The 143,389-nt window shown below is 50.7% G+C and overlaps 1 protein-coding gene and 1 long non-coding RNA gene across 4 annotated transcripts; both read right to left on the minus strand.

Annotated features, from left to right (window-relative positions):
* Nucleotides 1-2,578: 2,578 nt before the first annotated feature.
* Nucleotides 2,579-5,438, minus strand: LOC147344492 (uncharacterized). The gene is made up of 2 exons (XR_015155141.1): nt 4,634-5,438; nt 2,579-3,774 (listed from the first exon to the last, which is right to left on the minus strand). It is a non-coding gene; the product is annotated as an uncharacterized LOC147344492 (long non-coding RNA).
* A 5,749-nt stretch (nt 5,439-11,187) lies between these two features.
* On the minus strand, nt 11,188-91,646 carry CHST15 (carbohydrate sulfotransferase 15). 3 transcript variants are annotated; one of them, XM_086377086.1, is made up of 8 exons: nt 91,388-91,646; nt 46,169-47,215; nt 45,223-45,562; nt 43,221-43,367; nt 39,815-39,971; nt 22,002-22,158; nt 15,464-15,611; nt 11,188-13,539 (listed from the first exon to the last, which is right to left on the minus strand). In XM_086377086.1, the coding sequence occupies exons 2-8, from the start codon at nt 46,712-46,714 to the stop codon at nt 13,349-13,351; spliced, it is 1,686 nt and encodes a 561-aa protein (XP_086233212.1). In that variant the 5' UTR covers nt 46,715-47,215; nt 91,388-91,646; the 3' UTR covers nt 11,188-13,348. The 3 variants fall into 3 exon arrangements, with proteins under 3 accessions (XP_086233212.1, XP_086233214.1, XP_086233213.1); XM_086377088.1 differs by lacking the exon at nt 91,388-91,646 and adding an exon at nt 91,122-91,365; XM_086377087.1 differs by lacking the exon at nt 91,388-91,646 and adding an exon at nt 90,269-90,406.
* Nucleotides 91,647-143,389: the final 51,743 nt, after the last annotated feature.

The raw sequence follows: 143,389 nt of genomic DNA on the forward strand, positions 1-143,389 counted from the left end.
AAAATTCCAGTTCCTTTAGTGAGCAGCCAGCCTCCCTGTTCATCCAACATTCACAGCATCTACTGGGTCCCAGCCTGTGCCGGGCACTGAGCTGGGAGCTTGGGACAGGAAATAGCAGGGAGTTACAGTCAAAACTCCTCCTTCCATGGTGCTACTTAGCGAAAGTGTTATTTGCTCAGTCTCATCCGGTTCTTTGAGATACCATGGACTGCTATCTGCCAGGCTCCTCTGTCCATGCAATTATCTTGGCAAGAATACTGGAGTGGGCTGCCATTTCCTTCTCCAGGGGATCTTCCTGACACAGGGATCAAACCCGGGCCTCCTGCATTGCAGGCCGATTCTTTACTGTCTGAGCCACCAGGGAAGCCCTGTGGGAAACGGGAAAACAGTAAGCCAAGTTCATCAGTGAGAGATGATCACACGGAAGATGAAAGGTGCTGTGACACAGAGGCAGAGGGACTGGAATGTAGCCTCCAGGGTGGCCTTGTTGCCAGGTGACCGGAGAGCGCCAGGCAGGGTGATAAACGGTGCAGAGACCCTGGGCACCGAGGACCGGCCAGGGGCTCATGGGCCTGGAGGAAGGAGGGAGGGGATATGGCAGGAACTGAGGTCGCAGAGGACGAGAGCAGGTCACACAGGGCCTGCGGGACCACAGGAAGGACTCAGTGGTTGTCCGGGTGAGGGGGTGTCTTGACAGGGTTCCAGCAGAGTGACAGCCCCCAGCTCACACCTGCAAGCCTCCTTCTGGCTGATTGATTGTAAAGAGACCCAGCGTGGATGCTGAGGGCAGGCAGACCACTGCCCAGCCACTGGGGGGCAGCGTGGAGATGATGAGAAGGGGTCTTAACTAAGTCTGGTCTTAGTTAGGGGATGGGCCGGAGGGGTCCCAGGCCAGAGGAGAATGGGGTGGGAGAGAGCTGAGGACAGCTCCTGGCCTGGGGCCCTGGCTGTGGGGAGGATGGGGGTGTCGGCCCCTGAGGCCGGTTTGTGGTGCTGGGTTGTGGTGACGGTCAGGAGGCAGATGGGCTCTGCAGAGAAGTCTGTGCTGGACACGTGAACTGAGGTTAAAAGTCAGCCCAGGTGCCATCCTGTCCTCTCTCCCCCGCAGTCTGGCCCCCCGCACCTCCTTCATCAACACAAATGTCCAGGTAACACCCCTACTCCAGCTCTCCTCCCCCGAGCCACCCGTCTCCCAGCTTCCGTAGCGCCCAGCAGCCCTAGACATGACCGCTGCCGCTTACACAGTGGTGTCCCATCCCAAGGACAGCATCCCCTCCTCTACGGCAGGTCTCGCCACATCCCCAGCCCTGGTGGGCCTGCGGTGGCTGAACGCAGCCCACAGGCCTCTTTCTGCCCTGTTCCCCTAGGTGCTACTCCTCGGCCAGAGTGTCCCGGAGGTGAACGCAGGTCCCACTGCAGGGCCCAGGGACCCAGGTGGTCACTGCTGCTCTTGGGGACCCTAACAGAGAGGAGCCTCCTTCCTGAAGGCTGCATGCTCTGCCCAGGAGCCTTGAGGGTAGAAGATATCACCACATACTCACACATACACACACACATTCACACAAGCATGCACTCACTCACATACACACTCACACACACACACACACACATGCACTCACGCATACACACTCACTCATGCACTCATTTACACTCACACACACATGCATGCACTCACACACACACGTGCACTCACATACGCACTCATACACACTCATACACACTCGCTTATGCACTCATATACACTCACGCACTCACACACACGCACACACTCTCACACACATAGACACTCACACACACATACTCACAAGATTTTCACCATTTTTTGCTCCTCCTCTTCTCTTTCTCAGTCCTGGCCCGAGGGTTTTAGACCGGGAGACTGGAAAGCCCGAAAACCCAGCTCTGCCTGCCTGTGAGCATTTTTTAAACACGAGGCAATATACGAAGTATTGGTCATGAGTCTGATGGAGAGTGACACTGACACTGCTTTAAGCGGTGGAACCACCGAGCAGGGTCACAGCAGAAGACACAAGCTGGGCTTGTGGGACGTGTGTCCCGTCCTGGTTCCCCAGCCAGTCCAGCAAATCTCTCAAATAGTCAGGAAAACACTGCAAATGCTGAAAAACACAGTCGAATAGATGCAAATGTACGTAGATGTATTTGGGGAGTGACGGGTGGTAAGGATTTTTCCTTTCGTTCTGAATTTCAGCGTCCCGTAGTCACAGCTAACCAGGGAGAACAGCGCCCACGGGTCTGGGCTCGCGGCAGGAGCGCCCCCTGGAGGACGCGCGGCCGCCGGCTCCCTCCTCGCGGTCGCTTCCCAGGCCCCTGCGGTCCATTCTCTGCGGAAGGGCGACCAGCTTGGCTGCCCAAGCGCTGCTTCATGTTTTCTGCTGCAAAGGACATCAAACTGCTTGGGTGCTATTAAAAATATTTAAATAAATGTCCCCTAATTCCTAGCCTAGGAAGCAGGATAAATTGTGTCGGATTTTTCCAGAAAAAAACTTTTTTTTTTTTTTTTTTGAGAATAAAACAGAAAACGAACAGCAAATAAACAAACAGTGACAACAAAAAGAAACCCTTCCCAATCACATAGACAGCTTTAATTTATACCTCCTATAAAGCAAGGGCATCCCAAGGCCAAAAGTGATTGCAAACTTTGTTTCCAGAGAAGTGACCTTTGGTTTCAGACCAAAGCAAAAATGAAAGCCCTTTCTGCAAGTATCTCCAATCCAAGGGCACGTGGGAATCTCCTAGGAGAAAAAAATGGTGACATACCCCAAGAAAAACTCATAACGATTTTTTAAAATAACAAACTACACATGGAAACAATTCACAAGGGAAGCCAGCAAATTAAAAAAAAAAACAGAATGATTAATCCTCCAAGCACTTATAACAACAGAACAGTTCAAATGAAATGATAAATCATGTTTAGAATGATTAAAGACATAAAGAAGGAACAAAACCCATATTTAAAAAACAAAGTTTTGTGAAAAAAAATACAGACTTGAAAATGAACCAAATTGAAATTCTACAATTGAAAATGACCCAAAAATGTCATTTAAAAATGAAAAACTTAATAATTTCGAGACCAGGGTTGGTGATATAGAGAAGTAGAAAGATTTGGTGAACTGAGACATAAACGGGAGGGAATTTCACAGAATGCAGTGCAGGTACAAAGAGGCAGAAAATCCGAAAGTGACTGAGAGGTGGGAAAATGACTAAGAAGGGCCAGACTGGAACCCGTGGGGGTTCTGAGGGAGCTGGGAGCACTAGAGATGACCCTTGACATCAATTCTCCTTCCAGCTCCTGGCAGACTGCCTGTCCCATGGCTGGAGGGGGCACGTGATGAGTTCTGGCCACTGAAATGCGAGCAGCCTGGACCAGATCACCTCTCAGCTGATGGGCTCTGGAAGGGGCAGTCTCCAGGTGGCGGGGGAGAAGCCTCCTGAAGCAACTGGGACAGATGAGCAGGAGCTTAAGGAGCCCGAGGGTGACAGCTGTGAGGAAGTGGAGGGAAGATAACAAACTGGACCCTTCAAACGTGTCTTGCAGCAGCTGCTGGTAAAGCGCGGTCATTTTCTTTGCTCGTTAGGCAGTGTGTCTTTGAATGTCCTGGCAGCGTGGGCACAGCGATTCTTCTGGATTGTGCCAAGCTTGGCTTGTCATTGACACCCTAGACACTCCCAGAGCTGCCTTGTGGCCATGTCTCCAGACCTGCCTATTGGAACCCAAGTCCAGCCCAGCCAGCTTTGCTCCATTCAGCACATGCCTCACTGCAGGAGAGAGAGCAAGCAGCAGGGAAAGAAGGTCAGGTCAAGCAGGAGGAGTACCCGCTGCCACGTGGAAGCCCAACACCTCAGTGTGCCTACACTAAGGCAGGACAAGTGTCAGCAAAGGACCGCCTGGGGAAAGGGGGTCCCCCTGGACCCCTGAGCTCTGTCCCCTCACATCTAGGAAGGACAAGGGTAGCCGAGCCTGCCTGGGTGGGGCTAGAGGCCACAAAGCCTGGCTTATGGAGATGGCCCTGGAGCCGGGAGCCTCAAGGTCCATTTTGCAAGGAGACAGAAGAGCCCAGGAAGGATGCTGTGGGGAGTGGAGACGGCAGAACAACGATGGGTGAGGAAGGAGCTCTAGCCTGGTCCTCATCACCTACACTCCCACCTCTGAGGGCCCCCTGGGGGGGTCAGGGCTCCCCCAGGCTCTCCTGAGCCTGGGAGGGTGCATGAGACCCAAGTTCAGGTCCGCTCAGGACAGGGTACTTGGAAGGGTAGGTGGGCGGTCAAGGTTGAGAAGGGGAGGCATCCACGTGGGAAGGATTGAGATGGGGAGGGGCTGGTGGGGGAGTGTGTGTGTCTGACCACCACCAGTCCCAAAGGACAGAAGGGTCTCAGCTCAGTGTATCAGGCACTGTGTCCTGGTGGCCCCAGATGGAGCAGATGGACCACTGGACTGGGAGTCAGTCTGACCCTTTCCCAGCCTCCCTTTCTCTAAAGGCATGACAGGCATGATCCTACATGGCCTGCAGGCCTCTTAGCTGAGACAGGGGTTGGGAAGGGCCTGGAGACCAAGAAGCACGTGTGAGCACCTCTGGAGGCCCCTGTAATCCCTTCTCTGCCACACAGAACAACTCGCCTGGTTGGCTGATCGGAGATCTTAGTCCTTCCACCCTGGGGCGTCCTCATCCTAAGGTGATCCTTGGTCGCCAGGAGCTCCCTGGCCCAGGTGAGAGGTGAGCAGGAAGACAGCGGGAGGTCGAGTGGGCCAGCCAGGTTGGTGACAGGCATCTGTCAGGGTAGCCCTCAGAGAGGTTGGTGAGAAAGGCTTTCCTGGTGCAGTGCCCACATAGGTCACACGGGGGCAGCACAGGGCTGCATGTCAGTGGGAGCCTCCTACTCCCAGGTCCGGTTTCCTGGAATCCCTGAAGAATGGGGAGGGGGTTGCCACACCCGCCCCAATCCCTTCTCCAGACACTTTCTCTGCAAAACACATTGGGCATGGAAGCAGCTTGGGGAATGTGGCGAGTTCTCAAAAGGCAACAAAGAGAAACGCAGATCTGAAAAGGCCCCTTGCAATCCTCCAGGTCCCTCACACTGTTCAGAAGTTGGGGAAAACGGGGTTCGGAGAAGTCAAACCACTTGCTCAGGTTCGTCCAGATCACCAAGCTCCCAGTTCAGTTCTCTCTCCAGGCACTCTCGGCCTCCCTCTCGGGAACATCGCTCCACGGCTGGGTATCTGAGGGTGGAGGAAGGAACAGCCTGTGTGTCCCCAGGATCCACTGTCTGGACGGGAGACAAAAACACATGAGTGACTACCGAGTCACGTAGAAAGCAATCAGGGCCAAGCTAGACAGAGGTGAGACAAGGAGGGGAAGAGTCCTCAAGCAGGTCAGGAGGTGGGAGACAGGGTGGAACCCAGGAGGCCGTCATGGAGGAGGAGGTAATGTTTGCACTTGGCCTTGGGGATGAAGTTGACTCAGTTGAACAATGGGGAGGGTGGGCACTCCTGATGGCACAATGGCTTGAGCAAAGGCAGGGAGACAGACAATGTGGAGCAGAGGTGAGGTGCGTGCTCTCTTAGGGGAAGTTGGCCGGCACCCTAAGGTCCGTGTAGGCTGCCTTTGGAACTGGAGGCTGGCCTGGCTTTGGAATTTGCCTGAATTCCACATCATGTTGAAAGTATAGAAAAATGGCAGTTTCTCCAGATTATCTCATGGGGAGGTGGGAGTAAACGAATGATCTCCATGGTGACCGTGGGGAGGCCAGCCCCGAGGAGGGAAGCGGCCACTCCCCATTCCTCACCCGTGACTCCAGACCACAGGGCCGCAGGAGCTGTTGCCCACAGGGAACACAGAGGGCCCCTCACTAACCTCAGAACTGGCAGGATGGGGGCAACCCAGGATTCCTGGGCTCTGAGGAAGCTTCAGACCATGAGATGGAAGGGCCCCTGGAGCAGCCGGTCCCTCCTGTTCGAACCCCTAAAAAGTCAGGGGCTCAGCACACACAGAGCTCAGCTTCCTCCCTTCCAGATGGGTGCGGGACACAGAGGGGAGGCAGAAAGAGGGGGCAGAGGCCAGGATCAAGGCTCTGCCCAAAGGCCCCTACAAGGCTGGCACCGACTGATGGGGTGCACGGAAGAGGGGGTGGGGCACCGTTCATGTCCATTCCGCTGCTTCCACAAGGAAATGACTTGAAGAGGCCACCTGGTCCTGACCTCAGTCCCCACTGCCCATGTCGGCCTCCCGGCCCAGACTGTGCGGAAGGTACGGGTACCCACCTGACTTCACTGCCCGCCCCACCTGACTCCTTAGAAACTGGGGAGACTTCAGGGACTCAGGGGTGAGGACAGCTGGTTAAGAGGCAGGTCCTGGAGATCAGCAGACCTGAGATCCAGGCCTAACTCTGCTCCTCAGGAGCTGGGCGGCGGGGGGCTGGTCTTGGGCTTATTAGTGTCGGCCCCTCTCAGCCTCAGCTGCCCCATCTGTATAAGCAGAAGCCCTCTCTCAGGGTGGTGGTGAGGCTCCACGGAGACACTGAGCACAGGCCCTGGCGCGCAGCACGTGTTCCGTAACAGCATCATCGCTGTCACTCCGTCGCCTCGGGTACCGTGGATGCCTCTCGTCTGCCTCCGCGCAGACAGATGCCCATCTCCTCATTCCGCAGCATCCTAGCCAATGCTCAGGGCAGGCTTAGTGCTCTTGGCCTTTCTGCAAAATTCCCTCCAGTCAACTCTGTGTTTATTGCAAGTCAGTTACGCTTATTCCCAAGTCTTTCTTATGCCAATTGTGCTTGATATCAGAAATGTATGATTTAATAAATATAGAAACTAGCAGTTCTCAAACTGTTTGGTAGCCAGACTCCTTTGCACTCTTAAAAATTATTGAAGATTCCCAAAGAGCTTTTGTTTATATGGTTCACATCTATCAGTATTTGTTGTTGTTCAGTCGCTCAGTTGTGTCCAACTCTGCAAGCCCATGGCCTGCAGAACACCAGGCTTCCCTACAGGAGAAATTGAGGTTGAAAGATTTTCAAAGCCCATGAATGCACAAGCGTGTAGTCCATCAGCTATCAGAGAAAGCTTCAGCCTCTAGAATTCATCATTTGTACTTTCGAGAGGAAATGAGAGGGTAAAGGGTGAACGACGTCTTGGTATGGTCATGAAGAGTCTTAGTTTTGCCTGGTGGGTCTCTTGAAAGGGTCTTGAGGGTCGCCAGCATCCTCGGACCACAGCTTGAGAACCGCTGATGTAAACAAATGAAATACGAGTGGAAAATATGAGTCACTTTCTGAAAACCAGGTCGGAAGGGTTGGTAAGTCCCAGCATACACAAGGGGAGTAACTACACGTATGACGAAGGACTCTGCCTTCCGACGCTTCACAAGGGCCTTTCAGTTCTCGTGCGCCTTTAGAGAACGAAAACCAGAAACCAGCGCTGATTCAGAACGATGTGGTTTCGGCCGCAAAGACGACCGAAACTCCAATCTGCAGACTCATGTTGGGGCAAAAGGCCTTGGCCCTTATATCAGAAAACAGATACATGAATGTACTTTAAATACTTTAAGTAAAAATCAAATGTTTAAGAACGTGTATGTGGTTAAGAAGGATTTACGGATGCTCCGAGAATTCTGACCTCACCCAGCCCATCCCGCCTACCGTGGACACAGCTCAGGGCCTCATCCGGGCCTCTGACCTCTGACCTTTGCCCTCCCCCACCCCCACTTCACACAGTCAAGGCCCCATAAATACGTGGTGAAAGAACCAGTGAAGCAATCACTGAATGAACAGACGAGCAGCCTCCCCTCCACCCTAATGCTCGGCCCAGAGCCTTGTGCAAAGTAGATGCTCAGAAAACCCTTGCTAAGAAGTTAAATGCGGACTCTGCAGACTTTCTAGCTGGGTGTCCCCTTGGTGCCTTTGAGGCCACCGGGCAGGGCTGAGTCCAGGGACAGCCTGTCCGTTTATGTTGTGACTCCAAAGCCCCCACAGCCAGCCCCCTAAAGTCTTCTTGGTCCTGTGAGTGGGAGGCTTCGCCGACCCAGGACTTGGAGGATTCCTCTGCCGGCAGGAGTCTCAACAGCAAAACCCTTCTGGCCGAACAAAGCCCTGTCTGCTTCCCTTTGTTTTCCCCTAGAAGCTCTGGTCACCACCTAGACCCCTAGGTGGGCAGGTCTGCAGAAACCTCTGCCCAGAAGACCCAGAAACTGCTGCCCTATGCCTAAGGGTATCAGAGATGGGGCTGACACGTGAAATACAGACAGGCAGCTGGGGAGGGGGAGGCTGATGAGGGGTGGGGAATGTACGCTGTGGCATGGTTAAGAGCTCTGACTTGGAAGATATAAAGGAAAACTTCTGAATTGACAATCTGCTTGTTCTTTCCAGAGATCGGAACTGTGGGACCTCAGGTAGACGGGTAGCTCTTGGATCCTCACTTTATACTTTCATGTACCATTACCGGGGCCTGTGGTGTCCGCAAGGAGATGGGGTGGACACAGCCCCGGCCTTGAACCCAGCTCATCTGGCTCCAGGCCCGGGGCTGGCCCCACACCCCCTCCCCACACTGTCCTCTTCGGGGGCCAAATTTGGTGGGTGCAAGTCAGACTGTGCCTTTCAGGGGAAGAATGGTGAAGAAAGATGGCCCATGACTCCAAGAGAAGAGGCTGGAAGCCTTCCAGCCTTATTCCCAGGACCCGGGCTTTCTCTGCTCTGGGAGAAGGGAATTTCTCAGGGAAGTGAAGGGCGGGGTCCCCCACTACCTCACGGAGGTCTTGGGAAAGTCCTGAGACCTGGGAGGCCCAGGGTCCAGACAACCTGCTTCTAGATCTGACCTGGGCCTGACCTTAAAGGGCCCGCTCAGAGCTGGAGGTGGACAGAAAGCCCTGGGAGCCCTGGCAGCCCCCCATGCTCACTGCCCTGCTACCCCCAGCTGGGGTTCTCCACTGTGGGGGCTGAGGCCCCCTTCTACTCTCCTCTGTGCCCCAGACTCAAAGCCGGGCACCCACAGGGCAGGGTACTCACACAGGATGGACAGCCCTACTTCTTGCTCTGCCCAAGTGCACGGGTGATGAAAGCAGGTGCAACCGATTGGTCCCGACCCCTGGCGGGAGGACCCAGCCACTCCAAGTGGCAGACAAGGGGCAATGACTATTATTCCTCCGGGGGGGCCTCTGCAGATGCTGAGGTGCCACCACTTCCGTCTCTGTGGTGTCCTCGTCACCTGCAGGCTCTCAGGGACAGCCACCTGCAGGTCAAAGAGGCCCAGGACCGCCCAGCCTCTGCCCTGCCCACTGGGACCTGCAAGAGCCGTTCTGCAAAGGATGGGCACCACGAGGGGGTGGGGCCAGGCACCACGAGGGGCAGGGGCAGGCAACACGAGGGGGGCAAGGCCATGCTGACAGGACAGGGCTTCAGCAGCAAGGACGGAGCCAAGGTCACAGAGTGGAGGTCAGCCTGGGGCCACGAGGCCCAGGCGCTGACAGCGAGGTTGGTGGTTGCTTTCCAAAGGCTTCCCTCTTGGAGGCCGGTGGGTCCCCAAGAGCCCCTCGGGGGCCAGAAAACATTCTAACCGTTTGTGTGGTTTTCAAAAGCGACTCCCGTGGAAGCATGACTCACTTCAGAGCAGCTGAACTTCAGAAACTCAGAAGTGCCCGTGTGGCTTCTGCAGGTCCCCCTGGGACCACAGCAAGGCTCACTTGGAAGAAACATATGAAGGAACCACTCGCCATTCGCCCTGTCTCCTCCCTCCTCTCACAGGCGCCGTCTCAGAACAGAACATTGGGAAGCTGGGCCTCCCTCTGCTAGGCAGACGCTGCCCACTCAGACCTGCTTGTCCGAAAGGGGCAGGCCAGTGGGCACCCCCTGCATCCTCTGACTGCCAATCTGCTCAGGGGACCACCCCCTGTTGCTGACTGGATAAAGGTTCCCAAAGATGCCTACATCCTAATTCCTGGAACCGAGAGATATGTCATGTTACCTGGGAAATGGGCTTTGCAGGTGTGACCTGTAGACGGGAAGGAAAGCTGATCCAGCTTTAGCATCCTGTAGCCCAGAGTCCAGGTGGCGCTAGTGGTAAAGAACCAGCATGCCAATGCAGGAGACTTAAGAGATCCGGGTTCGATCCCTAGGTGGGGAAGATCCCCTGGAGGAGGGCATGGTGACCCACTCCAGTATTCTTGCCTGGAGAGTCCACATGGATAGAGAAACCTGGTGGACTACAGTCTACAGGGTCACAAAGAGTTGGACACGACTGAAGAGACTGAGCACTCAGATATAGATGGTCCTCATCAGAATGTTCCCTGAGAGCTGGGTCCCGAGTGGGGGTGGGAGTGGCCTCACAGCAGCAGGGGTTTTGGACAGGCCCCGGGGGAGGGGGTCCTGGGATCCACCTTCCAGACACACCCATCTGCCCCCATCCCCGTCTCCCACCGCCCCTTCTTCTCACGGGCCCAGCACCTTCCTTGCTGAGTGAAGCTGTTCCTGGCTTTGCCATCAAGAGCTGGGGGTTTCCTCGTTGGCAGGCCCGGCCTTGCTACCACCTCTCCCCTCCGACACACCAGTATCGGGGGCTGTGCTGGGGAGAGGAGAACCCAGAGAGGGTCCTTCCAGAATTCGGGAACCGACCCAGCTTCCCACTGCCTCCAGGATGACCCAGGCTCCCGCAGCCCCAGACCTGAGGTGACCTCATCTCCCTCAGGCTTGCCCTGGCTGCACCTAGGGGCCTTGGGGTGTCCAGGGACAATGACATGCACACAGTGACACCAGGAACCTCAAAGTCACAGCCCCCAGGGGCCAGGCAGGCCTGAGACATGAGGAAAGCAGCCTGTTGGGAGCAGCAGGACCTTTGATCACCCAAGCTTGAAACCTGAATGTCTGAAGATGACATTAGGCCCGTCTTGGACAGGGCTGCACCTCGCCGCCCTTACTCACACCATCCGCCGGAGTCCCTGGGGACGTCCACGTCCTCTCTCTCACCATCGCCACGCGTGGCAGGTCCCCTGAGTACAGGGTTCATAGTGCAGCAGGCGAGACGCTGAGCTCCTCCTGTGGCTCCTTCACACGCCTGCGCTCGGCAGACACACTCCCATGGGTGCTGTGACGGCTAAGGAGGAAGGGCGTGCCCTCTGGGGTCCACGTTTAATTACGATCAGTATTAACAAAAGGACAGCACAATGATGGTTCATGAACACACCTTAATGCAACGAAGGGGGCATAGTTTAATACAATCGGATGCACAGCTTTGGGGACACACAGTAACCTGGGTAGTGAGAGAGGCTCTGATTCGCTTTGGTTTGGGATGATGGGCTCAAGGACCACCGCTCGAAATGGCAGCTCTGCTGTCACCAGGAGAGGGGCCTTGCACGCGAGAGAGCAGAGGAAAGCAAAGGCGACAGCCAGCCAGCCCTTTGGAGAAAGGCCCCTGGAGAAACCGGGTCCGCGCGGATGGATGGGCCTGTGTCTGTAGAAAGATTCGTATAATAAACCAAATAATATTGGAAGTCAGACTTTCGGTTAACACTTCTGTAAGAAGTAGAATTACGCTGCATGTTGCTCACATGCAGGGGGTGCGTGAGCAAAGTCCTGGTGACCACGGTTGGGGCCGAGGAGCAAAACGTGGGCTGAAACTGACGAGCTGTTGAAGAACTGGCAGAGAAATGAACCCATGAATGGGGGTTGAGTCCAGAGCAGAGGGGGCTGACAGGCAACAGAACTGAAGGGAACCCGCTGAGAAACACATGCACGCACCCACACACGCACCCCTGTACTGCAAAGAAATACACACGTATGCGCCAGTGATATCTTCCTACAGAACCTCACGCTCAGGCCAGGTCTCCTGTGCGCTGCTGCTCCAAGTGCCACGGGGAGAGAGGAAGAGGGGGCCTGTCCCTGAAAGTGGGTGCTCGGGACCCGGGCTCCTCCACAGAAGAAACAGCCCGGCCGTGCCCGGGTGAGCCCGCCGTGTGGACAGAGAATCCCACCTCCAACGGCAGTAGGGATGGGACAGCTGAGTGAATCCTCAGCCCCATGAGTGGCGGCTGCCCGTGGAGGCGTTTGCACTTTCTGACTGGTGGTGTGCCTGGCACCTCGACCTGGAGACCTCTGACTCACAGAAGCTTCCACTGACAACCATGCGCAGAGTTTAGCTGGGGGTCCCGCCTGGGGGCTTGTGTGCAAGGATGGTGTTCAATCTTTCCCATCACCTCCAAGAAACAGCAAGACCGTCAGCGCATCTGACAGCAAACCGAGTTGCCAAGTGGCCCAGAAAGTTCTGTCAAGGATCTGCTCCCGGCTTTCTCGTATGGAATCCCAGCACAGCTCGTCCGGCCCAGGCAGAGCTCACATGTCTATTTCTGGATCCGAAACGGGCATTCTGCAGTTCTCTGGGTGAGGAAGCCCCTCTGGCCACGTACGGAGGAGAAGGTGGTAACAAGCTCACCACAGAGGAAGGCAGAGCAGTGCAGCCTGTCGCCCCCAGAACTAAAACCTCCCAGCACGGGCAGCTCTCTGAGGCCCTCGGGGGCACAGCTGGAGCCAAGGTGCACAGATTTTTCCATCGATTCCTTTAAGGTGTTCAGTCTGGCATTAACAGTGACCATTTCCCTTCTGATTTTAAACTGAATTTATACCTCCAGTTAGAAATTGAAAAAAAAAAAAAAAACTCTTGAGAAAACATCTACGTGGACAGAAAAAGAGAGCTCCAGCCAGTGAATGCAGAAAGTGGTTTGTTTTAAATACATTCACTTTCTTTTTAAACATAAGTAAAGTCCACGAGGACAGAAGGGGAGGAGGTCCGAGACAGGAACATGCTACCCAAAATTGACTTGTGTCTTTTCTCTCGTAAATAGTGAAATTGATGGGGTTTATATCTGAAGAGACAGAAGGGCTGACTTTGGGGTAAAAGGTGAAAAAAAAAAATGAAAAAGCCTCCATTCTCCGCCATCCTGAGGTTTAGTGACCTGAACAGAGGATTGTGAAACTGAATGTGTAGTGTGTATCCTGGCCCTCCCTGGGGTGGGGCCTCCAGTGGATCTCGGAATCGTCAAAGCCCGGACTCCACACCCAGCACCCTCCTGCACCCCACCCAGCGCCCGCCTGCCTCGTCCCGGAGCCTGGACACTCTCAGAGCAGAAGGGGACCCCTTTCCAAGTGGAATCTCCAACAGCCTCCATCCAAGGCTTGGCGATGGGTCCTTGCTGGGCTGCGTGACATCACAAAGGATTCGGAACCGGGTTCCACAAACATGGGCCCAGGGAGGGGGGGTCTCCTCCAAGCTCTGAGTGCAAGGGTTCCCCAAGAGAGACCTTCAGACCATGGAAGTCACAGAAACCGCGGCCCTGCCGGCGCCGGGAAGCCGGTTTCACGTCTTCCTCCACAGGAAGGCCTCGTCGGCGAGGACCTGCGCCAGCCGGGCGTTGAAAGGCCCGTAGAAGTCCCGCAGGAGCCTCTGGGTGACCGGCCACATGGGCCCCAGATCCCGGTCCTCAGGACGCCGTGTGTTGGATGCTGGGCTCTTGGTCATCAAGGCCTCTTGCTTCTCACTTAAGGGTCCTAGAACGCAAAGGAAAGAGCCTGTGAGGCCAGTGAGGGGCATAAGAAACCCTAATGAGAGAATCCAGGCCATGCTTCCTGGGAAGACAGGAGGTTCCTGTAAGAATGTGTATGGAGATTCAGATTCTTTGGCTGGATTCATTTCGGAGTTGCTGAGGGAAAGTGAAAAGTGAAAGTGAAGTCGCTCAGTCGTGTCCGACTCTTTGTGACCCCGTGGACTGTAGCCTACCAGGCTCGTCTGTCCATTGGATTTTCCAGGCAAGGGTACTGGAGTGGGTTGCCATTGCCTTCTCCAGGGGATCTTCCTGACCCAGGGATCGAACCCAAGTCTCCTGCGTTGTAAGCAGATGCCTTCTACGTGGTCTGGTGTGTTTGCCACCCTGGAAGCACAGCTGGGTCTCTGGGTGCAGCCTCGCCTCCTGGTTTCACTTCCAAAGCCCCGTAAAGAGGAGCCGGCCTGTGCCTGGAGAGCTGTGGCCTGCCACACGCGGCCTCCGCATGGAGATGCTCTGCAACCGGCCACTCGAATTCTGCCTCCACCATTTCCACTCCAGGCCGCTGCAGAGGGCCTCGTGGTGGAGCCGTATTTCTCCCCGTGTGTCCTGCTGTGCAGTCACCACGGGGGGAGGGGTGGGGGCCACCCGTGCCCAGGAACCCCCCACTGGCTGAACCTCCAGCTACAGCAGGGGTGTCCGTGGGGGGAGGCCCAAGAACAAACCAGCAGGTGCTGCCTCCCAAGAGTGCGGCCTCCACCCCCAGCCCGCAGGACCTGAAGCCTCTCACTGGCTCATCCTCCAGGATCTCCACTCGGCCTCTGCGCCCCAGGGCTCTCAGGGTCAGGCTGAAGTCCTGAGTCCATGCACAGAAACTACACCCCAGTGTCCCTGGGTTACGTGACAGGGAAGGAACGGACTGGCCTTTGCCAGCGTCCATCTTAGGGACCAAAGACGAGTCACTGAAATGTGCCAGAGTCTGCAGGTGGCCCAGTCGAAGGAAAAACGGTTCCAGGCCTTAAAAGGAAAAGGTAATCACACTCGACTGCATTACCAGGTCTCCGCGAGAAGGAGACAGGAATCAAATGACAAAAGGGCCCTGAGTCCCAGCGGCGGGCAAATGGATCTCAGGAAATATTCAACTGACAAAACTCCCAGGCAAGCTCATCAGACAGGGCTGCGGGGGCGTCTGGGTGGCTGTGGGGGAGGAACGTGCAGGCCGGCCCAGCCTCTCGAGGGGTCCTGGGTGCTGCCCACCGGGGACCCTCTGCACCCGTGTACACGCCTCTACCAGCCGTCACTGGGGCCAGCGAATTAGCCTGCCACCACAAAGTGCCACCAGGGACTCGAGGGGACGGTCTCCTCTGGGTGGGGACAGGGTCCTTCACCCTGGAGGCCCAGGAGCCCAAACCTGGCCACGTGGCTCTGCCTCCAGGGGTCCCAGCAAAGCAGGGACAACCGATGACCTGCCCATCCCCTCCTCCAGGCCCTGTGGCCTCTGAAAGACAGTTCCAGCAGTCAGGACACCCTGTCCATTCTCATGGCGCAGCTCACACCACTCCTTCCAAGATCCCTTCAGCAGCTGGGACCCCCAAGTCACATGTAAGGATTTCACGTGTATGAGGACACTAAATCACTCCTCGCCCACGTCACCATCAGTCACTTGGTGATTCAAGCCTTGCTTCCTCCTCTCCTTCCACTGGACCATAAACTCCCAGATGAGTGGCTGTCTCTTCCTCCCCGGAGACCGCCTCCCCACACTGCGTACAAGGCCCCATCTGGAGCTGGTGCTTCACCAACAGGCGCTAGTCTGTGGCTCTCCCCGCCCAGGCCCACCCTGCCCAGGCTCACGGAGTCTGCCTGGGACCCGGCAGGTCGGTGTCCATGGAACTCCCGCCCTGCTCTGTGGGTGTCCGGCTCAAGATTCATACCAAGGCTGAGGAACTGGAAGACCCTGTGCATGGTGTCCTTGACGTTGGAGGCGTGGTCTTCCAGGCGGAGGATGAGGAACTGCTCCTTGTTAAAGACGGTGAGCCAGTCTAGAAGGTACACGGCGTACAGCCCAACCTGGAGCCTCACCTAGGACCGAGCAAGAAGGCGGGCGTTAGTTCAGGGGTAATTCCTCCAAAACCGTAGATGCTTTTCTATATGCACTACACATTATAAACCAACAGCGGGAGGAATCCCAGCAAACAAGTACCTTCAGAAGCTGGAAATTTTATGTGGACCGAAATGCTGGACTGGATGAAGCATAGCTGGAATCAAGATTGTTGGGAGAAATATCAATAACCTCAGATATGCAGATGACACCACCCTTATGGCAGAAAGTGAAGAACTAAAGAGCCTCTCGATGAAAGTGAAAGAGGATAGTGAAAAAGTTGGATTAAAGCTCAACATTCAGAAAACTAAGATCATGGCATCTGGTCCCATCACTTCATGGCAAATAGATGGGGAAACAATGCAAACAGTGAGAGACTTTATTTTGGGGGGCTCCAAAATCACTGCCGATGGTGACTGCAGCCATGAAATTAAAAGATGCTTACTCCTTGGAAAAAAGCTATGACCAATCTAGACAGCATATTAAAAAGCAGAGACATTACTTTACCAACAAAGGTCCGTCTAGTCAAGGCTATGGTTTTTCCAGTGGTCATGTATGGATGTGAGAGTTGGATTATAAAGAAAGCTGAGTGTCGAAGAATTGATGCTTTTGAACTGTGGTGTTGGAGAAGACTCTTGAGAGTCCCTTGGACTGCAAAGAGATCCAACCAGTCCATCCTAAAGATCAGTCCTGAGTGTTCACTGGAAGGACTGATGCTGAAGCTAAAACTCCAATACTTTGGACATCTGATGTAAAGAACTGACTCATTTGAAAAGACCCTGCTTCTGGGAAAGATTGAAAGCAAGAGGAGAAGGGGACGACAGAGGACAAGAGGTTGGATGGCATCACCGACTCAGTGGACGTGAGTTTGAGTAAGCTCCAGGAGTTGGCGATGGACAGGGAAGCCTGGCGTGTTGAAGACCATGGGATTGCAAAGAGTCGGACATGACTGAGTGACTGAACTGAACTGTTTTTTTAAGTCTTTTTGAATTTGTTACAATACCGCTTCTGTTTTTACATTTTGGCCAAGAGACATGTGGGATCTTAGCTCTGTGACCAGGGACTGAACCTCCACCCTCTGCATTGGAAGGCGAAGTCTCAACCACCGGACCACCAGGGACGTCCCCAGAAGCCGGATTTTCAACACCACTCGCGCTTGCTGCCCTGTGCAGGCCTTTGTGTTCCATGCACAAAGGATTCCCACACTCAGGGCCTCATTTCATCCTTAGAACCACCCTGTAGGTATCTTCACGACATAGAGAGGACCTGGGTGAAGGGAGAGGCCAAGGTTACGCCCACCAGTGGCATGGAATTCCTTTACACAGGACCCAGCTGCCTTTGCTTCTATACCCAGCACACAACAGCCGTGAGAAACACCTGCAAATGCCCAGCAACCAGCCACAAGAGGAGCCGCCAAATGCCGGGCACCACATGGAGGTCTATGACCTTCAATGTGTGTGCACATCCCAGTCTGAGCAGCGTTGTGTGAAGCCCTTCCTGTCCACCTGCACTTCGGGGTCCTTGTCCTTCTCCTGTGCCTTCTCCCATGCCAAACTGCAAGCGTTTGTGGTGAAGCGTTAACCTGACCCACAGAGATGTCTGGCCTTGGTCCTTGACTCCTGGGAGGCCACCTAAAGCCACCTGGGAAGTCCTGCCTGATGAGAGTATCTCGCTTGCCAGGGGGGCGGGGGGGTGGGTCTGGCCACTGGACAGTCTAACAGCATGACTTAGGATGGGGGCTTTGGGCCTCGCAGGACCAGTCTGACCTCCAAGAGGGACTGGACGGGTAAAGGTCAGCCAGGCGGGCAGTACGTGATGGAGCCTCGAGAAATGCTGCAGACGCCAAAGGCTTGGGTGGGCGTCCCCGGCCGGCAGTATGCTGCGTGTACCGTCACACGTGCTTCTCCTGGCTGACTTTAATCCGTGTCCCTTCCCTGCTGTAAACAGTAACCACGAGTGTAACAGCCAACCGTGTGCTCTGGGATTCCTTCCAGTGAATTACTGAACATGATGGTCCCCCAGTTTGCAAACAGTGTCAGAAGGGAGAGTGGTCTTGGGGACTGCTCCCTCTGACTTCACAGCTGGCTTTACAAAGCTCCGGAAAAACAGTGAACCCTTCCCCTTCTGGAGAAAGAGGTCCCCCCCTTTCTCCAGCACTCCCATCCGTGCCCCCGACTCAGGGACCCCGCTCTGTGTCCGGCCTCTGGTTGTGCCTCGTCTCTTTGTTCAGGCACGGTCCCAGCCCCCTGCCTGGTGCTCCCACCTCGAGTCTCTGAGGGTAAGCTCCCCACACTGATGCCTGGCCTCACCTGGCTCTCCTTGTGTGCAAAGTCCTTGGCCTGGCTGGACCCCCAACCCACCCCCTCCCACGTGGAGCACCTCTCAGTGCGCAATCCTGGTTCCTGACGCAGACTTTCACCTCCTACTTCCGCTCCCTCCCAGCTCGACCTTGACGTCCTTCCTCCAGGGTGGGGACCAGGATCCCAGTCGTCATCCCCTCATCCTGCATGAGGCCAAGCCCCCTGGCACTCCCACGCTGAACACCTTGACGACCATAAGACGGTGAAACCTTGACAAAATACGTACAGACGCTAAGTGGCTTCATCTCTCGCTATTCTTTTTTTCCATTTCATTGTTCTTCTAATTGTGTGGGAGGTGGTGGAGGAAGAAAAACAACTGGAGGGAGGAAAGCTGTCTTCAGAATTCATTAGCTGCCTGCAGCCCTCAGGTTGCAGCTACCTCAGACACCAGCTCGTAAAAAGACCTCAAGCTGGGCCAGAAATAAAGAGAAAACAGGAACGTGCCAGCCTCAGAAATAAACACATGTGTCGCCTCCAACACAGACAACCACTGTGAGCACGGCTTCTTGCTAAATCATTGAGAGCTTTCTGTTCTCAGCCTGTCTGTCCCTCCAAGGAGGACCAGCCTGACCAAGTTTATCTCTTCCAGAGAACCTGCCTTCGCTCCTGAGAACCTTCTAGAAGGTTCTAGAAGCTCCTGCCTTTGTGGCAGGATGGGGGTGTTTTAAAGTAGCTGCAGTGGTCCCTAGACCCGGCCACAGGGGACAGCATTTCCCTGGAAGTGCGTCTGTGCCTTCATGGACGGAACCCCCCCGCACTGGCCAGGCAGGCCTCCTGCAACTGAGTCTGTCTTCCCAGGAGGGCTGGTCAGCAGCAGAGGGACCGTCTGGGGCAAGCAGGAAACAAACCTGAGAGGGCTCTGCAGGGGCAGAGGGGTGGGCAAGCCCTCCCGGTCTCCTGGACACTCCTGTTTCACTCCAACCCCTCAGCCCCCACCCCCACCCCCTTACCAGTCAAAGGAAGTGCTGCTCACCTCGAATGACAGTTTCTGGTTCACGGAGCATCACTGCCAACAACCCAAGACAGGCTCACACCACCCCTCCCCTCATCTTTCCCCAGTACCGATCAGAGAATCAAAGTGGAATGGGGATAAAAAAGAGTCTTTAGGAGAAGTGCCCAGTATGTTTAAAATTTAAAAACATTAGAGCTGAGAGAGGCCTTTGAGTTTATCTGCTTCAGCCAGCTCTGGGTGGAAACACAAGAGGCCCAGGGAAGGCAAGGAGCCTGCCAGGGTCGGTTGGAGAACACCCACCAGAGCCTGGTCCCGAAGCTGGGCCCTCGCCCTGGGGACCTGTTCCCCCATCCCAGGCCGGGAAAGAGCTGAGGAGTGCGGTGCAGGGTCTCCCCTGACAAGAGCACACGAACCCCTCTGCTCCTCATTAGGGAATCAGTTGGAACTCTCCACCTGGCTTCTCCACTAGTTTCACAGACTACCCATTCACTCATTCATTCTGCAAATATTCTAGTGCATCCTGCATGCCAGGTTACATGCTAAGCAACGGGGATGTGCTGCTATGTAACAGACATGGCCCCTGGCCACGTGGAGCTTGCAATCTGGTGGAGGTGGAGCTAAACTGGTGAAGAACAATTATCTGTAATGGCCAACTGTGATCCAGGCTGTGGGGAAATGAAAGGTGTGGAAAGAAAGTGAACTGAAGTCAAGATTAAAGCAAGACCCGAAGGATGAGGAGCACGTATCAGGCAGGGGCATGGGGTAGGCTCTGGAACCAGGTGTCCCCAAGACGAGCGCCCAAAACAACCCCTGGAGGGCTGCTGCACAGGCAGATGGACCGCCCCCCACCCCCCCCAAAGCTCCTGATTCTGGAGTCTGGGACTCAACCTGAGAGTATGCGTTCCCGACAAGTCCCCAGGGATGCCGATACCCTTGGTCTCGGACCACACCTGTGAATCCCTGCTCTGAGGCAAGAGGACCCAGCAGGGGAGGGTGCGGCTGTAGAGCAGTGATGGAGAGGGAGATGGGACGTGGGGAGCAGGAGGGCAGGCAGGCGGGACCGGCTCCCGGGCTCAGGGGCCAGATTCTGTGTTGATCCTTTGTGTGCGTCTTCCCTGCAAAACTATACACGCCAGCAGGGCGGCCTGGGATCCTACCTGCTCCTCTGTGCAGCCTGCTCTTAGGGGAGACACTGACTGAACCGCCTACCCCGGCCATGCAAGGTAGGAGCCACTTGCATGAGCTATCTTAACAACAGGTCAGGAACACGTGGTAAGGAATATGGAACTAACAAGCTACCACAAACCAGAATAATTCAGGAAGGGTCAAGAAAAGAGGAGATGCCAATCCATATGTTCTACCAACCTGCCAGAATCCTCCTCGCTGAAATCCATCTTGGCTGAGCCATGCACCCACCACCAGCTAGGATGGAGTCAGAGTGATTGGCCAGAGACAACTTGGAAACTAACCCCTTTACCACGAAACCTAAAACTTTGAGCCGCCTGGTGGAGCGGTTCTCCTGGGTTCCCTTACCCTGCTGCTCTCCACAGGGGCTGCTGCTGCTGCTGCTAAGTCGCTTCAGTCCTGTCCGACTCTGTGCGACCCTAGAGATGGCAGCCCACCAGGCTTCCCCGTCCCTGGGATTCTCTAGGCAAGAACACTGGAGTGGGTTGCCATTTCCTTCTCCAATGCATGAAAGTGAAAAGTGAAAGTGAAGTCGATCAGTCATGTCCGACTCCTAGCGACCCCATGGACTGCAGCCCACCAGGCTCCTCCATCCATGGGACTTTCCAGGCAAGAGTGCTGGAGTGGGGTGCCATTGCCTTCTCCGTCCACAGGGGCACCCCTTCCCAATAAAGTGTCTTGCTTTATCTGCATGTGTGTCTCCTTGGACAATTCATTTCCAAGTGTTAGACAAGAGCCCCCTTCCTGCAACGCTGTCAGATAAAATAGTCTAGACAACAAAGAAAAGGGAGGGAACCCTCTTGACTTCGAACCCCATCACACCTGGGGGTTCCCCGGCCCCCACCTCAAGCAGATCTACCACGTGGAGCAAGCCTGTGGACCACACTCGGGGGCTGAAGGAGACTTACCACTGTGGCAAGCCTGCTGAGAAGGCACTTGGGACAACCCAGGGTGCTGTGCAGTGCGAAACCATCCCTTAGCTACACCATGCTGAAGTCACCAGTAACAGCTTCTTTTACATGGGAAAAAAAGAGGGGATAAGGAGATCAAACCAGTCAACCTGGAGGGAAATTAACCCTGAATACTCATTAGAAGAACTGATGCTGAAACTGAGGTGCCAATACTTTGGCCACCTGATGCAGCGAGCTGACTCATTGGAAAAGACCCTGATGCTGGGAAAGACTGAAGGCAGGAAGAGAAGAGGGCATCAGAGGATGAGATGGTTGGATGGCATCACTGATGCAATGGATATGAACTTGGACAAACTTCAGGAGATGGTGAAGGATAGGGAGGCCTGATGTGCTGCTGTCCATGGGGTAGCAGAGTTGGACACGACTGGGCGACTGAACAACAGCAGCAACCACAAGAAACATACAGCTATATTCCTGAAGGCAAAGGAGAGCAAAAAAAGAGGGATCGATGGAAAAAAATTTTGCATTAAGACTCAGTCGGAGAAGCACTGAAAGTCACTGGTGGGTAATTTTTTAAACCAACAAAACAATCCAGCATTAGAGAGAACACTCTTAAGACAATCAGAGAGTTGGGTCCTCACGTCTGCCAGTCCTAATTGCAGGGTGTGTTTCCGAGCCTTGCTAAATAATAATCTTCCTAAATGCACCCTCTTTCTTTCGCAGGGGGGGAGGAGTGAGCATTGCAACTGAGCCATCAGCGAGGAAGAAAGCAGGGTGCCAGCTGAAAGGGCCCATCAGCTTTTATAGATTTTACATCCATGAATATTTCTTTGGCATTAGCCACCGCTCAAAGGCATGGGGAGAGGCATTTGCACATTAAAACGCTTCTCTGTTTAAATGCTAAAACCCCCATCCACAATGCCCTGGCACAATAACGGAGGAGCAGCCCTTCCGCATACGCACAGGCATGGCGTTGTTGAGGGTGTTGTTGTAGACGCAGGCACGCAATGAATAATCCAGCATGCAATTTTCAAACAGCTGCAGAGCTTCTGTCACTTTTTCATGGAAGTCATCTGCAGATTTATTCGAACTTGCAAAGTAGAGATAGTCGGAGTACAACCTGTGAATAAAACAGATGGATCTTTTTACCCCCAGGAATGTGAAATCGCGCTATCTGCGTGACAATGGAAATCAGCAAGCAATTATGTTACTTCGTTCAGTTCATTGAGACACCACAGCTCTCTTCTTCCCTAGCCCACGAGCTGCTTCCAACCGCCCCTGCCCCGGACAATCTCCCCACCCTTCACAGGTCCACCCACGCTCTCCTGGACGCAGGCACGGTCTACACTGGCCCCAGGCAAGCCCCCATTCATTTTTTCTGTGCTTTCCTCTCTTTTGGTCCTTTCTAGGCACCTTGGGCCAAGGCGGTTTTCACGATGAGTGAACTTTGAAACAACACCAGATTACAAAGACTGTACAAGAGCAGAGAGGCCATGAAAATTTTATGCCCCTTCAGGTTCCTATCTCCCCTGTTCGTGGCAACAATAACAGAACAGCTGTCGCTCTGCCAGTATTACAATTCTGTGTGAGATTCCTAGCCCATTCCAGACTCGGAAAGTTAAAGCAAAATTATGAAATGCATCCTTCTAGGTTAATAGGAATCTATTTTTAACACAATGTAGAAACATCTCCACCCCAGGTCTAACGGCATGCAGACACCAGTAGACCTCCACACGTGTCCACGCACATGGGAGCTGTTCACCCAGATCCCACGGCATGCACACAGGACCTGACAGTGTCTCTGTGTAACCAAACTGTTCTCAGGTTCCTCTGGGCCTTCTTCCCAGCTCAGCCTTGACTCTTAGACTTTCCTTGTCTGTCTCTGCATCCCCCAGTTTTAACAAGAATCCTGCCAGCTCAATTTAGCCATTTAGCCAGACTCTCCCCTTAACCCTGCTGTTTCCTCTTAGTTAGCTTCCCATCCGCCAACCCACATCCTCCTGGGCTACAAATTCCCACCTTTTCTTGCTGTATCTGGAGTTGACCCCAGTCTCCTTCCCCTACTGCAAGATCCCACCTCAGTGGTCCCTACACCTATAGCCCTCAATAGTCGCCTTATCATTCTTTAACAGGAGTCAGAATAACGATTCTTTCTTTCTTTTCCCACAAATCCTTTGCACCAGGGAGTCCTCTGGTGGCTCAGATGGTAAAGAATCTGCTTGCAATGTGGGAGATCTGGGTTCGATCTCTGGGTTGGGAAGATCCCCTGGAGGAGGACACAGCAACCAACTCCAGTATTCTTGCCTGGAGAATCCCATGAACAAGGAAGTCTGGCAGGCTACAGTCCATGGGGTCGCAGAGAGTCGGACATGACTGAGTGACTATGCTTTCACTTTCTCCAAATATATTGTATTGTACTTTAACACTACAGATAGATATTTCCTTTGATGATGGGATAATTCTTTTCTTCTATCAAATAAACAAAAGAATGGGCTTCCCTGATGGCTCAGTGGTAAAGAATCCGCCTGCCAATGCAGGAGACACAGGTTCAATTCCTGGTTCGGGAAGATCCCATCATGCCCCGGAGCAACTGGACCATGCACCACAGCTACTGAGCCTGTGCTCCAGAGCCTGAGAGCCGCATCTACTGAGCCCACGTGTTGCAGCTAGAGAAGCCTGCACACCTGGAGCCCAAGCTCCACAGGGAGAGAAGCCACTGCAGTGAGAAGCCCGAACACCCCAGCTGGAGAGTAACCCCCACCCGACGTGATCAGAGAAAAGTCTGAGCGGCAATGAAGACCCAGCACAGCCAAAAATAAATAATAAAAGTAAAACAAAACAAATTATAACACTATAATGAGCACACCTTTGTTTTAAAGTCCTCAGCCCCAATTTCCCTTGTGGCCTTAACTTTTGATCCCCAGCTCCTATACTCTAAGTCATGGTGGGAAGGATGGGTATAGCATTAAATTCATCTGTAAAACAGGAAAACTCCTTGTGCTTTCCTCATGACAAGGTAATCCATATAAACCTCAAGGGTGAGCCTCGTTATCAGTTTCTCATACATCTGTCCAGAAATTTTCAGTGCACCCTCAAATATATATCTGCATATCTTATATTTTTTAAAAACACAGACGTATCAGGTTATATTGGATGGGATCAGATAATATATCTGTTCTTATGGCACTTCTCTAATTATTTAATTAGGGAGAATTTTGGACATTCATAAAAGTAGATAAGATAATATATACACTGCAGCCAAACACAAACAGATTCCACTGTTGTCATTTTTTTTTCTTTTTTCTTTTTTTTTTTTTTGCAGTTCCATGCAGCTCAGTTCCTCACCCAGGGTTTGAGCCTGGGCCACGACAGTGAAAGCCCAGAAACCTAACCACTAGGTCACTGGGAAATGCCCCAGCAATTTTTTACTTTAATAGAATTTCCAAGTTGAGAGTTTTCTACACCTCTTTTCACCTCTTCTGCTTTTTCTGCTGGCAGAGAGCTTAAGTCTTCCCCCCCTCCCCCCCCCCCTTTTTTTTTTAGTTTTTCAACACTTCCCCTTTTGTTTCTGTCTCATGCCTTTTTCAACACACACCTCCTGCCCCCCTCCCCGCCCCCGCCCCATGCCCAACACCCTTCACACACACTCAGCCCGGGGCTGCCTGGAAACCAAGCAGATGCAGACTGGCTCCCTGCTAGGCAGTGGCATGCCTCTGTCCCTCTCGGCTCCATACTTTCTATCCTCCCAGCATCTCCAACCCGGCTTCCCTCTTTCCAGTGAAGGAAACAGCAGATCTTACTAGGGTCCCACAGGTCTGGGGACTGTAGCTGTGCACCGCTGATTGCACCCAGGGCTTCCTTCTGGCTGTTGGCCACCCTCACCCCCCTACAGAGACGGCAGTGCCCTGGGGGCACAGGTGGGCTGCACACACCCCTTCTCCGGCACCCCTCCCCACTCACTAGTGAAAAGAAAAGAAGGTGAAGTCGTTCAGTTGTGTCCAACTCTGCGACCCCATGGACTGTAGCCCACCAGGTTCCTCCGTCCGCTGGAGTGGGTAGCCATTTCCTTCTCCAGGGGATCTTCCCAACCCAGGGATTGAACCTGGGTCTCCCGCATTGTAGGCAGATACTTTACCATCTGAGCCACCAGGGAATCCAAAGATTTCCTGACAACTAGAGCAGTTTCTCAGGGACTGATCGTCTTCTCCTCTGGCATTTGGTACAGTGCCTTCTGCATGGCCCTTTAGAAATTACCCACTGCCAATGTCCAGAGAGAACACCTTGGAGAAGTAGTGAGGTGTCTGGAATCTGCCCACAGATTGCCTAGAATCCATGCACACACACTGGAAGGAGAGTGCTTGTACGTCTCAGCCTGGTCAGCCACACCTCCAAAAGGACTTGCTTCAAGACTAGTCCTGAGAGATGCTCAAGCACTGGCAAGTAGATCTTCCCCCAGATCCATGTCCAGCCACGTACACGACCCCATGACACTGTGCTTGTCGATTACAAGAGGCCCCCACATCAGCTGTGCGGCTTTCCCTCTTCAAACACGGGCCCTCCATCAAGACTGAGACGTGGCACCTGTCACCGCAGGCTCAGTCACAGCATAATCGAAGAGCTGATGGATAAATGCCCGAAATCAGATTTGCGTGCAGCTCAAAGTGCAGTTGGGCGGCACACACCTGGGCACCTTGTAGCAGCGAGTCTGTTGGAGGCCCCTCCAGGCTCATGCCGTTTCCTGTGAGTGCTGCCAATTTACAGCTTTGCCCAGGAAAGATGCCGGGGGGGAAGTGACCGATGCCTCTGAGACTGTCATCAGAATCTGGACTCTAATAGGGAGCTCAAGTTTAGAGTCGTTAGTAAGGCCTCCCACACAACCATCTAAATCGGCTGGTAGAGCTGGAATGCTATCACATCGACTGCCACCTAAAATCCCAACCTTGGGCTCAGGCTTTCCACAGTGAGTTTATTTTGTGGTGATGACGTTTCTTGTAGACGGGTGGCTCATAAATAAAACAAGAGTCTCTAAAACCTGGCTTAGTTTTAAACACAAAGTAACTTCATGAAAAATCTGCTGACTCCATACAATTCTTTAGAGATCCAGAAGTAACTCCAGCGGACAAACTGGGACATGTCCTCAGGTCCAGCCGCGCCAGTCCAGCCCCGCCCAAGTAAGAAGACTGATTTCCATCTGCCTGGGGTGCAGTGAAATGAGCTCAGGGCCCCACCTGCTGTGAATCAGGTGGGTTCATGGCCCTGAGCACCAGGCCAGGCCCACTTCCTCGGCAGGGTGAGGGGAGACTTCTCCTTCCCCTCAGTCCCCCAGGGACCCTGGATCTGCTCACAGGGTGGGCAGCGGGCTTCCCTGGAGCCCACACACGTGCCAAGATGCGTGTCTGTACCAAGTCCTTCACACGCTATTTGAGCCGAGAACCTCCCTGCGCCCGTTTGGAGTCTACAGATGTCCTGAAAGATGCCCAACTCCTGACCACCAGTATCTGCGAATGGGATCTTATTTCAGGAATAAGGTCTCTGCAGATGTCATTATGGTGAAGACCTCCAGGTGAGAATGCCTTGGCCTTATGGTGGGCCCGAAATCCAAGGACTGGCATCCCTGTAAGGGGCAAGGACACAGACACATGGGGAGGAGGCCACATGAAGACAGAGGCAGAAACCGAAGTGTTACCTACAAGATAAGGATGCCAGGACTGCGGAAGACACTGGAAGCTGGAAGACCAGTGGAACGAACCCTCCCTCAGAACCTCCAGGAGGAGCTAAACTCGCCACCACCACCTTAACTTCGACCTCTAGCCTCCAGAACAATGAGAATAAATGTCTGTTTTTTCAAGCCAGCGCATTTGTGATGATTTGTTACGAGAGCCCCCCAAGAAACTAACACAGTCCCGAAACCAAATTCCTGAGGAGTCATTTCTGCCAGGACCTCTCTCACCCTGAGACCCTCGAAGAGTAACCTGCGTGTGCAGGAGGATGATGGCCATGTGGCCAGCTCCTCCACAAAGAAATAAGAAGGAGGACGAGCAACACAAGACCCTTACTTCCCCAGAGGGCACTATCTGAGTACCCATGAAGAATCAGGGGTAAGACTGTCTTGGATAAACAATACTATGATTTTCCCAGGTGGGCTTCCTAGGTGGTGCTAGTGGGTCAAGAATCTGCCTGCCAATGCAGGAGACACAGGAGTCAGACCTTGGGTCCATCCTTGGGTCGGAAGATCTCCTGGAGGAGGGTGTGGCAACCCACTCCAGTTGCCCGGAGAATCCCACTGACAGAAGAGCCTGGCGGGCTGCAGTCCACGGGGTCGCACAGAGTCGGGCACGACTGAAGTGACTTACACGAGTGCGTGATTCCCCACAACTACTCTCTGGGGAGAAAGTCAGATAATGATTTTGGAAGAGTGCCAGTCACTTGGATGCATTAAGACCATTCAAAAAACGTTGAGAAGGAGAGCCGATATATCAAGAATAAGGCTCCAAACACACCTCAAAACACCGGAGCAGGACACTATGGATCATGTCTTCCACCTGCCTTTGTCTGTGGGACAACGTTAGCCAAAGAATAAGTTTAATCAGAGAAGTGAGAAAATGCAGAGACAAAGGAAACTAGTTCAACAAGACTAGATAATAGTAATGTAATCGTTAAGTCAAGGACCTTCAGTTCCTCCTCAAGGGCTGTAGATAATATTCTGAGCCGTACCCTGTTAGCTGTCATGTAGATACTGAAACCCCCACCAGGTGGAAGAATTTAACTACATGATGACCAGACCATCACCATGACGTAAGCTGCTGGAATTCTGAACACTGGCCTCAAGAAAATGGAGACAAACTGACCCTGGAACTGAAGATTAACTGTACCTAAAACATTCAAGATGACGCTGGTGAGATCACTGATGGCCAACTTCAAGATGACTGTCAGAGATGACTGTGCTGTTTCTGCTCGTACCTCCCTCCCTCCGTCTATAAAAGCTCTTACCCCTTGATTGGAGGGAGTAGGGGGTGGGGAGTGAGCCTTTGGAGAAGCACCCACTCCCCCCACCCCAGATGCCGGCATCCAAAATAAACTTTCCTTTCCACTAATCTTGCCTCTTTATTGGCTTTTGAGCAGCGAGCAGCCAGAGCCCCCTTTGGGTTACAGGCACACTCAAATAACAAGTGGAAGCATAACAAAATAAACCTAAATATTCATATTTTACTCTTTAAAAACCAACTGTGCAATGATGATGTAGGGGAAAGAGGCCAGCCTGGAAACTGACCGAGGGGTTTAGCTGACATAAGTGCATAATGAATCATCACAGAATGGCAGGGACGCAAGCACCTCAGGCTGCCTTAATAAAGGCATGGCACTGAGAACGTTGGGAGGGTGTTGCTCTGTGCCACCCGGCCAGGTGAGAGCCCCAGAGGCCACTCGCCTTCAGGGCCGGGTGCCAGACAGCGAAGGGGAAGGAGTCACTTCATCTGGAGAAGCGAGACTCAGCAGGAAGGACGCCAGCTTCAACGGCTAAAAGGCTATTCAGAGCTGGGAGGGGACAGGTCCCAGACTCCTGAAGGACTGACCCCTGGGTAGAAGGTTCAGGAAGAAAGCCGGGTTTGATACGGGGGAACCTTTCTCCATCTGGGGCCGTCTGGCACAAAGGGTGTGGTCCAGGCTGCAGGGGTAAGGGCTTCCCAGGCCGAGTGAGGGCCAGCTGACCCTGATCCCTGCCCCCAGCCCTGAGTTTTGGTGCTGCCAAGCCCCCTCCTGCTGAACCACCTCATTTTCTGACTCTAGACCCTCCCAAACAGATGGGTGTTACATTTGGCCAGAACTGTTTCCAACAGCTATTCCAAATATAAGACATTCCGTGCCTTCTGTGCTGCGGTTATTTTAGAAGGCTGCTGGGGCGGCCCTGGGACAACAGGCTTGCTCATGGGTGTGAGGTGTCTTTCCTGGGCAGGACAGGGGTCCCGGGACCCCAGCACTCCTGGAGAGGGGCATAGGAGTGGAGGTGGCAGGGGCTCCCTGAACCTGGTACCTCTGGAAAGAACCACGTCTCTTTCCAGGGGGGACAAAGGAGTGGCCAGCAGTGAGCTCACAGGTCTCAGCATGCAAAATCTGGATGGTTACCCCAAGGTCACAGCTGAATTCATCCAACAACAGCAGGGCACTCCTCTGAGCCCAGGTGAGCAGAGTTGGGTGTATTGATAGTCAGGAAAACAAGGGTGGCCACTACCTCTTGGGCCTCTCCTCCAGCCAGGCTCACTCCAGAGCTGTATAGGTTGGCCTCCCAGAATCCTCTTGGTGTCCACCTGCTACGTGGCTGCACCTGGCTACTGAGGCCTGCCCTGTGCTCAGCACTACACGTGCAATCTCCCTCCCTGTTCACAACCAGCCTTTGGGATGTGTTCTGTCCTCTCCAATCGTGCAAAGCGTCCCAAGGTCACGGGGCCCAGGAGGCCCCAGGGCTGGGTCCAAAACAACCCAGACCTGCTCAACTCCAAAGCCCAGTGACCCGACAGGACCTGGCCCCAGGCTCATACTTTAGGGACGGAGCTGCAAATCGGCAGCTGGCCCGAGTTGGGGACTAGCCATGTGATGGTTTGGGGGTTTTGGTTTTGAAGTCTGCTGTTTTAGGTGCAGAGTGATTTGCAAGCAAAAGTCAGTTCTGTCACAGAACTACTTAATAAGTTACAGGAGACTGAAACGCAATCACACCTGTAACACAGCAGCAGACACCCAGGGTGAAACCTGATGACCGGGAAGAGAAAACGTGCTCGGCAACTGGAAATCCCAGCACAGCAGAGGCCCAGGTACCTCACGGCTCCCGTCCCTACTTCCCGATCTCTCATCCCGTGGATGAGCTGATACTCACTGGCCACGGCAAACAGCTCATTTCAGTTTACCACTTAGCTCCGAGACCATGACATGGCCTTCCTCTAGGTGCAGACTCCTCAGGTTCCAGCTCAAACGTCGCTACTACAGTGAGACCACCCCCTGTGGCTGGCTTCTCCTCCTTTTGTGAATTTTTTTCATACTATGTTTTAAATTGAGAGATGATCCACACCCCATAAAATGCACCCTTTTAAACAAGCAAACAATGTTGTAGTTTTTGGTAAACGCACAAATTTGTGCAAACACCAGCACCATCTAATTCTACATTTTCAACACCCAAAGGGAGAGCTGGTTTTCACCGGTCAGTCCTCAGAGGGACCCAGGTCCCAAATCACTCAGATCCCCAAGCCTGAAAGGCCCACAGAAGCTGGAGCCTCGGTGTCAGGTCCGTCCAGCCAAGTGCAGACCATCAGAGGCCTGGAGCTCCTCTTCTTTCCAGCTTACTACTGCTCACCCCTCAGCCATCACAGAGAGCCATGCTTGGTGGAAAGACCCCAGGCAGATGCCAAAGCTGCGGACAGCTGACCAACAGCTCCTGGACAGGCCTACCTTGGGCCAAGCACTCCCCAGCCCTTCTGTGCCCCTGAAGTGCGTGCCAGCCAGCAACACACATGTGAAGAGTCACAGTTCATCCCTGGCAGCCCCCAAGAGTGGGCACACTCATGTCTTCCAATCCGCCTCCCCATAAGAGCACAGGGTTCTGTGGCTCCTGGAGGGTCTCGTGCACGTGGTGACCACAGTGCCAGCCAGAGCAGCCCGTCATTACTGTCCATTTGCTGGCACCCAGACCCAAATTCCTGATCGATAACTTCCCGACCTTTGACACGGTGTCATCAATAACGATGATATGTACTTTTCCTATGAGAAAAAAAACAGCCATTTAACATCACTGGGACGGAGGCCCTTTGTCCGCTGACTCACGCACCATGAACACCTCATCGTGAGGAACGGTGAAGTGGGACTGGCCAGACCAGCTTATTCGGAGAAAACCTCTGAGTCACCCAGGTTGTGCGATGCTGGTGAAGCTCACTTTCTGCCAGAGAAAAACATACTAGGTTGGGGCCTAAAAAGGGTCCGCAGGGAAGCAGGGCTTCCCGGGCTGGGCCTTCTCTTCCCCTTGAACACGAGCAGCGTTCTGGACCCAGCTCTGATTCTCTCTGTGCATCCAGTCGCGGGGCCTCGGTGAACCTCTGTGGGTGGAGGCCATGCCAGCAGCCCTCCACCCACGAGTCCCATGTGGCTCACAAAGCACTTTCACAGGAAATGTGCCCGAGACCCTGAGACCAGGGGAAAAGAGAAAAGGCAGGCGCCAAGAATGGTTGGGCTACCCCCAGGTTACAGCAGCAGCAAGGCCAGGCCGGGACCCCCAGGTGGGAGACCCCACCGCGGAGCAATGGCCACCATCCCCACCCAGGCTGGCCGGTCCGGGACATGGGCCACCCTCACTCGTCAGCCCCCACACCCTGGGTCGGAGAGGCCCCCAACTCCTCCTGGCAGCCTAGCGTCGGCACCCCACGCCCCCACCAGCTTCCAATCTCTGCAGACAGACACACAGCAGGCTCTTCTTCCCCATGCTCCCCGGCACACAGAGCCTCCTTCTGCAAACAGTCCATGTGGGAATACTGAGGACTGCCAATGACTTTGTAAAAACTTCCCAAAAAAATAAACAGTGTTAAACACATGGGGGTTTTCAGCACGATGGCTTTTCTCCCACCAGTAACAAGGTAAGATCCCTCCCCGGACGGACACTCCCAAACGGCCTTCAGAGGATGGGGCCTGTGGCCCTGACCCAGAGCCGGCCAGCTCCCTCTCCCTTCCCTGGCAGCTCACAGTGCAGCCTGATCAAAGGGACCTGGTGTCACCGTTAGGGCCCATACCAAGGTATGTCGGTGACACCCAGACAGGCAGCTTCTGAGAAGCAGAACGCCCAAATTCACCAGGAAATTAACCCGCGGCTTAGGACACTCCGCTACAGTCTTTCTCAAGACTGCTGCCTGGGATTCCAAAACCTCCAAGGTCTTAAAGAGGGAAAAGGGAGGAGGGCGAGGCCTTAGGTGGCGGGGGTGCGCGATGCTGCGGGTGTCATGACCTGTACATTTCAGCGCCACGCCCACCTCCACCGGATTCCATCTCTTGCCCACAAGGGAGTTCTCCTAATTTCCCTTTGAGCTCGTTTACATTAAAAATTAATCTGTCAGTGCTAGGGAACGGCCTGCTTTTCAGTCTTCATGCAAAATCTGCTATAGAGAAAACATCCCTCAGCCTTGGAATGCTAGAGCTCCTGTTCTGCCTGAGAACACGTCTACCGCACACCAGTCAATGCTTCCAGTGACCTGGAGAAGCTGGGCTGATGCGAGGTTTTCAGCAGCGGCTGAGTTGCCAGAGAGACGCTCATCAGTAGTATGGGCGCACGACAATTTCAGAAGCGTCAATCCGGCTCATCTCCCTGCTCCACAAGCTGGTCCACGCCCTGGGTCAGGATCCTGCTCTCACCCGTGTGGACACAAGTGAAGGAGCTGAGTCCAGGCTTAGGCATCTACGCGGACTGGCATCCTTACTGATCACAGAACTCTGCCCAAGTGGGGAGCCTCCATCCTGCTCATGGCTCACAGGTTCAGTCCCTTCACCGAAAGACCTGCCCCACCCAAGGTTACACCTCCCCAGGGCAGACACAGCCAATGGCCGGTGGATGGGAGATGCTTCAAGGAAGTGGTTGGCTGAGACCCCTGTTGTGACCTCTCCCTCTGTCAGTCCTGCCCTGTCGCCCCTCACAGGGGCTGGCCCAAAAGCAAGCCCTGTAAACTTCATTTTGCCGGGGGGAGGGGGGGTGCTCCAAAATCACTGCAGATGGTGACTGCAGCCATGAAATAAAAAGACACTTGTTCCTTGGAAGAAAAGTTATGACCAATCTAGACAGCATATTAAAAAGCAGAGACATTACTTTGCCAACAAAATTCTGTCTAGTCAAGGCTATAGTTTTTTCAGTGGTCATGTATGGACGTCAGAGTTGGACTCTAAAGAGAGCTGAGCGCCGAAGAATTGATGCTTTTGAACTATGGTGTTGGATAAGACTCTTGAGAGTCCCTTGGACTGCAAGGAGATCCAACCAGTCCATCCTAAAGGAAATCAGTCCCGAATATTCATTGGAAGGACTGATGCTGAAGCTGAAACTCCAATACTTTGGCCATCTGATGCCAAGAGCTGGCTCATTTGAAAAGACCCTGATGCTGGGAAAGATTGAAAGCGGGAGGAGAAGGGGACGACAGAGGATGAGATGGTTGGATGGCATCACTGACTCAATGGACATGAGTTTAAGCAAGCTCTGGGAGATGGTTAAGGACAGGGCAGCCTGGTGTGCTGCAGTCCATGGGGTCACAAAGAGTCAGACACAACTGAGCGTGTCTGATAAACTGATAAACCTCCTGTACCCTCTGCCGTACAGTCGGCCTCCCAATAACTGACCTATGACAGAGATGAAAAGCTTGGCCCCTCAGGCCAAGTGACATGGGATCAAATCCCAGTCCAGCCACTTATTAACCAGGTGACAGCTGATAAGTGACTTAACCCCACTGAGCCCACACACATTAGCTGTGACATGTCAAGACAGCCCTCTCACCTGCTTGCAAAGTTCACAGGAGGCAAAGACTGAAAAGGACTTAGCACTGAACCAGGCTAAAGAAAGTGATCAGTGAGTGCTAGGTTGCCACCTCCCCACTGGAGAAGACTCCAGGAGGGCAGACGGGAAGGACTTGGCTCTCCAGTGTATGCAGTGCATCTAGCATATCAAGAGGGCTGGATAAACATTTCCTTGAGTATTTGAGCGCTTGGTCTGGATATTGTTATTATTACCTGCTACTATTGTGGCTTGATAATAGTAACTAATACATATATAATAGTGACCATTTGCCCAGCACTTTTAAACACACTACACATATTAAGTCACTTCATCCTCACAACCCAAGATCCACGACTGAAAATGAAAGTGTTACTTGCTCAGTCATGTGCGACTCTAGGCAAACCCATGGACTGTAATCCACCCGACTCCTCTAGTCCATGTAATTCTCCAGGCAGGAATACCAGACTTGGTAGCCATTTCCTTCTCCAGGGCATCTTCTCGACCCAGGGACAGAACCTGGGTCTCCTGCATTGCAGGCAGATTCTTTTTTTTTTTTTTTTTGCAGGCAGATTCTTTACCGTCTGAGCCACCATAGAAGCCCCAGATATAGGACTATTTCCCCTCACTCCATCAATGAGGAAGAAAGAAGGCATAGAGAGGTTGAATAACCTGCTGAAGGTCACATAGCCAGAGAACCACAGAGATGGGGTTCAAATACAGACCCTCTGGTCCCTGAGGCTGCGTCCCTATCACAATGATCCTGGATCCCTGTTCACCACCCACACACCCCAACGGCCACTCTGGAGATGGAATGACATTCATGAAAGGTTCAAGGTTCCAGTCGAAAGGTTCCCTCCTGCTCATCACTCTCTGTCCGAATGAAAAACTGCACATAAATGGATTCATTTCATTAGCAGCCTCATTCCTTCCATTCCTAGCTGATCGCCATGAAGAGAGTAATTTATTTAACCAGCCCAGTGGGTTGTTAAGAAAATCAGTTCATAAAAGCAGATGAAGAAAATAACTCCCCAGGTTCCACGGCTCTGGGGACAAGACATTGGGTCTCAAGGCACTGGGGTCAAAATCAAGTTCTACCCTTTATGGAGCTGACTTCTCCTTCTGCCTTGACCTCTCTCCATAAAACGTGAAAACCAAAGACTCCTGAGGTGGTTGTTACCATGCACTGTGGGAAGACCACCCGAAAAATCAAGCCCAAGATACAGGGATGGTAAAGTCCATGAATAATGGTGCAGGACCACTCTCCAAGCATCCCTGGAACAAAGTCTGTTGAAGGGGTGGGCACCTCCCAGCCATTTTCTGCATTTCTTGCGAACTGTAACCACCTCTGCACTGAGTCAAACTCCATCAACTGTCTCACAAATGAACAGGCAGGCGGCCAATGTGGGCAGTGTTGAAAAGAAGTCTTACTTAAGAATTGAACTAAATGAAGGAAAACCCTGCTTGTAATTGTTGGCTTCTTTTTAATTAACTGGGACGATTTAGCCGAGAAACTTGTATTTTAAATTGTCATTATCTCTTACATAGAGAAACTTGCAACAGGAATTCTCGGTTGGCCCTTTGGCCCTAAAGAACCATCCCATCCACATTCCAGTATTCTCTCTTCCTCGCCAGAAAGATAAATGGGCTTGCTTCTCTGGAAGCTTTAAAGTGGTTGATTTGATTTTGCTTACAATTCCAACATTTTCAAACTCTCTGCCTTTGATCAATTACAGACATAAAGACTAAATGTGAATTTAAACTAGAAATGAAGGTTTTCCCCACTCCTCTCCGAGCCTATTTGTACAAGGAAAGAAAATTCGGTCCAATCCCACGGGCAGGGAGAAACTCAGGGAATCTCCCACTTGCAGAAGTACAAGGTCACAGAACGGCTTAAGTGGCTGATAGCCCGGGACCCAGTTAAGACTCATGGCTCCAACTGTTTGTTTCTTCAAGAGTGACCTAAACACCCAGTATTTATCATCCTTTCTGGTGGCGATGGGAAATGAGCCAGCCATTTCGGACAGGCCGTGAGTCACGGGGCTCAAAAGAGAAGAAATTCCTATTGTTCCATCCTTTATCAACGTTTAATAAGCAATGGAACAGCTGCCGCTGTCAGTAACCCCCACAGAAGATGGACACGCGCACACACTGCCCTGCGCACGTGGCTCGCCGGCGCCACCTCTCTTTCCGGCTGTAAGGGCGTGGTTTCCCAGAGGAGCGAGAGAGCCGCACAGAGAAGTAGGTAACTTCTAAGATGGTCCCGAAGATCCTCTCCTCACCCTGGGATTCTTCCCTGCAGTCCCCTCCCCTTGCCTGTGTCCTGGACCACGTGACTTGTTTCTCATTGAGAATGTGGCAAAGGAGATGGGCTGTCACTCTTGTGCTCAGATGACAAAACATGGAGGCTCCCAACTTGGCAGCAGCTTGTTCCTTTGCAGGCTCTGATGGGGCAAGCAGCTTCTGATGACGGGGTGGCCCAGTGGCAAAGTACTGAGGGCAGCCTCTAGCCAATGGCCAGCAAAGAACTGTGGCCCTCTTCCCACACTTCTTGGGGAACTGAATTCTGCCAACAACTTCATGAGCTCGAAAGCAGATCCTTCCCCTACTGAGCCTTCGGATGAGACCCTGCCCTGGTGACACCTTGACGACAGCGTTGGGAGAGCAAAGCTGTGCTGGGTTCTGCCCCATGGAAGACAGTGTGAGATAGTTAAGTGTGCTGTCTTCAGCTGCCAGGTTGCTGGGTGATCTGTGACACAGCAGTTGATGAGAAATACAGTCAGCAGCCCCTCGGCAGGGTCAGCTTCCTGAGGAGGCTGTGTGTTGCCATGGCATCCTGCCCTCCTCCGCACCATCACACATGCGTGAGGATCAGTGCCTCGCATTCCTGACAAAGTGCAGCTCCTGGAGGGCAGGCGTCTATGTGCGCCTGCTCAGCACCAAGAGGAGTGCCCAGCATGTGACTGGGAATCAGTGAACATTGTAACTGATGAACTCCTTCTGTTAAGTGAGTGGCAGGAAGGCAAGAACTTTCAGTTTCCAGTATAAACAGAGCATTGTTCTTTAAAAAAAAAAAAAAAGGAGACAAGACTCCTTGGGATGGCCACCTACTAAAAGAGGAACTATGGGCTGAGGTCTGAGAGGTGAGTCGGGCAGGCCTGGCCCCTGGTTCTGTGTCTGAACCCAGGCAGCATGACGGCCCTTGCTGTCCAAAGATTGTCTTCACGGTTCCCATGTCCCCAGAGGTGGAATGAGAGCTGTGGGGAGAGGGACGCGCCCACGGAAGCTGGCTCCACTCTCTGAGAGAACATGCAGTCCTTTCCTTTGCGCTCTCCATCCTCCCTGCCCCTTCCCCTTGACTATGTCCCTCGCTCCTTCCTTGGCAAACTTTTACTCAGCCCTCAAAACCCCGCCTGGCCTCAGCTCTTCCAGAAAGGCCTTTCTCTGCACTCTGCACTAGCTGCTCCTTCCCTCTTGGGTGCCACACTTACCCCTTAGCCCTGGCTGAACTGCAGACCGCAACACCCACACCTGTCTGCCTGCAGCTGGCATGAGCAGCCTGTCCCCCAGGCTCCTGTTTCTGTGCCCAGGGGGCGACAGAGCCGAGTCTCACCTTCTCGGCCCTCTATAGTCGAGGCAGGTGACCTTCTTCAGAATGAGGAACAGGGAGATGTGACGGGAAGACACTGGCCAAGCAGTGTGCTACCCCCCTCTTTCTGAGAGAATGTTCCAGGCTCGTGAGCCGCAGTGGGGGTGGCCTGGGGGAGCAGCTGTGGAAACACCTCTGCGGGCAGTGCGGGGTCACTTAGTCACTGGGCCTTTCAAGGCTGACGGTTATGTAATCACGTACACACGAGAGCACCGCTGGTTTGGGTCAACTGTTCTCAAGCTGGGGGGGGTGCCAGCCCACTCCCTGAGCAGAAGGGCCGAATTCCTGTCTCCCGATGTGTGGGAAGCGGCAGGCAGGACATGGCGAGCTGCCCCGAGGTCAGGGCAGCCTCGGGACCGGCATGGAGGGACTCCCGAGGCGGAGGAGGTGCAGCGGCAGAGTGGAGCCATCTGCAGCATCCAGACGGCCGCCACAGGGGTCTGCAGGGGTGGGGACGGGGCAGGGCCATCCAGCTCTCTGACCAGATCACTGCAGGGCACGGCGTTCACTCCAAGACCCACATGGGGCCCACAGAGGTAAGCCGAGAGTTCGAAACGAAAGAAGCAAGATGTGAGACTGTATATTCACACAGCTGTACACACACACACACACACACACACACACACACAAAACACTTCTCTGCATAGATAAGTATTAGCTTGGAAGAAAACAAACCAAAATAAAAATATCGATTATCTGGGTGGGAGATTATACGTGTTTTTAAAACGATTATCATTCACAAGGCTACAGGGCCAGCAATGTCTGCCATCCGAGGAAGGAACCAGGGGTGTGTTAGTGTCCTGCTGCTGCTGCTAAGTCGCTTCAGTCGTGTCCGACTCTGCGCGACCCCATAGACGGCAGCCCACCAGACTCCCCCGTCCCTGGGACTCTCCAGACAAGAACACTGGAGTGGGTTGCCATTTCCTTCTCCAATGCGTGAAAGTGAAGTTGCTCAGTCGTGTCCGACTCTTAGCGACCCCAGGGACTGCAGCCCACCAGGCTCCTCCATCCGTGGGATTTTCCAGGCAAGAGTACTGGAGTGGGGTGCCATTGCCTTCTCCGGTTAGTGTCCTAGGACTGCTAATAATGAATTACCGCCGACTTGGTGCTTATTCCAGCAGGAATTTATTCTCTCACGGTTCTGAAAGCCCGAAGTCTGAAGTCCAGGTGTCAGCAGGGCTGGTTCACTCTGGGGCTTCCGAGGAGAGTCTGTTCCGGGCCTCAGTCCCGGCCATCCCTGGCGGTCCTCGGGGGTTTGGGAGCATCACACTTCTGCCTCATTCTCACGCAACTTTCTCCGTGTCTGTGGATCCCGGGCCCCACAGTTCCTCTCCCCAAAAGGACACCAGCTCCTGGGTTAGGGCCCACCCTCCTCCAGTGTGACCTTATCTTAACCTGAGTCCATCAGCAAAGATTCTATTTCCCAACAGGGTCAAGTTCACACACATCTTTGGCATGTGTGGGGGCGTGGGGCATAATAACTCTTGTGCTGTGTGCTAAGTCACTTCAGTCCTGTCCAACTATTTGTGACCCCATGGAATGCAGCCCTCCAGGCTCCTCTGTCCATGAGATTCTCCAGGCAAGAATACTGGAGTGGGTTGCCATGCCCTCCTCCAGGAGATCTTCCTGACCCAGGGATCGAACCCACATCTCATGTCTCCTGCATTGGCAGGCGTGTTCTTTACCACTAGTGCCAGCTGGGAAGCCCCTATAATAACCCATAACAAGAGGCATTTAGTCCAAAGGAAAGAAGACACAGGGCCCTGACAACATCTTCTATATCTTGCACGCTTTCCCATTTGAAGGATTAGACCTGATCTATGTAGCTCTATGGGGAAAAAATGGGTCCAAAGTGTAGACACTCCCAAAAGATAGCCTTGGGGTCAATGTAGGAAGGATGCTCTCACTGGGCTGTCTAAGCGGAACTGGGTTGTCCTGGATGGGAACTCCTGGACCAGAATGGAGCCTCTTGTCTCTGGGGCAGGGGTACTGGTCAGGCCAGAGGGGACGTGATGGACTAAATGATTTTAAGTCCTGGCAGCCCTAAGATTCTGCCACGCACACAGCCATTGTCAATGACATCAGCATGGCCTAGCGCTGGCCCGCCAGCCTCACCCAGTCTGTTCGGGACCACGCTAGCCTGGCCTCATCCACACTGAGCAGCTGCCACACTGCACAACAGAGCAGCTCTGTCGTGTTCTTCCTCTCGGAAAGGTGCAGCTGGCACTTTCAGAGCCGACAGGATAAAGGCATCAATCAAGGCAGAGGACAAAGAACTATAGGAGTTAAACCCTACAGAGAAATCCGACACCCCTGATTCCAAGGGCATTCCTCACGCCTGGACATCACTCAAGGGGCAGTCCCACATCCCCAGGCCAGACCGGCAGAGGCTGAAGGCCCGCAGGCTAGGGTCAGAATGGCTAAGGAAACAATCCACAGTTTGTTTAGAAGCAGTGAAGATTGCCCCAAGAATAACGTTTACATAAGAAATAGCAGTAACATCACATGTTAAGCCTGTTTATTTAAAGAAGAAGCAGGAAAATCTTGCCTGCGATGAGAAGGAAGACTGGCCTTCAAAACTGCCTTTTCTTTTCCCAAAAAAAAAAAACCCACGAATACACTGCTCACCTCTCCACAGGGTCCCTGAGCATGACAATCAGCTTTGCGTCTGGCTGGAAGGCGTGGATGAAGTCCTGGGTCAGAAAGGGGGGCTCGCCGTCTGTGCCGTTGTCATAGAAGAGCGTCCAGGCGTTGTTGTCCCACATGGTGGAGGCGCTGGCCTCGCCTAGAAACAGAAAACGCTGCAAGTGAGTGGGGCTGAATTACGGGCTCCCGCAGAGCGGCCTAAACTAGGGGCCACACCTGGCTGTGATGCCGTCTAAAACAGCTGTGCACGGGTGAGCTGGTCCAGGAAGCGGGCAGACCAGACTCTGGGAAGAGGAGGCTGATGACCGCCCTGTGCCACACCGTCACCCCCTCCCCGCAAGGACCTCCATCTGGAGATGAAAGGTGATCTGAGCCACACTGAGCATCCCTCTTCCTCCCAGCTCCTCTCTCCAGGATGTGACAGAAAAACCTCTATGAGCATCTGGCCTCCCAATTTCACGATGTTTAACTTTGCCTACGGCGCACAGCTCCATGGCATTTTAAGGGCCCGCTGAGAATATATTAGATGGTTTCCTTCAAAAGGCATCAGGGGTGAAGGAGGAGTTCGGGCAAGCTGACTCTCATTAGGAAACTGCAGGCAATCCACATCAATCTTCCCTTGAAATCACAAGGGTCAGTCCCCAAGCACACTCGAAGAGGGAGGCTTTGCGGGAAGGCTCATGGGACCTTGGTCCTCCGTGCCCACCCACCCCATGGCCTGGCACACAGCTGGGATTCACTCGGTGCTGGCTGGGTGAACGGGAAGCTGGTTCTAGCCTGTTTGATCACGGTCTGCATGACTGAAGCATGATGAGGTCAGTTAAGCACATTCTAGGCCAGGGGTGAGGCCAACACACAGACCTTTCAGCATTTCTATCTCATAGACTTGAACTGGTTCCTTTCTTTTTTTTTTTTTTTAAAGAATAGTCTTCAGAGATTCAGAAAGAAAGGCAAATCAATCAATTCATTATACATTTGATTTCCCGACATCGTACACGGGACTGTATGACACGTCTCAAAGTCATTTATTCAGGGAAAATCTGAGCTTGAAGACTGAGTCTCTTTGATCACTGATGAGCACATCACAGTTATGCGGAGAGTTAGCAGGCTCCTATTTATTCTGCTGGATGTGCAATCATGTCCAGGTGAGTATTTCTATTCTGATCTTTCTTTCTTTCTATTTTTTTAAAGAGGTAATACCGTAGAACACAGAAAAAAACAAGCCAATCTGAAGTCCTTTGAAAATTCTACTCACAATGAATAAGAGAATATTAGGTCAAGGAAAGTACCTAGAACTAAGTTGGCACAAATTTTGTCAATTTCATAAATGAACTGGTTCTATGCTTGTCCATTTACCTGTCTATCTACCCATCCATCTTTCATTCATCCTCCATCCATCATTCACCCATCCTTCATCCATCCATGCAGAAAGCTCTGATTTGGTGTCTAAAACGTGCCCAGCACTGTGCTTGGCACTATAGATAGATGACAGAAACAAGACAGACAATCCCCTTTAATCTCAAACCTTACAACCTAGGAGAAGATCAATAATTCAATAAACCATCAGAGCTTCACTTCAGCACTTTGACAGGGCAGAGCAGGGGACCTTGAGAGCCCTGAGAGAGGGCAGCAGCCTTTCCACATCTATTGATCCCCAGCCCAGAGAACCCAGCCACTGGAGTCCTTCCTGACTCCAGCCATTAGCCCAGACAACCGAGAAAAGGCTCTCTATGATCCATTGGCCAAGATGAAGAAAGACCAGTAAGCTTCTTCCAGGGATCTAACCAGAAGAAGCTGAAGCAGAGTTTCAGGGTTTGGAGGAACCCAGAACTGATCTGGTCCAACAAACCCATTTACAGATGAGTAGACTGAGTTCAGGAACACAAAGACCAACTTGTCTCATGGCACAGAGCTCGCTGGTGGCACAGCCCGGGCTAGATGCCAGCTTTCCATCTACCATAAAACTCAACAAACTCTGCTTCAGGTAAACATCAGAGCATGGATATATTCTTTAGTTTTCATTTCTAAATCTAGAAGTAAATAAAATGAGAAAACCAAACTAAAGCCTTCCTTTTTTTATTCATTAGCTTAGGCTCTATTTCCCAACCTTAGGATGTATAGACTTTTAGCTCTTTCACAAGAACATGAGATTTTCCCAGAGGTATATGGTAAGGGTGGTGGTGGCTTAGTCACTAAGTCGTGTCCAACTCTTGTGACCCCATGGACTGTAGCCTGCCAGACTCCTCTGTCCATAGGATTTTCCAGGCAAGCATACTGAAGTGGGTTGCCATTTCCTTCTCCAGGGGATCTTCCTGACCCAGGGATCAAACCAAGGTCTCCCGCACTGCAGGCAGATTCTTTACCAACTGAGCCACCAGCGAAGCCCACAGTGTGTTTGAGCCGCAGTCAAATATTAGTTACAATTTGTAATTTGGGTGTTAACTCATGGCTGCAAGAAAACAGCTAGTACCCAGTTCGGACTGAGTAAGAGGGTATGCTCTCATCTGGCTTCTAGGACTCGAGTTCTTCGAGTTAAAAATAAATAAATCAGAGCTTCAGCATGTAAGTCTGTCCCCTTGGACATGGGACATATAAGTAAACAGCCGTCTTTCAGATGGTTGATTACAATTCTTCTTAGTCACTGATAGTGTAACCGAATTCAGAGAATCAAAATATAATAGATTTAAAACGAAAAAATAGATCGCTGCCTCAGGTAACCAATTTAAGAAAAATATGTGATTTGATTTCTCTCTCTCAGAGGTGTAAGTGGATAAATGTCTTTTAAGCTGAAGCCAATAGAGAGCGTGAACAGATGTGTTTTTTATAAAACATCCTTGTGAATTAAAAAAAAAAAATGATTGCTAATCAAACCACCTCATTTTGAATGTCTAAAGGCATTAGGCTGACAAGACTGAAGCTTTTCCTACAGCAATCAGTCACCTATGATGCACGAGAGATGTGTCTATTTCAGGAGAGGCCACCTCCATCTTCACAGGGTCCCAGAGGCCAGAAGAGGCCACAAGAATTAAACCGATGACTAACTGGTTCATTTTGCATTCATGATCCCCTGTCCAAACTTACTCAGATGGGCGTATCATGAAAAGAAATCCAGCATGCAAGCTTAACTTTAATAAAAGCAAGAAACGGCAACGTTTTAAAAAAGCCGTTTCAGGTGCACTTGAGTCTCCACGAACTAGAGAGTCTACTAAACGCTTTTGCTTTATGGAAAATTGCACAAACAATATGAACATTTTACACAGGGGGAGAGACGTGGGGGGAGTCACTGGGGAAATAGGCACTCAGCAGCTGAGGGCAAATGTCATGCAAATGCTTGCAGGTGCAGTGAAGCCCGGCCTGGCCCATGGCAGGAGCTCCACGGAAGCCATACCGATAATGATTCTATTCATCTTGCTCGGCTCCTTCGCAGCGCTGGCCTGCAGTCCTTGATGAATCTGGTGTGCGGCCAGGTCAAAGAGGTCCAGGTAGTCTTCCACGGGATAGCGGTCCCGCAGCCCATCCCTCAGGCGGACGATTCCTACAAGAACCAGGAAGCAGGGGTTACTGAGGACAAAGCTACCACGCTGGGCTGGTGGCCTCCAGGGAGTGACCACAGATGGATGGAAAGGTCTGAGGGCCCCATTGCAGCAGCCAAGGCTTGACCCCATGAGCTACAAGAGATGGAGGGATGTCTGCGAACCGGCCACCCTCTTTTGAGCCATGTGTAATTTGAGAGATGGAACACACCACCACTCGGGTGCACAGTAGCCCCTGAAAGGATGGCACACCTGTTCAAAGAACTATAATCGGGTCTACTTAGAGGACCAGAGAGGTCGGGGCTGGTTAACACGGGCACCACGTGAGGTCCCCCAGGGGCGGGGCAGCAATGGCATCAGAATACACACGACGAATCACAAGAAAACACCTTCTATCAGAGGAGCCATATCCTCTGAAGCTCAGATGCATCTTTTTTTTGTCAGGGCTCCCCAGCACCTTCCAGAGGTTCTTTTCCATCAGGAAGTCTATCCATTTCTCCAAACAATAAGGAGAACTGATGGTCCCTAGATGGACACCTGAGTGATTCTGGCATCAGCCACAAGCAGCCTAAATTGTCCCTTGCCTGAGAGGTGGGTAAATTTTCCTTGAAAATGTATTGACAACACACTGCCCCAAACCACAGCCACCAAGGTTAATGTAAAGTGGAGAGAGAGTATCCACAGGCAAAACAGCAAGAGGTTCAAGGTGATACCAGACACCAGACTCCAGAGGCTGCATGCCCCCATGACTCTCCCCTTGACCAGCAGGAACCTGGTTTTCACAGGGAAAGACAGTGAGTTCTGCAGGGGAGGGCCCCCTAAAGATGAGCACAGAAACTCTGGCTTCCACAGCTACCGCTGCCAAACCACAAAAGACATATTTACACTTCTGTTCACTTTGGGACGAACATCAAAAGGATTAAGTCAAATGTCTGTCAGAAACACACTAAGAGTTGATCTCAACTTAGGTTGTACTAAGAAAAGCTTTCAAAATTTCTTTCCAAGCAACCTAGGTCCTTTCCATGGAAACCGCCCTCCAGGCTCACCCAGACTTTTGCATTTGTCATCCCTTAGCTCCAGTGACCAAACGTCTCCTGGAAGAAGGGAAAAGGCTGAGGAGAGGAAACAGTGACCCTGGGGGCCGAGGGGGTGGCTCAGGCTGGCTCAGGGCTGGGTGGAGCAGAAACCAGCCTGCAGGAGTCATGGGGTGGTGGCTACTGTCAACCTCCTGGGAAAGGGGTGCTGTGAGCAGGGGGGCCCAGAATTACCTTCATGGGGCTTTCATTCTGACCCTCTGAGGCCCAAGGGGCAGGCACGTCAGAGAAGAGGCGGGAAGCAGCTCAGTGACAGGCTCAGGTCCTGGGATGCTCCAGCAGGAAGCTGAAACCTGGCCAGACACAGCCGCCTTTTTTTCTCCTGCCTCCTCCTAGTGCAGGGGTGTGGGTGCGGAGGCTCCAGCAGGAACAGCACTGAGCTGGGAGCTGGGAGCGGACAGGCCCCAACAAACGTCCACCTGGATGACGCATGTCCCAAGGCCCTTCAGGACAAGAAGAGTGCCCATCCGGCACCCTTTCGCTGGCCTTGCACACTGCCGGCACCGTATAAATGCTCACCAGGTGATCAGAAGCTGGGTACTCAGTCCTGCTGGGTGTCTGCCTGGGGATCTCTAAACCACAGAGCTCTCTGATCTCCGCCTCTCAGCGTGTTTTCTCATTTCCCCACCACGCCTTCCTCCTGGAACCTCCCAGAATGCCCCGCTCAGGTCAGTCTCAGGGCTCCCACTCCCCTGACCCCGGAAGGAGTGACAGAGTGAAGGCGCCTGAAGCACCCTTGCCGTGGGGACATGGCGGCACGCACCGAAGCGCTTCCGGGTCCACCAATGCGGTTCCTTGATGGCAGAGAACTTGACTTCCGGGTGCAGCCGCAGGCGGTCGTAGAGGTCGGTGGTGCCGCACTTGGGCTGCCCAATGATGTAGAAGTGCGGCAGGCAGCGGAGGCGGAAGTGCTTGCCGTGTGCGTGGGACAGGTGGCCCCAGAAAGCCTTGCGCAGCGTGTCAAAGGTGGAGCGGAAACGCTTGGAGTAGAGTACGTAGGAGTTGGTCAGGTAGGGGTCGGTGGTGTTCCTGCCTGTGAATTCCTCGTACCAACAGGGGCTCTTACTGTTGGGAAGAAATTTGTGTGGGATGACGGAAAACATCTGCAACAGAAAGAGACCAAAACGGAGAGACACACTGAGAGGGGAAAACACACTCTGTCCTCAATATGATCCTACACTGAGGCTTATTACAACGTTCACATGGGAAGTATTATTGGATGATGACTAAATACTAAAAGTAAACTTGGTAAACAATGACCATGCTTTTCCTAAAACCCCAATAAAAATAAAATATGAAGAGAATGAAAATACAAGTTCCATCAAAATCCATTCTACCATGATTTATTTTACTCACACACACGACTATATAGTTGTATATTTAAGTGGCCGTTAGAGACAAACACTGTGATTTAGGACAGACTAGAGAGTGATCTACAAAAGTAATTTTAACTGCCAGGACCACCTTTCAAGCAAAACATCCCAGAAAGGAATTATTAGAAAGGGGGGTTCCTTCAACCGTTTTAGCTGTGCCATTTAATACAGAGTTCCCTTGTTGGCATTAACAGCATGGACACAGCCCTCTCAGTGAACCCTCATCCATAAGGCTGTCAAATTACCACTATTACACTTGGGAAATTTTTGGTCACTTTCCTGCCAAAGGTGATGATAGGAAAATCAGTCAACGGAGATGCGCATCGGGCTACTCACGTGCAATTCCTGCTTCTTGAGATCTTCTACGTCTGGGAGCTGTCTGGTGGTGAACTCAATCCTGGATGTGATGCTGTTGATAATTAACTTAATGCTTGGATAGTCCTTCACGTATGAAATATTATTTACAGAGGATTGGTGATGATGCTCTTTCGCGTCACTCGGATTTTCGCCCTCCATCAAGCTGGGATTGCTGGGGAAGGCTCCGTAATGGAAAGGCGATGAGATCAGAAGTTCTTGGTGGACCCCAGAAAGGATGTAAGAAGCCATCACCAATGTCATTATTATCAATCCAAAAATGAGGCTGCATCGCTTCCCCTTCTTGAAGCGCAAAAACCCACCCCAGCTCTCATTCCCTTCAGCCCTCACTTCGAGAACAGCCAGCAAGTTCATTTGCTTACCGTCCACTCGAAACACAATTTTGTTTTCTGCTTTGCACACTGGGCACTCCTGGCGACCGTGATGTGAGCCTCCTCGGCAGCTGACCTGCTGTGTCTGTACGTCGTCAGGTGACAGTTGGATGCAGCAATTAATGCAGTGCCTCATGATAATGCCCCTGGATGCTGGCCCACTGAGCCATGAGCAAGCCTCTGAGGAGTCCAGATGCCTGCAAGTCGTGCTGTGAAACTTGAAGGATGGCTCAGTGATCACATAAGATGATCAGAAGGCACAAGCAACAGAAACAAGAGTAAAAATGAGCAGGTGCCAAAACACCAGAGAATGAGGGATCACGTTCTTTGGTTTGCCTCTGAAAGATAACACGAATGATGTCCAACTGTCATGTTCTGTAATCCTGGAAAAAGCCACAAGGTCAGGAGCAATTCTTCCTGACCTTCAGGTTTTTCCCATGGCACCAAATGAAGTGGAAGTGTTCTTGCTGGAGAACATGGAAACACCCAAGGGATTAGAAGATCTCATGGCCTCAATGAGAGATGGACAGACGCACCATCCACGCAGAGTCCATGGAGATTTCTTCTTTCACATCCTAAAGTTCCTTTGAAATGTTTCCTCTTCATGGGGAACAAAATCCTCAAGATGTCAGATTACCTAAACAACAAAGAAAAGAGGTTTTATTACATTAGATGATGACAGCAATCACCCTGGGAACATCTTCTAAGGAGAGAAGTTCCCGCTTCTTTTCCACTTCTAAGTTTCAGCCACGTTGGCTAGGTCACAAGCAAGTTACCGAAAATCATATAGGATGAAGGGAGAAGTGTCGGGTCCTTGGTATTTGGCTTTGGAGTTCAGTCTCTGCCACCAAATGTGACCCCAACACCAGCTCCACCAGCACCTTATTAAACACCTCTTATTTCACACAACCCACATATTCCATAATGTCTGTGCCTGGACATAGCTAAGTGACTAGAACCCTTGCTCCCAACTTGGAATCATTCTTAGATTCATGCACAGTTAGTCATTCTAAATTTGAGGGATGAATTGAAATAACAACTCTTTTAAATCAACAAAAAAAATCTAAAGAGAATAGTTAAGATGGGAGCAGGCAGAGAAAATATTTTGTCCCCTCCCAACAGCACTAATAGTCTTTTAACCTAGAGCTAACATTATCAGTGTAGGATGCAAAAGTTAATGAAAATTTAGAAACACTGAAATGATTCTCTCCTTCAGTAGAATGTATCATATTAAAAAAAATTTGACTTTAAGTTATTAAGCAATTAAATCCAACATGTAGTACTCCCCCAAGTAACAGAAAACTTCAGACCCTGAAACAATTTTTCACTTTCATCATGCTTGGGAAAACATGATTCTTAAAAATCCATTAATAGAAGTCTGCAGTTATAAAATGTATTGTTGCCCAAGTGACACTTCTTTGTAGACATTGTAAAAACAGCAAAAAAAAAAAAGAGAACTATATGGTTTTTAGCAGTGGTAGAACATTGCTAATGAGCTAACCGTGTGACCTCGAGCCAGCAGCATAACCTTTCTAAGCTCTGGTTTCCTCACCAGAAAAATTAGGATGAAAGTATGTCCCTTTCAAGTGTGTAACAGTACTAAGTCAGCTAATGCATGTGAAAACTTTGCAGAATGCCTACACATGTTTCAGTTCAGTTCAGTTCAGTCGCTCAGTTGTGTCCGACTCTTTGCGACCCCATGAATAGCATGCCAGGCCTCCCTGTCCATCACCAACTCCCGGAGTTCACTCAGACCCACGTCCATCGAGTCAGTGATGCCATCCAGCCATCTCATCCCCTGTCGTCCCCTTCTCCTCCTGCCCCCAATCCCTTCCAGCATCAGAGTCCTTTCCAATGAGTCAACTCTTTGCATGAGGTGGCCAAAGTACTGGAGTTTCAGCTTTAGCATCATTCCTTCCAAAGAAATCCCAGGGCTGATTGCCTTCAGAATGGACTGGTTGGATCTCCTTGCAATCCAAGGGACTCTCAAGAGTCTTCTCCAACACCACAGTTCAAAGGCATCAATTCTTCGGCACTCAGCTTTCTTCACAGTCCAACTCTCACATCCATACATGACCACTGGAAAAACCATAGCCTTGACTAGACGGACATTTGTTGGCAAAGTAATGTCTCTGCTTTTCAATATGCTATCTAGGTTGGTCATAACCTTCCTTCCAAGGAGTAAGCGTATTTCAATTTCATGGCTGCAGTCACCATCTGCAGTGATTTTGGAGCCCAAAAAATAAAGTCTGACACTGTTTCCACTGTTCCCCCATCTATTTCCCATGAAGTTATGGGACCAGATGCCATGATCCTAGTTTTCTGAATGTTGAATTTTAAGCCAACTTTTTCACTCTCCTCTTTCACCTTCATCAAGAGGCTTTTTAGTTCTTCTTCACTTTCTGCCGTAAGGGTGGTGTCATCTGCATATCTGAGGTTACTGATATTTCTCCCGGCAATCTTGATTCCAGCTTGTGCTTCTTCCAGCCCAGCGTTTCTCATGATGTTCTCTGCATAGAAGTTAAATAAGCAGGGTGACAACATACAGCCTTGACATACTCCTTTTCCTATTTGGAACAAGTCTGTTGTTTCATGTCCGGTTCTAACTGTTGCTTCCTGACCTGCGTACAGATTTCTCAAGAGGCAGGTCAGGTGTTTAAGATCCCATAAAGGAGAGATAACATGAATAATGATAGCATCATCGATGACTCTTACTATTATGTTTTTCATTGTCAGTAAATACCAAGAACGTCTGAAGTGGAATCAAAGATGGGCAATCCCATCACAGTGTCTTTCCTTAGCACCTGAGAATCAGCTACAGGTGGTAGACTCACTTCTACACACACACACACCCTCCAACAATCCTTACTGTCCGCAGGGAAGGTGGTGCTAACTAACCCTGCATAAAGCCCCCCTCGTTTTGGCGGAGAGGCCAAGCAATCAACTTGGCAGCAGCAACATCCCCTTCCCTTGGACAGAAAGGCATATGTTTTATCAAAACATGATAACCATGAAATAACCATGCAGTATTCCTAAAACGTCCTCCACAAAATGTTCTGCATGTTCGATAGGTCTTCAGGGCTTGAATTACCTGGAGGAATGGTAGAATGGCCCAGGTGACACAGACTTCTTTAGAGCAGACTTCACCTTTTCACTGTGAAGCCATAAGAGAGGACTATAATACACAACATTTCCAAAACATAATTGACCATGGAATTCTAACTGATGTCTCAAGGAAGCAGTTTGAGGAATGCTAGTGAGTAAAGGCTGAGATGGGGTCAGAGCAGTTCTGAGAAGCACAGAGGAGAGGGAGTCGTGGGAGCAAACAGCCCGGAACCAGGCCAACATCTCAAGCTCCACCACCCCCTCATCCCTGAGAGTTTTTGGAGGGACTCGGCAGAAACCTCAAGGCTCAGGCCTCTGCCTCCAACTTGCTCAACCAGCCCTGAACCATCACTTGCTACAAACAATTCTCCCAAACCAAAGAAACAAAAATGCAAGCTCCCCTACTCAGAAACCCCGTCACTAAGCCAAGAAAACATTTTTCACACAGCGAAGACAAGGCCAAATGGGGTTAAAATGAGATTCCAGCCAGCATCGCAGGGGGGAGTCAGTTTGCACCCTTCTGTCTCTCTGGCTGTAGGAGGCCTAATTAGATCTTTTCCAAAACATGGTCTCTGAAGCTCCAAGACAAAAATGTACAAAATCTGGACCCACCAGAATGGGCAAAACATTCCTCAACAAGAACAAAGGTTTTCTAAGACAAGCACAATAAATAAATAGACCTGAGTAGTCAGAGAAGCTGACAGTCTCAACAGAGAGGCCTGGGACACAGTAGCCCAGAGGATTTGTCCCCTGGGCCGGCTGCATCCTCCAGCCAGACCTCCCACTCCAAGTCTCACTTTGTAAAATGGGAGCAGAAAACTGGTGACACAATTCCAGAGGCCTGCAGAGCCTAAACACTCAGATCCAATGTTATCTCCTATAATTCACTCCTTCATCCCTTCCCCCTTTAATTCTCCAGATCCCTCCTGAAGGAGGACCCTGCACTGGGCGCTGCCCGAGGTGCACGTCCAGGTCTGAAAGTGTCAGTCGCCCGGTTGTGTTCGGCTCCTTGCGACCCCGTGGACTAGCCCGCCAGGCTCCTCTGTCCATGGGATTCTCCAGGCAAGAATACGGAGTGGGCTGCCATTTCTTTCTCCAGGGGATCTCTTTGCGACCCCATGAGCTGCAGGCCCTCCATAAAAACCCTCTAAATGACAGGATTCCAAGAGCTTTCTGGTTGGAGAGCCCGTGGAGGTGCTGGGAGGGTGGTGTATGCAGAGAGGGCCTGGAAGGTCCATGACCCTCCCCGAGGCTCACTCTGTGCATCTCCTCCATTTGGCTGTTCTTGTATTGTCTCCTTTGTAACGAACCCATAATAGTAAGGAAGGTGCTTTTCTGAGTACCGTGCATCATTCAACTTAAGGAACTTGAGAAAGGACTGTAGGAACCTCTGACCCTGCAGCCGTTAAAACAGAAGTGTGGGTAGCCTGGGGACCCGAGACTTGTGACTCAGGTCTGAAGCAGGGGCTGTCTCAGAGGTGGTAGTGGTGGTTTAGTCACTAGGTTGCATCCGATTCTTGCGACTCCACAAACTGTGGCCCACCAGCCTCCTCTGTCCATGGGATTTCCCAGGCAAGAATACTGGAGTGGCTTGCCATTTCCTTCCCCAGGGAATCTTCCCGACCCAGAGATCGAACCCGAGTCTCCAGCAGTGCAAGAGGATTCTTTACCGCTGAGCCACCAGGGAAGCTCCAGTCTCAGAGGACTGAGCCCTTAACCCGTGAAAGTTGTGCTAATTCCAGGGAGTTACTAGAAGAATTCAACTGAATTGCAGGACACCCAGCTGGTGTCTAGAGAGTTGGAGATTTTGCCAGTGTGGCAAAATCCCCCCGGGAGACTCTGTTTGAGAAAAAAAAAATGTTACATTTACATGTTTTATCGAAACATCTGACCAGCATATAGTATGTAAAATACTTGATTAAAAACAACGACCATATGAGTAGTGAGTGCATTGCTGTGAACAGGGCCTGGAGCTTTGAGGTTTCCAGACCACCCTCGTCCAAGTGGATGGGACTGGTACAGCAGTAACCATAATAGGGAGACCTTTGCCTCACCTGGAACTTATATTCCACCTGGAGTTAGGGGAATAGCAGGACAATAGACAATTAAAAAAGTCACAAATGAGTAACATCGTCTCAGATGCTGGAAGAAAACACAAAGGGAGAAAACAATGACACCCTTAGAACAGGGGCTCCCCGTGCCGCACCAGGGCCGGATGATGGTTTGTTGTGGGGGCCTGTTCCATGCATTGTAGATGTTTAGCAGCATCCCTGACTTTCATCCCCAGGGAGAACTGCTGCCTTAGAAGAAGGGGAAGTAAAGTGGAGAGGATGGCCAGGGAAGACCTATTTCAGGTGGATTCATCTGACTGATGAGAAGGAAGCCAGTCATGTAGGGACCAGGGAAGTAAAGATCCCGCAAAGAAGGGAAGCTGAAGAGCAAAACCATGGGGACCATCAGGAGAGCAGATCTCTGGATTATGGGGCAGGAATCGGGTGGGAAACAGATGGGAGAAAAGGCAGGGACCAGACTCTGGAAGGCCTGGAAGGCTGGGATTCGTCCACACACAAAGAGGGAGGCACACTCTGGATTCTTTCAAAAGGATCTTTAAAATACATATAGCTGGGAACTCATGCAGCTAGACTGAAAGGAAAATGGATTGCTGTTTTTTTTTCCCTGTGTTGAGATTTTCTATACACCAAGAACAGTCATTCCGAAACCTAACACTCAGGTTATTCTTTCTTAAGAAATAAGCAATGGATATCCACTTCACCTGTCTGGAATGTCCCCGTTTTGGTGCCAGTGGACTCCGATTAGCCAGGACCCCTGGCTCTCCCATTCGGGTATTAAACCAGAGTCCGCAGGCATGCATTTCAGTGAGATCGCCCTCCAGCCAGGGCTCAATGCTGTGCCCTGTGGGTGCAGGCTGGAATTGTGGGAACCCAGTACCACTGTAAGAGATCAGATAACCGGTCCCAAAATAGAAAGCGTTCAATTACCCAGCCTTGGCTAAGATGGCCCCTATTAACCTATGCACCCCAAGCATCATTAGCAAGCCATTTATAACAAAATTGTAATCGAGAGACCCAGATATAGCACTTCAGATTAAGTAATTGAATGCCCCCTCAGCGTTAAGATCGATAAAGGGCATCCAATTGCACCCTAGGAAAACCTTATTAAATAATTGTAGCTATAAGCTGATATAGCAGAAGAAAGATGAACAAAACTTCCAAAGAAATCGGGATGAATTTAAATAAATGGCTTCATTTAGGTAGAACATTTACATCTGCCCTCTGGGAATAGAGAGGGGAAAAAAATAGCTAATTACATTCTTTTACTTCAAGGTTTTAAAGAAAAAAAATTGATGGATCTTAATTAACCTTTACTAAAACACAAAGCCTTCTGCTGACTACTTTGTCTAACTGCTGACATTTCTCTTCGGGCTATGTATATGAAAATACATTTTTTTTCCCAAGGAATATTAATCAACAAGTGGCAAAAGGAATATTTTTCACATTTAGCTCAAGGAGAGGGGAGAATTCTGTACAAACAACAGATGCTCAGTCTCAGTCTCATACCTGGATCTCATGCCTTTGGCCACATCACAATCAGTAAATAGAATAAAGAAAGCTACATTCCTCAATTCACGTCGTTGGTCAATAGCACAGTGGGAAGAATACGGTCAGCAGTCATGTGGGCCAGCAGGCTTTAGCTGTGTCCACCTGGTGACCTCGGACAGGTCCCTTAAGTGACCTGGGCCTCTGTATTCTCAGCAGTCCTTGACACATAGATCACATAGTCCCCTGAAGACTGGGTGCTGGAGCGGGGTTCCCCTACCTTGACCTTGAGCAAGCCACTGAACCTCTCTCCTGTTTCTTTGGGTGTGAATTGGAGATAATCTCGTAACACTCATAGAACCCATGTGTGTCCAGCGTGTAGAAGAATTTCTGGCGCACAGTAAGTGCCAAATACATCTTAGCTATTATTAAACACACACAGCCCTGGCCCACAGGAAGTAATTGGAAAGTAGCAGTTTACTACTGGTTATGGCAGTTTGACCTTTGGTTCCAGCTTATTATTCCTCTCTCTGTTCACCCCCTTCACCACATAAAGGACTCTGCAGTTCTTCTAATCAAATTAGTGGAATACTTTTCTCCACCCTTTGACTTGGGTTTGGAAACTGCTTTGGCCAACAGAATGTGGCCGCAGTGACAGCAGGCCAGTCCCAAGCCCAAGCCTCAGACGGGCCGAGTGTGTCCACCTGCCCTTTCTGCCTTTACGAGCGCTGTGGGAAGAACACAGCAGCGTGGCCAAGAGGAGGGCAAGAGACACGTGGAGCAGAGCCACCTGGCTGAGTCCCACCTGGAGTAGCCAATACCCTGCTGACCCCCAGCCAATGTCTACAGACACATGAAAAATAATAAGTGGCTGCTGTTTTAAGTCACTGAGTTTAAGGGTATCTTGCTGTGTGATAAAAGCTATCCAATACACCCCTCTACAGGTTACAAACAATAGACTTTACTAAGTTAAGCTGATATGATTCTGCATTGAAGAGTTTCAAAAAGTACGTTTATCTCAGTGAGCAATTCAGGCCAAAGTAATCAATCACCGACTCAATGGACATGAGTTTGGGTAAACTCCGGGAGTTGGTGATGGACAGGGAGGCCTGGCGTGCTACGGTTCATGGGGTCGCAAAGAGTCAGACATGACTGAGCTACTGAACGGAACTGAACTGAATTCATCCAAAGAAGACCCAGTGAATCAACTGAATCAATGCTTTTGCCCTGGAGAATTCTTCGGCTAACACCAAAAGTAGATATGCCAAAATAATGCTAAAAACCCAGATGGCACTTGGTCCCAAATCAAGACAAAACTACCCAAATGTCACACACCAGGTTATTTTCTGGCAAAATGTGTATTTATGACAACCACAGCTACTATGTTCTGGTAATCAAACGACTGACCCCATTCTCCCTACTCCCTGATGAAGAAACTTCCCCCTTGCCTATTTTACAGTCACTATAACTTCTTCCTTGCTTCTCTCCTTGAGCAAGCTCTTCCTGCATCCTGTTCTTCTGGTTTCCTTGCCAGATTTCACCTTTCCCGGTGACCGAGAAATCTCATCTGTGTTTTGTTTGAGACAGGATTCTCAAACTGACCTGCAGAATCTCCCTTGCTCACTCAAAATGTATGTCACATCCACACAGGTAGTTTTTTAAAAGTTATTTTTAAAGCGTACTTGACTCTGTATTAAGCTCATCATCAAATTTTTATTTGTTAATAATGACCACTGCACATGCTTTACAGTATAGAAAACACATTCTAAACTATTCCTTCATTACATAAAATATATCTATATGAAAGAGACATTTTCTCTGAGATCAAATTTCTGCAAATACACAGCCAGCTCCTCCTCTGCCCAGGGAACCAAATGATGTGCAACTTGGTAGAAAGTTGGGAGGGAGCAAAAATGTTTTTTGAGAAGTCAGAACAAAGCTTCGCAGGCTTTGGAGTGAGGCAGACTTGCGTTTCAATCTGACTCAAGTCTGAGCCAGCTTAATGATCTCGGGTAACTAACTTCACTGTCCTGTGACTTTATTTCCTCATCTGTAAAATGGAAATAAAACGATCTCCACCCAGCATGGATGTGAAGAGGAAATGAGATAATCTATATAAAATGCTTAGCCTAGCAACTGGCACACAGCAAGCCTCAATAAATGATACGTATTCTTTGAGTTATTACAGGAGAGACCCTTAGGCCTTCTTCATTCCAGGCTACTTGCTTTCAGTGTATATATAGTTCTAGGTACAGGTGTCCAATTTTCCCATCTGCAACTAATATGAAGTAATGAGTGAGAAGAGGCAGGTGGCAGCTAGAGGCAGGCACACAGACGACAGAATAACAGCCAAGTTTTACAGCCGAAACAGGATATTAAAAAGCAGAGCTGACTGGGATCATTCAGATGCTTCCATAACCTGGGTGAGGAGCCCTGGAGAGCCTGGGATGACTGGACGTCCGCCCTGGGGAAAGATGAGGCCTCTTGGAGTGAGCATCTGTCTCCAACAAGGCAGCGAGCCACAGGGTGTGGCCCCTGAAAGCTGAGATTTCCCAAGGGGTCACCATTCAGACCTGACACTCACCTGGCCAATAACCCCGGACAAGTCCCTGCATCTCTGAGCCTGTATCTTGTACAGAAAATATGGAGTCAGGAATACCTCTTTCAGCCCTGACACTCCTGAATGGATGATTTGCAATGAACTCCTCCCTAGTAAAAGCCCATTATCATTATACTCATATCATAATCATCTATTATGTTTTCAGGCCACTAAGAAGCCAACCATTTTGCAGCAAGGACTGAAAACCTGGTGCAATACTTGCCTTACGCCAGGCAAAAAAGCTGGACAATTAATTCCCAAACACACGAAGTATTCTCTCCTTATTAGTAGTTCCCAGTGGGCAGCACATGTTTATCAAGCATCCATGGTGTGCAGACCGCTGTTTGTTGAGGCTACAAGTATGAAAAATGGCCAATCCACCCCTCTGGAACATCCCAATGAACCCCAGGACAGAGGTTCCAGAAAAACTCCCACACTCAGAATGACAGATCCCCTTTCGAGGGCAGCCGCAAAGCTCACCAGCCCCTGAGTGTCTGCAGAGCCGGGAGAACCAGCATTACTTCAGGGGGCTGAAAAAGCACCCACAACAGGGCTGCCCCGCTGACCCACGGGATCTCCAACAGCTGAAGGCAGGAGATCAAACGAGATCTTTCTAACATCCTCCAGGACTGCTCACTCTCCCAGAGGGTAACCTGCTCCGGCTCCTTCATGCAACAGCCAGATGTACGTACGATACTGGCCAGATGGCCCCGTCTCTCTGCAAAGCACAGGACAGCCAGGGGCAGGGTAGACAAGAGGCTGCGAGATGTTCACACTGCACCATCGCCTGAGACTCTCAACAGGCTTGAGATGCTAAAGGTCTTCGTGACACAACCCACGATTTTCTTGTTCTGAAACCAAACTTGGGGAGAAACTGTTCCTAAATGCTCAATTTATTATTTCCAGTAGTAATCCCAATCAGTGCTAGATTTAGGTGCTTGATTTTCCACTCAACGCTGCACATCTATGGCGACGGTCTTCTATTAGGGCAGAACCTACTGGAGACAAGCTTAGCAGGGTGCTGTGGGACCCACCCACCTCCACGGTTCTTGGCGAGAAAGCAAGGACAATCCTACAACGCACAGCATGTCAAGGAAGCCGAGTGGAGTCTGTTTGTAGACACTTGACGTTAGAAATGAAATACCACTCCTTGTGCAGACTGAGATGCATGCTTCAAAGCATCGGCCCAGTTTAGGGTTTTAAGTGGCTCCAGGGATGATGAAAAGAGAAGGTAACAAACATTGGTCCAACCCCTGCCACGCGAGGTCCTTTCTTTTTTTTTTTTTTAATTTTATTTATTTCTTGTTGACTGTGCTGGGTCTCTGTTGCTGCGTGGGCTTTTCTCTAGTTGTGGTGAGTGGGGAGTACTCTCCAGCTGTGGTGCTCAGGCTCAGGAGCTGCAGCTCCCAGGCTCTAGAGCTCAGGCTCAGTAGCTGCAGTACACCGGCTTAGTTGCCCCAAGGCATGTGGGATCTTCCCAGGTCAGGGATTGAACCCACACTGCCTGCATTGGCAGGCACATTCTTTACCACTGAGCCACCAGCGAAGCCTGCAAGCTCCCTTCCTAATGGCAACTCTCTGAGGTCTGCACTGTGACCCCCAAGTTATATACAAGAAACTGAGGCACAGCGGGGTTAAAAACATTCCCGGAGCCCCACGTGTAGCCACTGGCAGGACCACAATCCAACCATAGGTGTGTTGGCTGCAAAGCCTATGACCTCTCTCTGCACCTCACCATCACATAAGGGAGTAACGCTAGGGGAAACCTGCCCAGAACTCGAGGCTCAAGGAGTGGCAAGGTCAGCTTTCACCCAGCCGCACCAGCCACCCTGGCTCCCAGGCAAAGAGGCGTGGCTACGGTCCAGTGACTGTCTGAGCCATTGTACTGTCAGCTCCACAAAGGTAGGGTCAGCGATGCTCAATCCTGAAATCAAATCAGCTTAGGTAGTGGAGTTCCTTGTACATCAACCATGCCTGGCACAGGGGCGGGCATCTTCTGAAGAGTTTTTAAATGAATGAGTGAAGGAGCAAGCTTTTGGCAGAAATCCAGAGCAAGGCTCTGGCCACTTAGTGACAATAATAAAAGTGACATGAGCTAACATCTAGTGAAGGCTTTCTGGTGTCCAGACAGCAGGCTGAGATTTATATGGATAATCCTGTTTACACGTCATGGTAATCTAAGAGGAAAACATCATGTGGTTGTCCAATTTATAGACAAATTTAATGCTATACACTCCACCCTCCACATGACTTAGAAAACAGGAGAGAGAGGGCTTAGGGATCCAAAGACCTGGGACCCCTCTCAACCAGCCACGGGACTGTAAGCAAACCCCAGCACCACTTAGACCCTCAGTCTCTTCTTCTCAAAGTATGATGCATCGTGATTTCAGGAACACAGGTACCTGATAACTGAGGTATGTTTTTGCATGCTTTCAAGGATTCAAACATCTTTAACAACAAACCTTAACTACCGGAGGGGGGGGGGGGTGAGTGCAGAGCAGGGAGTGCACGTTTTCAGGAAGGGGATCCTTTTGGCTCTTAATCACCTAGACCACAAAGATGAGAGGTAGATTCTAGCTTCCAACAATGTTTCTTTACCACAAAGAGGAAAAGGAATGAAAAAGAGAAGTGGCCCCAAGTATAATGTAGAGACTAGGTATTCGGGCCCCAAGGAGCAGGGTGGCTCTGTCCCCCCTCACTTGGGTGTCTGGAACCCTCTCACCTGCTTTGAAGCAGTTTCAGGAAGAGTAAAAAGACTGCCAAGCGTCAGGAGATACCCAACTCAGATGTCCTTCAGGAAGGGCGGAGGAAAGAGGTCTTGCCCAGACAGAGCTCACATATTCAAAACCAACGGCGAATAATGACCCTGCAGATGCGTGGCAGCGCTCTGCAATGAATACATTAGAGGTGGCAACCATTGAATGTGGAGCAGCTGTGTACTCCCCACCAGATGGCCTTGCTGATCTGAATAGTTTTAAACATTGTTTTATTTCCAAAGATAAGCGAAATAAGAATCTGGTTAACCCTTGAACAAGAAGAACTGCCTGACAACAGTTCTTGGGATTTCTTTTGGATGGAAAGAGTGAGCAATCAGACTGAAATGCAATATCCTCTGGAGGGTTCTGGAACAAGATGAGGGTGAAACGGGATTTCTTCAGAACATCCACTGTCTGCTCGAAGACAGGTCTAGCCCTTACTAGGGGTGGCAAGAGACAAGGAGAGCAACTCCTGCACTGCTCCCAGGTGGGATGTGTAGACCCCAGAGCCGTGGGGATGTGTGGGCCAACCTCCCAGGAGTGTGCTAAGGTATGCCAGGAGCTGCAGGAAGCCACAACTGGAAGCTTCTGGGTTTTACATGTTTAAACACTGAAAACATTGTTTATAAATTAAGTTATACTCAGATACATCGCTAAGTGATACCAAATCTGCAGAGTTGCAGCTTGTCTTGCCTTCTGCAAGCTGCCTGGGGACAGCCCCTGGCACTCCAGTGAGAATTTATTATCTTCTGCCTTCAGGGTCCCCTAGAGGCGAGCTTGAGGAGCACTGATACAGGGCCTGAGAGGAGAACTAGCGGGAGCTGAACACCTATTATGGAAGGCACTGAGGTGCTTCTCACGCACCCTGCCTTTGAAACGATAGCAATAGATGCAATCACTCCATTTTGCAGGTAAGAAAACCGAGGCTCTGGGCAGTGAAGTGGCTTGTCCTAAATCACACAGCAGGTAAGTGGTAGAGCTGGAATTAAACATGAGCTGAAGTCCAAACTGTCCCTCTCACAGGGGGCGTGGGGGCAGGACCCACACATACATTATGGATTCCAATCAACAGCTTGCAATTTTACTCACATAGAGTATTACTTTTACAATCACAAAGATGGGGAAGATGAAACAACAATGACAATTCATGTTGAGGAAACGGGAGTGGTAAATAGAAAGTGGGCTGGGCCAAGGTCCCTGGGACATGAGGTCCCATCTCTGAGCCTCAGTTTCCTCATCTGTTGAAAATGGGTCACTCTTGTCCTTCTCCCCAGATCAGGTGCAACAGCAAAGAGACTTCAGGGCTGTACGAGGCAAGGTATCATGGCACACAAGGGGTTTATGCAAAGTGCCAAGTGGGAAGTTACAGTCAAGCTCCACTTTATCCCCTCACTTTTCAAGTTATCTTTTCTCTCCAACAGACATGGTATAATGCTCAACTGCTTTAAAAAAAAGAAAAAACAAAAACAAAAAACAAATCCGATTGCCATTTAAGCAAGAATGACATGCCTGGGAGTGAGCCTGGGAGGGACATGTCCCTTGCCCTCCCTGCCACAGCCATGGGAATCCCTGAGCCGACCACAGAAGTCCCTAGAGTGGGCATCCACATGCACAATCCAGAAGAGTGCCAAGGGACCACAAGCAGAAAGGGCAGTGAGACCCCAGAGGATGATGTCGCGTGACTGACGGTGTGCAGAGGCCAAATCAGCCTCTGACTCCTTTGACCCCGATCCTGCTTCACACAGCTGCATGGCATGGGAACAGGCACATTGCCCCCGTGGAAGGCAAAGCATGGTGGCTGGGACTAAAGATGAAGTCCACGCCCTAGAAGTATGTGAACACACACACACACGTGCACGCATACCCATCAGGTTACTATGTGCCCTTGGCATGCTAAGTTGCTTCAGTTGTGTCCGACTCTGTGTGACCCCATGGACTATACCCCACCAGGCTCTTCTGTCCATGGGATTCTCCAGGCAAGAATACTGGAGTGGGTTGCCATTTCCTTCTTCAGGGGAGTGTCCCAACCCAGGGATCGAACCCGCATGTCTTACATTTCCTGCACTGGCAGGCAGGTTCTTTACCACCAGCGCCACCTGCGAAGCTCCGTGTGCCGTTGGGCAGACCGCTTTACATTTCTGTGCCTCAGTTTGCTCATCTATCAAAGGGAGACAGTGGCGCTACGCACCCACCAGAAAATGCTGAGGATCAAGACGACTCGTGCACAATGCCTCCACAGGGCCGCCAACTCCAAGTGCTCTGCAAACAGCAACCAGATTCCCACCACCTCCCCCATGTCCTTCTCTCCCTCCCACCTCTGCAGACAGGATCTCAGCTGAGCAGGATGGACTCTCGCCTAGGGTACGAAGACCCAGCCAGGCCTGGATGCAAGACAGGAAGAAAGAAAGTCGCGAAGGCTGCGTGTCAGCAACATCTGAACAAAACTGACTGACACAGGCCCTCTCCTTCGCTGACACGGCAACAGAGATGCTGGTCCCACCAGGGCACGTGGAGCCAAGACCTAGATTTTGGATGGAAGGAGAGACCCAGAGAAGAAACTAATTTTAAACATGGTAGTGTAAGCCAATATTTTATAACTATAAATGGAATATAACCTTTTAAAAAAAAAAGTAAATGGCAACCAAAATACATGTAGTTGTACCAGTTAAAATAATCGCAAAACAAAATTCCTTAGTATTCAATAAATACATAATTTTAAGTGGTAGTCTCAAACTCTCCTTCTAACATCCTGACACTTTTAGAAAAGAGACCCAGTTTCTAATACCCACTCAAATCTGAAATCTAGATTCCCAACCTCTGTAAGATAAATAGGTCAAGTAAGTATTTATTTATAGACATATGACCCCAGACGCTGAACACAGATCAGCCTATCGAAAAGGAAAAGAATTCTTTTCTCTTCTCCATTAAGTAAAGACATTCTGAAAGTGTTTGGTGGGGTATGACTTCTTTTGAAAAAAATCTTTCCAAGTTTTGATTCTTGACGCTGGAGAGGTAGACCTTCAATAACCATCACAACAAAGACGTGTCCTCCGAGCACAGCTTGGGAAGATGCTGTTTCAGTGGGATCCTCCACGCCCACCCTGCTGATGGAGAGGACTAGTCTCCTTTTGCAATGAGTTAAAGCAGAGAGGGGAGCTTCTCTGGTGGCTCAGTGGTAAAGGCCCTGCCTGCCAATGCAGGAGACATGGGTTCGATCCCTGATTCAGGAAGATCCTTGGAGAAGGAAATGACAACCCACTCCAGTATTCTTGCCTGGAGAATCCCATGGACAGAGGAGCCTGGGGAGCTACAGTCCATGGGGTTGCAAAGAGTTGGGCACAACTCAGGGACTGAACATGTACACAAAGCAGAGAGGGGATAGGAGAGGAAGTGATACAGGTATAAAAGCAGACAGCTGTGCAGCAAGAGCCGCCCTGGGAACTCAGTTCTACGTAAACATGTAACATCTTGGAATTAACTGTGGAAGACTGGAATTTTTCCATAACGATCTGGAAAGTGTTCAGGCGTCATGATGAAGGTTGGCACTTGTTTGCAGACAGCAGACTTCTTCCTGAGCTTAAAAAAATCTCAAACGTTTAAAAAGTTGACCAAAAAAAATCCTTGTTGCTGACTTTCTATCAAGAACTGTTCTGGGTCGGTTCAGAAAAATATCTGGTCAAAGCACATAGATATTCAGACCTTGAATCAGCTCAAAGTCAGTAACAACTTCTCCTGACACAATCCAACGGCCTATGCGATGATTTGTCCACCCGTGCAAAGCCCAGCAGAGACCTTGGAGCACCAAACGGGCACTGGACTTGGTGTCCCCGGGGACACATGGTGAGCTAACCAGGAGCATGCCCGATTCGATGGCTCTTATACCACAAGGCCCTGCAACAACCCCCTGACTAGGTGACCTTGGGCAGGCCCCCTAATCTCTGAGCCATGGTCAGCAGCCACACTGTGAATGGGGACAGTCTCCAGTCAAGGAAAGGGCAGGACTCTGCCCCAGGCGGGTGCCACCTCTGTTTCTGTCTCCATCTGACTCCCCCAGCCTCCCTGGATGGCTACGATCTCCTTCTACATTGACCCATGGGCTCCTGCTCCCCCTTCCAGTATCAGCCAAGCTCCCTCAACCCAGCCCCCAGACCAAGTCAGCCCCTATATGCTTGCTGGGCTGGCATTTTCCTTGACCAGTGGACTATAAGCTCCAAGACAAAAGAGTCTCTTCTGCTCACTTTTAAAATATTTCCTAAAGAAGGAAATTGGAAAGGCAGGCAGGAAGCAGTCAACATATACAGAAATAGAGTACAGTCACAAACAGAGAATTCCCAACGATGGGAAGGGGAGAGAGCTGATGTTTAACATAGGATTTTAAATTTTGCAGGTTTTCAGAATCTGCTTCTCTAGGATTAGACCCTATGGCACTGAAAAGCCATTTCTTGGTATCTCTCTGGCCTGCAGCTGACGCTGGTTTCAAGGGCGAGACTGTCCAGTGGGCTGGCCCCAGGCTTGGGCACCCAGGGGGCTGCCCCACCCGTCCTCAGTTCTGCTGGAGCAGAAACAAGGGTCTCCAGGGGCCGAGGCTGTATCTTACTCCCCTAACCTCCAGTGTACCTCCCCGCTGCTCCAAATTAGCTTTCGTCCTCAAGAAAACACCAAATGATATGTCTTAGCAAATTACATGATTCTTAGCTGTGGCCGGAAGTTTTGTTTTTTCCATTTTGTTTTGCTTTTCACTCATTTTCAGTTCTTACAACCCCTTCAGGCAAATTTTTCTGAATGCACTCAGCCTACCCGGTTTCTCAGCACAAGCCACAAAACCCCAGGACTGAGTTCAGGACAAAAGAGGGAAAAAAGAAAATTCTTCCTCCTGTTGGATCCTTTTCATTCCTTTCCTGTAAAGGAAATCTGGAAATGTTTCAAAAACATCAAGTATTCAGAGTCAACTGAAAATCCAAATTAGCTTTCTCCTTTCTGTCTTTCTCTTTTTCTTTCTTTCTTTCTTCTTTTTTTTGAAGGGGGGGAGTGTGTTCTCCTCAGACACTTTCCCTTCTTCTATACTTAAAAGAGACAAAATACCAATTGCTATGTAAATAAATGAGCTCCTTCATTCAATCAGTTTGAAGGATTTACTGGTTTTTATGGGCGGGAGAAACCAGATTTTTAGGTTAAAGTAATTCTTCATGGCATTCCAGAGTGCCAGGGCTGGATGGGTTTAAGTGCCAACCAGTCTGTGCCAGCAGGTTGGGACCGGGGGGAGCCTGGAGCCTCTTTAATGACCCCTCCGCAGGCCTGTCACTACTTCTCCCTTTCTCCAGCCGCACCCACACCTCCTCCTCTAAAATTGGCCACAAGAAAAGCTGACGTTGTCACAAAGCAATATGGGTTGACTTTTTTTTTCCCTGACTGTTCATACCCTGGGATTATTTTTCACTTTCAGATGACAAAACACAGTTTACAACATTGCTGGGCCGTCTTTGGTTAGTTAACTCAGTGTTTCTGAGGTTTTCACACCGTTTTCTGCAGTTGGAAAAACCCTGAGCAGAAACGAATGATCGTGAACAAACCCCAAAGAAGCTTCTCCCTATGAATGGCCAATAGCATTCACTTTACAATGGAAAAAAGAGATGGAGGCGTTTCAGCTTGGGGAGGACGGAGACCCCTACCTGGACTGCCAGTCACCTCGCTCCCAGAGGGGTGGGGTCCAGTGCCGAGGCCCCTCCTGGTCCCCTCACAGCTTGCTGAGAACAGGCAGAGCCTTCGGGTAGGATTGTGTGAGCACCTCCCAGAGCTTTGACCTCCTCCTCTTGCCCCGGTCACCCCCACTCCCACTGAGATCTGACCCAAAAGGGGCTTTGCAGCAGGAGCAGAGGAGTTGTTTGCATGCCCCAGAGTCACTAGCTGGGCTTCTCAAATATCACCGGGCATGCAGACCCCGACCCCTAGTGATATGACGACACTACGATAATGTGCCAGGACTCACAAGCAGCATATTTGAAGTCTCTTTAAAATTCTCTTTGAGATCTCAAAGAAGAAATTAGGGGAAAAAATGTTCAAAGGTAGCAGGAAGCTCTTAGACATTTATCTTCCTTGGATATTTTCTGGCCGGTAATTTGCATTCACATCATTCAGGGAAACACGGGCACTTTCACGCTGGTCCTGACCCATCTGTTCAATCATCAGTGCTGGGCCTTGAGGAGGGATGAAGGAAAAGGCAGACTTCCATCCCGCCCTCCTGAGATACGTCCGTGATCCAGTTAGGGACAGAAGTCACCAGAACAGAGCCTCAGAACCAACCCCAGGCACCCGAGAGACCTTCTTTTCAGAGTCTTCATTTCCCAGGAAAGGAAAAGTCAGGGAATCTGCCCCCAAATCTAGGTTGATTTTTAAGTCTGACAAACAGGGCATTTGGAGGAGGTCATATGTTGGCAATGAAGCTGATAACTAGAAGCCAAAGCCATCAGCTACTTTGGGCAAACAAAGTTAGAAATAGAAAGTAATACTGCTTCAGGTACAGCTGGGTTTTCAAATTTCATTAAAGGTTGGGTCTAAACATGTAAAATGAAAATGATGTACTGAGGCAATTATCCAGATACTTAATGTCCAAACTCCCAGAACCTTTGCCTCAATTACTGAAATAACTGAGGCAAAAAATGAGCATATGGCTCATTCCAGGAATAGCTGCCTCCAGTTTTCACCCCCCTGGTGGCGGGGAGGGGGGGGTCAGAGGCAGAGCCAACAGTGGTGGAGACTAGTCACCACTTAGGAGCAGTTCCTGGGGAGCAGGGTGGTGGCTACCAGCACAGAGGGCAACCAGTCGACGAGGGTCCTTGTCCTGGCCCCACAGCCTGACCCCAAGCCCACTCCAGTTCCCCAGCTGAAAAGAGAGGGTGATGATCATGACGTCTAGTCTAAGAATTGCACAAAGGACTGAGATGGCCCATCGAACGCTCTGAGCAAGAAGCCTGGTATCCCCAGGTGCTTGACTGGTTGGTCACTACCTTTATTATATTTATCATCATCATTACTATTATTCCTATTACCACTTGCTCTTAGGACTTGTGTTTAGTAAACATGTCGGTATGTCTCTGGTCTGGTCTGTGTCATGGCATTCCATGTTTCATTCTGGCCTCTTCTGGAAAGCCAGCTCTCTGAAATGCATCAGAAATGAATTACTTCGCTGTCTGTTGCAACAACTGATCCTTCATATTCTAGTACAGAAAGAGAAGATCAAAGCACCTACATTTATTTTAATGTCTTCTAAGCTGGTTGAAAAAGAATCACTATGCTCTTATTAAAAATTCTGCTTTCATATCTCCTGTCTTGATAGCCCTACTCTTACAAAAAAAAAGTCAGAGAGGCAGAGGAAATAATTATTCTTTTAAAGAGACCTTATCTTGCAAATAACTGCAGAGCATTCCATTGTAATAAGAAACATAAATTCAAACGATAAAAAAAGGATCATTTTTTTATTTTCAGCCTTAGATCTGATGGTATTTGGGGCCCCAAGCCCACAAAGATGGCAGAGCAAGGAGAAATGCAAGCTGGGAAGAAAGTGTATGCACAGGTCTGAGCACGCCCCTCTCTGGGCTAAGCCACCAGCAGACATGAGTGGGAAACGACCAGTCAGGGTGGGGACTCTGCCTCTCAGAGCCGAAACGTCCCATGTCACTACACAGACATTCAGCTGTGTATCGCGCCCCACAGGCCCCCGCCTCGGAGGCAGTGATCTGAAATTTGGGCTCCACCAGGCAAAGGTGCACACTCCCAAACCAACATCTCGCTTGCTTCCCCACATCCCGTAAGACTCCCAAACACAGAGAGAATCGGGTTCATCTGAATTCTGCAAGTTTAGCTCTAGCACCAGTCAAGGCCCCACAGACCATACAGACAGCCAGGAGACACAAGAGTCTTGTGAAGTTCAGGTTCACCCTTGCAGTTTTCAGACACCATCTGTGGGTGTGAAGGGTGTGACCCTACAGGAGTCAGGAGGGCTGGTCCCACGGGGTTGGGCGGGGGAGCCCAGCGGTTCTGGGGGGCTGAAGGGTGACTCCTCCACACCCCGTGACAGAAGGGGAAACCCTGACAAGCATAGCACAGGGCTGAGGCCTGGGTTCAGAGGGCGGGGGAGCCAGGTGTTTCCCCAGAGACCACCAAGACCGCAGGACTCCTGAGTGTATGGTTTCAGATTGTAGAAATCTGGGTGACCGACTTTGAACAGGCAAGGCAGAGAAGACCACCAATTACACCAGTGTCCCCTCAGGAGCTCCTGCCAAGGGATACCTGAGCACAGAGCCCAGCTTAGCCCCTCCTGAGCCCACCAGCTCATCCCTGCCTAACCAGGGACCTCCGAGGGGAGGTCTGTTTCTTACCTCCTTCATTCCTCTCCCTACCTGGCCTCCCAACAAAAAGCACTGGGAAATCACTGTTTCCCAAAATGGATGTAAGACTCTGTAGGGCACAAGATAAAACAGCTTTCACCCCAGCCCTAGATCTGCAGAATCCACTGCAGGCAGGGCAAGGCAGGTAGGCACTCTCTCCTACTCACTTTCAAGCCTCAAGCCAATGGCCATGGATATTCCTTCCTTCCAAGCCTCCCTTATGCAGCCACGGCCACTGCTGTGAATTAGGAATTTGATGGAATGAGGGCAGCACTCACACCTTGGCACTCAGCCTGGGCTGGCCCCATAGGACTCTGCATTCAAGGACTTCTAGAATCCTTTCTCCTTGTTTCCTGTCCATACCATGGACAACAACATGCCCATGGTGTCAACACAGGACAACAACATGTCCATGGTGTCAACATGGCCTAGGAAATGCCAGCTGCCTCTTCTCACTGCTTTAGACCCCCCAGTCACCCTGAACATCAGCCTTGGGGGAAGAAAAAGTTCCTTCTCTGCCTTGAACACAGTGGGGGAAAGTCTGGCTGGTCAGGCTACACAAAAGGAGAGAGTGGGCAGAACCAGTTGGTTCTGGGACTGAACCCATTTGCAAATAAAATCTAAGTGGTGGCAGCTCTCCCTTCTTGTCCCTGCTCCAGGAGGAAGGAACCCCAGGCCAGCCACTTCCATCTCAAGGATCAGCCTAGAGGCTCTACTACAGTGAAGACGCCCCAAAGGGCAGTGACTAAATGCTGGGCTCTTCCCCATTCCCAAGTTCAGGCACAAAAATTGCCTCCCAGTGAAATGTGACCATGGGGTACAGAATCCCAGGAGGTTGGGACAACTCTCTGGGGCATCACAGGGACTCTCTCTATGCAGATCACAGTTTATTCATTCAACGCAAACCTGCAGGACAGTCAGCAGTTATCCCTCAGGGTCCTTTGTGGGGAGAGGACCAAAGGGGCGTCAGTCTCACAGTATGTTTGTTCCAGGCTCTTATTTCATCTTTCAGGAGACTCATATGCTGCTGGTGGGAACCATACTCAGGACAAAAGCTTGGAAGACTAGCCACACGTACGGATACTGAGCACATTATTTCCCAAAGACCAGTGATTCTACTCGCAGGTCCATGCCCAGCAGAAACGCATCCTCACGCTGCTCAAGGCCATGTACTAGAATTAGGATGCTCAGAGCCCCAGCTGTAAGGCCAAAGTAACACTGCAACACCAGGGAAGACTCTCACAAATGCAGTACTGAGCGCAAGAAAGTAGACACAAAAGAGAACATTCCGCATAGTTCCATTTATATTGAGTATAAAGAACAGGCAGAGGCAGTGGAGATGAGGATGGTGATCTTGCCTGACTGGGGGCTGGTGCGGGTGGTCAGTGAGTAGAATGGAACTGGGCGATTCTGGGGTATGGTTTCCACACTTGACCGAGATGCTGGGTACACAGGTGAGTTCTGTTTATGCAAGTCCATCAAGCTGTAAGCCTTTGCAGATGCTCACCAGCTAGGTCTGCTATCCTCCACGGGAGGGAAAAGTTCATAAAAAGAAGAAAGAATGGGTGGTGGTAGGTCTTCTGTCCCCTAAGAAACTAAGAGAGAAGCAGAGGGCACACAGGAATTTGACTCGGGCATGAATGCGCCCATACAATTCAGCTCTCTTGCTTTGACCCTGAAGGACAATGTTCTCAGAGAGATGCCCACTTCCTTTCAGAGGCACCAAACCAAAGTCACCTCTGCTCATAACCACTCAGGGCTGGTTTTACAACCCATGTCTCAGTCTGGAGGCTAATGACCTCCAGTTCCCAGATTCTAAGGGTTTCCAAGGTCTTAAAGGGTTCTTCTCGGGGAGGCAAGGAGGCTGCAAGCCCCAGTCCTCTTGGGCCGTGTCGTGGGGCCCTGCAGCCACCTGCAGGCCAGGCAGCCATGAGGTCTAAGTGTCTGTTAGTTGCTCAGTCGTGTCTGACTCTTTGCGACCCCACGGACTGTAGTTCACCAGGCTCCATTGTCCATGGAATTCTTCAGGCAAGAACACTGGAGTGGGTGGCCATTCTCTTCTCCAAGAGGATCTTTCTGACCCAGGGATCAAACCCAGGTCTCCCGCATTGCAGGTGGAGAGAGCCACCAGGGAAGCCCTTGAGTTTTAAAGTGAGAAGGGAACACGCTCTTTGATCCTAGAGAGGGTTGGTCACTATGGAATCCCATCTGGTGCCCAGGGGACAAGAAGCCCACCACATTCTGAACCTTAAAGAGAGAGACCCCAGGTCCTGGTATGTCACTCAAGGTCACCATGACCACCCCTGTCACTGTCCCAACATCACAGACTCTGCCCGTCCAGGATGCCTGCTAGGCCATCCCTCCCTCCTCTCTGAGCTCAGAGCTTCCTGTGCCTTACTCTTCTCCCAGCTTCCTCCATCACTCCCTGGAACTCTCTGACACCTCCATGGACCCTTGGCCACGCTTGCTCAGCGTACTGACGGGCGCATGCACACACCACCCCTGCCCTTCATCTCCCTTTGGGCACTCATCACTGTTGAAATAAGTCACTTGACTCAGTGTTTGTATCTCGTCCACCCACTAGAAACTGAGCTCCATGCAGGCAGGAACCAAGCATGTCTTAGCCACCACCAGCTCCCTGGTAGCCAATTGTCTATTTCCTTGTCTGTGTCCATCTGTGGGTTAAGGCTCAGAATGGGGACACCGAGGCATTTCCAACACCTGGCTGTCCGTCAGTGTCATTTCCTCCTCTCCCTGACATCTTCTGTAGAAAGAGTGGCGTGCAGCCATGGGGCAAGTCCTAGAACCAAATCTCAACCCAGCCACAGCCAGCTGGTTGACCCTGGGCAAGTTGCCCAAACCTGTCTGAGTTTTATCAGCCTCTCTATAAACAAGGATCAGTCATCTACCTCTCAGGGCTGGAGGGGAGACTGACTTATGTTAAGCACTGACCACAATCTTTACAGTTTCCTTCCATTTGAGGTCATCGCCCAAGAAAGCCAATTCACAGCCCAAAACAGGGATCTGGACTGCGATTCATTCATTCGTCAGCAGGACCCACGCAGTGTGGCTGGGTGAGGCATGGACACAGTAGGTGGACCCCACAGACAAGATCCTGGCCACTTCAGTGTTTGTGAGGTTTTGCAGAGGTAAGAGGTATTTGTGAGGTTTTGCATGTTCATCTTTCGTGTTTCTCTCTCTCTCTCTCTTTTTTGGTTTATGCATCAAGATTTTTTTCCCCAATAGTTTTAAACCCAACATTATCATTAAAGGTATCTAAATCTCCCACACCAGCTAATAAAAATATTGTGGGCTTTTCTTCCTGTTATTTTTCTTTTCAAAGTAAAAACAATGACTGCGGATGTCTTCACAAGGAAAATAAGTAAAGCCAGCTTTTGTTTGCAGACCAAGGTGCGATAACGTGTCATTTCCTGAGTGAGTTAAGTCCTGGCTGAGCACAACCTTGAATGGGAGGATGTGATTCTGGACACCCAGGTACCGCAGACTGTCTCGGGCTCAGCAAGAGTAGATGTGGCCTCCAGAACCACTCCGATTGCTGAGCAGCTCTTTCTGAAACCCCAGCCAGGACTGGCAGTAAAGACGGCTTCTTTCTTGGAGCGTCGCAGCCCCATTCAGACCCAGCGGCTTGTGACAATGAAAGGCAAGCACGGCATCCTGGCTCCCTTTGAGCTCACACCCCTGGTGACCTCTGTACAAACTGAGAACAAAAGAGGGGGGAATCCACAGTAGCTCCCCACACACCCTCCCCCAACTCCCGCCCCGAGACACAGCTCTAAAGAGCTGTCCTTAGGGATTCTGAGTGGAGCAACCCCCAGCCTCCTCCCTCAATATAAAATAACTTTAATCCTCATTCAAGATCTCCGGTTCCAATGTAAACCCAGCAAGTCCCAGCTCTCCTCCGCTGGAACCTCCCCTCCCTTTGGCAGCCAGCCCGGGGATGCTACCTTCCGCTTCTCCACTGGCTTCTAAGAGGAAACAGGCACCCACTGAGCCCGTACAAGCCCCAGCTCAACATGCCGGAGAGAACAAAGACTTCACACAAAGAAGAAGTGGGCTTTTCCAAGCCCTGCAGCCACTGGCTCCTGAAGAGAGATGCTTCGGCAGCCGGGGTCCGCTTCCTCGCCCAGATGCCCCGTCCACCCCCTCCCATCTCCACGGCTTCACTCCAGGGCTAGGAAATGACGAGGCTGACCTATGGAGGCCTTGGAATCCTGGACTCTCTCCAGGGGTCTTCCACTCAGCTGGCAGGGCAGAGCCCAAGTCAGGGACAACCAGAGATGAAAGTCCAGAGGGATGGGGCTGGTTCTCTAAGGACCGAGGCCCCAGTGCTGCAAATAGAAACACACATAAACCACTGTGAGATGTCCAATAGCGCTTTGCATTCTCCTCCAAGTTGAGCTGCAGATGGTAGGAGTTTTGGTCCTCATGCCATCCATTCTGAAGAGCCCAAAGGTGGATTTTTCCAGATTTCTGATGCACGGAATCTGAGAAAGCCACATGTAATCCCACTAGCAGATGAGGACAATCCTTCTGTGTCCTGATTCATCTCAGCAAGTCTTTCCTCAGCATGAACGGGGGTCAGGAACCCCGCCAGAGCCCGCAGAGCAAACCAAGGTGATGCAGCCGCAGCCCGGCCCTCCTGGTGCTCACAAGCTACGGTGCACACAAGCTGCTGTAGGTCAAGGTGGCCTAGGGTGGGCATGACACACCCTAGGGCATGACACACGTGGGTGGTCTCACGCCAGCTCCATGGGCCACCACCTGTGCAGTCACACGGGGCCTGGTGCCCAGAGGGGCACTTGGTTAATGCTCTGCTCTCCCTGGTTTGAGAAAGTGAAAGTCGTTCAGTTATGTCCGACTCTTTGCGACCCCATGGACTGTATAGTCCATGGAATTCTCCAGGCCAGAATACTGGAGTGGGTAGCCTTTCTTTTCTCCAGGGGATATTCCCAACCCAGGGGTTTAACCCAGGTCTCCCGCATTGCAGGCAGATTGTTTACCAGCTGAGCCACAAAGGAAGCCCAGTTTGAAGTTCTTAATAATTTTTTCATAAAGTGTTAGTTGCCCAGTCATGTCCGACTCTTTGTGACCCCATTGATTTATAGCCTGCTAGGCTCCTGTGGGAAATTCTGAAAGAGATGGGAATACCAGACCACCTGACCTGCCTCTTGAGAGACCTATATGCAGGTCAGGAAGCAACAGTTAGAACTGGACATGGAACAACAGACTGGTTCCAAATAGGAAAAAGAGTGCGTCAAGGCTGTATATTGTCACCCTGCTTATTTAACTTATATGCGGAGTACATCATGAGAAACGCTGGACTGGATGAAGCACAAGCTGGAATCAAGATTGGCAGGAGAAATATCAATAACTTCAGATATGCAGATGACACCACCCTTATGGCAGAAAGTGAAGAGGAACTAAAAAGCCTCTTGATGAAAGTGAAAGAGGAGAGTGAAAAAGTTGGCTTAAAGCTCAACATTCAGAAAACTAAGATCATGGCATCTGGTCCCATCAGTTCACGGCAGATAGATGGGGAAACAGTGGAAACTGTCAGACTTTATTTTGGGGGGCTTCAAAATCACTGCAGATGGTGATTGCAGCCATGAAATTAAAAGATGCTTACTTCTTGGAAGGAAAGTTATGACCAACCTAGATAGCATATTAAAAAGCAGAGACATTACTTTGCCAACAAAGGTCTGTCTAGTCAAGGCTATGGTTTTTCCAGTGGTCATGTATGGATGTGAGAGTTGGACTGTGAAGAAAGCTGAGCGCCGAAGAATTGATGCTTTGGAACTGTGGTGTTGGGGAAGACTCTTGAGAGTCCCTTGGACTGCAAGGAGATCCAACCAGTCCATTCTGAAGGAGATCAGCCCTGGGATTTCTTTGGAAGGAATGATGCTAAAGCTGAAACTCCAGTACTTTGGCCACCTCATGCGAAGAGATGACTCATTGGAAAAGACTCTGATGCTGGGAGGGATTGGGGGCAGGAGGAGAAGGGGACGACAGAGGATGAGATGGCTAGATGGCATCACTGACTCGATGGACATGAGTTTGAGTGAACTCCGGGAGTTGGTGATGGACAGAGAGGCCTGGCCTGCTGCAGTTCATGGGGTTGCAAAGAGTCAGACACAACTGAGCAACTGAACTGAACTGAACTGAAGCTCCTCTGTCTATGGAATTCTCCAGGCAAGAATACTGGAGTGGGTAGCCATTCCCTTCTCCAGGGGATCTTCCTGACCAGGGATTGAACCTAAGTCTTCTGCATTGCAGGCAGATCCTTTAGGGGCTTGCATTTTTATGTTGTACTGAGGTCTACAAATTATAGCGCCAGTTCTGGAGTTAATGAAAGAGTAATACAATGGGGAAAGAAATCACATCCAAAGAGCTTCTCTGATTCCTGGTACACGTAACAGCTAAGACTCTGCAACCCTGTGGACTGTAACCTGCCAGACCCCTGTCCATGGAATTCTCCAGGCAAGAATATTGGAGTAGGTTTGCATTCCCATCTCCAGGGGATCTTCCCAACCCAGGGATCGAACCCAGGTCTCCCACATTGCAGGTGAATTCTTTACCAGCTGAACCACCAGGTAAGTCCAAAGTATTAAATATCAATACAAATGGATACTTAGAAAATGGCAAGATGCCTGGGGTTTAATCCCATCATTGGTTTCAGCAGGGACCTTTCCAGGATCACTGCAGACTTAGTACCTTCCATTCTATACCAGGAGTTTCCACAAGCCCATTTATCATAGCTCTGAATCATCGCAGTATCTTCTCTAACACAGCTGGGCCTGATGATTTAAACAATACGGGGACCTTTAATTTATCAAGCTAATGTGATTACACAGCCATCCCACAGTCTAGCCATCTCATAGGCACTCAAGTGGAGGCCCCTCCTATGAAATTTATGATCGGAAGCTTACACGCTTCCAGCCCCTTTAAATAGGAAAATCTTTACCGTAGTTGAGGGATGAGCTCATTCCACAATCTGGGGGAAAAAAAAAAAATCAAGCCCTTCCACAAGTGCCCTGCTCCGTTAGTTTTTGCCACTCGTCCCCAGACACCAAGGTTTAAACACCATTTACCAACAAGCTTAATTTTAACCTGCCTTTACAGAGGATGCCGAATCAATTACGTATCAGCTGATAACATCTGCACATCCCGTGCTGGTGGCATCTGGTAACTAATGCTGCCCGTGAGGCTGACCGGGAGCAGCTTCACACAGCACCTTCTGGTTATTACAAGCATCACTCTGACCCAGAGCTGAATGTAGGGGCTTCAGACATAGCAGGCTGCATGGGGATTTTGCATCTTGAAGAAATCCGTTTGTATGCGGTGTAATTAAAATACACCAGGGCAAGGGACTTCCCCAGCAGTCCAGTGGTTAGGACTCTGTACTTCCACTGCAAGGGGCTTAGGCTTAATCCCTCATTGGGGAACTGAGATCCTGCATGCCATGCAGTGCAGTGAAAAACAACAAAATATAAGGCACTAGAGCATAATTCAATTGGAATGGAGTTTCCCCATCAAACCACATGAGGCTGCAGAGATCTTCCCAACCTTAAAATGACCTACGAGGGACAGGGTAGAAATTTCCTTCAGATCTTTGGAGTGTTTCCTCCTCTACTGATATACCTGTGTTCACCATTCAAAGATGGAAGGGACACAACATCTTCTCAGTCAAGTCCCTCATGTTGCAGATAAGGAAAGAGGCTCAAAGAAGTAAGGAAGCAGCCTGAGGACACAGAGCAGTCAGTGAGAACAGGAACTAGACGTGTAAAGGCCTGAAAAAGTGAGGGCAGCCCCACAAGGTAAGAGTCAGCAACCTCTGAAGTCAGACTGCCTGGGTTCAAGTCCCAACTCTTATCATTCATAAGTTACCAAAATTTAGGTAAGGTGACCCTCTCTAACCTCAGTTTTCACATCTGTAAAATGGGGATGTTAATCATGTCTGTTGCAAGGTTGCTGAGAGTAAATGGAATAATGCAAAATCGAGCACATACTAAGTACCCAAATGTAGGTTACTATTATCAGAACTCAAGTTTCTCAATTCCCTGTCCTGGGTTCTATTTCATCAAAGTGAAGTGAAAGTTGCTCAGTAATGTCTGACTGTTTGCAACCCCATAGACTACACAGTCCATGGAAATCTCCAGGCCAGAATACTGGAGTGGGTAGCCTTTCCCTTATCCAGGAGATCTTCCCAACCCAGGGATCAAACCCAGGTCCCTCACATTGCAGGCAGATTCTTTACCAGCTGAACCACAAGGGAAGCCCAAGAACACTGGAGTGGGTAGCCTATCCCTTCTCTAGCAGATCTTCCTGACCCAGGGATTGAACCCAGGTCCCCCATATTGCAGGTGGATTCTTTGCCAACTGTGCTACCAGTGAAGCCCATGTCACCAAACTGCTGCTGCTGCTAAGTCGCTTCAGTCGTGTCGGACTCTGTGCGACCCCACAGACGGCAGCCCACCAGGCTCCTCTGTCCATGGGATTTTCCAGGCAAGAGTACTGGAGTAGGGTGCCATTGCCTTCTCCATCTCACCAAACTATTCTCTATATACTATAGGTTCCTTGCCAACAAAGGTCCATCTAGTCAAGGCTATGGTTTTTCCTGTGGTCATGTATGGATGTGAGAGTTGGACTGTGAAGAAGGCTGAGCACCTAAGAATTGATGCTTTTGAATTGTGGTGTTGAAGAAGACTCTTGAGAGTCCCTTGGACTGCAAGGAGATCCAACCAGTCCATTCTGAAGGAGATCAGTCCTGGGATTTCTTTGGAAGGAATGATGCTAAAGCTGAAACTCCAGTACTTTGGCCACCTCATGCGAAGAGTTGACTCATTGGAAAAGACTCTGATGCTGGGAGGGATTGGGGGCAGGAGGAGAAGGGGACGACAGAGGATGAGATGGCTGGATGGCATCACCAACTCGATGGATGTGAGTCTGGGTGAACTCCGGGAGTTGGTGATGGACAGGGAGGCCTGGTGTGCTGTGATTCATGGGGTCGCAAAGGGTCGGACATGACTGAGCGACTGAACTGAACTGAACTGTCTCTGAGAATTTTTCAGATCTAGAGAAGAAGGCTGTGCACATACCCAGGGATGAGGCACCTACAAAGCTCCCAGTGGGCACACAGAGGCATGAAATGCATAAACCATGGGTCTTTCAGAATTTGTTAATCTGATAAAAACTAATTTAATTGATGGCCAATTGGGAGGGATCCAAAAACAATCTAAAAGATAAATGACAACACTGAAGTTCATGAAACTCTAAGGTGCTTCCAAAGCGTTGAGGCTCCCTAGGTTTAATGAAATTAGATGGCAGCAAGACAAGGCCTGTAGCATAGTGATGGAATTGTATCTGTGTCAGTTTCCTGGTTTTGATAATGTTCTGTGGTTATGTAAGATGTTATCATTGTGGGAAGCTGGTTGAAGAGTACACAGGAACTCTGTGCTATTTTTGCAACTTCTTATGAGTCTAAAATTACTTCAAATTAAAAAACTAAAATAAAATTATGGGCAGAATCCAGGAGTGCCAAAAGATTAAGGGGACTCCTGGCAAGTTGTCAACATGTCAAGACATCAGGGCCAGGTGTGGGGAGCCATGGGTGGGGTGGGGGAAGAACCTCCCCATGAGGGCACAGAGGACGTCAAGTCCTGAGGGACGGACAGGACTTGGTCAAGGTCAGGGTTAGAAAGCAAGGCTCAAGGCAGGGGCCGCACCAGCTGGGGAGACTGCTATGCCCCGGTCCCTCTCCAAAGGGTGCCCTCTCCCTGAACCAGGCTGTCTGGAGTCAACACCAAACTCAAGTGAACAGCCACATGCTCACCTTTGGGATTTCACGGACTATTTCAGTCCTGTTTTCATGAGTGTGGTTTCAGCTGCCCACCCAAGACTTCTCCCATCAAGCATGTGCTTATATAAAAATAACTTGCTCACAAGCCAAACCCTCAGTGAGAAGACAAAAAGGATGGGGGTTTTGCTTCTCACTAGCCCTACCTTTTGAAACCACAGCAGCTGCAGGCCAGCCCAGCACGGGGCAAGGGTTCTTCACCCAGAGATGAGACAGTGAGAAAGCGAAGCTGTAAAGGAGCTTCCCTGGTGGGCTTCCCTGGTGACTCAAACGGTAAAGAATCTGCCTGCAACGTGGGAGACTCGTGTTTGATTCCTGAGTCGGAAAGATCCCCTGGAGAAGGGAATGGCTACCCACTCCAGTTCTTGCCCGGAAAATCCCATGGACAGAAGATCCTGGGGAGCTACAGTCCATAGGGTTGTAAAGAGTCAGACATGACTGAACGACTATCACTTTCAAAGGAAAAATGTACTTTCAAATAGTACACTTGGGTTCATTCAACCCAAGTGTACTATAAACCAAGTTCTCTGACCTGCTCTCCCAGACCGACCCAATCCCATCCCATCAACTGGTCCCCTCCTGGGATCTTGGCAATGGCTGTTCCCTCCTTCTGGGATGCTCTTTCTGAGCTACATTCCGTGGTGCCTTCCTGTCGTTCGAGAATCAGCTTAAATGTCACCTTTCTGGAAAGGCCTTCTCCAATCACCCAGACAGTCACCCCCTAACATATAGCACTTATTATTGTCTGTTCTCTGATGTTTATGAACTTGTCTAAGATGGACCCTGTTCGTCAAGTCACTGCTACAGTCTCAGCTCTTAGCGCTGGGCACACAGTAGGTCCTCCATCACTGAAGGGTGATTCTTAAAGGGGGTGTAGAGCCTGAGTCAGAAGAGTTGAAGATGAAGGATCAGGCTCCCAAATGGTTTTCATGAGTGAAGTTTCAGGATCAAGGGGCAATTCAATGTATTCTTGCCTTTCCTCCTTTCAGCCACTTGTCCGTCCAGCCAACCATTCTTTCCCATGGCCCGCGTCCTGGGGATGTAACCTTGAATAAGACACACCTCCTATCCTAAAGGGACAAATAACCTTCTGAAGGCAGAGACGGAATGGAGGTAATTCCTGCAGTGACATGCTAAAGGCCAAAGGCGACTCCTTTAGAGCTAAAATCCCACGGAAGCTGCAGTGATGGAACATGTATGCTAGTTACATCCAGGGAATCTGACCAAAAATCCCAAAGAAAGTCACAGTCAAGGACAGACTGAGGATAAAAGAGGCTCACTCCTGAGATCTCTGCAGATTACCGGCCCCCATCTTTGCCATGGAAGAACTGGAAATCCTTCTCAGAAGAACAGCTGTGATCACTGCTATGTTCCATCTTAAAGAGCTTAACGCTCGCACCCACGTACAAACATGACCACACGCGTGCACACGGGAGCGCACAGGTACACAGACGCCAGGGGCCCACCCCTGAAGAGCTCACACAGAAGTGGAATATGCGTTTTCTTTCAAAAAGCCCCAGAGGGCTTTAGATTTAGAACCTGCATTTAGAACCAACCAGCTTCCGGCAAAGTTCCCTCTGATTGTAGTTATAGAGGTGCCTTGCGGTGTCAACAATAAGAGCGTGAAATGGATCCAGGAGGATCTCAACAGGTGAGCCTTCCTAAGCGCCGAGAACATTCCAGTCACAATACAGAAGCTGGCCTGGGGACTCGGCTCAACACCCGGGAATGCACCCCCAGCCACTGCAGCACCCCTGCCCGGGAGAGCTGCCGGCTGGCCCTGTGCATTTCCTTCCTTGTTATGGCCCAGCCTCTTTAAAAATCAACTTCATAATGTACCCTGGAGTCACAAGCACAGCCCCGTGTTTATGGGCTCAGCCAGATCAGATAAAATTTCATTCTCTGAATTGGTTCCTAATTTAATTACTCCCCGGATAAGCGCTGGCCTCCCGCTGCTGCAGGGAAAGAACTCGGGAGGCACTGGCGCCACAAGCCACGAGCTGCAGCTCTCGCTTGGCAGCTGGTGGAGGATGAGCTGTTGCGGGGCCTCTGCAGGTCAGAGGGTGTTAGGACAGCAGGCGAGGGCCAGGCGGTCACCGCCTGTCCGCCCAACCAGCCTGCGTTTACCATCCCCAGCCAATCAAGAGGGTGACCTGCCGCTTAGTAAAAGGGCTCAGGGAGAGTGTTGAGTGTAACTGAGTCGACTCTGAAAACCCAGATTCAATCCTGACTCTGTGTGGCCTCTCTGGGCCTCAGTTTCTCCATCTGCAAAATGGGGCAGGACTATGTTCCCCTGAAGGCCTTTGCAAGCTCTAACATTCAGACAAGCCAAGGGAATCAGAACCTCATCTGAGAATCAGTCCTCCTTTAGGGCCAGGAGAAGAGCATACAAAAAAGTAAATGAATTATGGAAAGCAAGTAAAGATAGCTCAAAAAAATTAATCCTAGAAATGGAAACATGTCCACACAAAGACTCATAAATGAATGTTTATAGCAGCATTATCCCTAAGAGCCAAAAAGTGGAACCACCCTATCAACAGATGAATGGATAAATGTAACGCAGCCTATTCATACAATGGGATATCATGTGGCCATATAAAGGAATGAAGTACTGATATAAGCTACCATATAGATGAACCATGAAACATGGTGTTAAGTGAAAGAAACCAGACACACACAAAAAACATATCCTATGTGATTCCATTCATCTTAGGTCCAGAATAAAGAAATCAATAGAGATAAAGTAGATTCTTGGTTGCTTAGGGTGGGGGTGGTGAATGGGGAGATAGGGGGCTAACAGCTAAGAGGTATATGGTTTCCTTTTAATATGAGGACATGCTCTAAAAGAAAACACGATTCTGGTTGCACACATCTGTGAACCTACTAAAAACTACTGAACTGTATGCTTTAAATGGTGAATTTTATGTCATGTGAATTACATCTCATTATCCAGCCAGTCCATTCTGAAGGAGGTCAGCCCTGGGATTTATTTGGAAGGAATGATGCTAAAGCTGAAGCTCCAGTACTTTGGCCACCTCATGCGAAGACTTGACTCATTGGAAAAGACTCTGATGCTGGGAGGGATTGGGGGCAGGAGGAGAAGGGGACGACAGAGGATGAGATGGCTGGATAGCATCACCGACTCGATGGACATGAGTCTGAGTGAACTCCGGGAGTTGGTAATGGACAGAGAGGCCTGGCGTGCTGCGATTCATGGGGTCACAAAGAGTCAGACACGACTGAGCGACTGAACTGAACTGAAAGCTGTTTTATAAAAAGGATAGGTTGAATAAATAAAAAAAACTGTTGCATGATTTTTAAAAATAAATCAGATGAGAACATTGTAAAGTAAATATACATAACATAAATACACACACACACACACACACACATTCTCCCTAAACAGTTCCACAGCTTCATAACTGATCCAAAGGTACATAAACCACACACAAAAAAAAAAAAACCAAAAAACTGCTGACTTGAAAGTGGGCAGGCTTGCCTTTTTCTATTGATTTATTTCAGTTTTAACAGCCAAAAGCAAATTTATTTTCTACCATCGAAATGGCAACTGAGGTTTCATCTACTCTTTAATACATCATTTTTATTCTCAGAAACAAATTGTGAAGAATGCAAAAGATGCGTGGATTTTCAACAGCCAGCCGGTGAGCAAAGGATTTTCGTTCTTTTTGCCTGGAAGCTATTTCCAATGAAGAGGCCACATTTGCTAAGCTCCCTCTTCCCTTTTGTGTATCTTTCTAATTTCTCACAGAAACTGCTACGGAACAAGTATAAATAGCTTTCAAAGTTAGGGCGACACAGATGTCAGGCTGATCCCAATTCCATTATTCTGAGCGTTCTTTCATCCTCTCATTTAGCGCTCCTGACAACTTTCTTCAGCAAATTCAACATGTCCTAAAAGCAGCTATTTCCTCTGACTTTCAAAACAGCACGGCTGGATTACTGGTCTGATATGGGGTTGGCTGGGGCCTCCTGGAACTATTACCTTGATGGAGAATTGTGAGAGAATAAGGGAAGGTCACAACATGTGGGTCCGGCTACAGATGACCACAGAAAGGGCAATTCTGAGTGTCCCACAGTTCAAGAACATCCAGGTAAACAGGAAGATGGTCCTCTCTAAGGACTCACCATTTCTAAGCCCAGAGGGTATTTCTTTCAGATAAGAAATACTGATGGGTCAAAGTAAGAGGCAACCAGGGGAAGTTGAGTGCTTAACCCTGGATGGTGCACGGGGCATGGTCAGGTTGATGACTCGGCTCGCCTCGCCCCTCCCCTCAGATCACCACCCTGTTTTACTTGCTCCCCTGAGTGTGGCTTGGCATCCTGCGATCCCGAGCAGAGAGATGCCCGAAGCTCCTACAGCCAGGACACGATGCCCCGTACGAGACCGAGAAGGATTCCTGCCATTTCAACCGAGTCCTGGTCCTAAAGCAACAGCGCATGGGGGGAGAGATGGAGCTGGCCCCCACCCCACAGAAGGGTCCTGGGCTGCCTGGGATGCCAGGCAAAGGAGGTGCTGCTACCAGCCAACCAGAGGCTGCAGTGGGGGGACCCCCAGTCCTGCCAAGATCCCCCTGGATCCCCTCTCATTTGTCCTTCATCACCTTGTGATGATAGGGGGTTTCCAGGTGGGGGACAGCCTGGATTCAGAGCTCACTTGTGGACCAGGTCGGCCCACTCCCACCAACCAGACGACCTTCACTCTGTATTTGTTGAGACACTGGAGAGAGGCTTTCCAGCGAGGGCTGCCCCCTCGAGAATAAACCCGCTCCGTCCCAACACAGACACACACGCAGACACACACACACACACACACACACACACACACACACACACATAATGCCAGGAGCAGAGGCCCCGGCCCAGCCGGACTGTAGCCCCCAGTCTCTCATTGCAAAGAAGAGCAAATACGTGCTGACATCCTGTCTCCGGCAAACGTCTGACAAGTCTGCGCTGTTCATCATGGAAAATGAAAAAGCTAAACGGCCCCAAGAATCTGCCGGAGGATGACATCCGACGGAGGCCCTCAGCCTTGAACCAGAAACGAGACCATGGAAAGAGCACCACTGATCCTGAATTCTTCTCCACATCTTCTTAAAGCAACAGCAATTCTGAAATCGAGTGTCTGGTTACACGACCCAGAGACTAGCCAGCTGCAGCCAACTCCCACCTGGATGTCCAGGAAACTGAAGGCAGGGAAGCCGGCTGGTCCCACGGGACCTGGGCCAAAACTTCGCCCTGCCCAGGGTGGCTGCAGCTTAACAGATGGCATGATCACAAGTGTCTACTGGGAAACCCCACTGGTTGGCCCAGTTCCCCGGGGCCACCGCTTTCTTGTAATCCTGGAGATCCCTGACGTGCACAAAGCAAATGCAGCTTGCGTGTGTACATTTGGAAGGCTCTTTATATAAACAGGTTCACGAATCAGAGGGAACAATCCTCTGTAGACCAATAGTCTGATTTTCGGTTTGGAAATTATGGTCTCTATAAATACACTCCAGGACATACTTTATATTTTTAATGCAAATATTTACATTCCAAACAAAGGAGCATGGAACTTAATGACAAGCTATTTATACCGGCTATAAGAAACACTAACAGCTCCCACATTTCTTGCCTGAGTTAATGGCTCCTGCTTCTATTCCTGAAATACAAATTTCCATAGTATTTTTCCCCAAGACTCTCCAGCCACACAAAAAAAACTGTGTAATAGCCCAAAACCTAATGTCAGGAAAGCCAAGTTCAGCACATTAGGCTCTTGACTCCTTCTGAAATTTACTGATAAGCACTAACTCTCCTGCACCACGCTACCAAACTGGGGTTACTTTTCTGTCTTCTTTGGGTGTACATTCAGAGGCCCACACGAAATCCATCACAGCCCTTTCTCCAGGACAAGCTGGTTCTTGATGTGTTAATTCAACAAACGACAGTCTCTAGCGACTGACCGGACCCCCAGACAGCCTCTCACCCTTGAGAGGCTCACCAGGCTGGGGTGAGTGGACCACACCCAGGAATACTAGAAAGATCATGGTAAAAAGGAGGATGGGGTCAAGGTCAAGGTCAGTAGAGGATCCCTGCAGACACTCAGAGGAGAACGGTGACATCTGGATGGAAGGATGTGGAAAGATGGTTAAGAATTACTCGCAAAACTTCCAGAAGGCAATGAGGAGATGGGGGCAGGGGGCTGGACGAAGATTCTGGCCGAGAGGGGGAATCAAGAGTGGGGGACCGAGAGAAGGCAGAAAGGCTCTCACACTCAGGCTACCAGGCGGTCAGTCTGCCAGTGGTTCTGCCCCTCCTTGTAAATTACCCTTGTGTTACAGTTAGAATGCAGCCTTGAGGTCAAAGGCTGATCATTACCTCAATCTAAATCATCACTGCCATGCTCTGCAGATAGCAACACAGTCGACAGGCTTCCCTCCTAACCTTGATGTCCTTACTGACTGCATATCTAATGCTGTCCTTATCAACTCTGCACCTAACAGGTGCCACGTGTGAGACCCCTCCATGGGTCAGGCCCCGGGCTCAGCGCCTATCATTTGCTCTGGGTGGATGGAGGGGTCAGGGGAGGTGGGGGGCCGCGGGGGACTCTTCTTGCCCACTCCTGATGTTTCCTGCCTCGTGGAGACAGTGCTGCCTGTGTACCACCACTGTGTCTCCACCTGGTGAGGTCCACACCATCCCAGGAGCGTGCAAGGAAGAGCCTGGCCTCATCTCTTCCCACACAGAGTAGGCACTGCCCCCTGCTGGCTGCACCAGGTTGAGGGGGGCAGTGGCGGCCGCCCCGGAAGAGGCTGCTGCTTTCCCTCTGGCCTGCGACTCAGGAGAGGTCAGTGGGCCTCACTGCCCGATTCTCACTTCAGGTATGCGATGCCCACATGCCCACTGGTTCAATCACATTCTCCAAGATCCACTTCAGTTGGGACCAAATACTGCATTTCTCTTCATGCATCTTTCTCCTCCCCTCTCTCCATTGGTTCAGAACTTGGCCAGGAAAGAGGGGTTTAATTTGGGGGGCTCCCTTGGACCCTAATTTGTACTGTGAAAAGAAAGTGAAAGTCCCTCAGTCGTGTCCCACTCTTTGGGACCCCATGGAGAATTCTCCAGACCAGAATATGGGAGTGGGTAGCCTTTCCCTTCTCCAGGGGATCTTCCCAACCCAGGAATCAAACCCAGGTCTCCCGCATTGCAGGTGGATTCTTTACCAGCTGAGCCACAAGGGAAACCCAAGAATACTGGAGTGGGTAGCCTATCCCTTCTCTAGCAGATCTTCCCGACCCAGGAATCGATCGGGGTCTCCCACAATGCAGGCGGATTCTTTACCAATTGAGCTATCAGGGAAGCCCATTTGTACTCCTGGTACCCAAACTATGCTACAAAAACAAGATAGAGATTATCAACCCCACTTTACAGATAAGGAAACTGATGACCAAGCAGATGTAACCACTGGCCCAGGGTCACGATAATGGAACACAGAAGCACAGGAGCGACTCAAGCCCAGGTCCACGTGGCGTCCAGGCTCACCCCACCACCTAGGCTGCCTCTCCAAGGGGACAAGGGATTCCACACTCAGGCTAAATCCACATCCGTGTGATGGGCATCAAACCTTTGGTTGATTGGAAAATGAAGGTGCTAGTCAAACCCGCCTCATTCAGCCCGAATCAGCTAACGCATGTCACAAAGGGGAGACACAGCAGTCCAGACCCCTTTCAACAAGGAGTGAGACAATAACACAGCTTTACAGGCCTCTCAGACTCTGAAATGCACCTTCCAACCTCACAGCAAATGCGCTATGGGCCCCTGGCCCCCTCAGGGCAGCTCCCTACAAGGGCAAGCAGAGCAGGTCAGAACTTCCCCGAGATCCAGGGCTACCCTGGAGGAAGGGACCCACCATCTCCCGAGGCCTCTTCCCCTCTGAGGTCACACCAATATCATCTCGATCACAGGGAGCAAAAAGGGTCAGCAGGCACATATTCCATTTCAAGAGAAGATGTGAAACCACCCGTCATAGGAAAAAATAACTGTGCCTGCCCAGGTGGTGAAGGATGGGGAAGCCTGGCGTGCTGCAGTCCATGGGGTTGAAAAGAGTGGGACACGACTGAGCATCTGAACAGAAAGGTGGCGCTAGTGAGTAAAGAACCAGCCTGCCAACACAGGAGACGTAAGAGACGTGGGTTCAATCCCTGGGTCAGGAAGATCCGCTGGAGGAGGGCATGGCAACCCACTCCAGTACTCTTGCCTGGAGAACCCCGTGGACAGAGGAGCCTGATGGGCTACAGTCCGTGGGGTCGCAAAGAGTCAGACACAACCGAGGTGACTGAGCATAGCACAGCCCTGTAATCTAATTATGTGCCCATGTTGGGGTATTTTCCAGGCACCTGGATGATGAGGCGGCCTGTCTCAATATTTTTATCACAAGCACAGTTCTGGAAAGGGTCCAGGTTTCCATTATAATGACACTCTCTGCTTTTGAGGATCTGCCAGCCTTTCTTGCTTCAGAGACCCAGAAGGCCTGGACCCGGACAAATTCTAGAAACATAGCATAGGTGTTAGGATGAGCCTGCCCGGGCAAGAACGCCCCGGCACACCCGCTCAGAACTCTTTGAAGCTTGGAGTGGGGCTCAGGAATGCAACATTCGAAAGCTGGCCTCCCCAGAACATCCCCTGATCTGCCCCCGGCTTAATCACCACTACACAGGAGCACAGCCAAACCGCCCGGCCACCTGTCCACGGCGTCCGCTGGAAACATCTCAGAGGGCGGCTGTGGATGTAGCCCTCTCTTTGCCGGGAGAGATGAAGCAATCAGCCTGACTAGAAGCTAAGGCGTCCTGGGGTGTCAGAGAAGCTCTCTGAGGTAGAATATGCTAAAAGTCATGCTCCCCTCCTCCACCATGAAATATACACAGCTACATTTAAAAAAAAAGAAAGCTGGGCAAGCAATTTCAGGGAGCTCAGAAACATTCTCCCATCCCCAGTAATGAGCTCTAGAGCTGATGTATATTAAGCACTTACTGTATGCTAGGCACCACTCCAAGCAGGTATTAAGTGTCCTATGTAGGACTTCCCTGGCGGCTCAGATGGTAAAGAATCCACCTGCAATGCAGAAGACTCAGGAGACCTGGGTTCGATCCCTGGGTGGGGAGGATCCCCTGGAGAAGGGAATGGCAACCCACTCCAGATTCTCGCCCGGAGAATCTCTTGGACAGGGGAGCCTGGCGGGCTACAGTCCATGGGGTTGCAAAGAGCAGGACACAACAGAGCGAATAACACCTGGCTCAGCTCTCAGGCCCCAGCTCTCAGGCCACTCCAATCTCAGAGCCGCGCTAACCTAGCAACTGCTGCGCTCTGGGCAGTGTTACGTAGTCTGACTCGTGCAAGTTCTGCCTGGCCCACTACTCTAAGCTCTGCCTCGTGGCCCCCATGCACCTGGCCCTGGGCTTGCACCTGGAGGAAGACATAAATGCCGCGTTTGGCTGGTGCTGATGAAACAGGCTGCTCGCATTTCCTCCACATCCCTTTCGAAATCAACAGAGACCGAGAACCTGCTTTCCTTTGCCACCCCCCCACCCCACTTGCTGATTCATCACCGCCTTCCCCTTTGAGAGCTATGACTGCTTTTCCCCACCCCCACCCTGAGTCCCTCCTTCCTCCACTGCCATTCTGTGATCCGACCTCTTGCACATCCGGAGGGCTAAATGATTGGGCCCTGTGGTCTCCAACAGCCTCCCCGCCCTCTGATTGAGACAAAGGGAGACCTGTCTGACCAGGCTGGCATAGGGCAAGCTGGGAACCCGTAGGGACCCAGCAAAGGACAGCTGTTAGGACCAAATGTCTTCCTCCCCAATGCCCGTACTTAAAAATATTATGTATTGGCCCGAATGAACACAGACCCTTTACTTTTCTTCCTAGATGTGGACACTGGATACACACACTAGATAACAACCACCTCTGCGCTTCATTTCACGCCGTGAAGACCCAGGTCTACACACAAATCTTCCCATCCTAGCACTTCGTTTTAACGGAGGAGCCTCTCAGGAAGGAAATCAGACCCCAGCACCTGAGAACAATAAAGAAACACCCTGTGCAAGTCAGAACAGTCCCCCGATATGCTGTCAGCTAAGTGAGAAGACAGGCTCTGAATCGCAGCGAAGCGGCACAGTTAGGGCGGAAGTCAGCCACCGTCCCGAGCAGCCCGGCTTTCAGGTGGTGCACCATCCTCACCAGCTGATGACTGAAAGCATCACTTCCACATCACTTGCCGCTCAAGAGACGCCTGGTGAGGGAATGCTCACACAACAACGCTCCCAGGCCAGCTAGGTTTCTAAGTACTTTCTGCTTTTACTCATAGATCAAGGAAACTCGTCTCCCATATGAACAGGTTCCAAACAGTACCTCTGTAATCCTGGAACTGCTGACGCCTGGGGATCAGGACAGGGTCTGGATCTGGGGGGCAGGAAGCAAGAGCTGCCCAGCAAAGGGGATGTCCACTCATCTGGGAGATTCCAAGAGGCTCCAGCCTGGCAGGGTGGGATGTAAGAGCCGGCCCAGAAGCCAGAGCATTGGAGATCTGGGCTGATGTTTCACTTCTGGGCTCTGTGACTTGAGACTCACTGCTCCAAGCCTCAATTCTCACAATGGTAAGAAAAGACTCCTCCCAGGCCACCCATCCCTCACTGGCCTTTTTCCTGGCCTTACTCTCCCAGCTGTTAATGCAGCTCACTGCTCAACTATCTACCTGGCACAGACATTTTTGCCTGCTCCCTTCCTAGAAAGGCAGGAACTCTGTCTTCTCCCGGTATCGGTGTATACTATTGAATAATGAAATAATATGAAAAGTTTTATGCAGAGTGCCTCTTTCCATATGGCAAGTGAGAGTGTTAGTCCCTCAGTCATGTCTAACTCTTTGTGACCCCATGGTCTGTAGTCCACCAAGCTCCTCTGTCCATGGAATTCTCCACACAAGAATACTGGAGTGGGTTGCCATTTCATTTTCCAAGGCATCTTCCTGACCCATGGATCAAACCCGGGTCTCCTACATTGCAGGCAAATTCTTTACCAACTGAGACAGGAGTTCATCAGACAGCTACTGAATGGATGCGTGACACACAGCACATGAAGGCTGGCACTTGGCCACAGGCACAGAGGCGTCCGTCATTCTAGTCCCTTGGCCTGGGGCTGTGGTCTCCATATCCTTATCATGTGTTACACCTCTCTGATGGTGGGACACCCTTCCCAATATGCAAACTCAGGACCAGATGTCAAGCTTCAGACTTCTTGGCAGAGCACCCACTCCCAACCGTCTCCTTTCCCTGTAGAATTTGAGCCCACACTTAAATGTTCAGGCTTGAGAATTTCCTTGAAAATTAACAAGACTTGTCAAGTCAATTTTTCTCCCAGCTGGGTAAAGCTGAATCAAAGCTGCCCTCTTGGGTAGGGCATGTGCTCACCTGCTCAGGGCAGCCCCGGAGTCTCCCCACCTCTCCCCATCCCCTGGAGCTAGCAGGGATTCAACTGGAAGCCAGTGCGCCAGGCAACCTCCAGCCAGGTCATAGGCGGCCTTGGACACCCACGGTCTAATCACAGCCCAGCTCTAACCTGAAGCACCCACTAGAGCAGGTTCCAAGAGCCTGAGATTCCTGTGGACTAGATGGTTAACTTGGGGCTTCTCTTCTGCGCCTTCTCCAGACACCAAATAAGCAAAGTCCACTTCCCAACCTCTCCCAAACTTTCCTGCAAACACTGCGTCTTCCACACACTGGGATTAATCTTCTCTTCTTCGGGCCCGTGGGAAAACCAAACACCTCCCTTCTCCTGGCCACAGGCAACAGCAACAGAAAAGAAGAAAGGTGCAGACACAGAGGCCTCACAGCAACCACCGTGACAGTGCTGGAACCTCTGGCCATCTGATCATCAAAGAACAGCAAGGCAGGCAGGGGATCCACTCTGGACAAATCAGCCTCTCCATCCTGCCTCCAAACACAAGGTCCTGGATGAATTAATGCTGCTCACTGCAGTCATGCAACACCCGAGAAAGAACACAAAAACACTGCTGAATTCCCTTCGGAGGGCCAGGGAGCTGGACCTGGAAGGGGGAGAAGAGCCCCCTGCAGCTCCACTTCTGGCTCACTTGCGCACCTATGCACTGAGAGAGCCTGGCAAGCTGCTTCACCTGCTGGCTCAGTTCCCCCAGCCAGCAGGAGGCAGGACATTCTCCTGGAAATCTTTCAGGAGCGTTAGAGACAAAAACCTATTTGATTAAACCCATTTGAAAAACCTATTTGATTAAAAACTACCTAGCAGCAGCAGTTAAAAGGCATTTTATTCCCATGCTATTTTAAACAAAATCATATATGATTTGTATGCTAAGACATCCGGATTCAACATGCTGTTGGTAAAATTAACAAGAACCATGTTCTGGAAGGGAGGGCTCCTGATTTTGCCACTGGGGGAAGGGGAGTAGGAAAGTTGGACATGGAAAATGCTGTGTGGGGGAGGAACGGGAGGGGGGCAGTTCTAGAGGAAATTGGGGCAAATCTCCAGGCCTCAGTTTCCCCCCGGGCGCCTCAGGAGGTGCGCCCCCCCGACTGCTTTTCTGCTCCGTCACCTGGTGGATGTCCTTCTAGAACCGCAGCTGATAAGATCTGGGGCCCTGCAAACCCCTTGGCTCAGCCTCACAAGACGGCGCGCCACATCCCTTCGCGGGGCGTCCTGGGGCTTCCTAGAGATGTAACTTCATTCCCCCAAACTCCGTGCCATCAACTCACCCAACATGAATGTAGCAAGGGCCTCGGGGAATGGGAAAACGGACCGGGGGCGGGGAAGCTGGGCTCAGCCCCAGGCTTTATCGCCTCCTTCTCGAACCTCCCTACTCCAGGCGCGGACTTCCAGCTGCCAACAGCCAGCCCCCGAGCCCCAGCCTTCAGTCTGTACCCGCCGCTCCAGCCCCCGCGGGCCGACCCGGGCTGCGGGGCGGACGGGCAACGTGGGGCCAGGACCGCGACGGGGCGGTCAAGCAGCCTCGCCCAGGACCCTGGCGGCTCCGAATCCTAAACACACACGCACACACACGCGCGCACGCCGGCCAATCCGTTCGCCCGGAGGAGTCGGAAGGCGCTTTCACAGCGCTTCATTCATTCTCCCAAAGGCGAGGTTCGCTTCTCCTGGGCGCCTCCATCCCGTGATCTTAGGAGGATTCCAAGGGGGCCACCTGCGCCACGACCCGTCCCCCATCAGCCCACGGCCGCCGAGTCCTCTACACCCGCACCTATAGCCCAACAGACTCGCGCTCCATCCCAATCGGCGGCGTCGCCCCCTCCCAGGGGCTGATGCCACCCCGGCTCCCCGCAGCTCCGTCGCCCCGCAGCCCCCGCCGCCCCTCAGCGCCGCTCGGTTCAGACCTGCAGCGTTCGGCTCGCCGCGCCCAGGCCGGCTGGGGACGCCGCCGCCGCCTCCGCCACCGCCGGGAAGCGCCGGCTCCTCCCGAGTCACACCGCCTCCGGAGCTGCGGCGGGGCGCTGGGAGGGGACAGGGGGCGGAGGGCCCGGAGGAAGAAGGCGGGGAGCAAAAGTTCAGGCCGCTCCGGGCCTCGCCGCGCCCGGGTCTCCTCCCAGGCCCGCCCACGCGGTCCCCCTCCCGGAACCCGGTCCCACGGGCTTCCGCGCCTGGGATCCCCCACCCCACGCCTCCCCGCCCGGGGCGGCCGCGGGATTGGAGCCTGGGCAGGAAGGTGGCCCCGAACCCGTGTCAGGGAGAGAGTGGCGGATAGCAAACACACCAACCTGCCCCGGGCCGCGCCTGGAAACTTCCCCGAAGTGCGCCGCGGAGCGGAGCGCCTGGCTGGGGAATCCCTACCCCCACCTTCACCCCACGCGCGCTCCTAGGGAGAAAGCACCGATCGGTCGGTCAGTCGGTCCTCCGCCTGCAGAGCGCGCCCCCCTCACCCCCATTCCGACTCCTGGGGCCGTTCTCCTGGACAGCCGGCCTGTGCGTGCCCAGAGGCAGCTGTCCGCAGCGCCACCACCCCGCCGCCGAGTCCCCGGTCCCGGAGCTCCGATCGCATTCTCCCTAGCGGGAGAGGGGGGCGTGCGAGCCATTGGCGCCGCCGCCGCCGCCGAGCATCCCTTCCCGCGGGGTCCCCGGCGCGCGGGGCGCCCAGAGCGCGGCCGGGATCGGCGGCGAGGGGACGCCCTCCGCTGGAGACGCCGATTGCCTCGGTGAGGCTGGGCCGAGGGTCGCGGGGCCCAAACCTGCCTGGGCTCTGCGCGCGCTCGCAAGTTCATTGTCTGCCTGGGCCGTCGTCGCCTCCGCCGCCGCCTCCGCCGCCGCCGCCACCGCGCGGAGAGCGCCGTGGGGAGTGAGGCTGCGCGCAGCCTCGGCCGGCCCGGACTCCCTACGCCCAGCCCCGGCCGACCCCGGCGCTGCCCGGCCGGAACGCGGAGGGGCGCCGGAGCTCGGGGCCAGACACCCACCCGCCGCCTGTGGCCGCCCCCGCGCCGCGCCTGGCACCCAACTTGTACCTGAGAAGCAGGAATCCAGCCTGGGGGCGGCGGGGGCAGCCCAGCCTCTGCGGCTCCGGCTCCGCGGGAGCGCGCCTAGCCCCGCGCCCGGAGCCCGGCATGCGGGGCGCGTCAACCTGACTCCCCGAGCGCAGGGAGGAAAAGTTTTGGGAGTGACGTGCAGATGGCGAATGAAACATCCGAAGAGAACCCGCCCCCCCGCCCCATGTCGCGCGGACACACATCAGCTTGGGTCTGGAATGTGAGACCAAGGCGTGCGCGCCGAGCGGTGGGTTTGGTTCCCGCCCCCTCCCGTTCCAAGTCAACACGGCATGTGCGCGGCGGTGATTCCGAATAGAGAGCAAACCGAAACCCCTCAAGTCTGCCAGTGACACCCTGCCAGAGACATTTTTTTAACGAACTTGGTGGTCTGGAGCCAGCCCGTGCATTGATATTCAAGGCCACGGCGCTGGTGGGTTCTAAGCCCTCTGTTGTGGTTTTGCATCTGGAGACCGCTCTCTCAGGCTCTTCGGCCCAGCCTGCTTGCTTTCACGGAGAAGGAAGGTTCAGCGGGACCCCGAGCCCACCCCCACCCCCACCCCCCCAGCAGTGGCCCCGGCGCGGCTGCTCCAGGAAACCACCGGGCTGCCTGAGGTCAAGGAAGTGCCGCGGTCGACCTGGAGACTCTCCACCGAAGATAAACCAGTTGAAGAAAACACTTTGAATTCGGAAAGACACAAGCCCAGCCTCTCAGAAAACAGGTCTAAGGGGCAGGAAAAAAAAAAAAAAATCCTTGTCTTCAGTCACATAGCCTTTTGCTGGCCGAGTCCCCTTGACCACAGTCCAGCATCTTGTCCTAGGAGCGACCAGAAGTGGGGCTGAAAATTCTCCGTGTCAAGTGCTGACACACCGCTGAGGGATGCGTCCTGAGGGTACCTCCCACCCCCATCCTTTCCTCTCTTTCTGGAAAAACATGATTTTTATTGCCTGAGGCTCCTCTCACCCCCAGAAACTGTAGCCCACCCTGAGGTCATAAACTTCTGCTCAGCATCCATGGCAACTAACGCGGGGGTCACAATCAGAGGATTATAACTGCAGATGTGAAGCTGGGATGAGAGGGGAATTCTTCAAAACGGTATCTTGTTTTCCTGCAAATAATGCCTCTTACATAAAATCTACGGAGAGATTAATGCAGCAAAGAGACCAGCCTTAGAATCTCAGACTAGATTGCTTTTTCCATATAGACTCCACTTGGTGGGTTTTGTTCATTATTATTATTTTTTTAAACAAAAAGCTTTTTCTGAAAATACAATGAGCTGCTTTTTGCAGGGTTCACAATTCCCAATAGATGATGATGCCATTTTTCAAGGTCTTACACACGTTGTGGCTTTGGGGCTTATTTATTAGCTCCCAAGAAAAGCCTGCCTTTCAGTGAGGTTTATATACTCAAGTAATTGTAGGGGGTGGGGGGACACAGAGCAGGGTGCTGTTAAAGAAGGTTGGTTGTGCATGCGTCTGCAAGGAAGGCCCTGGGCCAGGCAGCTGTCAGACCAGAGTGTGCAATGGGTTTAAACAAACACAGGGAAGGTTCTGTGGAAACACCCAGAAGGAAATCCCCTCCTGTAAGGGTGTGTGGAACATTATTCCACGGCCACACATACCTCTGTCTTTCCTCTCCTCCTTCCAACTAAACACATCTCTCTGTTGCGTAGATGGCTCAGGGCCCACCCAGGTCACTTTCAAATTCAGGTGTCAGAAATCACAGTTGACATGGAGCAAATTGTTTCTAAGTATAGTCATGCTGCTGCTTTGATACAGATTCCACCAGGGACTTTCTAAAGGTATTTATACACGTGCCTGAGATTAACTGGAGGGCAGTTTTTCCTCTCAACTTTAATTTCAAAAAAAAAAAAAAATCAATCAAGAATTGCCCTTGAGTCTGTTACTCTGGAGAGCTGAGAGAACACCCAAATACCAGATGGGTGTGCATGAGTGGATGGATGGACAGACGGATACGTGTCTGTGCGAGAGGCTGGTGCATCACATTGGCAACTAGTGAATGAAAAAAAAATGTAATTTAAGAAAACAAATGTCTCTTCCCCAGATGCACACTTAGGCCTCCATAATTCTGGAATTAAATTGTCTGAGTTCAACCCCTACTGCTGACACTGACTAGCTGAGGGACACTGGACAAGTCACCTCTTTCTTCGCCTCCGTCTGGGGCCTATAATAGCCCCTACATGCAGTAAGTTGAATTATTGACCGCATGCAGGTTCTTACACTTCGATATCCTGTCACAGCGTCATAGTTCATGGAACATGCTTCCCTATCCCTTGAGCTTGGACTTAGCCACATGATTTGCTTTAGACAATGAGATTGTGAAGAATGTGGCTGAATCAGAGGCTCGACGTGTGTTGCAGGCCTGGGCTGTCTCTCTTGTGCTTTGACTCCTTAATGAGAACAACACCAACACATCCTGAGAAGCCGCTACTGCTTCCAGCAAGGCTCTAAACTAAACACACGTGGAGCAGACCCAGCTCAACTTGCAGCCTGGAGCCAAGTGATTCCCCCACACAGCTGGAATTTGCACTGCCTCAGCTGACCTACAAACACATGAACAAGGGGGAAACGCGTGTTGCAAGGTGTATGTTGGAGTTTTGTTACACAGCCTTATCGTGGCAGTAGCTGACTGATGCATGCCCTCAGTGGGCTGGTGTGAAGATTCATGACTCAGTGACTGAGAAACACCAAACACAATTCTTAGACCCTAGTTAGAGCTCAGGGACGTTAGCTATTATCAGTAATCAGTGCTATGGAAAGTGGCTTTGCATGTAACAGTCACATGAGAACTGTTATTCAATTGGTTAATTGAATTCATGAACAAATTCATGAACTGAGTAAAGATTCTATGAGACAGTGCACGCACATCAGAAAACTGGAAGACCGAGGACCTGCCATGATCCCCAAGTTACATTCGTTCACTCACTCATTCATTCATCTGGCAGACATTCCCTGAACCTTTGCTGTGGGCCACACATTGGCGTCAAGGTGGGAGCTACTAAGACGGTTAAGTCTCCACGCCCTCCTAAGAATGCGGACCTACAGCACCCTACCATGTGACATACCCCACGAAGCACTGGCCCTGTGCTATATCATTTGACCTTCACAACAGCCTCGTGAGCCACTATTATTGAATCCCCATTTTTCAGGTGAGGAGACTGGGGCTCAGAAACAAAGCCACACAGGCAAAGACCAAAGGCCTCTCTACACCTTCAGTGTGCACTAGTGTCCGTGAATTCAAGCTCACGGCGGGCACACCCATCATGTAAGCGCAGTGAGAGCAGAGGAAAGAGGTGGACACAGCTGTGTCAGTCTCCTGGCCTCGTGCGTGTGAGTTGCTCAGGAAATACTGAGGCTCGGAGACCCAGGTTCTACTTCTGCCATCAGCTGTCTGTAAGACCTTGAGCCCCTCTCTCACTCTCTTTCCCCACCTGGAGGGAGGAAGGACCTTGAAAGCTGCAGCTCTGGGATCTTATAACGCTGCTGATACAAGAGGCATGGCTGTTGGAAGTTCATTTTAAAGGAATGAAGAGATGGGAATCACAGTTCCAGGAACTGGCCCAACAACTTGAAAACGGAAAGAACAGACCACCTGGGGGGAAGGGAGACAAGGTCAGGCCATGGGCACTGCTCATTACAAGCCCCAACTCAACAGCCACAACGTTGCTTTCGGTCACTGCACGATAGGAGCATTGAGACCAGAGCGTTTGGGGTCTCCCCAGATCCTCCTATCAGAATGGAATGCTCCTTTTATTTTTAAATATTTATTCAATTTTAAATTTGGCTGCAGCGGGTCTTAGTTGCGGCATGTGGGATCTTTGCTCTTCGTTGGAGCATGAGGATCTTAGTCTTGGCACAAGGGATCTGGTTCCCTGAACAGGGATCGAACCCAGCCCCCTGCATTGGGAGCGCAGAGTCTTAGCCACTGGACCACCAGGGAAGTCCCAGGAATGTCCCCTTTTACATGTCAGAGGACTTACTTATCACCTAACCCCTTAATTTTCAGTTAACGCTTTAGCAGAGCCTGGGATACTTTATTCCCAAATGTGAGGCTCTTTCCACAGGGACAGCCTGGAGTGGGGGAGAGTGGGGGTAGGGCGGAAAGCTACTGGAGTCAGAGTTCCTGCGCTGGGGAGGGCCACCCCGGGGACGATGGGGGTCCCTGGGCCTCAGTGCACCAGCTCTCAAATTTGTTTCGGTGGACGTGGCTTCAGCTTTCTGCCACCGGCAACGACCTGCCTCCAGCCCTTTGACTTTGACGAATTTAGACTGCTCGGTAACCTGAAGTGCATTTCAATTTCATAAATTTAAAAATACTCCGGTTAGACAGATCCCTTCTGCAGTAATGCATCCATTAAGTGCACTTTAAGCCAATTTTGGTATGCTAATCCATCACAAATCGACGTGAAATTTAGGTTCTTGTGAAAATTTCCTACACTCGATCCAAAACCTCAACCAGATTTAGGATAATAGCAAATACCTTAAAGCTGTGGACTTGAACTCTGTTTCAAAACTTCAGTGAAGAAAGCAACAGGCCAGTTTTAAACAAACACCGGAACAGGTGTATTTACATAAGAGCTGCCTATTCTAACGGGGTGGCCCAGGGGGTCAGTTCACTTGCTCTCAAGATGCTCCCATAGCTGAAGGCTTTAGAACTCTACTTTGGAGATCCCTCCAGGGAAATCTGAGAGACCGTAAGCCCTTTGAGGGTGAGAACAGGGTCATGTAAGTCTCCCAACCCCTAGCTCAGAGCCTGAGGCAGGGGACACGCTCAGTCAATTTCCGGTGAATGCCCCAGTTGGAATTTCCTGGCTTGATTAGCAACTTATCCACCAAACTATTTTCTAAAATCAAATGCTTTCCCCACCAATGAAGCCTGGGGATCCTGCAAGCATAGGCAGAAACCTCTGAAGGAAAATCGGAAGAGGACTCCAAGCAGTTTTAGTGATGACAATGTCATCACCTCTTTATCCTCCACGAGTCAGCGTATGGCCAGTAATTGGCAATACGAAGAACCTACGGGTGATGAGAGAGACATAATGTCATTGTTATCACCGTCTAAGACTCTGTCGCTACCAGCTGTTGACGGGCATCGCCTATTAACTGGATGTTTTTAGCTGCATAATAGACACTTAGCCAATAAAGTTTACAGCCGATAGCATTTTCACTTACTTGTTTCTGTCATAAGATCTCCAACCCACCCAACACAAAAATTAGCTGTTGATTTGGTAAATTTAGAGCAGCACTGCCTGCCCTAGTTGTGAAATACCTGAGCCTTCTAAATATATTCCACTTTCCCGGTTGAGCATTTAATGCAGGGGAGTGACACAGCCACACTCAGAGGCTCCTAGCAGGTCGTGGTAATTTGCACCCCCTTCCCTGCCCACCTTTGCTGCTGGGTCCAACCCAGACCAGACCTGCTTCACCCCTCACTACCCCAGTTCTCTGAATTCCCCACCACACCCCTGCCCAGAGGCTTGAGGCAGGCACCCCAGTGTCATCCTTAACTCTTGGCCCTTATACCACTACCCTCCCCCCCCGCCCCGCCATCTCCCATTAGACATCATCTTCTTCTCAAGCCTGCTGATTTTAGAAGCCTGGGTTGCTTTTTTTTTTTTTTTAATGCAGATTCCTAGGCTCCAGAACCAGAGACTCCACTTCAGTAGGTCTAGGGTAAGACTCGAGGATCTGAAACTCTGGGAGTGGTGTGTGGGGATCTGTATATTAAACAACCCTCTTCCCGCTCTTTCCTTGGGCCTCTTTCAGCAGCTTCTAACTATCTACACTCTCTGCCTCCTTTCCTTGCCTTCCACTAACTGGTTCTTTCTACACACACAGTCAGCATCTTTTCCAGCACACAAATCTGAGCATGTCGGCCCCACAGCTAAACACCTACAATGCCTCCCTTGCACCCAAAGGTGAGTCAGCCCACAGTGCCAGGTAGGGTCCAAGGCCCCTCTCTGTGCTGTCTCCCTTCCCAGCTCCAACGTGCCCATCAGCGCTGCTCACACTGCCTCCCAAAGTGGCCCAGGGACAACAGACATGGTCATGCTGAGATGAGTTCTAGGTCAGTGGCATCACCAGGTGTTCCCAGGGACTATCTGCTCTCGGATGAAGGGTTAACTAGAGAAAAGTCGCTTCCTTACAATTTTCTTCAATGACGTTACAATCCAGTGTGAGTATGGCCCCTTCCCTTCCCCCGGATTCACATCCCTGCCCATGACATGAGGGTGGAACTGGATTCTCTCTTGGGACTGAGCCAAGGTGTCATCAGCATCTTGATTACCCATCACAAGGAGTGATGGAAGGTGGTTCACTCTCTATCTGTATTAGTCTCCTGCAGCTGCGTAACAAATGACCCCAAGCCCAGTGACTTCAAACAGCATCTTCTAACTACCACACGGTAATGTGGGTCAGAAGTCTGGTAGATTCTCTGCTCTAGGTCTCACAAGAATAAAACCAAGGGGACAGCAGGGCTGGGCTCTTACCTGCAGGTCCTGGGGTGAAAGCCCTCCCAAGCCCCTTTCAGGTTGTTGGCAGGATTCATTTCTTTGAGGTTACTGAGACTCCACATCCTCATTGGGTGCTGGTTTGGGTTTGGTCTCTACTCTCAGAGGCCACCGACACCTCTCCTCACATGGCTCCTTCTATTTGCCAAGCAGCAACAGCATGTCAAGTCCTCCTTATGCTTGGGACCCCTGTGCTTTTTCTTTCTGGGCTCCTGTGATGACACAGAGCCCACCAAGGAGAGTCCAAGATTTTAATAATGCAGGATAATCTCCTTATCTTGATAAGGTTGACCGATTAGTAACCTTCACTGCATCTCAAAGGTTCCTTTTGCCATGTAACCTACACATTCATAGACGTGACCCCAGGGACAAAGGTGATGGGGTTCATTTAAAATTCAGCCTACCACACTTCATTGTTAGGAAATCTGAAAGGTTAGCTCCTCTTGCCCGCATCAGTTCTTCAGGGAACATTTCCTGAGCAGGTCCAGAGATACCATGCAAGAGCTCTCAGAACAGCAGCCTTGCCCTCTAGAGGCACACCATCTGAAAGGACATGGACAGGGAGAACCAAGTGCCAAGCCTATGCCAGGGCTAGAGCAGGGGCCTGGCGGGGGCAGGCTTTTCATGCACTCAGTAAGAAGCTGGTCTGCACAAGGGTCCCCAACCCCCAGTCATCCAGGCTGCTCGCAGGTTTTGTTTTATCTGGAACCTTCTGTACAGTGATTCATTTGCCACGTTCTTTCACTATGCTTACATAGAAGCAATTTACATACTGAAATATATCCAGATAAAGTGTAAGGTGGCTGGAAGTTGCTTCGATAATGGAGTGTGGGAAGAGTGGGCTGATGATGGTTGGAGCTAGAGAGTGGGATGTCAGGCACCCATCTCTATTTCTGGGCTGCATTTGGACGTGTCTACAGAATAAAGCTGAGTGCCGAAGAACTGATGCTTTTGAACTGTGGTGTTGGAAGACTCTTGAGAGTCCCTTGGACTGCAAGGAGATCCAACCAGTCCATCCTAAAGGAAATCAGTCCTGAATATTCATTGGAAGGACTGATCCTGAAGCTGCAACTCCAATACTTTGGCCACCTGATACGAAGAACTGACTCATTTGAAAAGAGTCTGATGCTAGGGAAGATTGAAGGCAGGAGAAGAGGACGACAGAGGATGAGATGGCTGGATGGTATCACTGACTCGATGGACATGAGTTTGAGTAGGCTCTGAGAATTGGTGATGGACAGGGAAGGCTGGCATGCTGCAGTCCATGGGGTCGCAAAGAGTCAGACACAACTGACCAACTGAACTGAACAGCAAAAAGAGATTGGGAAAATGTATTTATAAAAGATCATGTGTTTCATCGTAAATGGGAAAACCACTATCATTCATAAAAATTTGTCCAAAAGTACATATAATTAAAAGACAGCAAAGTGGTCACATTTCAGCAAGGTTACTGATGGGTGTTTTCTCCCTGTTAATACTCCCTGTTAGGAAAATTAGCAAGTGTCAGAGTTTTAAGGACTAGCACCCAGAGGGGCTTTCTCACTGAGATGGGTTTAAGAAGACGTAACAGTTTCCTTTGGGCCTTCCCTGGTTCCTCAGACAATAAAGACTCTGCTTGCAATGCAAGAGACCAGGGTTCAGTCCCTGGGTCAGGAAGATCCCCTGGAGAAGGAGCCTTCTGTCCTCTCTTTCCTCAGCCTGGGGGATCCACTGCCTTTGTGCCAAGGTGAAGGAGGACCTATTTTTCCCCAGGTGCCCACCGGGGGCTGAGTTGGAGATGAGTCGCCCACTTCACCCACTGCCACTGATATCCTCCAGAGACTGGGTCTCTGTGAGTCCCGGATGCCCTGCCGTGGGGTTCCCCTGAAACCAGCCTCATGCAGGGCTTCCCTCCTGCCTCACAGGGCCCGGGACCAGGAAGTCCATCCCTTCAATGTTCACCTCAAAAGGGCTGAGTGGTGCTTCAGGGACCATGACTCAGACGTTTGTATGACACGTCTTGTCAACCAAACTAAGTCATCCCTTCTCAGGGTGTGATCAGGGTCCATTGGAGTTCTTGCAAAAACAATTACTTCTTCTTTCAATTCAGCCTGAGAGCTGAGTTGATATTTGAAGAGTGGAGGTATAAAATATTCATAAAGTGAATACATAATTCTTATTTGGAATATTAATTATGGGAAGGGAACAACAGAATCAGTTGTTGTTGTTGTTGTTGTTTCTATTAAGCCCTGATGAAGGAGCTGTCCCCCAGACTACTAAAAGCCTAACACAAATAAACAAGATCCCACATGCGGCTGCCTGACCTCAGTGAGGATGTGCCCCAGGCAGAGGCCACGATAACAACTGGACCTAAGAAAAGGTTATACCTGGTCTCTCTAGGGCTTTACAATTCACAGACACTTCCACATTCATTCAGTCCTTTGGGTTCCTGTTGTTGTTCGGTCGCCAAGTCGTGTCTGACTCTTGGCAATCCCACGGACTGCAGCACACCAGGCTTCCCTGTCTCGCACCATCGCCCAGAGTTTGCCCAAGTGCATGTTCTTTGAATCGGTGATTCCATCCAACCATCGCACCCTCCGTTGCCGTTGTCTTCTGCTTTCAGTGTGTCCCAGTATCAGGGCCTTTTCCAATGAGTCGCTTGGGTCCCTGCTGTTGCTATTGTTGTTGCTATGTCACTTCAGTCATGTCCGACTCTGTGCGACCCTATGGATTACAGCCTGCCAGGCTCCTCTATCCATGGGGTTTTCCAGGCAAGAATACTGCTGGAGTGGGTTGCCACACCTACCTCTTAAAGGTCCATATTGGCTGTGTTAAGACACCTTTATATGAAGAAGCAATAGGCTCAGAAAAGGGCTCCCCAGGTGGCACAGTGGTAAAGAACTCGTCTGCCAATACAGAAGACTCTAGTTTGATCCCTGAGTCAGGAAGATCCCCTAGAGGAGGGAATGACAACCCACTTCAGTACTCTTGCCTGGAAAATTCCATGGACAGAGGAGCCTAGCAGGCTGCAGTCCAGGGGGTCGCAAAGAGTCAGACAAGACTGAGCACACACAGGCTCAGAAAGAGAAAGGGTCTTGCCCAAGGACTCAGCTAAGCAGTCCTAACTGTAAAGGAAGGATCCAGTCCAAGGCCAGTGCTTTCCCTACTAAACCCTCTTCACTCGGCAGAAGATCTCAGCCTTATTGCAGCCCTGAGGAAATGCATTCCTACCTGCGTTTTACAGATAAGGGAACTGTAGCTGAGAGGGCTACAGCTGGGCCCCTTCTTCCCAAACACCCTGTAACATTCACCCACCCATCCTTCTACCCTCGGGAGGCTCCTGGCACCCTAGGACCCTGACTCATTTCTCCAGGATCAGGGGCACACGAGGATCGTGGTGTTCGAGGGTGTTTTCCAGTCCTCATTGCTTTCCAGCTCCGTAGTTCAAAAATATCAACACACCGGCACCACAGAACACAAGGTCTTCTGCACCTTGGCTAACTTCCTGCTGACTCAGCCAGCCTGGGAAAGGGCCAACTGTGGTAACTTCTCCGGCCGTGTGAGAGAAATATTTATTGTTGAATGGTCCTCTGTTTAATAAAATGCGCTCAGACCTCTCTGCTGGGCAGAGAAGATCCCACAAGTGTGGCTGTCATCCCAAGCCTGTCCCTTTCATGCCGGATGATTTGGCGGGGGAGTGCTGCCTTCTCTCTGGGTCTAGCAGGGCTTTCGTCTTCTCTCTGCAGAGGCTGGGTGCAGCCACGATTTACAAAGGCTGGAGCAGAACTTCTGGTTCCTGTTTTCACCCTGAGGCGCTTTTCCTCGATGAGCCTGGCCAAGGTCTTGACCCCTCGGCACCTCTGTGTACCCATCTGTGAAATGGCTAGAATACAATGCAGGTGTTGACTGACATGTAAAGAGCCTGCTTCTGATCAGGACCAGGGTGCTCCTCCCTGGAGGCCAAACCATGGCTCTCCGTAGACTCGAAAAGAGCTTTTGAAATGCCTGAGCGTAGCAGAGAAAACGGCAAAGGACTCTGGGGCTCATGAAGACCACCTCTCCTGTTCAGTTGTGTGCGAGACTTTTGATGATGCTTATGGGAACAACTAATGATGTTAGTGGAGGTGATGGAATTCCAGTGGAGCTATTTCAAATCCTGAAAATGATGCTGTGAAAGTGCTGCACTCAATATGCCAGCACATTTGGAAAACTCAGCAGTGGCCACGGGACTGGAAAAGGTCAGCTTTCATTCCAATCCCAAAGAAAGGCAATGCCAAAGAAGGCTCAAACTACCGCACAATTGCACTCATCTCACATGCTAGTAAAGTAATGCTCAAAATTCTCCAAGCCAGGCTTCAGCAATATGTGAACCGTGAACTTCCTGATGTTCAAGCTGGTTTTAGAAAAGGCAGAGGAACCAGAGATCAAATTGCCAACATCCGCTGGATCATGGAAAAAGCAAGAGAGTTCCAGAAAAGCATCTATTTCTGCTTTATTGACTATGCCAAAGCCTTTGACTGTGTGGATCACAAGAAACTGTGGAAAATTCTTCAACAGATGGGAATACCAGACCACCTGATCTGCCTCTTGAGAAATTTGTATGCAGGTCAGGAAGCAACAGTTAGAACTGGACAGGGAACAACAGACTAGTTCCAAATAGGAAAAGGAGTTCGTCAAGGCTGTATATTGTCACCCTGTTTATTTAACTTATATGCAGAGTACATCATGAGAAACGCTGGACTGGAAGAAACACAAGCTGGAATGAAGATTGCCGGGAGAAATCTCAATAACCTCAGATATGCAGATGACACCACCCTTATGGCAGAAAGTGAAGAGGAACTAAAAAGCCTCTTGATGAAAGTGAAAGTGGAGAGTGAAAAGGTTGGCTTAAAGCTCAACATTCAGAAAACGAAGACCATGGCATCTGGTCTCATCACTTCATGGGAAATAGATGGGGAAACAGAGGAAACAGTGTCAGACTTTATTTTTCTGGGCTCCAAAATCACTACAGATGGTGACTGCAGCCATGAAATTAAAAGATGCTTACTCCTTGGAAGGAAAGTTATGACCAACCTAGATAGCATATTCAAAAGCAGAGACATTACTTTGCCAACAAAGGTCCATCTAGTCAAGGCTATGGTTTTTCCAGTGGTCATATATGGATGTGAGAGTTGGACTGTGAAGAAGGCTGAGCGGCGAAGAATTGATGCTTTTGAACTGTGGTGTTGGAGAAGACTCTTGAGAGTCTCTTGGACTGCAAGGAGATCCAACCAGTCCATTCTGAAGGAGACCAGTCCTGGGATTTCTTTGGAAGGAACGATGCTAAAGCTGAAACTCCAGTACTTTGGCCACCTCATGCGAAGAGATGACTCATTGGAAAAGACTCTGATGCTGGGAAGGATTGGGGGCAAGAGGAGAAGGGGACGACAGAGGATGAGATGGCTGGATGGCATCACTGACTCGATGGACGTGAGTCTGAGTGAACTCCGGGAGTTGGTGATGGACAGTAAGGCCTGGCATGCTGCGATTCATGGGGTCGCAAAGAGTCGGACATGACTGAGCGACTGATCTGATCTGATCTGATGGGAACAACTCCTGTCTGCGAAGAACGGGGTGAGAGAGCTAGTTTCAGAAAGGAGTCCTTTACAGTATATTAGATTCCAAATCCCAGAGACCAGAGACCAGGGGGATTCATCATGTTTCTATTACCTCAACGGTTGCAAAGTATGATGTCAGCATGATGCTTTGTGGAAGAGGTGTACTTCCACATGCCATAATTAGCACCTTGATTCTTGTCCCTTAAGCCCTCCTGGCTTGCCCCAGGATTGGATATGTTCAGACTGGGAATTGATCACCAGCTTCAGAACTTCACTGGTGGCTCAGATGGTAAAGAATCTGCCTGCAATGTGGGAGACCCAGGTTCCATCCCTGGGTTGGGAAGATCTCCTGGAGAAGGGACTGGCAACCCACTGCAGTATTCTTCCCTTGGAAATCCCTTGGACAGAGGAGCCTGGTGGGCTACAGTCCATGGGGTCACAAAGAGTCAGATGAGACTGAGTGAATAACACTTTCGCTTTCACACTTCAGAACTTCTGCAGCTGAGATGACGGAGTTGGGGAGTGGGTGCTTGTGCTTTTAATCCATCAACCTCCCCTTTGTTCATCCAGGACTGGCTGGTTTCCTTGTCTTCCCCAAGTGTGCCCAGCAGGGGTCTGCACATGGAGGGTGACTGACAAACGGTGCCCGGCGTGGGACAGGGGAGGCAGACAGGAGGTCTGGGCTCTGTGGACTGATGACTCTTTGGCCCAGGCCTCTCTCCCAAGCCCTGTTACATTCCATGGCCAGGGCAGAGGCAGGGAAGTTCATTTTCCCTCAAAGCTACCCCAACCTCCCTGATCCCATCTCAGACCAGAGGACCCAGTGAGGAGTCTGGGAATTGCTTTGCTCTCCTCCCTTCTTTCCAACTTCCAAATGGTCTCTTGATTCTGTTTGTTGACAGCTTGAGGCTTGCCCTCTCCTCCCACCCCATTGCTGTGGCCCCAACTCAGGCATCCACTCCTGTTGCCCAGATTCCTGCCTCCCAATGAGTCTCTTTGCCACCAGCCACACAATCTGTAGTAACCAAGACCCTCCAGTGTGACCCACAATCTCAGCCTCGCCACCACCCAGCCCCCAGCCCGCACCTTCCTTGCTCTCCTAACTGCAGGGAGAGCAGTTATCTGCTTGAGGTTTCAACACGCCTGGGCCCTCCCTTCACCTGGGAGGCTCTCCCCACCTCTGCCCTCTGCATTTCCCAGCCCTCTCTGTGGTTCAATGGGACCATGTGGCAGATACTGGTCAGGGGATTGCCAGTAGGATGGTGCGTGTCATTTCTGGCTGAAGCACAGAAGAGGAGATGGGCGCTTTCCCTGTGCTGTCTGGGGAGGGGTGGACCCCCCCACCCCAGGCCAAAGCAGACTTCAGCACTGAGTCACCGCAAGGCGGACACCTCATGGCCAGTCTTTCAACATACATGGCCTGTGTGAACACAAAATCACGTGTCAACCCCCTAAGATGTGAGCCTTGCAGTGACTGTAGCAGAGGCCGCACCCACCCAGACTGATGGCCTGGGGAACTCCCTTCTCTCTTCCACCCATTGAAGAGCCACCCGTCTAGAAGGGAAGGAACTTGGTCATCACCATCCTTGCGGTCCCTGTCACTATCATCATGCTGACTGTCTGAATGCTTTACACACATACCCCATCTCATCCAACCCTCATGATCAGGTATATACTGTTTCTTCCTCCCATTTTTCAGACCAGGAAACTGAGGCTCTGAGAGGTTATGTGGCTTGTTCAGTTGCCCAGGTTCCAAGGGATGGTCCATCCAAGCCCACAGCTGATGTGCCCCAGCGCTGCTGGATCCCTTCCGTATCCACGTCTCTATCCCCACACCCAGCACACAGTGGATCCTCGGTGAAGTCTGTCGACTGAATCCCTAAATGATGCTGACTTTCTGGCCTTCATTTTATTGTAGGAGACCTCAGGGGACAGGAGCTTCCCTGGTGGCTCAGACAGTAAAGTGTCTGCCTGCAACGAGGGAGACCTGGGTTCGATCTCTGGGTCGGGAAGATCCTCTGGAGAAGGAAATGGCAACCCACTCCAGTACTCTTGTTTGGAAAATACAGTCCATGGGGTCTCAAAGAGTCGGACACTACTGAGCGACTTCACTTTCCTTTCCTCTCCTTTCAGGGGCAGGTGGGGCTGCTCCGGGTGCTGGGGCAAAGTGGCGAGTGTTGCCCAGAAAAATCTCTATTACGCCCTCTCTCCAGGGCAGCTCACGCCAGACATTTTCTCTCAACTCAGTTTGCAGGAGACTCATGTGTGTGTGATGGAGCCTGGGGTTTTGTTTTGTTTTGTTTTTGAAAGGAAACTCTGAAAGGAACAGGATGGACATGATCCTCGTCATGTGCTTCTACCTTGACACTGAGATTCAGAGGCCTTGGCCCCCCAGTTCTAGAATAGCCCCCAAATTTGCATAGTGCTCTGCTGTGTGCAGAGCACTTTTTAAGCATCTTATCTTGTTTGATTCTCAATTGTGAAGTTATTACCCCCATTTCCTAGATGAGAACACTGAGGCCCAGAGATGGTGGGCAGTCACCCCTACTCAGCCAGCTCCCGAGAAGCTCGGCTGTGGCGTGAGCCCAGGTCCTCTGGGTATCAGAGGTCACGTGACCTCCCGGCCTCATGTTGCCTCTGCTCTGGGGTGGGAGGGGCCGGGGGGGCAGGTAGAAGATTCTCCCTGGGCTGGGCCCTGAGACCCGCTGCCCGTGAGCACTGCGGGGAGGGAGCAAGAGGAGCTTGTCTCTGGTGTCACATTTAGCACAACAGAGCCATTATGCTGATTGTCTTCCTTCCTGGGCAAAAAGAAAACCGAACCCAAGGTAACAAGTGAGAAGACTGTTTGAAAGACCTTGGGGAGACCCCTTCCGTGAAGGGGCGTGGAGGAGAGTTGCCAGGTGAGCAGACAGTCTGGATGTTGTGTTTTCCCGGCTGGCTGTGAGATGCCAGGCTCTGGGACAAGAGAGAGACTCAGTGCTGCCCAGCGGGCCGTGCCACCTTGCAACCACTCTGCTCAGCTGCCCAGTCGCTTGGCCTCCAGGGACGAGCAGAAGGTCATTGTTTGATTTTTTTCCACCAGTTAGGCCTTATTTGAGACCCACTGAGACAGTCAGTTGGGTTTGAATTCACTACCTCCCTGCCCCAATCGCTTCTTGGCCTTTTGTCTGAGACCAGGTGTGAATTCACTCTCCGGATTGGTTTGTGGCCTCTTCAGGAGACGAGAAAATCCATAACGAAAGGCTATTAAGAGAGACAGAAGAAGAGAGGGTCTCTCTTCTTCCCCGGGACCGTGTAGATGCCCAGAGCAGCCATGGCCGTATGGTCTTGAGCCGGAGGACAAAGCCGTCTTGCAGAACCAATGAGATCGTGAGAACAAGGTCAGAACCTTGACACCCCATCTGGAGCCTGCCCTGCTCTGGTCTTCTGGTTATGAGATGTCTGGGTGACAGTCGAAACCACTTTGAATCGAGGCCTCTTATTCCTTAGAGCAAAATCATCCTAAATCGATGCACCAAGAGTCTGGGCCTTATCCTGGAGGCAACGGAGATCAGATGGAAAATGTGGTGGTGGATGGACGGATGGGTGGGTGGGTGGGTAGAGAGATGTGTTAACAGATGGGCAGATAGCCCTGCCTGGTCTAAAAGCATGAGTCTGCCATAAAGAAGACCAGATCTTCCAGAGGGTGTCTTTGGGAGTTTAGAGCAGAAAAGATTGGCATCCGGTAGGGGCAGGAGAGCCACTGGTCCATCACCAGGCATGGGGAGTTCACCCATCCCGCCACTGGGAATAAGCTACAGCCTAGAAGGACATCAGACCTCCAGTGTGACAGGGTGCCCACCAGAGGGGCAGTGCCCATCACCTCTCCACCCTCGGAGACAGCTCTGTGCCTGACTTGTCAACCCACGGTCATTGGAGGGCACCGTCAATCGAAAACACAACCATGTAATCCTGCCGTCACCTCCTGATTCCCTTTACCAGTAAACAGTGGGAGAAATTTCAGGTCAGAAGCCCAGGAAATGCCAGTGTATGGTCTTCAGAGAGCAGAAGGGATCAGATTAGGATATTTATCTTGCATGATGTGCTACTCCCATGAGTCACGCAGCCTGAGACCGTCACCTGCTGGATCCTGGTATTCATTCAGTGTTTGATAAGTGGACCACAGGATGCTCAAGCACTCACCAGATGTTTGCGCGGAGTTCACCCCCAATCTCTCCTAGGAGTCTCGGTTGGGAGGCACGTGCGATCACACACGCCTGGGATGACATCTCAACTCTGCCATTTCTTGACAGGGTGGCCACAGAGCTGCCCTTTCACATCTCTGCGCCTCAGTTTCCCCAAACTTCGTGTGTGTGTGTGTGTGTGTGTGTGTGTGTGTGTGTTAGATCTTCTTCAGCGGAGATTGAAGGCAGAGAATTAAGGGGGAGTGGAGGGAGGGGGAACAAGGGGAGGAGCAAGGCTGGAGGAAGGGGATTCTATGGCTTCTAATCAGAAGTAAACTTTTTCCCATCTTCAACCACCTACAGTTTTATTCTCTTCCATGGGTAGCTCAGATGGTAAAGAATCCGCCTGCAATGCCGGAGACCTGGGTTCGATCCCTGGGTTGGGAAGATCCCCTGGAGGAGGGCATGGCAACCCACTCCAGTATTCTGGCCTGGAGAATCCCCATGGACAGAGGAGCCTGGTGGGCTACAGTCCATGGGATCACAAAGAGTCGGACATGACTGAGTGACTAAGCACAGCACCCCACGTATATTCACTCTTACACCTTTGAGCTGAGCTTAAGTCAATTGCCTGGAAGGTGCTTTCCATGTTGGCCCTCTTGATTCCACATTATCACCACTGGGAAACAGGAGTGCTCCAGTGGAACCCAGGCTTCCTGGATATCTCCAGCATCGTCATGCTCCGCTGGCCACAGAGACAGCCTGGCGGTTTACCTCTGACTTCAATCCTTTAAGGCTCATAGTTCCCTCTTCTCCTTTCTAGAAAAGGCCCCATGTGGTCATTTTCCCATCATCTTTCAAATCTCCCACAGCATCTTCAAGACCTCAGCCTGTGAGGCCAGCATTACAGACTATAGATGAATCCAAGGAGCAGGACTTTCCCATGCTCATGGATGGGAAAGCCTACAACTGCAGAAATTACATCGGTTCCAGTGGAAACAGAATCCTCCTATCCAAGAAGTCAATGCAACAGATGTCTTTGTTCTAGAACATTCTCTACCTTTCTCCCTCTGACTTGATTGCCCTATAGTTTTCCTTCCCTACTGCACATGAATGGTGCTCTGAGATCACTTTTTCTGTTAGTGTAGGAAAACTCTTCCCATTCCATTGATCGTCCCTGTTGGTGACCTCCCTCCCACCTGAAGTCCTGCAGACTTCAGAGCAGAACTTGAAGTGAATCCAGAAAAAGGAGCAGGGGAATAGAGAGCAAGAACCAACTATAAACCTTTATTCCACGTCTCCCCTCCTCCACACGCATAGACCCTCCACCCTGGAGAAGGCCAGGCCTGAGCTGGACAGAACGTCAGGGACCTCGCCAAGCAGGCAGGACACCATCCCTTGTGACAGCAGGGAGACTGAGAGAGAGGGCAGCCCTGGAATTGCCTGCATCGCAGCATGGGGAGGGAAGATGCCATCGGCCCCTCCAGAGGCGCTTCTGGGAAGATGCCAGGTCCATGGGCTCAGGGGGGCTTCTAGGACATACCACCTGGCGGATGGTTGAGAGTCTCATATCCCATTACACACCCTAGAAAGTTTGGTGGGAAGGCTCAGGGCAAGATAGCAACTCGTGTTCCTAATAACGTGAACATCATTCACCGTCCGCCGCAGAGGGTTTTATGCCTGTACCCTGGAGGGTGACGTGGAGATGGATGGTCAGAAAAAGCCATATAGATGTCAGTGTCTTCTTAAACACTCTACATGAAGGAGCCTTCTGATGAAGATGGAAATAACACTTTGCCCTCCGGTTTTGAAAGTACCAGAAATGAATAGCCTCCTTTGAAGCTCGAAGAATGTTCTGCTGGGTAATATTGATTATCTTTGGGGCCAGAAATTATTTTGCAGTTGTTCCTGATTGAAAGGTTTCCTATTAATTCCTCCTGGCAGCCAGAATAAGAAATATCGAGTACCTAATTGCCTTTGAAATAATTACACCCCCAAATGTAATATCTTAACCAATGCATAACGCAGTCAATGTTTTGCTTAACTAAGGAGGTTTGGGAGGCAGTGGGAGGTCAGTCCTAGACAAAGGGAGGGAAGCTCTGAGGCAGGAGGCAATGGGGTTAATGCAGGTCCTCTGCAGCTTGGCTTCCATCTGCAGAGCTTGTGGCTCTCATCAGGGCCCTAGAGACACAGAAGGGGGGCCCTTTGCCAGAGGCAGCTGTTGGGTAAAGCACGCATGTGTGAGTGTTAAGTTGCTTCAGTCATGTCCGATTCTTTGCAACCCTACGGGCTGTAGCCCACCAGGCTCCTCTGTCCATGGGATTCTCCAGGCTCTTGCCTGGAGTGAGTTGCCATGCCCTCCTCTAGGTGATCTTCCCAACCCAGGGATCGAACCTGCATCTCCTGCAACTCCTGTGCACTGCAGGTAGATTCTTTACCACTGAGCCACTGTGGAAACCCCATGGGGTAGAGCAGAGAGCACTTAACTAGGTGTTGGAGACCTGAGCTGGACTCAGCTCCGTCCTGACCCCACATCCTGGGGATAGCTAGCCAACACTTACGTTTCTGTCTCCTCTTCTGCAAAATGAGGCAGACCGAGACCAGCCTCAGGGGATTTATGAAAATCCATGACGATAACTCACCAATGTATATGGACATGCTTTGTCATCTGTGAATTCCTCCATTCATTTATTTTAAAAAATATTTATCTAGCCCCTGCTCTAGACCAGCACTGCTCTAGATGGTCAGGTGACACCCATGAATAAAGTAGACCCAATCCCTACCTTCAGGGAGATTAATTCCAGGGAGGAAGCCGGCACCAGAGAAACGAGTAAGGTTCTGTAGCAAGACAGGTATAAGGAGAAAAAATAAGGCAGGGAGGGGAAAAGGAGGGGTTTGGCAGAGAGAAGTTGGAGACAGTGCGAGTAGGCGGTGTTCTCCAGGACCTAGGCTATGAAAGGAAGGAGGAGAAGGGGGTGGCAGGTGGAGGGAAAGTGGGGTCACAAGAGGAGAGAGAAGCAGAGCATGGAAGAATGTGGATGGGGGTGAACCCATAGAGAAAGGAAGACCTGACGTGGGCGAGGAGGATGGGAACTTGCTAGAGTAGAGTCTTCAGAGCAGGAGATGAGACGGGATCCGGTACCCAAGGGCTGGATGTGGGTGGTCGGTCCAGCGTGCGAGGAGAGAAGATGAAGACTGTGACAGCAAACAGGCAGGTGGGCGGGGAGCTTGTGGACAGCCTCCTGGGTTGCTCCGATTCTCTGCTTGAAGCAGGTGCAAGGCCGTCCACGGAGACAGGCGATGGGGTGGCGGTCTGTCCCCCAGTCCATGCGCTGAGCACCTCCGTGATTTTCCTAGGGGTGGAAAGGGTGTGCCTCTCAGACAGCGATCCTGCCTCCCTTCCCAGCTACCCTGCTGCTGCTGCTGCTGCTGCTGCTAAGTCGCTCCAGTCGTGTCTGACTCTGTGCGACCCCAGAGACGGCAGCCCACCAGGCTCCCCCGTCCCTGGGATGCACCAGGCAAGAACACTGGAGTGGGTTGCTATTTCCTTCTCCCCCAGCTACCCTAGGGATGTAAAAGATACCGCATGTTTTGCAACACCTCAGCCGTGTTGCAGGGAGGGGCACCTTCCTGCCCACATTGTTCCTTGAACCCCAACTCACAGACTGGAGCACAGCGAGGCAGAGGCTGCACCTTTCTCTCTCCTTCTGGTGGGAACCCTGCTCCCATCGCTAATTTGATCACCATTAGCACATCACTTTCAGAGTACTGGGGTGAAGTATTTTAAGTGACTGCTTTAATTGCCCTTAGCTCGGCCCCCTGAATGCTAAAAAAAAAAAGAAAGAAAGAAAAAAACTTATTAGTCATATGTTCCACAGAGAATTTGAAAAAAGAATAGAAAATGAAATAGCATTTTTTAAAAACCGCTCGATGTTATCCTAAAGACACCTTGCATTTGAATTTCCTTTCAGCCTGAAGTCTAGGATGTGGAGGCTTCGGGAAGCGGGATGGAGGGGCCTCTGGTTCCTGAAAGCCCAGTTCAGGCTTGCCTTCGGTTAACAGACTTGGTTCCCATCCACGCTTGATAAAATCAACACTCTTCTGTAAAGATGCTTCAGGACTGAGAGCTGGGGGATGGGAAAGAGGAAGATCCATTTTTCCACTCTGCTCTGCACTGGCGGCTTCAGAAGGAACCCCTGGGATGTAACATCAGCCGGGGGGCACTGACTGGCGAGGCTCCGGCTTGGGAACAAGGCCTCGCCCTCGCCTGTCTCAGACCCAGGCCTGCAGAGAAAGAGGCTGCAGTGGAGGCACCTCGTCCAGTAACCTGCATGGTGGGGATGAGGGTCCTTCAGCAGCCGGCCTGTGCCAGCATCTGTGAACTCGGAAGTCCTCTGGACACAGAAGGTCCTGGAAGACAGGATGCAGCTAGGCGCTGACCAAGGTCCAAGCAAACATGGCTGCAAGGAGGCAGCCAATAGCCTTGACCCCACCAGCTCCCGGCCACTGCATGTGCCCCGATATCCCCCTACCCTTTGTCCCTATTTTGGCCTTTCAGCGGCATTAGGAGCCCGTGGTCACCTTCCTCCTGAGGGGTTGGCTGTCCCCCTCTTGGCCTGGTCCTCCCCCAACAGCCCCGGCCCTTCCCCATCATCCTGCCCGCCCCCAACCTGCTTCTTAAAAGATTTCTCCTGCAGCCCCTTCTTTGCTCTCTGCAGGGTTCCAGCCACCTTCCTGATCTTCTTTTATGCAGACAGTAATTATCTGGGCACCTGGTGTGTGCCATGCACTGGCAGAGGAGACCCAACACCAGCATGGCATTTTCAGGGAGTTGGTGGAGGGGGTGGGGCTGGGGTGGAAAGGCAAATAGTGAGAAAGAAAACATGTGACTCAGGAAAGTTCCAGTCTCCAAAGTCTGAACTCTTTCCTCAGTCCTCCTCGAGTGGAGGATACGGGACAGGATGTTAGCATCCCAGGCCCTGAGCCTCACTCGGCCCCGAGGCCCTCGGCAAGACACGTCACCGCAGCAGGCCCTGGCCTCAGTTTCCCCCTCTGTAGGATGGCAAGGCCCAACTATGGTCTGGTCTCTGCTAGGTCAGCCCATCCAGCAGAATTCTCTGTGATGAGAGATTCGGCCTGTACCCGGGCCGTCCCCCCCCCGCCCCACCCCCTGTTGTCACTGGTTTCACGGGGGTATTGAACGCTGAAGAAGTGAAATTTTGATTTTATTTCATTTTTAACCATTTAAATCACCACGTGTGTCTAGGGGCTGCTGTGTGGGGTAGCATAATTCTCACTGCTCTTACTCTCATCTGTAATTTTATGAAAGCTTCAGCCGGTACCTCAATAAAGTTACCTATAAATTCGTTGATTTGAAGGACAAATAAATAGGAGAATCTGAGGTGAAAACAGTTCTGGCTTTCAAATACCTTGTTTCTCCTTCCTAAGGCCAAGCCCCGATCCCCAGGGGAAACCCAGAAGAGAACCCCCGCACTCAGCTAGGTCTCGGTTATCCAGCTCGCTTGTGACTTCAGATTCGCTGGCAGAGATTTTTCAAGGCAGGAATAATCGAGTCATTCAAACAAATTACATCAGAATCTCAGGGCCTGGGGCTGGGCCTTGGATGTGAGAGTTGGACTGTGAAGAAGGCTGAGCGCCGAAGAATTGATGCTTTTGAACTGTGGTGTTGGAGAAGACTCTTGAGAGTCCCTTGGACTGCAAGGAGATCCAACCAGTCCATTCTGAAGGAGATCAGCCCTGGGATTTCTTTGGAAGGAATGATGCTAAAGCTGAAACTCCAGTACTTTGGCTACCTCATGGGAAGAGTTGACTCATTGGAAAAGACTCTGATGCTGGGAGGGATTGGGGGCAAGACGAGAAGGGGACGACAGAGGATGAGATGGCTGGATGGCATCACTGACTCGATGGACGTGAGTCTGAGTGAACTCCGGGAGTTGGTTGATGGACAGGGAGGCCTGGCGTGCTGCAATTCATGGGGTCGCAAAGAGTCGGACATTACTGAGCGACTGATCTGATCTGATCTGGTAGGGAATTCCCTGGCATACAGTGGTTAGGACTCCGCGCGCTCTCCGCCAAGGGGGTAGTTTCGATCCCAGGTCAGGGGTAATGTTTGGTTGCTGTCTTGTCCCCCAGCCCCGCTGAACAGATAGAGACACCGAGGTCAGGAGGAGGGAGCAGAGCAATTGGTCCAGGGCACACTGAGGGTTCATCTCAGAGTCTGAGCTGAAGCACAGCTCCCCAGGCTGCACGGGACCAGGCAGGCTTTGATGCCGGGCTGGTGGCCTCAGACGCAGGGACCAGCGTGCAGTGCCCGGAGAGGGTTGACATCCTGCCTCCTGGTGACTGAGCTGCGGCTCAAGATGGGGGTCCTGTCCTCCTGTGTCCTCATCCTTTCCCATCAGTGGGGCGAGACCACCCTGGCGTACAGCTGCTCCAAGGGCAGCATAGAGCCATCTCCCTTCCCCAGGGGAGAGTATGATCAAGACGGGGCCCTGCAAAATGGAGAAAGGTGACTTTCTCGATGCTGCATTGTAAAATCAGCAATTTTCTGCTCCTGAGGAAACAGATTCCCATCTCAGCTTGTCCCAGACACAGAGGGACGCAGCCTCACAGGGCACCCCACCCACTTTGCCTGAAGGGAAGGGGGTGGGTGCGGCTGGGGTCGGGAGGGGGCGAGGAGGCGGGGCAGGGAGAGAGGAGAAGCCGTGTGCCAGCAGCAGCGCAGCCCCCAGGGCAGGGCCGGTCCTCCTTGGCCTCCCGGATCCCTGCATGGAGCCTGTCTCCTCGGAGCCCTGGTCGGGATGAGCATCGTAGCCAGCTCGGGCACCCAGGGTCCCTTCTGGAGCACGGGACCAGCCACTTCTCCGTCTGCCGCAGGGCTTCCCTGGCCTGGGAGCCTTGTCTCCTCCACAACTGGCTCCTCCCGGACCCCTTCTGCAAACCCACAGGCCCACCAGCAGGCGCACATGCAGCTCCTGGCCTGCGAATGTTTCTTTTGCTGGTTTTGTTTATTTCTAAAGGCAGCCTGGCCCGGTGACCCAGCCACGGCAGACCTGGGCCCAGATCTTGGCTTCCCCACTTAATAGCTGTGTCACTTCCTCTTTGAGCTTCGACTTCCTCATCTACAGAATGGAAGCTGCCTCCCGGCCGACAGGGAAGAGAAAGCTTATGTAGGCACAGTCCTAGACAACCCAGCGAGAGCTCCACAGATGACGGCTGCTTTCCCCGCTCCCGCAGACCCCTCACCACCTGCCAATCTTCAGCTTCCCCAGGACGTGGATGCAGGTCTTATTTTTTTTTTTTTTTTTTTACTCCCCAAGCATTGCTCAGTGGCTGGTGAAGGGCTGGGGAGGTGGGCATGCTGCAAACACGCGGTCAGTGCATCAAAATTACCTAAAAGACAAGCCTATAGGAGGGATTCCTCTCCTCGCTTCTGCCCCAGGAATTAGAATTCACATCCATCTCCCCCTTACTGATAAACCTGACCAACAGAGCATTTTGCAGCCATTTCCTCGGTTATGGCTACACACCGAGGCCGTATGGTTACACACGCACACGTGTGCGCACACACACACACACAAGCATCAAGTGCATCCTCTTTGAACAATAGGAGGAAATGAGTGGGGACTGGAACTCTGCTAGAGAAGTGCGCAATCGTTCTGAAGCCTTGTGTTTAAGATGCTGCTGGTGTGAAGAGGAGGTGGCTCAGGAGCAGGCAGGCTTGACATCGAAGCAAAACAGGAAATGGGGTGGGGGGCAGGGAGGGTGGGTTTGTGTGGCTGTGTCGGTGTATGTGTGTTTGTGTACTACCTATGGAATGATCTCCATTCATGAATGCAGATGGAACCAGGTCGTGGCAGCCTGGGGTGCTTTCTGGTGCCTGGGAGTTCTCTAGGCAAAGGGGGCACCGCCAGAACGGGAAGACAGAGTCCAGGCTAGAAAGATGTTAGAAGATACGAGACACTCAGGAACTCCAGCATGTTCTCTCGGGAAAGCTGGTTTCCGTTTCTCTCCTGGAGGAGACTCGGGTATTGTTTGGTATTTTGTCTGCACCAGGTTTTAGCTTGCGACACACGGGATCTTTAGTTGTGGCATATGGGATCTAGTCCCTTGACTGGGGATCGAACCCTGGCCCCCTGCATGGGGAGGTCAGAGTCTTAGCCACTGGACCCCCAGGGAAGTCCAGAGCCTGGGGTCTGATTGGAAAAAAGATGCAAGAGTCGAGAACTGCTGATCAGGAGAGAAAGTCCTGGGATCCTGAACCCTATCCCTAGCCCTGCCATTGCCGTGGTTAACAGCAGGACCTGCACAGAGAGCTTGGAAAAGGTTTATGCTGAGGGGCTGCGGAATTCAGGAATTCAAAGTCTCTCTGTCTCTGTATGCATCTATCTCTTTCCTCTCCATCTCTGTCTCTGACCCTCTCTTCCTTGAGCCCCATGGTCTCGCTCCTCTCCACGTCTCTCTCTTCTCATTTGCCATCTGCCGGAGTACCTGTGACCTTGCAGTTTTAATGGCCACGACACACTGAGTAGCCTCTGGGTTGCTTGGCCTAGTCCTTCGGTTAGTAGATGTCAGGTGCCTGCGTGCGTGCTAAGTCACCTCAGTCACGTCCAACTCTTTGCAGCCCTATGGACGGTAGCCCGCCAGGCTCATCTGTCCATGGCATTCTCCAGGCAAGAACACTGGAGTGGGTTGCCATGTCCTCCAGGGGTCTTCCCGACCCAGGGGTCAAAACTGTGTCTCTTACATCCCCTGCATTGGCAGGTGGGTTCTTTACTACTAATACCACCTGGGGAGCCCTACTGGTTGCCAAGAGCTGTGAAGCGCCAGGACACGGGATGGGCAGGGAAGGCTGACCCTCAAGGGCTGACCCTGTCTTTCCATTTCCTTGGGGAAATAATTTGATTAGTCAGTAGCCTTAGTTCACTATCATCCTGGTCCAGTCAGCTACAGTAAGAAGTCACGTGACACCCAAACGACTCAGCTTAAACCTTGCAACCAAGTTGTACAAACATGTTTTGAGAAAAGTGTTACCTCATCTGCGGTCAAAACAGTATGTGCATTTGCCTGTATGTTTCCCACCTCCAATGCCCTAGCCCACCTTGAGCCAGCCACGCTCCCCTTCTCTTTAGAGCACTGTCTGGGTATCTAGCTCCCTTGCTGGCATCTCTTTTCCACTTATTCAGTACACAGAAACACACGCACGCTACACTCCCTCAAACACCAAACACAAACCAGACATGTACACGCAAATTACATACATACATACATACTACACACACACACACACACACACACACACACACACATTCTCACACTCTTCCAGCATGGCTGGAGGATGTGCGCCAAACTAAATCAAGTATCCCAGGTCAGTAAGATTCACCCTTCACCCTCAGGACATGAAGTTTTAAAATTTCAACCACTTTGGTCAAAAACCTCAATAAAAGTTTTATGTGCTTCTTGCATTCTGACATCAGTCGTGATTTAAGATCATCACGTGAGCAGAGAGGTCTGCTTCATCCGCGGCTGTCTGTGGCTCTCAGGCCCAGGCTTTGGACCTCTGCGGTGTCCTTGCTCTGGTCCTCTGGCTGCCGTCCGACCTGCCGGCTCCGGCTGGGAGACTCACTCCTGCTCCCACATGGGTGTTACTGGAAGCCCAGGTGAGGGATGAGCCATAGGCATGAAGACCCAGAGCCTCCTCCGCAGGCCTCCCCCATCCGCACTCCCAGCTCAGACATCAGATTCTAGACCCCGATTTCCTCCAAGTCTGATTTCCAGATTGGTGGAGTATTAAAAACACTTCCATGCAGTCCATTCACTTTCCCTGATGGTACACTGAAGTCTTGGTTATATACTAGCTTGACCTTGGAGTATACTAACTAGCTCTTGTCAAAAACTAACTTAACCTGGTTGTACAGTGACGACCTAATTGTACACTGATTTCCCTGACTGCAAGAACTTGACCTGGTTGGACAGTAACTTCCCTAGTTGAAGACTAACTAGTCCCCGTTGAACTCTGACTTGCCCTGGTCGACACGCACCTTTGCACATTGTTTCCCTCCTGTCTCCAAAACCAGCCCTGAGCTGCAGGGTCTGAGCTGACCTCAGCCACCTGGAAGTCGGCCCTTCCCGCCTCCACGGCCCCAGCTCAGCGCCTGGTGGGTCCTGGCAACTAGTCACTGTCTCCTAACACTTGTGAGTACCGCTCCAAGTCCAGCCCAGGGCAAAGACTGCCAAACTGCCAGAGTTTATGTTAATATTTCTGAAAATATGGTCCTGGCCCCAAGTCAGCAAATGGTTACGGAGCGGCCGCCGCCTCTGGGAGCATTATCCTCGGCCAGGGGATTTAGATTCATTGGATTTCAGCATTTATTAAGGGGAAAAAAAAATCTTACCTTCAGGGGCTCTGAAGAAAATCCCATTCCATATTTTAAAGTCACAGCCTAGATTTTTAATTTCCTAATGGATTTATAACAGATGAAAAATTACCTCTTAATATGGTATTCTTGCCAGATGCTAAATCTATTCCCACTTGGAGTTTGGCTGTGTGGCCTCTTAGCTGCTGAGCCCTGGTCTCCCTTTGGCCTCTGAGCTTCATGCCCTCACAGAAAGCTTCTTCCCCAGAGGGAGCTAGTTGGGCACTGCCCATACCCCAGACCTCCCACCGAGGTCCCTGAGGATGCCGCCTCCATCCTCACACACACAGCCAGCCAGTGCCCCGGATGCCAGTCATCAGGGGCTCAGAGCCTCAGAAGAAGCCTGAGACCTCCTCATCTCCCCTCTGGTGAAGAATAAGGAGCCAGGCAAAGGCCCAGAGGCAGCCTGCGAGGGTGAACTGGATGCAAATCCCAGAAGGCACTTCAAAGCTCTTCCCCTCCACCACGTTTTATCTGCCCAGTGCTCGCTGGGCACAGGGTCTAGCCCTGCCTCCGGCCCCAGGTCCCTTGTGGTGATGGATGGGGAGGGAACAGTGGAGAGAGGGTGTTCACCCCATGCCTTCTCTATGGCCAACACTGTGCCAAGTGCTCTCAGATGCCATCAGTTCTCATAAGAACAGCATTTGTTCAGCTATACCCTGAGAGCCCCATGACTGGAGAGAAGATTCCCCCAGAGAAAAGGGTGTGGTGTTCTGAGCAGACCCAAACATAAACACATGCTGTATCTTCTTCTCCAAAATATGTTTTCTACAACTCAGAGCAGTTCAGAGATCACCATGTGGCTTGCGCGTTAGTCTGCTCAGGCTATTGTAACAAAATACCACACCCGCCAGGCTCAAACATCTGCTCACAGGCCAGGCTTCTGGTGAGAACTCTTCCTGACTTGCAGATGACCACCTTCTCTCTGCGTCCTCACATGACAGAGAGCGAGCATCTCTCTGGTGTCCCTTCTTATAAGGGCACTAACCCCATTGTGGGGGCCCCACCCTCATCTGACTCTAAGTGCCTCCCAAAGGCCCTATCTCCAAATATTGCATTAGGGAATAAGACTTCAGCATAGGAATTCAGCATGGCGGGGATGGTGGCACAAACCTTCAGTCCATAATAGCTGGCAAGTGGCAGAACCCAGCCCATCCCCTACATTTCCCACTGCTATAGCTTGGTGGTCCTGGGAGAGACCGAAGTTGCCCCCCACAAGTTGCCAAAGAGTCCCCTAACCCTCACTCTCGAGAGAACATATCCAAGCAAGCACAAAGCCCCTCTGCTGCTATATTCCAGGGCTCCTATTTTTAGAAATTTCCATCTTGCTCCCTTTCTAAAGGCTTTGAGCCTTCGTATGCCAGAGCCCTTGAACCTGGCACCTCAGCAGAGGTGAGCTGCAGGTGTCCCAGCGGCCACCCACCTCGGAGCTAAGCACGTTCTTGCCCCACTGATCTGCTAGGTGGCACACGCTCCCTGTCACAAGCTCACCAGCCTTCCCTGGGGCCCTGACAGAGAAATCTGGGGCACCCTGGCCCCAGGACTCTTTCTCCTCTGCCAGGACAGGCTATCAGAGCTTTCTCTCAGGTAAGTGACCAACTCCCTCACCTTCCCCAGAGCCTCATCCCAGGAAGCCATCCAGCAGCACAGCCGTCTGCAGAGATAATGTTGAGGCTTTGAATGGCTTCTCCAGTGTGCACGGTGTGAATTCAGCAGACCACAGAGGACACTTCCCTGGGCAAACACCACCTCATCCCCACACTGCTCCACCCCTGGAATGACTATCTGCCCCAAGGCCCCCAGCCCCTGTGGGACCCCTGAGAGATTCCCAGCCACCCTGCCCCCTGCATCTCCTCACCCAGCCCTGACAAGCTGTCGGCCCTCCCAGGCCATGTGGTCCTCTTGTCCGTTTGGCTATAGCCACCATCCTGTCCCCTCACCTGGCAGGGCTCTGATGTCTCTGGATTTGACCAGCAGTAGTTTGAGGCACTCCTAGGCTCGCTGACCCCAGTGGCCCCAGCAAGGGCAGAGAAGAATGGCCCCACAGGGCCAGCCTAAGCACCACAGCTGAGGGGTGGAAGCAGGAGGCAAGCCCTGGGATCCTGGCTGCCATGAAAGGTCTGTCTGGGAGGGGGCAGCAGCTCCCAGCTCTGTGAAGCCACAAAACCCAGAAGGGGCCCTGGTCTCACCTCACGTTTCCCAAGCAGCCCCTCTGGGCACCCCCAAGGGGTTTCACCACATTTCATCTTCCCCCCACTGTTGTGTGACCCTGGTTCAGTCACATCCCCTTCTCTGCATCCTCGTCAGTCAGTTGAGTTTGTGGGTTAGACTCTCTCCTAGGCTTCTTCAGCATGAGCTTCCCAAACATCCAAACTGCGGGGCCCACACGTGGGAGAAACAGGCACTTCCTCTTCCGCTTTCACATGTTAGCAAGCCCCATCTGGGGGACTTCCCTGGTGGTCCTGGGAGAAATATCAATAACCTCAGATATGCAGATGACACCACCCTTATGGCAGAAAGCAAAGAACTGAAGAGCCTCTTGATGAAAGTGAAAGAGGAGAGTGAAAAAGTTGGCTTAAAACTCAGCTTTCAGAAAACTAAGATCATGGTATCCGGTCCCATCACTTCATGGAAAATAGATGGGGAAACAGTGAGAGACTTTATTTTGGGGGGCTCCAAAATCACTGCAGATGGTGACTGCAGCCATGAAATTAAAAGATGCTTGCTCCTTGAAAGGAAAGTTATGACCAACCTAGACAGCATATTGAAAAGCAGAGACATTATTTTGCCAAAAAGGTCCATCTAGTCAAAGCTATGGTTTTTCTAGTAGTCATGTATGGATGTGAGAGTTGGACTATAAAGAAAGCTGAGTGCTGAAGAATTGATGCTTTTGAACTGTGCTGTTGGAGTACTCTTGCCTGGAAAATCCTATGGATGAAGGAGCCTGGTGGGCTGCAGTCCATGGGGTCGCTAGGAGTCAGACATGACTGAGCGACTTCACTTTCACTTTTCACTTTTATGCATTGGAGAAGGAAATGGCAACCCACTCCAGTGTTCTTGCCTGGAGAATCCCAGGGACGGGGGAGCCTGGTGGGCTGCCGTCTATGGGGTAGCACAGAGTCGGACACGACTGAAGCGACTTAGCAGCAGCAGCTTGAGAGTCCCTTGGACTGCAAGGAGATCTAACCAGTCCATCCTAATGGAGATCAGTCCCGAATATTCATTGGAAGGACAGATGCCGAAGCTGAAGCTCCAATACTTTGGCTACCTGATGCAAAGAACTGACTCATTTGAAAAGACCCTGATGCTGGGAAAGATTGCAGGTGGGAGGAGAAGAAGACAAGAGAGAATGAGATGGTTGGATGCCATCACCAACTCAATGGATATGAGTTTGAGTAAACTGCGGGAGTTGGTGATGGACAAGGAGGCCTGGTATGCTGCAGTCCATGGGGTCGCAAAGAGTAGGACACGACTGAACAACTGAACTAACTACTTGGTGATCCAGTGGTTAAGACTTCACCTTCCAATGCAGGGGTGCAGGTTCAATCCCTGGATGGGGAGCTAAGATCTCACATGCCTCATGCCCCCAAAACCAGAACATAAAACAGAAACGATATTGTAACAAATTGAAGACTTTAAATATGGTCCACATAAAAAAAAAAAAGTCTTTAAGAAAAAGTCCCATTTTGCACAAATTTCCCAACGATTATTTTCCCTGTTAGCCTGCATCACTGGAGTGATTTTTCTCTTCAGTTGCACATCACTCCACAGAGGAGGCACAGCCCAGAGGGCAGCCTGGAGATGAGCCCCATTCTGCTCGCTCTCCCAGCGGAGCAGATCGTGGTCCAGCCCCACCGGTCCCAGCAGAGCATGCCCCCCGCCTGCCTGCGGGGCCATGTATAATTGACGAGGCCCATGCTCTCCGCACGCAGCCCTGAGACGCCCACGGCCATAATGCAGGATGTTAAAAGCTTCCTGGGAAGCCCTGCTCTGGTCTCCAAGAGGGATAATTAATGTAATAAAGGGGTTTCCAATTATGAATTTTGCTGCAGCTTTGATTTCCGCTGCAAATGCTTCTGAGGTGTTTCCAGAAGCACCCAGGCCTTTCGTATCTGCTTCCTCGAAGGAGCTACATCTGCTCTCATCTGTGCCTTTCATCACTAAAGAAAGAAGGGCATCCCACTGGGGTCCAGGCCTTTGTGCCCGGGGACCCCAGGGCACCCCAGGGATGCCTTTGTGCCCGGGGAACACGGAGTAAAGGAGAGAACCATCACAGAGGAACAGACTGCACTCAAGGGCCCTGCCTCTGTTTTCTTGGGTTGGGGTGGGGGGCAGGCAGGCCACATTTCTGGGTCCCTGCTCTCTGCTTTTAAACCATCTTCCTTGCTCTCCAAAGGGAGACCTGTTTGTAACTAGACTGCCTGATTCTGAGGATCCTGGAGGGGAAGTGGGGCTGGTCCTCTCTGTCTGGGAGCTTAACCCAGGGCTGCAGCATCCATCGGGGCCTTCCAGCAGCCTTGACAAGCAGGTTGCCAGCCCCCTGCGGTTTACAGATGTGCCCTCTGAGCCCAGAGAGGTTAGGGACCTGTCACATGCATACACAGGGGTGGCAGGCCCTGGGCTCAAGTTCTGATGCTGTTCCATTCCCCCGCCCCAAAGCTGCCAAGGTCGGTAGCAAGCCCACCATGCACTGGGCTCCTCCCTTCTCTGCAGAACTCTTGAGAGGTGTCTGCTGTCTCCTCACATCCTGGGGGGAAGCTGGGGGCACTGGGGAGCTTCTTCCCTTGAAGTAGAAGGATGGAGCAAAAGAGGACTTTACAGCCGCCCCCCACCACCCCTCTCCCTTTACTCCACACCTACAACAGATTGTGTTTGAGATGCCCAGGGACCTCAGAATCCTAGACTGGGCTACTGGGGTCAAAGGGACATTTAAGGGACTTGGGAAAACAACTCTGCTGAGAAGGGACCGATTGGCCTCAGCGAGTGGGAACCCAGGCTGGGGCCAGGCTAGCCAGGGGCAGTGGGGAAGACTGAAGGGTTGCCAAGACATTGATCAGGTTCCAGCCAAGAAGGCAGCAGCTCAAGGCAGGCTCCAGGCTGGGGCTAAAACCTGGAGCGCTGAGCAGGGAAGCTGAGGCCACCCCTCCCCCTACGCCCCCCGCTGCCCAGGAGGGCAGAGCACGCCTTCACCTTAGGGCGGGGAGAGGCTGTGTGACTCTGTGAGCAGTTACCCAGGGCTCATAGCCAGCACATTACAAGGCAGGCCAGCAACACTCTCCCAAGTGCTGCCATGCTGTCTGGGGGTGGGGGGCTGATACAGCTGCAGGGAGAAACCCCAGGGGACCAGCATCAGGAGGACTGGGGACCGGCAGGGAGAGAGCACCCCTCCCTCTTCTCTTTCCCTTCTTTGGCCTCCTGGTTTCCCTTTCACACCTCTCCCAACCTCCCTGTGCTTCCTGGATTTCAGGTCACAAGCCAAAATCCTCTATGCTGTTTAGTCCCTGGAGGACTGAAACGAACCCATAAACTAGGAAATAAGGAGAAGAGTGGGCAGCCTGGAAGTCAGGAGCAAAGGAAGAAAAACATATGGATGGAAATATAATAGCTTAAAAAATTAAATAAGGAAAAACGTCTTTTCAAATAACATCATTGGTGGCATTTCACTCAGCATCTTGGGACTTCCCTGCAGACTCTCTGGCGGAAGCTAGTCTTTTTTTTTTTTTTTTTTTGCTGCTGTTACATTGCCAAATCTCTTCAGAGTCACTGATATTTCTAGTTAGCCTCAGGCAGGAACTTGGAAATTCCTAGATATGAAACATTAACATGGGCACATGCCCTTTTCTTACAGCAAGAACAAGCTAAAATGGCGAATTTGAAATTCACCAGCCGTGTGATCTTTTCTCCTGCCCCACGTGGCTCAAGGGGCGGATGGTTCCATTCATCCACTGTACATATGTTGATGGCCACTACTCCCCTGGCTTGGTCTTGAAAAGGAGGCACCATTTAAACTTCCTGGAATATTTTTGCATATTTTCAACATTTGTAAACTTCCCACCCCATCAGTCAGTTTAATTCCACCATTTGTCATCTCAGAAGAAAGAACAAAAGCATTGTTCCAGTAAGAATTACCTGGATGGAGCCAGGCTGGGAAGACAGATGACAGAGCCATGATTACCCGCAGGTATCAGCGCTGGATCTCCAGGCAGGGAGTGCAGCTGACTGTTGTTGGAGGTGGGGAGCAAACTGGTGACCCCCTAGCCAGTAGGACTGCAGGCCTGCCACGACTGTTGAAGTCACGAGGGCCCAGGGACCAGGTCCAGGGGTCCCAGGGAGGGTCTGGCTACAGGATAATTTACCTTCCAGGTAGCCGAGTGGGGAGCTTTTCTGTGAGAGGAGAGACTCCCTCAACCCAAACTTGGGCATTTCCTAGGCCCAGCCACAGGTAAAGACAATTCTAAGGTGGGTCCTTGGCCCTTCCCCTGGAACGTCATCATCTCAGCAGTATAGATAGATTTTGACATTGCCCATTCGATTCCAGACCACCATGATAAAGTAAATACCACAAAGAAGAAAGTCGTGTAAATTTTTTTTGATTTCTTATTGCATACAGAAGTTATGTTCGCAATACACTATAGGGTATTAAGTGTGCAATAGCATATGTCTAAAAAATCCCCCAACATACGTATCTTAATTTAAAAATACTTTATTGCTAAAAATTGCCAGCCATCATCTGAGCCTTCAGAAAATCCTCATCTTTTTGCTGGTGGGGGATTTGAAATATTCCAAGAATTATAAAAATATGACAAAGAGACACAAACTGAGCAAATGCTGCTGGAAAAATGGCGTCAATAGACTTGCTTGACCCAAGGTTGCCACAGCCTTCAATTTGTAAAAAAAAAAAAAAAAAAAGCAATATCTGCAGAGCACAATATAAAGAGGTCTGCCTGCAATCACTTTTTAATACCCTATTGTAAATTGATGACTGCAAAGAAGCATTTGGATCCTACCCCCGGGGCTTTAAAAGCAAAATAAAGAAAGCACATATTTGACAAATACTCTTCCATGAAAGGGCGCAACAGAGAATGAGACAGTTGGATGGCATCACCCAATCAATGGACACGAGTTTGAGCAAATTCTGGGAGGTGGTGAAGGACAGGGAAGCTGGTGTGCGGCAGTCCAAGGGGTTGCCAACAGTCGGACGTGACTTGGTGACTGAACAACAACAACTTCTGTGAAAAGAAAAGCAAGATGGCAGGATTTGAAGACACATCACAAGGAGACAGGAAGGGTCCTGGGGGAGGAACTGGGGGCCTGGCCTCTCCCCTCAGTTCTGCTCCCAACCAGCCAGGGAAACCTTAAGAACCTCATTCCATTTTTAGATTTCTCTTTTGCCTTTGCTTACATGTAAGTTTGTGCCAGTTACTGAGCCCTTTACTCGATGTGTAGCTGGTGCAGACAACTGAGGCTCCAGGTGCAACTTGAGACCCAGCCTCTGCCTTCTGCCTCCCCAGGCTGGTTACAGCACAGACTTCTCTCTGCTGCTGTGGAGGGCACATGTGCTGTCAGCAGCCTTGAGAACACCCTCCTCGGTTGTCCTGGGCCACAGAGAGACTGAGACAGATAAAGCTGACCGTGCTAAGGCCAGCTATAGGATCCCTGTGGATTCCCAGTGTGGCATAAGAGGGTGGTGTCTGACCTCAGAGCAGTGAGTATGGAAAAGAGAGAGCAGGGCTAGATGTACCCCCAAATTCTCAGGGCCTTGGTTTCCCCATCAGAGCTGTGGAGTAACCGTGTCTTCCTGATCAGGAGACCCAGCTGAAGGACAGGGAAGGTCAAAGATAAGAACTGATTTGGAAGTGATCAGCTATGGATACACAGGCATGTCTAGCCCTTTGAGGGTGTGAAGGTAAATCCTGACTCTGCATAGAAGGACGGAGTTTTGATGTTTGACTCTTGCACATAAAACCTATTTTATAAAGCTCTTTAAGGAATCAAAAGCTCTGACTAAATGCAAGCAGAAAAAAAAGGCAGGTTGCCAGCCTCCTAAAGAGATCAGTTAACAGTGGTTGCAAGGAAAAAACTTAGAAAAAGTAAGAAATAGGGAAGGCATAGGCTCTCTTCCGTAACTTTTCAGGAAAACTGCCTCTTATTATGAATTTGTTGTTCAGCTGCTGCTTCACCAGCCAAGCTCAGGGAGGTGAGAGCCCCAGGGGTCACCCCAGAGCCAGGGTGGAGAGGAACAGTGACCCGCCGGCCACAGGATAAGCAGTGAAGGTGCCTCCTCCCAAGGGATGCAAGTGGATTGGTGCACTGACAAAGGCTTTTATCCCAGCATCCCTGTGGCCCCAGATGGTTCCTGCAGCCCTTGAAAGAAACTGTGCGCAAAGACCGGCTTTGACTAAGCAGCGACTCTTGATAACTGGAGTATTTGTCAAGGTACCTGCTTGATCCTATACATTTGTAATTCTTTAGCTTCTATTCTAAATTGCCAATTACTTTCTTTGTTTATGGTGGTTGGAGATTCTTTTTTTTTTTTTTTTTTAATGCAGCTGGGGTATAGTTGCTTAACAATGTTGTGTTAGTTTCTGCTATACAGCAAAGGGAATTATTAATAGCTGTATGTATACATATATCCCCTCCCTCTTGGATCTCCCCCCAACCCATCTAGGTTATCTCAGAGCACCGAGCTGAGCTCCCTGTGCTGTACAGCAACTTCCCATTGTTCAGTTCAGTTCAATTTCTCAGTCGTGTCCGACTCTTTGCAATCCCATGGACTGCAACATGCCAAGCCTCCCTGTTCATCACCAACTCCCGCAGTTTACTCAAACTCATGCCCATTGAGTCGGTGATGCCATCCAACCATCTCATCCTCTGCAGCCCCCTTCTCCTCCCATCTTCAATCTTTCCCAGCATCAGGGTATTTTCCAACGAGTCAGTTCTTCACATCAGGTGGCCAAAATATTGGAGTTTCAGCTCAGCATCAGTCCTTCCAATGAATATTCAGGACTGATCGCCTTTAGGATGGACTAGTTGGATCTCCTTGCTGTCCAAGGGACTCTCAACTTCCCACTAGCTATCTGTTTTACACATAGCACTGTAAGTATGTCAATCCCAGCCTCCCAATTCATCCCACCCCTCTTTGCCCACCCCACCACATGTCCACACAAGATTTCCTTTATCTTTGTTTTAGCAGAGGAGAGTTCTATTATTTTCAAAATATCATATTTACTGAATCATATCTGGAAGAAATGAGCAAGTTTTACGTCTTAGAAACGCATCCTTACAAGGTGTAGGTAAATATTGAAACAAGACATTGTCATTGTTTGTGTATTTAGAAGCTTGCTTTCCTGACTCCTCTAAACGACGGCTTCCCTCATGAAGCATCAGCCAAGCCCCAGCACATCAGCACATTCTGAGCCATCTGAAAAGGGCTGCGCAAAGCCGACTGGCAGAAAATGTCACTCACACACGGCTGGGAAATGAAGAAACATGGACCTGCCCAGTTAATTCCAAATACTGTCACTGTTTTGATGACACATCTTAGGGGAGGACATTTCTCTCCTTCTCAGAGTGCAAATCATCCCATTAGTCCTATCCAACTCCCCGAGACAAGGGAGCAATGTTCCCACAAGTTAAATGACTGGATGGCCCAGGGAACACCCCCAGGGACTTGCAGTGACCTGGAAGCAGGCTTTGGATTCTGAGTGACGTCTGCAGGGGCTGTCTCAACAGGGTTGGCTCGTATCCTACCATCAGTAGGGAACTCAGATGATGAGCCCGTGGGTTAACCTGCCAGGGGAGTCTGGTCACTGCTCAAGTCCATATCCAAGGTCCTGGGTCAAGCAGCACCCAGGCCACTCACACCTGTCCATCCCATGGGACACAGCTCTCCCTGACTCTACAGCACTGACTGTTTGGAGGCACAGCCCCCTGGGCTCCTTCCGCTCTACACGCCAGCCTCTCTGTGCTGCAGCTGCCAGGGGCCTGGTCTCTGTTTTGAAAGAGGAAAAAAAACCCTGTCTGTCTACCCTTCTAGATCATGACCCCTCAAGGGTCATGTCATCCCTCACAACCCGAAACCTACCAACCTGAATAGAGGTCAGCTATTGGCTTTATAAACTTTGGTCTATACAGCCAGCTAATAATCTGTTTCCAAAGGTCTTTCAACTCTTATACTTGATTTCCTGTACCTACCAATTAAATCAGTCAATCCTAAAAGAAATCAACCCAACCCTTCAGACTGGAAGAACTGATGCTGAAGCTGAAGTTCCAATATTCTGGCCATGTGATGCAAAGAGCCAACTCATTGGGAAAGACCTTGATGCTGGGAAAGATTGAGGGCAGGAGGAGAAGGGAATGACAGAGGATGAGATGGTTGGATGGCATCACCGACTCAATGGACTTGAGTTTGAGCAAACTCTGGGAGTTGGTGATGGACAGGGAGGCCTGGCTTTCTGTAGCCCATGGGGTCACAAAGATTTGGACACTACTTAGTGACTGAACACTAAGAATGGAGATTTTGCCTGTTTTGTTCACTATTATTTCTTTGCATCTAGAGTAGTATCTGAGTAGTGTCCAACTCTTTGTGGCCCAGTGGGCTGTAGCTGACCCCATGGACACCGGGCTCCCCTGTCCTCCACTGTTTCCCAGAGTTTTCTCTTGGCGACTGGACAACAAACTTCCACACAGCAGTGACTTCCATTCATTCAAAAAATATTCAGTGAGTTTGTACTACAGATACTGTTCTAGCTTCCCTGTCCTTCATCATCTCCCAGAGTTTGCTCAAACTCGTGTCCATTGAGTCAGTGATATAGTGAAATCTGCTATATTGCCATAGTTTGCTAGTAAATCATCTTCACTCTCTTAGGATAAACCCAACTTGAGGATTATGCATTATTATTTTATAGGTGTTGATAGATTCAAATCGCTAGTGTACTGTTAAGGACTTTTAAGCATGCAAACTTGTGAGAAACGCTACGCAGTGATTTGCCTTCTCATACTGTCCTCTGGTTTTATTATCAAGGCTAATAATAGCACTATATTAAGAGATTAAAGAAAAACCATATTAGAATCTCATTAAGAGCAGAAAAAGACATTAGATAAAATTTAACACCCATTCATGATAAAAAAAATTCTTAGAAATCTAGAAAAAGATAGTATTACTTATTCTGAGAGAATAAATTAAAAATCTACATAAACATCACATTGGACAGTAGAGCATTTAAAAGTGTTCCTTTTAGAATGATGAATAAGGCAAGTCTATGATCACTGCTTTTTAAAAATTTTATGATTGTTGCTTCTATTCAATGGAAAAAGTTGAATATGAGAGTAAAGGATTGACTCTTAGATAAATGGTGCTAGGAAAATCGATTATGGAAAAAAATGGATCCTCTCTCATTATATGGAGGAAAAAAGACAACAAAAATAAATAACAAAAGGAAAAAAAATAGAAGTTGACTACATTAAAAAAAAAAAAAAAAACTTCTGCTCATCAAAGATACCATAAACAGAAAAAGGCAAACCACAAACAGGAAAAAGATATTTTATTTACAGTTCATTCATAAACACATATATGCATATAACCAAAAAGGTATTATCCAAAATGAATTTTTTTAATTTATCAAAATATTTTTAAAAACCTTTAGAGGCAAAAATGAAACATGAACAAAAGTTATCATCAAGCGTTTTGCAGAAGAAGGAAGACGGCAGTCCACTTGGAATCAGGGAATGACAAATCAAAACCACAATGGGACTTCATTTCACATTCATTGGTTGTCACAATCTTTCAAATGTGCTATTAGAAAGTTTAGACAGCCTTGTAGACTGGAGGAAATTTTCTTTACATATCATTAATGAGTGCATAAACTTCTCCAACCATTTGGCAAATTATCTGGCAATACTTAGTGAAACTGAAAGTGTGATCACCCTGTGGTTTGTAATTCCTCTTCTGCAGGATGCCCTTGAAGAGCTCTTGCCCATGTGCCCAAGGACATGTGTTCACAGTGTTCATAGCAGTAAGATTTGTACTAGCGAAAAAAAAGAAATCAACTTAAACGTCCGTCAACAAGAAGATAGATGTGAACACACCCGTGTGCACGCACTTGCTAGAATACTGTATCATACTGAACACGAATGACCTATGGCCACCTGCAATAACGTGAAACATGTCAGAATCATGATTCTGGGCACACATTGCAAACTGTGGAAGAACACAGAGATTATGACATTTATACGAAGTTTTAAAACATTCTAAGCCACAATGCATATTGCTTAGGCATGCGTACATACACTCATGGCAAACGTACAAAGATCTTTATAGAAACGATAAAACAGTGAATTCAGAATGATGGTTACCTGGGACAAGAGCACCAGGATTAGGAAGGGGTGACTTCCCTGGTGGCTCAGACGGGAAAGCGTCTGTCTACAATGCAGGAGACCCGGGTTCGATCCCTGGGTCGGGAAGATCCCTTGGAGAAGGAAATGGCAACCCACTCCAGTACTCTTGCCTGGAAAATTCCATGGATGGAGGAGCCTGGTAGGCTACAGTCTGTGGGGTCTCAAAGAGTTGGACACGACTGAGCGACTTCACTTCACTTCACAGAGAGCCTTGTCGTGTTGATTGACTTCATTTCTTAAGCTTAGTAGGATATTCTTTATAACCCTTGAATGCAGACGTTTTGTTTTAAAATTGAGGGGGAAAGCTATGAGCATTAGACGAAGAAGGGAGGAAGAGTATTCTGGGTCCTAGAACCTAGGAGGAGGAAGGAACATGAGCAAAGACGCTGAGCAGGCAGAGCAGGGGAACCAGAAGAAATGTGTGTTTAAAGCACGCATGGAGAGGGGACGGTTAAAGTGAGGGCTGCAGATGCTGTGGGAGGAACAGACCGCGCAGTAATCTTGAGTGCCAGGCCAAGGAGCCAGGAAATTATCCTGAAAGCTACAGGGAATTATTTAAGGGTATTAAGTGGGTAAGTGATTCAGTCCTCTGAGCCTTTTGGAAAGGCCATTCTCATGGCAGTGTGGAGGATGGATTGGACGGAAATGGGGCAGGGGGGTGCGTTCGGGCTGCAGAGGACCCAATAGGAGGCTGGGGAGTGGTCTATACCAGAAGCAAGGGGACTCTGGGATAGAGCCAGTGGCAATGGGGAGAGAGAAGCTGTCTAAATACTAATTATCCAATGCCCATTTCAAAAGATTTCTAATGCCTGTGGTGCACCCACCTGGAAATGACTGCTCAGTGTGCAGCTGCCTTAAAGTTCACAAAGGCTCCAGCCTTCTTCCCATGTGTTGCTAGAGACAGCTTAGACTGGCAGGTTCCAATGAGCTTGGCTGAGCTCTGCTGGCCTCCGATGCTGTAATGACGTGCTGATTGGTATTTGGAATGGACGGTGTGAGCTGCTCACGTTGGCAGGTCATTGCTGAATCTGAGTGATGGCCTTTCTGCTCCCTTCTTCCTAATGAGTGCACACACTTGAGAGCTTAACAGAGAGCAGTTGTGTCCCAGGACCAACGGGCTTCCAGCAGAACAAAGCACTCCAAGGAATTAGTGATTTCTGGCTTTTATTAGCCGGGTTGACAACTCTGGAAAAGGAAATTTGAAATTTTGAGTTATTTCCAGATTGGCTGAATTGTAAGAGTAATTGCAAAGCAAAGTCACAGAATCCCAGATGTTTAATCTCAAGCCCATGGAGAAAGCAGATCCTATACCACGGAGTTCAATAGAAGGATTTTAGTATGGAGAACCAGTTATAAGATGCAGGGAGAACAGAAGAAACAAAGAGGATGGTGAGTCCCCCTGGAGATTAGCAGCAACAGGCAGCTGCTACCAACCCTGGGTCTTCCCAGGTGGCCCAGTGGTAAGGGATCAGCCTGCCAATGCAGGAGACACGGGAGACAGGGTTTGATCTCTGGGTCGGCAAGATCCCCTGGAGAAGGAAATGGCAATGTACGCCAGTAGTACTGCCTGAAAAATCCCATGGACAGAGGAGCCTGGCAGGCTACAGTCCATGGGGCTGTGAAGAGTCAGACACGACTGAGCAACTGAGCACTAATCCTAGAGGAGAGGCCAAGGAGAGAAGGTGGGTGTCCCAGAGCCCAGGAGGGGGTGCCATAGAGGGAAACAGGATCCAGACTACAGGGAGATGGAGCAGCTGCTGGAGATGAGATGGTCCCTGAAGCAGAGGAAGCCTGGGGGCTACAGATACCTGGCTTCTCCTTCCTCCCACCTTCCAATCTGCTGCCAGCTCCTGCCAACCGCTGAACATAACCAAGAGCCAATGGCAAGCAAGCCCAGAAACACATTTCCCAGTCCCCTTCCCAGGGCTCTGTGATATATTATAGCAGGGCAGGGGGACAAAGGGACTAGATCGTAGGGCAAATAAGCCAATGGCTGGGGTGGGAAGCAATGTTGAGTCAAGATCCATATGCTGAAAGGGGGAGCCATGCAAAGACCTGGGGGAAGAGAATTCCCACCACAGGAATGCAGAGCGGGCAGTCAGGGATGGCCACACTGGTCTCCTCATCATTGTCCAGGCTTGTCACTGGCACTGGTCATCTGGTTGACCCTCCTTGTGATTCCCTTTTGCTACTTTTTCTACTTCTCTTGGGTTTTCAGGATTTCGTCATATGATTTGAATTCTGTTTAGTATTTTGAACTTTTCCCACAGAGTTAAGTTTGTTTTAACCTTGTTAATGGTGGCTTTTGCTTTGCAAAAGTTTTTTACTGTAATCAAATTTATAAATAAATAAATCTTTTTCAATTGTGGTTTATGTCTAAGTAATTATTTCCTGTCCCAAGGGTACAACGTTATTCTTCAGAGCTATGCTTTTGGAAGTTCATCAGTGTATTCTAGAAATTTATAAATTCAAATAGCAGATCAGTGTTGGCAAACTTTTTCTGTAAAAGGCCAGACTGGTCCTCCAGTCTCTTGTAGCTACTCAATTCTGCCATTATAGCCTGCAGGCAGACCTATACAATAGGTAAAAGTTTCAATAAAACTTTATTCACAAAACAGGTGGCAAACCAGATCAGACCCAGGGCCATAGTTTGCTCACCCCTGATCTATACCATCCAGTACTGGAACATTGGCAATTCCTTATGGTCTTTGTAGGTACCTCATCAAATTTACATGTTTGGGCATTCGTATTTGGAATTACACATGAGACAGACTTGGTTTTATTTCTCTGAGCCAAAAATAACTCCTCTTTATTTTGTGCTTGGCACTAACCCTGGACAGGTAAGTCGGCTAAGTCATGTGCAAATAAGACCCAAGTTGAACGCTTAGTTCTTCTGAAAGTTAAATGGCTTTAGACCAGATATTAACACACTGCCATCAGTTCAGTGATTGTCTAGGAAAAGTGAGCTTGGGTTCAGACACTGTGCAAAATTTGCAAGGCCCAGTCCAAAATGAAAACACAGAGCCCCTTGTTCAAAACTTAAGACTTTTAAGATAGTGGCAGCTGGACATGAAACCAAGCATGAGACCCTTCTAGGCAAAAAACACCATGCCCACCCATGAAGCCTGCTCATATCACCTGGGGTGGGGGCTGGTTGAGGCAGTGGGGGTCAACCTACACCACAGACTTTGTAGAAATGGTTCAAAGTTCATGCCAGCTGGCTGGTATATTACCAGCGTCGATTTAGTCCAAGGATAGGGAGGGCTGGAGACTGGTCAGTACCACTGAGTAGTCTCACAAAGCTTGCTGCGTGCTTATTGTAAGTTTTAAAATGTAAGTTTCTGAAACATTTAATTTTCCCATTTGCCCTTGGCTGTTTGTGGATTTTGCCTCCGCTGAAATCTGAGGCCCTGAGGAGATCTATTTAAAGCCGCCATCCAAGTTTTGCGGCAGACAAGGGGAGTGTCCGCGTGGAGGTTTACAGAAAAGGGTTTAAAGAGAAGTCTCAGCTCTGATGCCGCCGTCTTGGTTAGCACATATCATCCTTGGAAAGAAACCTCTGGGGTTTTTTCCTGAAACCCAGAAAGAAATAAATAGCATCACCCCCAGAAATCCTGCTCAGAAGTTTGATCTTAGCCCAGCAGCCACACAGCAAGGCTGGCCAGCCCACCCACCCACTGACCCCTTGATGGGGGCCTGTCGTGGGCTCAGTAACTACAGGGTTATTTGTAGCCCTTCAGGGCTGGAGTGGCTATAAACCCAACCAGTGCAACTCCCTCAAATTACAGCAGAGGCCCAGAAAGGGTGAGTGACTTGCCTAAAGGCACACAGCAAGTAAGTTACAGAGCAGAGGGCTGAATGAAGCCAGGCTCCCTGCCGGCCCATCCACGCTCTGCTTTCTCCTGCACGGCCCTGCCTTCCTGGGCCTCCGAACTTGAAAGAATCATCCTTGCTGAAGCAGGTTGGGGGCAGCCAAGGCAGAGGTCACTGGGCTACCGAACCATCCTTTACCCCCTGCCTCCGATATGCCCTAATAACACCCCCTGAAGAACCCAGAGGGCGAGGTGTGCAGGAAACCACGAAACTCTTGTTACTTCCTCTTCCTGCTCTGTTTTCTGTGAGAACCAAGTGTGAAATCGAAAACAGCAGCTTTGGAGTCATGGATGGGCAAGATCTCACTGACAGTCTCAGGGACTCTCCCCACCCAGGAGGTGACACCCCAGCCAGTGTCTTGTCACCCGTCTGCTGACACAGACAGGGAGCTGACTCCAGCCAGCCGGGCTCTGCCTGCAGCCCCGCAGATACTCCAGCTTGTCATCCGTGTAGATGCCCCGCCCTGGAAGGACGCGACCCTGCGGGTCTGCCCTGCACGGCGTCATCCCAGCGCTGGCCCAGGAGAGGCGTTCCGTTTGTATTTGTCTCGAAACTTCCTCTGCCTGCCCATCTGCTTCTGAGGGGCCTCAGCCTGTGTCTGTCCTTCCTCACGTGTGACGGCCAGGAGCCCGCCCAGCCCTTGAGGGTTGTGTCTGGTGTTGCTGTGTGGGTGCATGTGTGTGAGTGTGTGTCTCTGTGTTGTATGCATATGTGTGTGTCTGCTTGTGTGAGAGTGTGTCTGTGTGAATGAGAGTGTGTGTGTGTGTGTGTGTGTATGAACGTGTCTGTGTATATGTGTCTGTCTGTGTCTGAGTGTCTGTGTGGGTGAATGCGGTACATGTGTGTGTGTTATGTTACATATGTGTGTGTCTGCAAATGTGAGTGTGTGTATATGTGCGTGTTGTGAGTGTTATGTATTGTGTATGTGTGTGTTGCGCATGCATGTGTCTGCATCTGTATGAATGAGTGTGAATATATGTGCATGAGCATGTCTGTGTGTGTGTGTGTGCATGTATCTGCACACTAGTGTCTGTGTGGGTCTCTGAGTCCCTCCCCGGACATCCTTCGGAGGAGAGCTGGGTGTGGCCTCCTGGTGACAATCACACACGTGTGGAGACTTTGTCTCTGAATCACCGAGCTCAGGCCTTGGTGCCCAGGAGGTGCCCAGCATGACTCAGCCACTACTGTTAGCACAAGGCCATGGTGACTTGTAACCAAGGTCCTCCCTGCTGGATTAGCCATGTCCTGCCGGAAGGGAGATTGCAAAGAGGGGAGGTGGAAAGTCCTTGCTACAGGCTGAATGTTTGTGTCCCCCCAGCTTCACACGTAGGAATTCTAACCCTCAAAGGTGATGTTCTTAGTAGGTGGACTTGGGGGAGGTGACTAGGTCATGAGGGTGGTGCCCTCATGACGGGATTTGTGCCCTAATAAAAGAGACCTCACTGCTCCCCTGCCCCTTCTAGCACGTGAGAGGGGACACCCTGAAAAGGCACAGTCGAGAACCAAGAAGAGGACCCTCACCTAAACATCTTGGACTTCCAGTCTTCAGAGCCGTGAGCAATACATTTCTGTGGTTTATAAGCTCCCCCGGTCAGTGGTTCTCAGGTGGCCCAGTGGTAAAGAATCTGCCTACCAATGCAGGAGACGCGGGTTCAGTCCCTAGGTCAAGAAGGTGCCCTGGAGAAGGAAATGGCAACCCACTCCAGTATTCTTGTCTGGGAAATCCCGTGGACAGAGGAGCCTGGCGGGCTGCAGTCCGTGGGGTCGCAGAGAGTCGGACATGGCTGAGTACGTAACACAGCCAGCCGGTGGTCGTGCCATGCTCCAGCAGCCTGAGAGGCCAAGGCGGCCCCCCTCCTCCACCTTGCAGCAGCAGGGTTCCTGAGGAGCCTCTGACCCAGAGTTCTGTTCAGAGGAAACCCCAACAGCCCAGGGGATGTGGGGCCACAGCCTATACCACCCCATGAAAAACTCTGTTTTATAGAAGGGGCAAGGACATTGAGTCACCACCCACAGAGTCAGGGCCTAAATAAATATTTTCCATACTTCATCTCATAGATCTAAGGGGTCGAAGGCGAGTCCGTTCAAAGCTTCAGATCACCACCCATGGCCAGGACCATTTTCACACTGGCCAGTCACTATTAGCAGTCCCAACAAGACCACAGACTAAGCATTAGAGCCCCTGTTTCAGGAACAGAAAGCTTGGAGGAGTTCAGTGACCCCTCCCAGAGATGCAGAGCTCAGCTAGTCTGTCCTAGTTCTGTTCCACTCTAAGACCAGGGCTTTCGTCACTGGGCCCCAGAGGCCACTGCGGGACTTCCTGACACACCACCCAATGAAACAAAACATCCTCAGCTGTCCTTGTGTGTGAAGCAATGCACGTCCAGCTGCCGAGAATCACCACCAAATCTCTCCAAATTGGGCAATTAGCAGCATGATTTGTGAAACGAGGAACAGGATACGCTCTGACCCCTTGAACCTCTTCCCCACTGACCCTCTCTGGTTCCAGCTGAGCTCTCATTTTTTAAGATAAGTGAGAGACAATCTCTTAACCCAGAAGTTCGATGGTCACTACTTCCAGGGGAATCATCTCCACCTGGAGGGTCAAGGTCTCAAAACTGAATTCCCACAAAACGAAAACGGGGCAAACAATCGACTGAGAAAAGTAGGTGTGACCTTCATCACAAAGGGCTGAGGTGACCGTGAGTTGGATGACCCAGAGAATAGTGAGCAGCATCATGTGAGGGCGATTTATAAAAAAAGAGATACAAGTGGTTGACGAACGCAGGGGGAAAGTTCAGTCTCAACAGTGAACGATAAAAACAAACTAAAATACTAAGATGCTATTTTTTTAAAATAGATTGGCCAAGACAATACCTAGTCCAGATGAGGAAGCAGAGAAATGGGCCCTCCGTACACTGACCCTGGGTGTTTAAATTGGCACATCTTCCTGAAGGGCAATCTGGCAGCCTTTAAGATGTACATACACTTGACCCTGTAATTATTTTAAGGCTTTATCCCAAGGGACTTGGTTGAGATGTAGGCAGAGCTGAATATACAAAGATAGTCATTGTGTTGATACTTAGAATACTGAAAATTCTGGGGGGAAAATACCCCAAATGGCTAGCAATAAATTGCTGCTCACGAAAATTACAATAAATCCATATGAAGGGATATAATGCCGCTCTTAGAAATGCCATGGCATCAGAGGCTTTGACCCCAAGTCCAGTGTCCTCCCACCAGAGGTAGCTGCCTCTCAGTCTGACCCTGGAGAGCCTCCTCCTTTTGCGGCTGCAAATCTGCTAGGACAGCAGCAGTCGCTAACACCCCTGAAATGATCCAAGACTCCATGGGCTCGGGTCTGGGAAGGAGAGGGAATGTGGGCCGGGATGTTCCACTGGCATCCGATTTGAAGCCACATGTTTTCAAATATGAGGCTAATTAAATAATTGCATCTTGCATATTTCACTCTTGTTTACTCCATCAGCAGCCCCACCCCGGCCACTTGGAAGTACGCATGTGGTCCATATGAGGAAGAGCCCAAAGCGAAGGCCACAAATTCTGCTTTCCAGCACCTGTCAAGTGTGTGCCCTTGGACCTCTAAGAACACCCAATTCCTGCTCTGAGACCACCCTCCCTTGGCACCTGGCCGATGCAGGGGCTCATCAAGTGGCTGATTGGCCGGTGGCTGGTTTTTCCTCTGCAGTTTCCCTTACCAGCCATTTCACTTCCTTGGGCTCCCACCAGTTAGAGCAGTGATAGGATCCCAGAAGAGCCAACTCATTGGAAAAGACGCTGATGCTTGGAAAGATGGAGGGCAGAAGGAGAAGGGGGTGACAGAGGATGAGATGGTTGGATGGCATCACTGATTCAGTGGACATGAGTTTGAACAAACTCCGGGAAGTAGAGAAGGACAGGGAAGCCTGGCGTGTAGCAGTCCATGGGGTCGCAAAGAGTCAGACACAACTGAGCAACTGAACAACAACTGGATCTCAGAAAGCTAAAGAAGAGAAAAAGAGAAAGCCCAAGTAGTCATTGAAATAAGGGGGTGGGGAAGCACTTACCACTGCACACACCCCTCGTCACTCTGAGTGAAAGTCGAAGGGGAATTTGACCCAATGATGTGGCAATGGAGTTAATTCCCCAAATCACTCCCCAGTTCTAATACTCGGTCAAGCACAGACCGAGCTTTTCCTCCAGGCTATGGGGCTCCCTGCATGGACCATCCTGAGCACTTCCACACTCTGCTGCAGGGAGGTAGGTGTCATTGGTCTTCCTTCCTGCCTGTGTAGTCAACCCCCAGAAGGGTCTGTGATGACAGCTCACAGCCACCTCCTTCTCCAAAGAACACATCTTTGCCTGGGAGGCTATGCCTTCCCCTACACCAAGGTCAGTGTTGGATGAAGTCCTTGGTCTGAACCATAGACTGGCCTCCTGCCTCAAAGTCACTCCCAACAGTGAGATACAATACCTGCCTTGGAGCTTCAGTTCAGGCAGAAGTAACACTCTAGCAGAGAACGCATCTTGAACTTAGCTCTGTGCCCAGCCCCATCCACTTCCCTCTCTCTTCTCCTGAGAGCCTTTTTCCAATAAAGCCTCTGTTTCAGGTTCTGCTTCACAGAAGCTAAGGCCAGCTTTTTGGATTCAGCTCTCCTGGCAGTTCTTGAACACTTCGTCTGACTGATACACTGTGCCAGATATGGGTAGAAGAAGGTCTGCATCCTTCTGGGAAGGTCTGTTCATTAGATACAGCATCTGAGCTGGTCAGAGTAGAAGGAAACCTCAGTTACCACTTAGCTCTGTTTCCCAGAGTGAGTCCTAAGGTACATTAATCCTATTGTTAGGTAGGAAAACAAGAGACTCTGCCTGCTTGTATATATATATGGCATCTTGGCTTAAAAGTTGACAGGGTCTTTTTACTGCACATAGTCTTTACTATTCAGATAGATTCTGGAAACTTCTGGCAGCATTTCTCAAACTCAGCACTATTGAAATGGGGGCATTAAAGAAAGAAACAACAGGGAACTTCCCTGGGAGTCCAGTGGTAACAACTTTGCCTTCCAATGCAGGGGGTGTGAGTTCGATCCCTGGTCAGGGAGCTAAGGTGACACATATCTTGTGGCCAAAATTACAAAGCATAAAACAGAAGCAATATAGTAACAAATTCAATGAAGACTTTAAAAATGGTCCACATTTAAAAAAATAACAATAACAAGCCTAAAATGGAGCACTTGTGCTAAGCCCACATTACCAAACCAAGACTAAGCACCAAACTTAGAGTTTCAATCTCTCCCAAGAGTGGGATCTTAGACCAGTTAATCTGGAATTATCTGGTCGGCACTAGTGAAGTCACCTGCTTGATACACCCTTGCCATCCCCTTTTAAAGGAAAGCGCTGTTGTTGTTCAGTCACTAAGTCGTGTCTGACCCTGCAACCCCAAGGACTGCAGCACGCCAGGCTACTCGGTCCTTCACTGTTTTCTGGAGCTTGCTTAAACTCATGTTCATTGAGTCAGTGGTGCCATCCAACCATCTCATCCTCTGTCGTCCCCTTCTCCTCCTGCCTTCAATCTTTCCCAGCATCAGGGTCTTTTCCAATGAGTCAGCTCTTCGTATCAGGTGGCCAAATTATTGGGGCTTCAGCATCAGTCCTTCCAATGAATATTCAGGGTTGATTACCTTTAGGATTGATGGTTGGATCTCCTTGCAGTCTAAGTGACTCTCAAGAGTCTTCTCTAACACCACAGTTCAAAAGTGTCCATTCTTCAGCGCTGTCTTCTTTATTGTCCATCCAGCTCTCACATCCGTATGTGACTACAGAAAAACTATAGCTTTGACTCTACGGACCTTTATCAGCAAAGTGATGTTTCAGCTTTTTAATACCCTGTCATAGCTCTTCTTCCAAGGAGCAAGCATCCTTTAATTGCATGGCTGCAGTCACCGGTGGCAATGATTTTGGAGCCCAAGAAAATTGCCACAGTCCACTCTGCTAGTAACCGCCTAGCCCTGCCCCTTTCTGCCTATACAAGACTTCCATTTTGTACAGTTCTTCAGAGCTCCTTTCTGTTTACTAGCTGGGACACTGCCTGATTCATGAACTGTTGAACAAAGCTCATAAAAACTTAAAAATGTTCTTAGATGAAATTTTTTTAAGAGGGACTGGATAAATCTTGGCTGAGGAGACTGTATTGGGTGGTGTTAGCAGTAGTTCTGGCTTCTACCTGCTAGATGCCAGCAGCAAACCCCACTATCTCTCATTTATGACAAGCAAGCAAAAGTCTCCAAACCTTTCCACGTGTCCCCTGGGAATAAAACCTCCCAGACTGAGAACTACTGCCCAGGGGAAAAAGCAGGGTCCACTAGGTCCTCTGTCCTTTGTTTTATTGTTTATTTATTATTTATTTATCTCTTGGAACTACAATTCTGCAGAACACAATTTGGGAAAACATCGATGGAAACCAAGTTCCATTTTACAGTTGAGGGAACCAAGGTCCTGAGGGGACAGGGTTTACAAACGACAAAAGCCAAATGAGTCAGTTCAGTTCAGTCACTCAGTCGCGTCCGACTCTTTGTGATGCCATGGACTGCAGCCCGCCAGGCCTCCCTGTCCATCACCAACTCCCGGAGTTCACTCAAATTCATGTCCATTGAGTCAGTGATGCTATCCAACTATTTTATCCTCTGTCGTCCCCTTCTCCTCCTGCCTTCAATCTTTCCCAGCATCAGGGTCTTTTCAAATGAGTCAGTTCTTCACATCAGGTGGCCAAAGTATTGGAGTTTTAGCTTCAACATCATCTTTCCAATGAACACTCAGGACTGATCTCCTTTAGGATGGACTGGTTGGATCTCCTTGCAGTCCAAGGGACTCTCAAGAGTCTTCTCCAACACCACAGTTCAAAAGCATCAATTCTTCTGTGCTCAGCTTTCTTTATAGTCAGTAGCAAGTCTGATATTCAAGTCCCTGACCCAAGGCCAGGGCATGCTTGTGTTTCCTCAGACAAATGAAACTTCCTGAGGACCCTCCCAGATGGCACAGGATGGAGCTCCCAGAAGGGACCAGTGCAGCATCTGTACACGATGGGTACTGTGCATAAAACAGATGACTAACGAGGACCTACCGTATAGCACAGGGAACAGTATTCAGTGTCCTGTGATGACTTGAAGGGGAGGAAAGCCAAGACAGAGTAGACACACGTGTACACATAGCTGATTCACAAGCTAACACAACATTGTAAAGCAACTCTACTCCAATAACACATTTTTAAAAATTTCTCAGCTCCGTAAAAAGAAAAAGAAAGGACCCAGTGCACCAGGGGACGGTCTTAGCCATGTTTTTTTCCCATTTTCCCTGTGATCTGATCCTTTTGATCATTTGTTTCATTTCCAGAAATAAGATTGGCTGGTTTGTTTCACTGAGGACCTTTCTGATATATCAGTTCAGTTCAGTTCAGTCACTCAGTCGCGTCCGACTCTTTGCGACCCCATGAATCGCAGCACGCCAGGCCTCCCTGTCCATCACCAACTCTATAATTATGGAGGAATCACGGTGAGCAAATGGGAGAGGCCCCTGGAAAGTTCTGGAACCCAGAGAAAGCAGGGCCATCCAAAGGTATCTATGCCTTTGTCCAGACCTGTTCCACATGTTAGCCAAACCAAACACACAGCTGTACTTTTATATTGATATTTCAGTCGAGGAGCATCCCACAAGTTTTCAATTATGAGAAAGCTTTAACTCAAATCCCAGGAGGGAAGAAAAAAAACTCATTAATGCATTCAATCTGGCATCTCTCGCTTCTTACTAGATTTTGAAAATTGTCATGCATTGTATGGGTTCCCTCCACCCCACCTGCCCCCCAAACCAAGACTGTTCTTTTCAAAAACAGCAGGTTTTTCCCTAACCTACCTTGGAAATGAAGTCCCCGGAAAAGCCAGCCTTTAATTCATTTCACATGCTGAATTATTACAATCGAAAGGCAAAATCTCTACTGTGCAGCTTTAAAAACATCTGTGTTTTTCATCTGACTTTTGGGGATAATTATCCCAGCTCATATTGTGATTGCTAATTACTAAGCTACACTAACCTGCTGAAGGGCTGGGGTAGGGGTGGGGGGTTCTTTTCAAAGCATTTCCACCCCACCCCCACCCCCGAGCATTCAATCATCTGAAAATGGAAATGGAAAATGTAGAAGCACAGGCAGCTTGCTGCGTGTGCTCCTGGGTTGGGCTGATGTCAGGCCCTGCAAGGACCTCACGCCAGGATCCCCAGATCTGAGGCCAGAGGAGGGGGGTACTGGGCATGTGGTGGGGGAGCGTGGGCTTTATTATAACCAGACGCTGGGTGTGGATTTTTATTTTCACAAACAAATAAACAATTGACTTGACTGAGAAGTTTTACTTTTTACAAAAACTAGACCCAACCAGGATTCCAGAAACTCAACAAACCGTATTTTACGCTGAACCAAAAACACAGAGCAATGTGCTTAATATTTTAACATTTTAATTTGAGGCAGTGATATGTCGTTTAACTGACATTTTGGAAAAGTCCCTGATGCTGGGAAAGATTGAGGGCAGAAGGAGAAGAGGGCATCAGAGGATGAGATGGATGGGTGGCATCACCAACTCAATGGACATGAGCTTGGGCAAACTCTGGGAGTTGGTGAGGGACAGGGAGGCTTGGCGTGCTGCCGTCCGTGGGGTCTCAGAGTCGGATATGAGGGGGGGTGACTGAACAACAACAACATGTCATTTAGGATGAATATCTAGCAAATCCTTTTGAACCAACACCAAGAATTTCTTTGCTAAAAGTGTGGCATTTGATCACAACGAGAACCTTTCTTCATCTACTCCACTGAGTCTTGTGTGGATCCGCATCACATAGGAGGTACTCGGGACAGGCACCGTCCTTGCCTTCACAGAGCTTGGAGTCTGGGTGGGGGGTCCCTTCAGAAAAGAGAGCAGATGATTGTGAGCCAGGCCAAGACGGGCGCTGATGGGGTAAGACAGGCATCTAT

The sequence above is a fragment of the Bos grunniens genome, chromosome 26 (assembly GCF_055505025.1).
Source record: "Bos grunniens cultivar Pamir isolate PY7600 chromosome 26, Bosgru_T2T1.0, whole genome shotgun sequence".
Classification (NCBI taxonomy): domain Eukaryota; kingdom Metazoa; phylum Chordata; class Mammalia; order Artiodactyla; family Bovidae; genus Bos; species Bos grunniens.

What these genes read in the sequence shown, in the direction of transcription:
- CHST15 (XM_086377086.1), bottom strand. Translation starts at nt 46,714, where the DNA reads ATGAGGCACTGCATTAATTGCTGCATCCAACTGTCACCTGACGACGTA. An exon ending in CTCAGGGACCCTGTGGAGAG is followed by an intron (nt 22,159 to 39,814) that starts GTGAGCAGTGTA and finishes TTTTATTCACAG; the next exon opens with GTTGTACTCCGACTATCTCT. An exon ending in CTTCCAGTTCCTCAGCCTTG is followed by an intron (nt 13,540 to 15,463) that starts GTATGAATCTTG and finishes TTTGCGTTCTAG; the next exon opens with GACCCTTAAGTGAGAAGCAA.